Source organism: Myotis yumanensis, unplaced genomic scaffold (assembly GCF_028538775.1).
Source record: "Myotis yumanensis isolate MYYU_CA2020_CCGP unplaced genomic scaffold, mMyoYum1.0.hap1 SCAF_23, whole genome shotgun sequence".
NCBI classification, from domain to species: domain Eukaryota; kingdom Metazoa; phylum Chordata; class Mammalia; order Chiroptera; family Vespertilionidae; genus Myotis; species Myotis yumanensis.
The window spans coordinates 13,754,751-13,869,156 of record NW_027223774.1 but is presented as its reverse complement, the minus strand read 5'-3'; the positions used below and the strand labels follow the sequence as shown (position 1 = coordinate 13,869,156).

The 114,406-nt window shown below is 43.3% G+C and overlaps 4 protein-coding genes and 2 pseudogenes across 12 annotated transcripts; 2 read left to right on the top strand and 4 right to left on the bottom strand.

Moving 5' to 3' along the window:
* Nucleotides 1–31,437: 31,437 nt before the first annotated feature.
* Nucleotides 31,438–69,463, top strand: ZNF235 (zinc finger protein 235). 7 transcript variants are annotated; one of them, XM_070401908.1, is made up of 6 exons: nt 31,438–31,474; nt 33,202–33,264; nt 42,113–42,239; nt 42,919–43,044; nt 45,160–45,257; nt 48,053–49,048. In XM_070401908.1, the coding sequence occupies exons 2-6, from the start codon at nt 33,250–33,252 to the stop codon at nt 48,197–48,199; spliced, it is 513 nt and encodes a 170-aa protein (XP_070258009.1). In that variant the 5' UTR covers nt 31,438–31,474; nt 33,202–33,249; the 3' UTR covers nt 48,200–49,048. The 7 variants fall into 7 exon arrangements, with proteins under 7 accessions (XP_070258009.1, XP_070258011.1, XP_070258013.1 ...); XM_070401910.1 differs by lacking the exons at nt 45,160–45,257; nt 48,053–49,048 and adding an exon at nt 69,421–69,463; XM_070401912.1 differs by lacking the exons at nt 45,160–45,257; nt 48,053–49,048 and adding an exon at nt 58,209–58,508.
* LOC138999709 (large ribosomal subunit protein uL23 pseudogene) lies at nt 57,242–57,773 on the bottom strand (annotated as a pseudogene).
* On the bottom strand, nt 57,652–69,669 carry LOC138999705 (zinc finger protein 233-like). The gene is given in 4 exon segments (XM_070401913.1): nt 57,652–58,683; nt 58,685–60,491; nt 64,276–64,402; nt 69,491–69,669. Coding segments are annotated over 4 exon segments (2,160 nt in total). The 5' UTR covers nt 69,641–69,669; the 3' UTR covers nt 57,652–58,607.
* LOC139000185 (small ribosomal subunit protein eS24-like) lies at nt 65,907–66,310 on the top strand (annotated as a pseudogene).
* A 12,363-nt stretch (nt 69,670–82,032) lies between the features above and the next one.
* On the bottom strand, nt 82,033–88,376 carry LOC138999832 (zinc finger protein 227-like). The gene is made up of 3 exons (XM_070402052.1): nt 88,309–88,376; nt 82,283–83,317; nt 82,033–82,213 (listed from the first exon to the last, which is right to left on the bottom strand). The coding sequence occupies exons 1-3, from the start codon at nt 88,374–88,376 to the stop codon at nt 82,033–82,035; spliced, it is 1,284 nt and encodes a 427-aa protein (XP_070258153.1).
* A 3,654-nt stretch (nt 88,377–92,030) lies between these two features.
* On the bottom strand, nt 92,031–113,537 carry ZNF180 (zinc finger protein 180). Of its 3 annotated transcripts, none has more exons than XM_070401502.1 (5): nt 113,449–113,537; nt 109,026–109,113; nt 101,341–101,415; nt 95,413–95,536; nt 92,031–94,291 (listed from the first exon to the last, which is right to left on the bottom strand). In XM_070401502.1, the coding sequence occupies exons 2-5, from the start codon at nt 109,077–109,079 to the stop codon at nt 92,580–92,582; spliced, it is 1,965 nt and encodes a 654-aa protein (XP_070257603.1). In that variant the 5' UTR covers nt 109,080–109,113; nt 113,449–113,537; the 3' UTR covers nt 92,031–92,579. The 3 variants fall into 3 exon arrangements, with proteins under 3 accessions (XP_070257603.1, XP_070257604.1, XP_070257605.1); XM_070401503.1 differs by having other exon boundaries at nt 95,413–95,494; XM_070401504.1 differs by lacking the exon at nt 113,449–113,537 and adding an exon at nt 105,340–105,457 and having other exon boundaries at nt 101,232–101,415; nt 109,026–109,106.
* Nucleotides 113,538–114,406: the final 869 nt, after the last annotated feature.

The following is a 114,406-nucleotide window of genomic DNA, read 5'->3' as shown; positions in this document are numbered from 1 at the left end:
GCTGAATAATGCGGGAAGGGATGGGGAGTACTTGGCATGAGTGATGACGATAATGTTTAAACATTGAGTGCTAGATGTTATTCTAGGAGTTATATATTTTTATTTATTTTAGAGAGGAAGGGAGAGGGAGAGAGAGAGAGAGAGAGAGACATCAATGATGAGAGAGAATCATTGATCTGCTGCATCCCGCACGCCCCCTCTGGGGATCGAGCCTGCAACCCGGGCATGTGCCCTTGCCCTTGATCAGAATCGAACCCGGGACCCTTCATTCCACCCCTCTATCCACTGAGCCAAACCGGCCAGGGCTATTCTAGGAGTTTTATATGAATTAACATTTCATCCTCACAAGAGTCCAATGGGGGTCGGGGTACTGCTGTTCTTCTGTGAAAGATGAGGAAATGGAGACACTGGAGCACAAGGTGTCTGTCCTAAACCCCCCAGTGAGATGCGGGGCTGGGATTTGAATTGAGGCAGTTTGCATCCTTTGTCTTAGTTCTTAGCGTGTTTAGTATCTGCCTGAGAAGGCATGTGCTGGATTTTTGTAGCGGGCCATGAAAGCTGTGTCCGTGAGCTTTGAGTTTTTGATAAGATTTTTTTGTTATCTGCAATTTAATTGTACTTCATTGGAAATAATATTTATGGTTCACATTCTGATTATAGAAATGATTGCACATTCTAAAGCAGTGGTTCTCAACCTTCCTAATGCCGCGACCCTTTAATACAGTTCCTCATGTTGTGGTGACCCCCAACCATAAAATTATTCTCGTTGCTACTTCATAACTGTAATTTTGCTGCTGTTATGAATCGTCATGTAAATATCTGATATGCTATATGTGTTTTCCGATGGTCACAACCCACAGGTTGAGAATCTAAAGAATTAAGAAAATAGACAAAGTATAAAGAAAAAGATTTAATTATTCAGGACCACAGGATACAGACATAATAGTAATCCTTTAACGTTTTCCTGTTCCATAGATTTATTTTTGGATTTTTACTTAAGTTTTACAAAATACGTATCATAGGTTTTAAGTTCCCTTTAAGTTTTTACTATGGAAATTTATAATCATAGCCAAGTGTAATAATAGAATGATGAACCCCTGTGGGGCCATCACCCAAATTCAACCCTTGTAAATGGACTTATGTCAGACCGAACCTTTTTTTTTTTTTTTAAAAGGAAACAGCACCCAGTTTTTGTCAATCACATTCTTTAAAACTTTTAAAAAATATATTATTAATTTTTTTAGAGAGAAGGGAAGGGAGAGGGATAGAGAGATAGAAACATCGATTGGCTGCCTCCTGCACCCCTCCCCTGGGGCTCAAACCCACAACCTGGGCATGGGCCCTGACCAGGTAACCTCTTGGTTCATGGTTCGCTACTCAGTCACTGAGTCACACCAGCTGGGCAGAACCTTTTTTTTTTTTTAATGTTTTTTTTGTTGTTGTTGATTTCAGAGGAAGAAGGAGAGAGAAACATGGATTCGCTGCCTCCTGCATGCCTCCTACTGGGAATCAAACCCACAACCTGGGCATGGGCCCTGATCTGGAATTGAACTGGCGACCTTCTGATTCATGGGACAATGCTCAATCAACTGAGCTACACCGGCCAGGCCAGAAAGAGCTTTTGCCAAAGCTTTGAGGCTGCATTCTTTTTTTTTCTTGGTGAGTTGTTTTATTTATTTATTTATTTTTTAAAAATATATTTTATTTTTTACAGAGAGGAAGGGAGAGAGATAGAGAGCTAGAAACATCGATGAGAGAGAAACATCGATCAGCTGGATCAGCTGCCTCCTGCACACCTCCTACTGGGGATGTGCCCGCAACCAAGGTACATGCCCTTGACCGGAATCGAACCTGGGACCTTTCAGTCCGCAGGCCGACGCTCTATCCACTGAGCCAAACCGGTTATGGCTTTTTTTTTTTTAAAGTTTTATTTATTTTTTAATTAAATCTTTATTGTTGAAAGTATTACATATGTCCCCTTTTTCCCCCCATTGACCCCTTCTAACTCATCCCCACCCCCTGCTCCACCCTATTGTTTGTGTCCATGGGTTGTATACAAGTTCTTTGGTTGATCTCTTCCCACCCACCCTTCCCTATCTTCCCTCTGAGGTTCAACAGTCTGTTCATGCTTCTATGACTCTGAGTCTGTTTTTGATCATCAGTTTATTTGGTTCATTAGATTCCACATATGAGTGAGATCATGTGATACTTGTCTTTCTCTGACTAGCTTATTTCTCTTAGCATAATACTCTCCAGGTCCCTCCATGCTGTCTCAAAGGATAAGAGATCCTTCTTTTTTACTCCTCCATAGTATTCCATGGTGTAAATGCACCACAGCTTTTTTCCCCACTCATCTACTGATGGGCACTTGAGCTGTTTCCAGATCTTAGCTATTGTAAATTGTGCTGCTATGAACATAGGGGTGCATACATTCCCTCTGATTGGTGCTTCGGGTTTCTTAGGATATATTCCTAGAAGTGGGATCACTGGGTCAAATGGCAGTTCCATATTGAATTTTTTTTTAAAAAAATATATTTTATTGATTTTTTACAGAGAGGAAGGGAGAGGGATAGAGAGTTAGAAACATCGATGAGAGAGAAACATCGATCAGCCGCCTCCTGCACACCTCCCACTGGGGATGTGCCCGCAAACAAGGTACATGCCCTTGACCGGAATCGAACCTGGGACCTTTCAGTCCGCAGGCCGATGCTCTATCCACTGAGCCAAACTGGTTTCGGCGATATTGAATTTTTTGAGGAAACACCATTCTGTTTTCCATAATGGCTGCACCAGTCTGCATTCCCACCAACAGTGCACTAGGGTTCCCTTTTCTCCACAGTTGAGGCTGCATTCTTTCAGTAGAATGTCTTTGAAATTCATCCAAGTTGTATGTATTAGTACTTCATTTATTTTTATTACTGGTTAATATAGTAATTACTAGAGGCCTGGTGCACGAAATTCGTGCACTGAGTGGGGGGGGGGGGGGGAGGGGTCCCTCAGCCCGGCCTGAGCCCTCTCACAGTCCGGGAGCCCTTGGGGGATGTCTGACTGATGGGGAGCGGGCCTAAGCCAGCAGTCAGACATCCTTAGCGCTTCCACGGAGGCTCCCACCACCACCCCTGCACTCGCCAGCTGTGAGCCCAGCTTGTGGCTGAGCGGCGCTCCCCCTGTGGGAGCACAATGACCACCAGGGGCAGCTCCTGTGTTGAGCGTCTCCCCCTGATGGTCAAGTGCACGTCATAGAGACAGGTCGTTCCACCGTTCGGTCGATTTGCATATTAGTCTTTTATTATATAGGATTATTATATCGGATGGACATACAATAGTTTATCATTCACCCATTAAAGACTATTTGCGTTGTATCCACTTTTTGGCAGTTATGAATAGGCTGCTGTAAACATACATGTACAAGATTTTGTGCTTATTTCCCCAAAATACATAATCAGGAATGGGATTGCTGGGTAATATGGAAAGTGTATATTTAACTTTATAAGAACCAGCCAAACCGTGTAATGACTTTTGAGAGTTCCAGTTGCTCCACATCCTTGTCAGCAATTATTGTCTTTTTTAATTTAGACATTCTAATAGGTGTGTATTTGTATTTCATTATAATGTCCATTTCCCTAATGATTAGTGATGTCCATTAGATATATTTTCTCTTCGGTTTTCTTGCCGATATTCCTAGCTGTAAAAACTGTCCCAGTCTCTCGGGTTGTTGTGAGGATTAAATGAGGCAGTTCCTCTAAAGCACAGGATTTGGCGCTTGACTTCTCACCACCTTTCTGCTTCCTCATTTGCCCCAGGTGCCCTCTGACCCGCATTCTGTTGGCTGCTCCGATTAGCTCTTAGTAGCTAGTACAGCTCTGTCATCCTCCAGGGCTAAGCCCAAGCCACATTTTCTCCATTGAGCCCACTCCAGCCTCCTCCCTTATCCAGTCTGGGTTTGAGGGCCCTTCCTTGTTCTCCTAAGGACCCTACTTAAACTCTCCTTTGTCATCTCTCAGTGTATGGGATAATTGCTAATTATCTAATTGTTCTCTCACCCTAGGCTCTGAGCAAATAAAGATCTGGGATTTATAGCCCTTCTAGAAGGTGATCCATAAATGTTGGGTAAGTGAAAGAAAACAACTCTCTCATTGCTAATTATGTGGCCAAGTTAATACTTAGTAATTGTGCACACATTTTGTGGCTTCTATAGCAGGGCCTGTGGGCACGGACTGGGAGGGGGTGGGTACTCTAATAGAGAAACAGAAAACTTCCTACAGTGGGGCTAAAAGGCTCTGTCTTGCCCGGCCAGCGTGGCTCAGTAGTTGAGTGACGACCTACAAACCAGGAGGTCACCGTTCGATTCCCAGTCAGGGCACATGCCCGCGTTGTGGGTTTGATCCCCAATGTGGGGCATGCAGGATTCTCTCTCATCATTGATGTTTCTCTCTCTCCCTCTCCCTTCTCTGAAATCAATAAAAAATAAAAATAATAAAAATAAATAAAAGGCTCTGCCTTATTCGTAGCCCATTTTTTTAGTTCTCTGTTTTTCACAGATGATCTTGTCATTGCCTGGGAACAGTAAATAAGGTAAACAATAGTAAATATCTGTTGAGAACAGTGAATTATTTTGAGGCAGAACCCAAGAAATTTAACTCCTGGTTTCCAAGTCCTTCCATGAGTTGTGCGCTGAGCCAGCACTTTTCAGAGATGAGAAATATAGTAGCATCATGGGCTTTTTAAATCTTTCATGATATCCTTGTGGGAAGAGGGTGTGCTATTTGAGCCTCCTCCCACTTTAGGAAGTATATTCACCCGCCATTAAACCTTTCAAAGGATGGTCTTAGTGTTTAAACATATGTTAGTACTCAGGCCACAAACCAAATTATTAAGTAAGAAGCCGTAATCCCTGCCACCTAGTGTCTTACAAGAACAATTGCAAGGACAGTTTTATGATGTAGAGTAGTATCTGCTTTTCTGCAGCTACAAGATAATAGGAAACGTTGGCATGTTTTCCACTACTCATGCATATATTCCTAACAACAATCATAATGTTGGGGCTACTGTCCTAATGTTGTGGATCACAGACATGAAGCATAGAGAGGTTTATTAATTTAACCATGTACTTAAATATCTATAACAGTGTTAATATATAGTATATGTACAGCCAATATATAGCAATGTCAGATCTTAAAAGGAATTGTTAACAGAGTCCACTTTTTTTGTTGTTGGTAACCCTCACTGGAGGATATTTTTCCCATTAATTTTAGAGAGAGTGAAAGGAAGAGGGCTGGGGAGAGGGGAGAGAGAAACATCCATGTGAGAGAGCCACATCAAGTGGTCGTCTCCTGCACGTGCCCCAACCGGGGTGGGGAACCAGCAACCCAGGTACGTGTCCTTGATCAGAATCGAACCCGAGACCCTTAAGTTCTTGGGCTGACACTCTAACCATTGGGAAATGCTGGCTTAGGGCAATAGAGTCCACTTTTAATTTTTTTATTAATATATTTTTATTGACTTCAGAGAGGGAGAGAAAGAGAGAGAGAGAGAAACATTGACATCAATGATGAGAGAGAATCATTGATTGGCTGCCTCCTGCATGCCCGCCACTGGGGATCAAGCCCACAACCTGGGCATGTGCCCTGACTGGAATAGAATCGTGACTTCCCGGTCTGCAGGTTGACACTTTACCACTGAGCCACACCGGCCAAGCCAGAGTCCACTCTTAACCAGTACATTCCTCCACTTCTCCTTTCCCACATTTCTCAGGATCAGAGAGAATACCTCAGGAGCCACAAGTTGTGTGAGGAGTTCTGGATACGGCGTGGAGGCTGTCTCATGCACTCAGGCATCCTTCCGAATAGCCTAATGGTAGCTGGAATCCAGCACACACTCTGCCTGCTAAGGTGTACGTGGCAGCGTCTGCCTGGGGGGAGAGTTTCCCTGGGAAAAGAAGGAGAAAATGACCAAGTTCCAGGTGAGTGGCATTTTTATTTGTCACTTAACATGTTACTTCATTTCTCAGTATGTGGATACCTTTTTTCTCTTCCTCGACCAGTATAAAGAATGACACTAGACACTTAATACCATTTATAAGGCATGCTTTTTCTTTCATTTGAAATTTTCTTCTTTTAGTTTTTTTTAAATCATTTTATTTCACAAATAATAGCATAAAAGAGGCTAGACATTTTTTTTAAAAAAGAAAAGAAAAACCAACAAGCTATTACCCTGCTTACAAATCATCTTTTTCTCTCCCCGCCCCCCCCCATGGTCATTTTTTATGTGCATTCATAACTGTACTTGAAATAATAGATAGAATTTTGAATTGGTTTTTATTTTCAGTTAAAATTATAGTACGTAGTTTTTGTTATCTAGTATTACTTCAATGAATGTTCTACCCCCGTTCTTTAACTATTTCCCATTCACAAATTTTTAAGTTCTCGAGGATTCTTGCAGTTTTGCACAGCAGTATCAGTTTTCTACATATAATGTTTGCTAAAAAAATAATTCTGAGTTCTGAGAGAATTCTAATGTAATTTGTCCTTAGTTCCAGGGACTTAAAACTAAAAAGCATGTGGGTTTTTTTTTCGTCCCTGAGGTAGTTTGTAAAAAGAATACTTAAAAATGGTTTTGTCTCACAGGATCATACTAAATGAAGCTGAACTCAGAAAAAAATAGTGTTAGATGTTTTCATACAAAAAGAGCTAGCTAGATCCTTTCCGCCCAAGACCTGAGGCTCTATGTGTATGTCTGCTTGCATGCCTTAATGCGTTTCATCATTCATATATTAGTTTATTTCATTTGAGTAATATAGGTACTTAATTTAAAAACTTTAGTCATGCTATAGGATGTAGGTACTTTCCACCTACACTTTACTCACTGCTTTTTTTTTTTTTTAAATATATTTTATTGATTTTTTACAGAGAGGAAGGGAGAGAGATAGAGAGTTAGAAACATCGATGAGAGAGAAACATCGACCAGCTGCCTCCTGCACATCTCCCCACTGGGGATGTGCCCGCAACCCAGGTACATGCCCTTGACCGGAATCGAACCTGGGACCTTTCAGTCCGCAGGCCGACGCTCTATCCACTGATCCAAACCGGTTTCGGCTACCTACACTTTACTCACTGCTTTGCCGGGGACTTAGAATCGTCTGTACTATTATCATGAACATAGAGGTGCATGTATGTTCAGGTCCTCCTCAGGTTCTTACAGAAGACAAGCAATCGGCCCACTCCAAAGCCTTTCTCATCTGGATCAAGAACATCAGACATACTAATTGGTGAAAAGAGAAGCAGAAACTTTTAAAACCATCCACAGTTCTCATTCAGAGACCAAGACCTGAATTTGTGATGTTTGGAGCTCCAGCCAGAAATGCAGAATTGAACAGGTCTCTGTTGAAAAAATTTAACTTTCCTTCCCTGGCCAGGTGGCTCATTTATTTGGAGCGTCATCCTACATACCAAAAGGTTGCGGGTTTGATTCCTGGTCAGGCCACATACCTAGGTTGTGGGTTCAATCCCCTGTCAGGGCACATAGGAAGGCAACCGATTGCTGTTTCTCATATCGATGTTTCTTTCTCCCTGTCTCTCTGTTCCACTCTCCAAAAATCAATAAAAACACCCTTGAGTGAAATTTAAAGAAAACAAATCTTTAACTTTCCCTATAGCAAAAAGTTACAAGACAAATAGCAAAGTAAAATGAAAAATATTTATAGCAAACATGGACAAAAAGGCCTTAATGTCCCCCAAATTAGCATTATTACAAAACAATAACTAGAGATGACCAGCAGATAAATGAAAAGAGAATGATCTTCATTACTAATAAATTTTGTGAAAATGTCATGAAATGACTGCTTTTTACTTCTCAAATTTACTTCTGATATTATCAAAGATTTTTTTTTTAAGTATTTGTGTCCAGTGTTGGCCAGGGTATAGAGGTTTAGGAATTTACACTTTTTTGGAAGAAGAATAAGTTGGAAAAACCTTTTTTTTTTTTTTAAATTGATTTCAGAGAGGAAGGGAGAGGGAGAGAGAGATAGAAACATCAATGATGAGAGAGAATCATCGATCAGCTTCCTCCCGCATGCCCCCCAGTGGGGATCGGCCCACAACCCTGGCATGTGCCCCCAACCGGAATCGAACCCAGGACCCTTCAGGCTGTAGGCCGATGCTCCATCCACTGAGTCAAACCGGCCAGGGCTGGAAAAACCTTTTTGAAGGAAAAACCTGTTGTTAAGATTTTAAAACTTTAAAGATGATTCTTCAAAATTACCAATTTCTACTTTTTGGAATTTATTTTAAGGAGATAACAGATTTCCAGACACTGAGTTTTCTGTGAAACGGGGGTTTTTTTGGCAAATTGTCTATAATAGATAATCTAATACTAAGTAAGCATGCATTATTTGTATATATCAGTATCTTTTCTAGATCATCAAATCCTTGAATGACTATGCAGCCCTGAAATGGGATGACAGATGATGATTAATCACAATAATAGCTAACACTTATTGGGTATTTACTATGTGCCAAGCACTCTTCCTAAGTACTCTGCCTGTAGTCACTCATTTTATTACCACTGCCCTAGGGTATAGGCATGAGAAGCGCATGAGGAACTTGTCTGAGGTCATACAGCCAGCATCACATTCCAGTGTGAACACAGGCAGAGCTGGGCCTGAGCCACACACCATGAACGCTGCACACTCCAGATGGCTATAGAGTTTGGTCTACGTACTTAAACCATCAGGGTGACTGGTGCCCTGTAAGTTAACAAATAAGTGGAGTGTGTGTGTAAAAGGGAAAACAGACGCATCACATCACACAGGGGAGAACTAAATCTTTTCTGGAGCATTATTGATAAAATTTAAAATATCAGCAACTCACTAAACTGATCTCATGACAAACCAATGCTGCAGGACCACAATGTGCTCATTTATAGTTCAAAGGACCGAAACATCTTGTCTTTGTCACACGGGGATTATTAGAACTTTTAGCTGCAATAATGTCACAATTGTTAGGTGACATTATTGATAAAATTTCAAATATTAGCTCATGGCCCTAGCCGGTTTGGCTCAGTGGATAGAGCGTTGGCCTGCAGACTGAAGGGTCCTGGGTTAGATTCCGGTCAAGGGCACGTGCCTCCCAGCCCTGGTTGGGGGCATGGGGGAGGCAACCAGTTGATGTGTCTCTCTCACATCGGTGTTTCTCTGTCTCTCCCTCTCCCTTTCACTCTAAAAATCAATTAGGATTAAAAAAAATAATTAATTAAAATAAATAAATAAAATATTAGCTTGTGATGCAGCAGAGTTCAAGGACTTCCCTCTAGGTGTGCTACCAAAAGGTAGCAATTTTAAGTATTAGGATTTCTTTTCTTGCAGCCCTTTTGATGGATGGAATTAGCCGTGTGGAAGGCAAATAGAAAGCAGTTCCTTAAATGTGACTCAGGTGCCTCAGAAGCCAGAACACTTTCCCATACTTAGACTTTCTCATTGCTGCTCTTCTTCCATAAACATAGTCTGTGTGTGTTTGGGTTGTAGGAGCCGGTGACGTTCAAGGATGTGGCTGTGGTCTTCACGGAGGAGGAGCTGGGGCTGCTGGACCCGTCCCAGAGGAAGCTGTACCGAGACGTGACTCTGGAGAACTTCCGGAACCTGGTCTCAGTGGGTGAGGACAGGTGCCCTCTGTTAAGTCACTGTCAGCCTCTTGAGTGTCTTTATGTGCTCAGCTGTTTAAAGCGCTGGGATTCCCACAGGCATTCTCTGAGCGTGGGCATCTAGGCGTCCTAATAATCCCTGTGTGACCAAGGCAAGATGTGTCTGTCCTTTGAACACATCACAGTGAGCACATTGTGGTCCTGCCCCTTTGGTTTGTCATGAGATCAGCTTAGTGAGTTGCTCCAGCTCCTTTGTTTCTCAGGATGTCAGTAACTGTTTATTAACTGGACTTTTCAGAGGTATTTTGTTTCTCGCTTTAACAGTGTATTTGTAAGTAACTTTAAAGTTACAGAACATTTACAAAAGTAAATGTATGGAACAAGAACACCCACTTAGCTTTTACCCAGATCCCCCTGAAATGACATTTTACACCTTTGCTTTATCATTTATGCTCAGATTCTTTCTCTTTTATAGTTTACTAGAGGCCTGGTGCACGAAATTTGTGCACGGGGGTGGCGGGGGGGGGGGGGGCGGTGTCCCTCAGCCCAACCTGCACCCTCTCCAATCTGGGACCCCTTGAGGGATGTCCGACTGCCCATTTAGGCTCTATCCCGGTGGGCATCCCTCTCACAATCCGGGACTGCTGGCTCCCAACCGCGCGCCTGCCTGCCTGCCTGATCACCCCCTAACCACTCCCCTGCCAGCCTGATTGATGCCTAACTGCTCCCCTGCCAGCCCAATTGCCCCCAACTGTCCTCCCCTGCTGGCCTGGTCACCCCTAACTGCCCTCCCCTGCCAACCATCTTGTGGCGACCATCTTGTATGCTGGAGTGATGGTCAATTTGCATATTACCTCTTTATTATATAGGATGTATATACATGTAAATGTATGTATATTCATAACTTTTTTCTGAACCATTTGTGGGTAACTTACATACTCCATCTCTCTTTATCTCCAAATACTTACGTGTATATGCAGAGTTTGGGAGTCCCCAAGACTACACTCTCTCAGACACCAGTTGCTAGTCAGGGGTCTCCAGGAATACCCCGAGGATTGATAATGAGCTGAAAGCCTCTCAGAACTCACCGAAAGCTGTTATACTCATGGTTACAGTTCATTCCGTGGAAATGAATAGTTAACCAAGGGAGGAGATGCATGGGCAGAGTCCAGGGGTGTCTCCGGCACAGGCTTCCAGTTGTCTTCTCCCAGGGGAGTCGTGGGCAGCACTGACTTCCCAGCAACGTGTTCGCCAGTACACGTGGTGTATTACATCCAGGCCGTGGCGCCCAGAGTTTTCTGGGGGCTTGGTCAGGTAGATGTGGTGGACACCTGTGTGGCTTACCTTAGTTTCCAGCCCCTCTGGAAATCAGGCTGATAGCACGTGGCCCAAACCCCCAACGTAAGTCACATTGTTAGGCTATCTGGTCTGGCCCACGGCCTCTGGGTAAGAAAGACACTCTCACTGAGTAGGACATTCCGAGGCTTCTAGAGCACCTGCCTAGAGCTGAGGGCAAAGACCATACTTCGCTTTGGGCAAGGTTAATTCTTCGCTGAACAGTATATTTTGTAGAAGTAAGAATATTTTCCTACATATCCCCAGTGCAGATATAATACCTTTATCCATCCTATCATTGCTCTAATTTTATGAACAGAGCCTATTCTCATAGCATTCTTTCTCCCTCCGGAGCAAGATCTAGTCTAGGATCTAGTCAAGCTGTCATGTCTCTTTGACCTCCTTTAATTAAGAATTTTTCATAGCATTTCTTTATTTTTTATGGCAGTGACTTTTTTTAAGAATATTGTTATCTGTTCCCCAATTCTGATAGAACTTTCCTCGTCTTTCCTCCTGATGAGATCCAGGTGATCCTTTCTGGCTGCCACTCTGCATTGGGAGCGGTGTGTCCTTTTGAGGCATCACATCTAGAGGCGCACCACCTGTCCCTTGTGGGCGAGTTTAATTTTGATCACCGTCAAGACACTGTCCAATTTCTCCACTGTAAAACTACTGCTGCTTTCCTCTTGCTATCATAGGCAACACTTTTTAAGACCACACTAATATTTAGCATCCGATGATGATCCTTGCCTTATTCAATCTTTACCACAATAGTTACAAAATGATGATGTTCTGACTTAGTACTTCCCTCATATGTAGCAGTCAGCACTTGACGTTCTACAATAAGCAAATTCATTTATTTGTTATTTATGGGGTTTGTGAAATATTTTTTAATATGACTTATAATTTACTGCTATAATTGTTTTGGTGCTAAAATTGTCTCATATCTGGCCAACCTTTTAAGTTGACTCTTGTGCCCTTGTAATAGGCCCCATTTTCTTTTAACACTTCCTTATGTTATGCTCATCTTTTCCTTTGCCCCAGCTCTGGAATCAACCATTTATTTTATTAGAGAACGGTATTTAACCTCAAGGTCTGGATGTTAAGAATTGCCATTGTCATTTTGTTTCTTGGACTCAGGGGATAGAGCCAGGAGGTAGGGATGTGTGTGTGTATGTGCATGCACGTACATGTTCATATACATAACATGCAAACTACATGTGAATATGTACATATGAGTAGATGTTTCGTTTTATTTAAAATAAGAGAGACATTGATTAAAATGTACTTGAAATACCATTTCTGACCCATGAGATTGGCAAAAAATTTAAAACATTTTTGGGGCAAAGTTGTGGGAAATAAAACAACTTTCATACATTGAAAGTAGAAATACAAAATGATACAGACACAAAGGAGGGGAATTTGATAGTTTATAACAAAACTGTGTTAACCTGCCCTGGCCGGTGTTAGTGGTTAGAACCCGTGCTCAGAGAGGTTGCGGGTTCCATTTCCTGTCAAGGGCACGTGCCTGGGTTGCAGGTTCACTCCCCAGCCCAGTGAATGCGGGAGGCAACCAATCGATGTGCCTCTCTCACATCATGTTTCTCTCTTTCTCTCTCTCTTTCTTTATCTCTCTTTCTTTCTCTCTCCCCCTTCCTCCCTCCCTGCCACGCTAAAACAAAATTAATGGAAAAAATATCCTCAGGTATTAACAAAACAAACAAGAAAACAACAAAAAACTATGTATTAACCCTTTACCCTTTTCTAGCAATTGGCCTATGGGGATGACACTAATCAACTGAGCTGAAACTATTCTAGATGTAGTATAGGTGCCAAGGCAATTCAGTGGAGAGGTGCAGTCTTTTCAGCAGGTGGAGCAGAAACCTTGGACGCCTATATGCATCTATTTGCATGTCTTACACCTCACAGAAAAAATTAACCCAAAATAGGTAAGAGATCTAATGTAAATCTAAAAGTATGAAACTTCTAGAAGGAAACAGGAAAAAAATATTCATGACCTTCAAAGCATTCTTAGATGGGACACCAAAAGCATGAATCAGAAAAGAAAATGATAAATTGGACTTCAAAATTTAAAAATTTTTCTCTTCTTGCCTTTTTATAGGGACTCAGCTCTTCAAACCAGACCTTATCTTCCAGCTGGAGAGAGAAGAAAAGCGTTTGATGGTGGAGACAGAAACCCAGAAAGATGGCTGTTCAGGTGAGAACTGTCCAGCAATAACCCAGCAGCCAAAGAGCCCCTCCTCGAACAAGTCAGAGCTTTCAACTCTGAAGGCTTCCCATTGCACACGTGGTAGAATCTAAAGTACTTACCGTGGCTCTTAGGCCTTCAGATTTCTGTGCCCTTGCACCTTCTAGCTTTCCATATCTTCCTACTGTTGTTTGTTTGCTCAGCCATTCTGTTCCAGCTGCACTGTCCCACTGCTGCCCCTCAGACTATCATTCATGCTTCTGCTTCAGGTTCCTTGTCTAGATTTTCTCTCTGCCTTCAGTGAATGAATTGGTTAATAGACACATTGTCTTCACTGTCACCAATTCTCCCTGAGATAGCTAGCTAGTCAGTATAGAATAAATCAGTATTATCAAAGGATACTCCAGAATGTTATTTTGTCATCTGAGGAATGCTTATCCTAATTCTGTTTAGGTGTCCTTGAATATTCATAGATGGGTAGCCATTATTCCTAAAAGATTAAGAATCACTAATCAACTAGAATAAGTATCGAACATGATCAATGCCAACATTATAATTGAGCTTCCCATGCAACAATTTCAAATGAGACAGTTTTGCATTGGCGATAACTTCCTTATTCGTAAGCCCAGCTCTTTACCTTCCCATTCTATCCTGTCTCCCTCTCCCATTCTCTAAGCCCTATGTAGTCTCTGTATTTAACTAAAATTTTGAAGTAGACCTTTCAAGTTTGACATTTATGTGAGCACAAACATACTGATCATGTTTCTCCTACTATGATCTCTTTTTCTGTCCCAAGTTGAGTGTCATGCCCTACAATGAAAAAGAGAAATAGCTGTTTCTCTGCCCCAGCCCCACATAACCTTGTTTTTGTTTTCATAATATTATATATTTTTCCCTGTGGACTGAGTTAAAACTAATTCTAAAATGATAGCTTTGTGGCATAGAGTTGGAGCCATTGTTAATGTGGATAATTTGAAAAATAAAACTCTTGCCGCAGCCGGTTTGGCTCAGCGGATAGTGTGTCGGCCTGCGGACTGAAGGGTCCCAGGTTTTTTTCCGGTCAAGGGCACATGCCTGGGTTGTGGGCTCGATCCCCAGTAGGGGGCGTGCAGGAGTCAGCCAATCAATGATTCTCTCAACATTGGTGTTTCTATCTCTCCTCCCTTTCTCTCTGAAATCAATTAAAAATATATTTTTTAAAATATGAAAAATAGAACTCTTCTTCTCAAGCTCACATGAAACATGGGCCATAAAACATTCCTTAACAAATTTGAAAGAATAAAAATCATAAAAGTCTGCTGTCAGACCACAGTGGAATTAAGTAGATATTAGTAAATTAAGTTACTGGAAAATCCCCAAATACATGGAGATTAAACAACACTTTTCTAAATAACACATGGGTAAAAGAAGAAATCTCGAGAAATTAAAAGATATTTTGGACACAATGAAAATATCTTATCAAAATTTTGTCATGCAGCAAAAGCAGTACTTAGAAGAAAATTGATTCCATGCATTAGAAAAGGAGAAATATTCAAACATCTAAGCATCCACCTTAGGAAACTAGAAAAAGAAGAGCAAATTAAATCCAGAGTAAGCAGGTAAAAAGGATGAGAATTGGGGCAGAAAGCAATGAAATTGAAAATAGGAAATCAATAGAGAAAACCAGTGAAACCAAAAACTGGTTCTTGGAAAAAAGATGCATAAAATTGACCTGCAAATTTAGCCAGGCTAATTGAGAAGAAAGAGGGGACACAAATTACGAATATTAGAAATGAAAGAGGAGACATGACTTTAGAACCCGTGAGCTTTAAAAGGATATTAAAAGAAGACTATGACCCTCACCAGTTAGGCTCAGTGGCTCGAGCATCGGCCTGTGGACTGAAGGGTCCCGGGTTCAATTCCGGTCAAGGGGACGTGCCTTGGTTCCAGGCTTCTTCTCGGCCCAGGCCCTGGTCAGGGTTCGTGCAAGAGGCAACCAATCAATGTGTTTCTCTTACATCGATATTTCTCTCTGTCTTTCCCTCTCTCCCACTCTCTCTAAAAATCAACAGAAAAATATCATTGGGTGAGGATTAAAAAAAAAAGTAGATTTAAAAAAAATAATACTTATGAACAAACTCTCTGGCCACAAATTTAATAACGTAGATGAAGTGGACTAATTTCTTGAAAGACAAATTGCCAAAACTTACACAATAAAAAAGAAACAATATGAATAGGCCTATATCTGTTAAAGAAATTGAGACAATAATTAACCTTCTAAAACAAATTTAGAATTAATTCAGTTGTGAGAAAAAGAAGTAGAAACACATAAAAGGTCCAATAAGGTAAACATATTCTGTTAAAGCAAGGTAAGCCTCAGATGTGGTTAACAGTGCAACCCACACAGCAGCTTACGTATTAGTCTATAATGAAAACATTGTTACTGTATCTTCTGTCGAGAAAATGCCTTAATTTCTCTTACTATTTAAAACTGTTAAAACAGCTATTTTTAACCAGTGTGCCACAAGAATTTTTAAAACAAGCAACACCTGACTATTTAGTCAGGAGCACTGACCTCTTTTTCCTTAAATTGTCAAATAAAAAAATGACAACAGCCAACACAACAATAGCTGTTTGGTGTGAATGATCAAAATTATACCTGTTTTTTTGTCAGATCAGCAAAAAATATATTTTTTGGCATGCTGCAGAATTTTAATATGTTGGGTTTTACTAGGTGTACCAGTTAATAATGCGGATTTTTTTCAATAGATGGAGTTACACATATGTTGATATATATGTGATTTGATATGTATGCTATTTTGTTGTATTGACAGCAAGCTTCAAAACTTCATATGTCCAATTTGCTGAAGGTGTTAACATCATAGATATTTTTACACTTAAAAATGTCGAATTCGTGCCAAAAAAAGAGCATTTGCGGGAAGTTTTAATTCATTACTTTATTTTGAAGAAAAGTGCTGCTGAAAGTTATCGTATACTTCGGGAAGCTTATGGTGAACATGCTCCATCTCAAGATACTTGTGAACGCTGGTTTAAACGGTTTAAAAGTGATGATTTCAATGTGAAAGACAAAGAACGTCCAGGTCAACCAAAAAAGTTTCAAGACCAACAATTACAAGCATTATTGGATGAAGATGCAGGTCAGACTCAAAAACAACTTGCAGAAAGATTAAACGTTGCTCAGCAAACAATTTCCGATCGTTTACAAGCAATGGGAAAGATTTTAAAGGAAGGAAAATGGGTGCCACATCAACTGAACAAAAGACAAATGGAAAACCGAAAAGTCATCAGTAAAATGTTGCTTCAACGGCACGAAAGAAAGTCCTTTTTGCATCGAATTGTGACTGGCGATGAAAAGTGGATTTATTTTGAGAATCCCAAATGCACAAAATCATGGGTTGATCCAGGTCAACCATCAACATCGACTGCAAGGCCAAATCGCTTCGGAAAGAAGACAATGCTCTGCGTTTGGTGGGATCGGGAAGGTGTGGTGTATTATGAGCTTCTAAAACCAGGTGAAACCGTTGATACTGATCGCTATCAACAACAAATAATCAATTTGAACCACGCTTTGATTGTGAAACGACCAGAATGGGCCAGAAGACACGGCAAAGTAATTTTGCTTCATAATGACGCACCATCACACACTTCAAAACCAGTTAAAGACACGTTAAAAGATCTTGCCTGGGAAGTGTTAACCCACCCGCCATATTCACCAGACCTTGCTCCTTCAGATTACCACTTGTTCCGCTCGATGGCACGCCCACTTTCTCAGCAGCACTTCAAAACGTACGAAGAAGTGGAAAATTGGGTCTCTGAATGGTTTGCCTCAAAACAAGAAAAGTTCTATTGGGACGGTATCCACAAATTACCTGAAAGATGGGGGAAATGTGTAGCTAGTGATGGACATTACTTTGAATAGAGCACTTTTGATGTTTCTTTTGAAATTATCATGTTTTCTTTGATTACAAAATCCACATTATTAACCGGTACACCTGGTATGACATCTTCATTATTGAATGAATTAATACAGGACTGGAATGGCTGACTTTCTCAAACTCTAAAGGATTACTAAGAAGATGTAAATTCTTTAAGTGATGTCTTTCAGTGCTTTTTTGCAGTGCATATTTTCTCCATCAAAAAAAGTTGATTTATTTAAAATTAATGTTAAGTATGTGATCTTTTCCATGAGAGGCTGAAACTAAATGAAATTACAGCTTTCCCCTCTATGCCTTTAACATTAAAAATGCTGGTAAAACAACAACAACCCTTAAATCTCTTTTGTATATTTGAGAGATTCTTATGTCATAAATTTTGTACAAATTTCTATTGAAAATTGCAAGAAATTGGGCTTTCAGTAACAAGCTGCTTTCAGGTCCTAAAGCCACCATGTCAGTTCCAAAAGAGACGACACACTAAACTGTATCTTTTGGGATGAGTATTGAATGTTTTTGATGATACCAAAACAAAACTATAAGCATTATGATTAACTAGCTAAAGGCCCAAACTTTTTACATATAAGCTATTTACTTTATCTGGCATGCCTCCTACAGTATGCCTCATTTCACCTTCAGGTGATAAAATATTAATGTAATAACTGAAGATTTACTTTTGAGAAGCCAGAAACCTCACTAAGAATTATTTTAAGGACTGAAATCTTAAAAATGTGCCATAAGTGTTACCCTGGGGTCAATGCAGGGTAGTTTCCAAGTAGAATGTCACACAGTCATCAGTATGACCTTTTCCTTTTCCCTTTTTATTAACTCAAAGATAGGGAGGGGCTACAGGTAAGATTTTGTGTGAGAAAATATATAGCAACATAAAGGTTATTTAAAAAAAAATTTTTTTTTTTTTGAGAGAGAGACTAAAGGAGAGGGAGAGAGAGAGAAAAAAATCAATGATGAGTGAGAATAATTGATTGGCTGTCTCCTGCACGCTCCCTACTGGGAATCTAGCCCAAAAGCTGGACATGTGCCCTGACCAGGAATTGAACCATGACCTCCTAGTTCATGGGTCATGTTCAACCACTGAACCACACTGGCTGGGCTAAAGATTATTTTAAATATATTTTATTGATTTTTTACAGAGAGGAAGGGAGAGGGATAGAGAGTTAGAAACATCGATGAGAGAGAAACATCGACCAGCTGCCTCCTGCACATCTCCTACTGGGGGTGTGCTCGCAACCAACGTACATGCCCTTGACCGCAATCGAACCTGGGACCTTTCAGTCCGCAGGCCGACGCTCTATCCACTGAGCCAAACCGGTTTCGGCTGGGCTAAAGATTATTTTAAAAATGAAAAAGACTTGCCTGGCCAGGTGGCTCAGTTAGTTAGAATGTCATCTGGTACACCAAAAAAGGTTGTGGGTTTGATTCCAAGTCATGGCACATACCTAACATGAAGGTTTGATCCCTGGTCGGGGCAGGTACAGAAGGCAACTGATTGATGTTTCTCACATTAATCTCTCTCTCAAAAATAAAAAATTTATCCTCAAGTGAAGATTTAAAATATCTATAATAATAAAAGCATAATATGCTAATTAGACCAGACAGCTGGACAGCCAAGCCCCTTGCACAAATTTTGTGCATCGGGCCTCTAGTATATATATTTTTTAAAAATTAAAATGATTCAATCCCCAAGGCATTCTTGTGACCTTTGCTGTTCTCATGAGCAGGTGATAGATGCCTCTGTGTAGCCCTACCTCTCATACAGTCTTTTCAGCTTTGCAGCAAAATTGCCATCACTGGTTCTTTTCCCATGAAAAATAACTTACATATACATGCCCTTTTAGTTCTGTGAGTGAGAATGATGCAAACTATGATCTATGCTTATTACAAAACTACTATTCGCTAGGAATGTTTTAGGCCAGTGATGGCGAACCTTTTGAGCTCGGCGTGCCAGCATTTTGAAAAGCCCTAACTTAACTCTGGTGCCATGTCACATATAGAAATTTTTTGATATTTGCAACCATAGTAAAACAAAGACTTATATTTTTGATATTTATTTTATATATTTAAATGCCATGTAACAAAGAAAAATCAACCAAAAAAATGAGTTCGCGTGTCACCTCTGACACTCATGTCATAGGTTCACCATCACTGTTTTAGGCACTAAGGGTGATACGGTGCACAAAACAAAGTGCTTGTTCTTGTGGATAATACATTCCAATGTGGAGAGACACCAGGTACAAATAGATAGGAAACATGATTATGTTTGAAGATAATTTGTTAGCCCCTCACCCCTCAAAAATACTCTTACTGCTTTCTTTTCTGGCTGCTATAGAAAATTAATGTGCTGCCAAGTGTTAGAAGAGTACATATTATTACTTTAACCATGTTGAACCAGGTGTCCTCAGGAAGGCTACTTCTTGCAGGTTATGAACATCTGCTATCTGTTTATAATCTGAGCTTTAATAACTAAGTGACAATCCATTTCCATCCAAACATGCCTGGCTTCAACTCTTCTGGTGACTTAGAGTCCCTAAACATTAAAGTAACTTTACAATAAAATGGTGCAAGCCAACATCAGTGTTCACTGAGTTTTGTTTGTTTGATAACTTGCCTTAAAGGACACCTACAGCTGCCATGAAATTTGGCTCTGCTTACCTCCCTCAGCCTCCATTTTTTCTGATGTCTTTGAAATTTTGTCTCTGTTTCACATTCTGATCTGCACCATGGCCCTTGGTAATTGTGAGATATCCTTTGAAAGGAGTTAAAGCTGATAAAGGCTTACAGTGACTTAGAAGAACTTATTTTTCTCATGATGATAAATACCTTATGAGAGATAGTCCACATGATGCCTCAAACATCGATTAAAGACCTATATTTGCCATCGTCTGCACACAATTTAACAGACAAACTCAAACATTATCATGCCAATGTGCTAGAGATAAAAGAAAAAGTTATTATCAGGACAAAAAGGATTTGTCCACTTGAAAAATATTCTTTCTAATTTGAGACTATCCCCTTCTATTTTTCCCTTGGCATCTCCAGGCAATCCATGATAATGTGTATGGTTTTACTAAACCTTTGAACAGGGCCACCACGTTCAATATCCAGCTGTGTTGCAAAGCCCTGACTTTGAAACATGTATCCCCAATTATATGAATTCTACTTATATTCCTGATGTAGATAAAGAACAGCCATTTTCTAAAAAAAAAAAAAAAATATATATATATATATATATATCCCCTATATAATAAAAGGCTAATATGCAAATAGACCGAATGGCAGAACAACCAAACAACTGGTCGCTATGACGTGTGCTGACTACCAGGGGGTGTGTGTGGAACATGGCAGGCATCGGCTGTGGTGGGATGGTGGAGCAAGTGAGCAGGGGCGCCAGACCAAGGCAGGGCATCGGTCGCTGTCATCGGGGCGAGCCTCTGGTGGTTACTGAAAATTCTTTGCTCTTGCACATTGCGGTCCCGCCCAGTGCTTGCACCTGCTGCCAGCGCCAGCCCTGTTTGCACCTGCTGGTGGCGCCGGAGACGCTGCTTGCACCCACTGCCGGTGCCCGGTGCCAGTCCCAATTGCTCAGCACCATTAGTGGGTGAGAGTGATGGCTGCTGGCCCTGATTGCCCCTGAGGGCTTCTCCACCTCCCCCTGCTCCTGAGGGGCGATTGGGGCAGCAGCTGCCGCTTGCACCTGCTGACGGTGCCGGCCCCACTCGCACCTGATGCTGGCGCCGGCTCAAATTCTGCGCCTTCAGTGGGTGCAAGTGGGCCAGTGCCATCAGCACGTGGGAGCGGCCTTGGTGAGAGTGGGGCTGCCAGCAGATGGGACCGGGGGGCCGTGGCAGGAGGGGTCAGGTGGGGTCGCAGAGGATGGGCTGAGACCCGCCCCTGTGCCAACTGCAGCCTCATGGCCCACAGTTCCTTTCAAGGTGCACGAGTTTGTGCACTGGGACCCTAGGATGTATGTATATGTGTGTGTATGTATTTATATAAACATTTATATATATATAAACATATATATATATGGTTTTATATAATTTTATTGATTTCAGAGAGGAAGGTAGAGGGAAGAGAGATAGAAACATCAATGATGAGAGAAGATCATTGATTGGCTGCCTCCTGCATGCCCCCTACTGGGGATTGAGCCTGAAACCTAGGCATGCACCCTTGACCGGAATCGAACCTAGGACCCTTCAGTCCTCAGGCTGACACTCTACCCTCTGAGCCAAACCAGCTAGGGCAAAAAATATATTTTTATTGATTTAAGAGAAGAACGGGAGGGAGAGAAATAGAAACATTAATGATGAGAGACAAACATTGATCGGCTGCCTCCTGCATGCCCCCTACTGGGGATTGAGCCCACAACTCGGGCATGTGCCCTGACCAGGAATCGAACCATGACCTCCTTGTTCATAGGTCAACGCTCAACCCCTAAGCCCCACCGCCGGGCAGAAGAGCCATTTTCTAAGTATTCTTAGAGGTGGTCACATGAATATTCCTCCAGTTCATTGAAGTTTCATGTTATAACTTAAGTGCAAAATCTTAAAATATGAATAAAGTATTCACTATGTATATGTCTAAGTTCTCTGTATCCTTATAGGAATCAAGAACCAACATAATGTGAAGAGTTTTCAAGAAGTGGGATTAAGCTACCTTTCTCCCAAAGAGCTTTCCTCCGGGCAGACTTGGCAACAGGGTGCAAATGGGTTAACCAGGTGTCAAGATTCCATGAAAAATTTTCAAAGGAATATTTCTAAGTTGCAAAAACAAGGTGATTCCCCCTGCCAGGTTTGGGCAGGAATACCAATGCAGATTTCTGAAGATGGGAACTATATATTGACTCCTGGAGAGGATGGTTCCGATTACATAAAAAATCAAGAATTTCCATATTGGAGAGCCCAGCATTCTCGGAGTAAAATGTGTCTGGCAGAGCCACATAATTATCAGTGTAGATGTCAACAAGTTTCCATGAAAAATAGTATCTGTGAGTGTGATGGCGTCAGTTGGATCTCACATCACAATGACAATCTGAGAGGACACAGAACAGAAAAAACCCACAACTGCCATGACTGTGGAGAAGACATTAGGAAGGTGTCACTGCATAATCAAGATTTAATTCAAACAGGACAAAAGCCCTGCCCCTATAATGATTACAGAAAAGTCATCAGGAATGACTTAAGCTCTGAGGTTCATCAACAGTTTGAAGGGGAACCCCATACATACAGTCCATGTGGAAAGGGCTGTAGTTATAATTCAGTTCTTCATATTCATCAACGTGTTCATAGAAGAGATGATTGTATTTTGGAGACTTCACATCTGCAATCCCATCAGAGAGAACATACAGAAGAGAAGCCGTGTATGTGTGAATATGGTGAGAACTTGAATCGGTGCTCCTCTCTTAACATGGATGGACTTATTCACACAGGAAAGACATCCTATAGTTGTGAGAAAGCCTTCAGTCACAGCTTAGACCTCGGTGGTATTTGTAGGGTTAGCACTGGGCAGGAACCCCATGAATATAAGGAGAATGGGAATGTCCTTAATCATAGTTCTCATCTGCAAGTCCATCAGAAAGTCCACACTGAAGAGAAACTCTGCACAGATGTAGAGTATGAGGAAGATTTCATTTGTAATTCAAATCTTAATATTCAGCATAGAGTTCACATGGAAGAGATTCCTTATAATTCAGAGGAGTGTGCTAATGGCTTCAGTCTGCCCTCACATTTTCAAGACCTTCAGATAGTCCACCCTAGGGAACAACCCTATAAACATTCATGTGGTAACAGCTTCAGCCAAAATTCGTATCTTCAAGGCCATCAGAAAACTCACATTGGAGAGAAACCATATAAGGAGTGCGGAAATGGCTTCAATTGGAGTTTAAAACTTAAAGGTCACCAGAGAGTCCACACTGGAGAGAAGCCATACAAATGCAATGCTTGTGGTAAAGGCTTCAGTCATAGATCAGTTTTTAATGTCCATCAAAGAGTCCACACAGGAGAGAAACCTTATAAATGTGAGGAGTGTGATAAGGGATTCAGTCGCAGTTCATACCTTCAAGCCCATCAGAGAGTCCACACTGGAGAAAAACCATACAAATGTGAAGAGTGTGGGAGGGGCTTCAGTCGCAATTCATACCTCCAAGGCCACCAGAGAGTTCACACTGGTGAAAAACCATATAAGTGTGAGGAGTGTGGGAAGGGCTTCAGTCGGAGTTCACACCTTCAAGGCCATCAGAGAGTCCACACCGGAGAAAAACCCTACAAATGTGAGGAGTGTGGGAAGGGATTCAGTTGGAGCTTTAATCTTCAAATTCATCAGAGGGTTCACACAGGAGAGAAACCCTATAAATGTGGAGAATGTGATAAGCGCTTCAGTAAGGCCTCAACTCTTTTGGCCCATCAGAGAGTTCACACAGGAGAGAAGCCATATCAATGTGATGAGTGTGGTAAGAGCTTCAGTCAGAGATCATACCTTCAAAGCCACCAGAGTGTCCACACTGGAGAGAGACCATACATATGTGAGGTGTGTGGGAAGGGCTTCAGTCAGAGAGCATATCTTCAAGGTCATCAGAGGGTCCACACTAGAGTGAAGCCATATAAATGTGAGATGTGTGGGAAGGGCTTTAGTCAGAGTTCACGCCTTGAAGCACATCGGAGGGTTCACACAGGAGGGAAACCATACAAGTGTGAGGTTTGTACGAAGCGCTTCAGTGAGAGTTCACGTCTTCAAGCACATCAGAGGATCCACATAGGAGGGAGGGCCTATAAATGTGAACAGTGTGGCAAGGGTTTCAGTGGATTCTCAAGTCTTCAAGCCCATCACAGAGTCCACACTGGGGAAAAGCCATATAAATGTGAGGTGTGTGGGAAGGGCTTCAGTCAGAGATCAAATCTTCAGGCTCACCAGAGAGTCCACACAGGAGAGAAACCATACAAATGTGATGCATGTGGTAAGGGTTTTCGTTGGAGCTCAGGTCTCCTAATTCATCAAAGAGTCCACAGTGATACATTTTATAAAAGTGAGCAGTATGTTAAGCATTATCCATCAGATAATCCATACACAAATGAAATCCTATAAAATGGTATTTTGTTTTGTTTTTAAGTCCTCAAATGGAAGCTGAATTTTCCCATTTACTAGAGTTCTTATAGTAGAAAAAGATGATCTTTAATGAAAATGTGATGTTTTAACCCAACCTCACAATATTCACAATAGGAGACCACACGGCAGGTATCTAATGAGAGAGGTTTCATAAGGGATGTATAGCATCAGTCATTGCACATGACTTTAACTAGTTGCACTGGGGCTTAGAAAGTACGGTCAGGAATTTAACAGAAGTACAATGATGAGCATGCCTAAATCCATATCCACTAGAATGTAAGCTTAAGGGGAGGAGCTTCATTCACTGCTAAAACTATATCATTGCCTATTCAATGTAGGAGCTCAGTACTTTTTGCTAAATGACAAAGTGTGTATTGAAATTTTTAATAAGCTCATCCCCCTCCCCCCCAAAAAAAGATATGTATTTGGAAGACTGCAAGTAACCTTAATATAATCAAGTATTTGAAACATGGAACATCAAGTAGTATTTCAATCTGAAATGACACGAATTTGGTTGTAACCCTGTTAGGATTTATTTCGGCCCTATATGCTATCTTAAGTAGGGATGAGCTGAATTTCTTACTATCTGGTCACTTTTATATACTATCAGTTTAAAAATTTTAGTTGTGTGTGTGTGTGTTAGTCAGTGTGTACATATGTGCACTTTAAGTGACAGTGCAAACTGGTAATGTTTCTGGTTAACTTTGCAAAAATGGAACACTGCATTTTACATAATTGAATTTTTACTCCTGCCTGTGTGTTAAGGCAGAATTTTACTGTAATATTTGGAAAGTGTTGGAAATGGTTACTAATGAAAAATACTTTCTTAATAAATGTCAAAATTACAATGCTTGTTTTTAATCTCCATCTTTCCATCAAAGCCTTTTGATGTGACTGGTTTCTGAGTTATAGCCTTTACTCAATTTAACCTCCTTGGGCAGGATCTGAAATGAATTTGGAGACTTTAATTTTGTCAAGTTTTCCATCCCCATACTTCTCCCACTCACACAAAGAAAGGAAAAATATTGAATTTTAGAAATATTTAATCAAACATATTGATTATGAGGATATGATTGCCTTTTACTTGGTGGTCTCTTTCTTTAAGAACAATGTATATTGTTGGTGGTAATGAAAAGTATAAGCTTGTTAGAGAAGAGTTAGTGACACAATATATGTCAAATATGTACTCTGGCCAGGTAGCTCAGTTGGTTAGAGTGTCGTCTCCATAAGCCAAGGTTTGGCCTCAATCCCCTTTCAGGTCAAATACAAGAAGCAGCCAGCTGTCTGGCCAGTGTGGCTCAGTGGGTTCGAGTGTCATCCTTTGTTGGAAGCTACCCATTGTCTTCACTATCAGAGAAGTGTAAACAAGGAGCCTGGAACGCTGGTGAACCTTGAGCTCTGGCAAGGGCCAGAGCTATGCACCAATTGTTTAGTCGAGACAATGGTGGCTCAAGCGATTTCCTGACCAAATAGTCTACTTTTCAGATAGTCTGTCTGTTACCAGAATTGCCTGCCTGCCTAAGGGCTATATGTGTATCCAAAATTGAATAAAAGGTTGGCAAGGCCTGGGCACCAGTGGAAGTCCTTCCCCTTGTGTGGGGCTTCCCACCTGGCCCCCAATATTTACAAATTATTATTTCTTGTCTTGTCTCTGTCATTTGCATGCGGCCCTTCTCCAGATCCTGAACCCTGAACCATGCAGGACGTGGCTCGCACAGTCCTGTGCCCTGTAATGTCCTGTGTTTGATTCCCAGTCAAGGCATGTACCTTGGTTGCAGGTTCAATCCCCAACCCCAGTAGGTTACCTGCAGGAGGCAACCAATTAATGTTTTTCATATCATATTTCTCTCTCTCTCTTCCCCTTTTCCCTCCCCTCACTCCCTCCCACTTTCTTTAAAAATCAATGGGAAAAATCCTTGGGTGAGGATTATTTATTTATTTATTTATTTATTTTTTTAAAGGCCAAGATATTCATTAGTGTCATGGCCTCACTCAAGACATTTAATGATTGGCATCTTTTTTTAAAAAATATATTTTATTGATTTTTTACAGAGAGGAAGGAGAGGGATAGAGAGTTAGAAACATTGATGAGAGAGAAACATCAATCAGCTGCCTCCTGCACACCTCCTACTGGGGATGTGCCTGCAACCAAGGTACATGCCCTTGACCAGAATCGAACCTGGGACCCTTCAGTCTGCAGGCCAATGCTCTGTCCACTGAGCCAAACCAGTTAGGGCTGGGTGAGGATTTTTTAAAAGCAACCAATGAATGCAGAAATAACTGGAACATCAAATCGATATTTCCCTTCCTCTACCTCTAAAATAAATCAAAAAATTAAAAAACATTTTTTAAAATGTCAAATATGCATACCCATCTGTAAATCATAAAGTAATTTATGATAATATAGAAAGGATGTGTACAATGAGGGTAATTTTTTAAAACTAGAAATAAATAGGAGTTTGGATAAGTTTCTCTTTATCTACAATATGTATGTAAGAGACCTAAAATGATAGGAAAGAATCATGCATATTGTTTAGTGAAAATGTGGATCATAATAACCAGTTCATTTAAGTCTGTACACATATATGTTCAAATACATGCTTAATATATAATGTGTGAAAGATTACTCACGATCATGTATACAGTGGTTTTCTCTGGCAAGCAAAATTCATAGAACTGTACACTAAGAAGAGTAAATATTATCATGTAAATTACACTGCAATAAACTGGCTTAAAATTAATGCCTTCACATCATATATAAACTGGAGAGAAAAATTCAATGTGTAAATGAAAATCTTTTCAAATTCAAATTCATTCATGAATTTGTGACTACTTTTTTTGATCCTCACCCAAGGAGTAAGGATATTTTTCCATTGATTTTTTTTAGAGAGAGTGGAAGGGAGCAGGGAGAGAGAGGAGAGAGAAACCTTGATGTTAGGGGGACACGTCGATTGGTTGCCTCCCACACATGCCCAGACTGGGGGTGGGGTTGGAACCTGCAACCCAGGTACCTTCCCTTGACCAGAATCCAACCCCTAACCCTCTGGTGTGCAGGCTGATGCTCTAACCACTGAGCAATGTTGTCCAGGGCCATAATGTGAATACTGTGCCTCATGTTATGTTTGCAAATATTTCTGTATAATATTTTTTAAAACTAGAATTATACTATGCATACTATTTTCTAATTTGGTGTTTTTTAAATTTTTATTTATTTTTAATATATTTTTATTGATTTCAGAGAGGAAGGGAGAGGGAGAGAGAGAGATAGAAACATCAATGATGAGAGAGAATTACTTATCAGCTGCCTCCTTCATGCCCTCCACTGGGGATCAAGCCCGCAACCCAGGCTTGTGCCCTAACCAGGAATTGAACCATGACCTCCTGGTTCATAGGTCGACACTCAACCTGAGCCACACCAGTGGGGCTGCTACATTCTTTTAATGAATGCACAGTATTCTACTGTTTATGTATTAATTTTTACTAAACTTATTTCATATAGATGAATGCTTTTCACTCCCCTAAAATGTCAATGAAAAGTTGAGAACCCCAAAATTTACTCTATTTCAATTCTATCAACTCCTGTAGTAATCAATTGTCATAGCAGACTCACATGAATCACAGTTGTTAGACAACAGTTATTAATGGTTCAAAGTATATAAATAAGCAAAAATCATAGACAGATAATAGCTTTCCTTTTAGGAAGGGTCTCAAAACCACTACAAACATACCTTCCTCACTGTCCCATTTCCTGCACTGGAATGAATTTTTGAGAATAACATATGAACATAAAGTGTGTTACATTTGTCCAAATTAGGCCCAGATGTAACATTTCTCTTTTGAGAGGTGGAAATAAGAAAACACAACTTTATAATTATGCATTGTGAAGCATTTTGGCTTCAGAGTAACAGTGAACATCAACATGTATGTGATGCATGTCAGCTAAGAGGAACTGGTTTGGGAACTCTTAGACTTTATATTTGACTAGAGGCTCAGTGCACGGATTCATGCACCAGTGGCATCCCTTGGCCTGGCCTGCAGGGGATTGGGCCAAAACTGGCTCTCCGACATCCCTCGAGGGGTTCCAGATTGCGAGAGGGCACAGGTCAGGCTAAGGGACCCTATTGGTGCATGATCGGTGCTGGGGAGGGCTCCAGGGCGTGTCCAGCCCATCTCGCCCAGTCCCGATCAGCCAGACCCCAACAGTAAGCTAACCTACCAGTCGGAGCGTCTGCCCCCTGGTGGTCAGTTCATGTCATAGCAACCAGCTGTACGGTTGAACGGTTGGACACTTAGCATATTAGGCTTTTATATATATACTAGAGGTCTGGTGCACAAAATTCGTGCACGGGGGGGGGGGTTCCATCAGCCCCTTCTGCACCCTCTCCAAGCTGGGACCCCTTGGGGGATGTCCGACTGCCGGCAGTCTGACATCCCTCTCACAATCCAGGACCACTGGCTCCTAACTGCTCACCTGCCTGCCTGATCACCCCTAACCACTCTACCTGCCTGCCTGCCTGATTGCCCCTAACCACCTCTGCCTGCCTGCCTGGTCGCCCCTAACTGCCTCTGCTTGCCGCAATGGTCGCCCCTAACTGCCTCTGCCTGCTGGCCTGGTCGCCCCTAACCACCTCTGCCTGCTGGCCTGGTCGCCCCTAACCACCTCTGCCTCAGCCCCTGCCACCGTGGCTTTGTCCGGAAGGATGTTTAGTCTAATTAGCATATTACCCTTTTATTAGTATAGATAGATTAGTCCTTCACATAAAAATAAAGAGACTGCATGACCACTTTATTTCTCTAGCAAACCACATTTCATATGTATACTCGTGTTTATTTGCAATAGGTAATTTGAACAGACTAGTGATACCACAAGAATTCATACTAACAGGACTCAATTATTCAAAACAACGAAGAGCCACCCGGAAGCAGTGCCATGCAGCGCCCTCTGGAAATCGGTCTGTCTCTCTTTGGGTTTCTGTCTGAATTAGTGCTTCCCATGATCTCAAATCACTGCTTGTTGCCTTTAACTTGGCTTAGAAATAGGTCACTTGGCACTTTCTCTTATCTCCTCCCAGTTCAAAATGCTTGCACCTGTAATAGCGTTTTCCGAGATTTGCAGTTGGACTCAACTCATTCAAACCTCAGCGCAATCTTCTTTTGTAGTTTTAGCCTTTTTGTGGAAAATTGGCTTAGTGTGCCCACTATAGCTAGTCTGAGGGGAAATGTTTTTACTTCTTTTAAAAATATATTTAGCAAAGTATTTGGGGCTGGAAAGATATGTTGGGTTTGTTTTAAAATTGTATTTTACGTAAAAAATAAAGTGATAGATTAATGGTAAAAACCATGTTAACTTGAATTTGGGATAGGAGTATATTGGGTCCATTTTACTATTCTCCTACTTTTATCTATTTTTGAACTTTTATAATAAAAAGCTACAAAATATATTTTCTTCCTAGGAGAAAAATCATGGCTTCCTGGTTTCACTTGGCCTATTTAACCACAAGATACTTTATTTAATAGACTAGAGGCCCGGTGCATGAAATTTGTGCACAGGTAGGGTCCCTAGGCCTAGCCAGCGATTAGGGCTGATCAGGGCCTTCTGGCTGCCAGCCAGGGCCTCCCTTCCCTGGCTGCTGGCTGGGGCCTTCCTTCATTCCGTGCCGCCCCCTGGTGGTCAGCACATGTCATAGTGAGAGATAGAACTCCCGGTCTCCTGGTCGAACTCCCATTGGGACACTTTGCATATTAGCTTTTTATATATAGATTAGAGCAGCCGTGGGCAAACTACGGCCTGTTTGAAATGAATAAAACTAAAAAAAAAAAAAGACCGTACCCTTTTATGTAATGATGTTTACTTTGAATTTATATTAGTTCACACAATAACTCCATCCATGCTTTTGTTCCGGCCCTCCGGTCCAGTTTAAGAACCCATTGTGACCCTCGAGTCAAAAAGTTTGCCCACCCCTGGACTAGAGGAACTCATGCACTGGAGGAGGGGTCCCTCAGCCTCACCTGCCCCCTCTCACAGTCTGGGAGCCCTCAGGGGTGGGAGGCAACCCGGCGATCAGGGGAAGGCGACGCCCCCATCACACCTCTGCTGCTGCCACTGCCGGCAGCGCAAGCCTTGGCTGGACCTGGTTACCTGAGCCTCGGGCGGCCCTGGGCGGCTGGGGGCCTGAGGGGACTGGGGGACTCTGGAGGCAGGCACGCGGAGCAGCTGGGCCTGCCTATGGGCAGGCCTGGACTTGCTGCATGCCTGCCACCCTGGCAGGGCTGAGGGGACTGGACGCCACCATCTTGTGGCTATGGGCACCGCCATCCTTGAGGGCATGGCATTCAATTAACATATTCCCTCCTTATTGGCTGTGGGTGCCTCCATCTTTAAGGACGTGGCAGAAAATTAGCATATTCCTTCCTTATTGGCTGTGGGCACCGCCATCATTGCAGCCTGCTGCTCAGTCTGATAGTTTCGGTTGCAATGGTCGCTTAGGCTTTTATATATATATAGAAGATATCAGAAATATGTAATGAAATGTCTGAAGATGAACCCAAATTAGAAAACAATTCAGGATACTACATATGCACACATCACAATATTTTCTTAAATTACCTGCAGTGGAGCTGCCTTTGTTTGCCATAACAGCTAATATTTTTTTTAAAGTTCAAGATTTTTCTCTATTACAGCCTAATCAATGTTTGTATTGCCATTTTGTAAATTCTTAGAATATTTGAATGAAGAATTTCATTCAGCAAAACATGCCAAGAAATCTTAGGTGCCTTTGGATTAGAGGAGGTAAAGGAATTAAACACTATTCTACACTCCCCCTCCTCCCCTCCACACCTGGCTTGCACAGTTTGGACACTGAAGATTGAGACTTCCTACATACTTAGCTACCCTCCCACACAGTTGTCATTACCATGTCTTCCCTTTTTTCTTTTAAGTGGCCGCATTTTTTAAAACCCGCAATTATTTTCTCATAAGTTTTAAGAAATGAATAAAGCAAAAAGGAATCTGACAGTTACGCTCCAGATAGGTGATTCGATCGGAATCCTCTCTAGTCAAAACAAGCCAACAGGTGGGAAGAGCGGCCCTGCGAGCTGCATTCTGGGAAACGTAGTACCGGAGTGCGTGAAAACTAGGCGCTTCCTCTTGGGGATTCTGGGAAATGTAGTCCAGGAACTGTGAGTCGACCGAGGCACTTCCGCTCTCGGAAGGCGAGGTTGGGGCAGAGGTTCTCGCAGTTAGGTGAGTTAACTCCGCGTCCTGGCGCTCTTTCCGAACCTTCTTTGCCTTGGCGCGGGGCGAGCAGTGACTGGGTCTTCCCTCCTGAGTAAGGGGAGCCTCGGCTGGCCGAGGGCGGACGTGGAGGCGGCGGCGGCGAGCATCCGCTCAGCTGCTCTCTCTGCTCCCCCAGGTCCTCCCTGGAGGACCCGACAGCCAGCTCTGCCTCCTGCTCTCGGTAAAATATTGGGCGAGTTCCTTGATCTCTCCTTGCCTCAGTTTCCTCACGGCAAAAAAAAAAGGGTTACTTCTTCCCAATGGTGTTTTTATGAGAATTAAATGAGGTTGTATATAAGGACCTTAAAAATAGTGCCCCGTGCATAGTAAAATGTTGGCTGCTAACCATAAATTCTGTTGTAAGCCTCAGAAAGGCGCCCTGTTGTTCGGAAGCTTCTGTGAGCCCGGGATGGGGTCGGAGCTCACTGATGATGCCTGGATGTGGGCTGTTGTTTCTGCACCTGGACCCTCTCTAGCCTCTGGGCTTCCGCCGACCCTGGAGCAAGTCCTCCGTGGAAACAGCCGTGCAATTGGAGAGAAAAATAGTATTAACAGCCTGTATCTGAATTGTACGGAAACAGCCGTGACCTCAGCTTTGCAGCGTGCCTCACTACACGTGTGGTGGGGCCTCAATCAGTGTGCAGTGTTGTGTAATAAGCCCGTGTTGTTGATTTAAATGCAACAGGATTTATCAGGCTGAGGTTTTTATTAGCCATTATTGACCTTCTTGCCTATGGGAGAAGAAACTTTGTCTAGACCAGTGGTTCTCAACCTTCCTAATGCCGCGACCCTTTAATACGGTTCCTCATGTTGTGGTGGCCCCCAATTTCATTGTTACAAATTGAACATAATTAAAGCACAGTGATTAATCACAAAAAACAATATGTAATTATATATGTGTTTTCCGATGGTCTTAGGCGACCCCTGTGACAGGGTCACAGGTTGAGAACCGCTGGTCTGGACTCTTCCAGCTTCTTAACATTTGCAAGTAATTATACGCGTTAGGAGAAGAAAATCCGTGGCACTTTAACTGTCATTACTAACAAGGAGTTATCTCTGAGACAACCAGTCAGAATTAGATTTTTCCGAGGGTAATGATAACTCATGGGGCAGAACAATCATCTCTGAATTCTGGGTTTCTTAAAAGAATGATTTTTTTAGAAAGTCACTTTGTGTCTTTTTTTTTTTAAATCACATTCTAGAGAGTTTTTTGAATCCTAAACGCCTGCTTGTCTTTAGCTGCAAGAAACAGGGAATACTGGCGTTATTATCCCCACTTATAGGTGACTGGAACGAGGCGCAGAGAGACAAATGACTTGCTCAAGATTTGCACTGCTATTGAGTAGAAAGTAATACATAGACATGTCAGAATTTGAACCCAGGCATTTTGGCCCCATTAAGTTATACTGCCTGCCTGCCTGCCTGCCTGCCTTTCATTTCCTCCAATACCCAGGTTCAGGAATACTCTGGAAGCGTCAAGACGCACTTGGGGTAGGACTGTTTTAAGTAATGTTGATGAACAGTGGCAGCTGGCTGGGGTCCAGGGGAAGCTGGAGTCCAGCCCCTTTTCTCACTTAGCTTCGTGGTCACTGCCTCTGCCTAGAGAAGGGGGCACCACTTTGTGCTCCTATGAAGGGCCCTGTGGACTGGCAGCATCCGTAGCCTCTCTCTCACGATGTCTTTCTCTTCCCCAGTGTTGCCTTCCCAGAACTCTGCCTTTCCTCACAAGGAAGAGGAGAAAAATGATCAAGTTCCAGGTGAGTTGGGTCTGCCTTTCTGTTTCTTAAAATGACATCTCATTTCACAAAGGTCAGACACACATGTCTTCCTGGGAAGGGTAAGAGGGGACCAAAGGCACTTGACAAATTGCTGTATGGCAGGCTCTTACTATTTGCTTATTTCCAAATAATAGTGTGAATAGGTATTTTTTTTACATTTTTAAAATTAAATCTCTATTGTTGAAAGTATTACCTATGTCCCCTTTTTCCCCCATTGATCCCTTATAGCCTGCCCCAACCCCCGCCCCAGGCCTCCACCACTCTACTGTCTATGTTCATGGGTTATGCATGTATGCAGATGAGTTCTTTGGTTGGTCTCTTCCCCCTCACCCACCACCTTTCCTTCCTTCTGCGATTCAACAGTCTGTTCCAGGCTTCTATGTCTCTGAATCTATTTTGCTCAACAGTTTATTTTGTTCGTTAGATCCAGAAGTTTTTTTATATATTTAGGTGCTCCTTGATTGGGTGCATATAGTATGTTTACCAGGGTTATAGCCTCTTGTTGGATAGATCCCTTTTAGTACTATGTAGTGACCTTTATTGTCTCTTGTGATGGCCTTCATTTTGAAGTCTGTTTTGTCAGATATGAGTATTACTACCCCAGCTTTTTTTTCATTTCTATTTGCATGGAAACATTTTTTTCCATCCCTTCATTCTCATCCTGTTTGTCTTTTGTTCTGAGGTGGGTCTCTTGTAGACAGCCTATATTTGGGTAAGGTTTTCGTATCCTTTTAGCTACCCTGTGTCTTTTGATTAGAGCATTTAATCCATTTACATTTAAGGTTATTATTGATAGGTAATTATTTATTGCCATTTTATTTATTTATTTTTAAATATGTTTTTATTGATTTCAGAGAGGAAGGGAGAGATAGAAACATCAGTGATGAGAGAGCATCATTTATTGGCTGCCTTCTGCACGCCCCCCTACTGGGGATCGAGCCCACAACCCCAGAATGTGCCCTTGACTAGAATCGAACCTGTGACCCTTCAGTCTACAGGCTGACGCTCTAACCACTGAGAAAAACTGGCTAGGGCTATTGTCATTTTAATTCTCTATGCCAATGATTCTCTTTCTGTTCTTCTCATTACAGCAGTCCCTTTAGCATTTCTTGCAGTGCTGGTTTGGTAATGACAATCTCCTTTAGCCTTTTTTGTCTGGAAAGCTTCTTATTTCACCATCTATTTTGAATGATAGCCTTGCTGGATATAATAATCTTGGTTTCAGATCTTTGCTTTTCATTACCTTGAATACTTCATGCCATTCCCTTCTGGCCTGTAGAGTTTCTGATGAGAAATCATCTGACAGCCTATGGGAGCTCCTTTATAGATAACAAATTGCTTTTCTCTTGCTGCATTTAAGATTCTCTCTTTGTCTTTAAATTTTGGCATTTTAATTCTGATTGACTTGGGATGGGCCTGTTTGGGTTCTTCTTGCTTGGGACTCTCTGTGCCTCCTGAACTTGTGTGACTTTTTCCTTCACCAGGTGAGGAAAGTTTTCTGCTGTTATTTCTTCAAACTCATTCTCTATCCCTTGCTCACTTCCTTCTCCTTCTGGCACTCCTATTATGTGAATATTGTTATGTTTCATGATGTTCCACAGCTCCCTTGAGCTGTCCTGTTTTTTAATTGTTTTTTCTGGTTCTCTGATTGAGTGATTTTTTTTTTTTCTATCCTGTCTTCTAATTCACTGATCCGATCCTCGGCTTCCCTAATCTGCTGTGTTTTCCTTCCACTGTGTTCCTGTTAGTGCTATGACATTCTTCATAGTTACTATCTTTTCTCATGCTGTTGAGCATCTTTGCAATCATTATTCTGAATTCTGTGATAAATTTTTTTTTGATGTTGAAAGTATTAGACATGCCCCCCTGTGTCCCCCATTGACCCCTTCTAGCCCACACCTTCCCCCTGCCCCAGGCTTTCACCAACCTATTGTCTGTGTCCATGGGTTATGCATATATGCGTACAAGTTCTTTAGTTGATCACTTCCCACCCTCCCCTGCCTTCCCTCTGAGATTCCACAGTCTGTTCTATGCTTCTATGTCTCTGGAACTATTTTGCTCATCAGTTTATTCTATTCATTAGGTTCCACATATAAGTGAGATCATGTGATATTTCTCTTTCTCTGACTGGCTTATTTCACTTAGCATAACACTCTCCAGGCCCCTCCCTGCTGTCTCAAAAGGTAAGAGAGCCTTCTTTTTTACTGCTGCATAGTATTCCATGGTATAATTGTATCACAGCCTTTTTACCCAATCATCTACTGATGGGCACTTGGGCTGTTTCCAGATCTTAGCTATTGTAAGTTGTCTTGCTATGAACATAGGGTTGCATACATTCTTTCTGATTAGTGTTTTGGGTTTCTTATAAGTGGAATCACTGGGTCAAATGGCAGTTCCATATTGAATTTTTTGAGGAAACTCTATACTGTTTTCCATAATGGCTGCACCAGTCTGCATTCCCACCAGCAGTGTACTAGGGTTCCCTTTTCTCCACATCCTCACCAACATTTGTCATTTGTTGATTTGTTTTAGGAAGTCAGTCTGATAGGTGTGAAGTGATACCTCATTGTCATTTAAATTTGCATCTCTTTGACAATCAGTGACTTTGAGCTTTTTTTTTTATATGTCTCTTGGTCATCTGTATGTCCGCTTTGGAGAAGTGTCTGTTTAGGTCCTTTGTCCATTTTGGTAAATTTCTTATCTCCATTTCATTTAGCTCTTCTACTGGAGAATTCTCTTGTTATTTGAGGCTTGTTTTCTTGTTTCCCCATTTTGACGGCCTGTTTGGGTTTGTGACTCTATTAGATAGATCTGCTGTGTCTCCCAATCTCTAGTATAGGACAGTGTCAGATGCTGTTTCTGATTGGCCCAGCAAACCCTGTTTGGAGCATTCAGCAATCCACAGCTTGTGGCTCCCTCTATTGGGGCTGGGTGCCTTTGGAAAGGACCAAGTTCTGCTTTTTCTAGCCCCAGGCCCTGAATTAGACCAGGCAAAGACTCAACGTCTCTAGAAACCTGCCTCTGCCTGCAGTCTGATTGTATTTGGTCTTGATTAGCCTCAGGCTGTCAAACACCGTGTGGGGCAAGAAGTTTTCCAACATGGTGGGGCAATTGCTTCTGCCTGCAGCCTTGTTGTTATTCTCAGTCTCTCTCTTTTTTTAAAAAAATATATTTTATTGATTTTTTACAGAGAGGAAGGGAGAGGGATAGAGAGTTAGAAACATCGATGAGAGAGAAACATCGATGAGAGAAACATCGAACAGCTGCCTCCTGCACACTCCCCACTGGGGATGTGCCTGCAACCAAGATACATGCCCTTGACTGGAATCGAACCTGGGACCCTTCAGTCCGCAGGCCGACGCTCTATCCACTGAGCCCAACCGGTTAGGGCTATTCTCAGTCTCTTAATGGGCCTCAGAAACTCCCCAGGGTGGGGCAAGGGGTTTTCCAATAGGGTGGGGCAACTGCCTTTCGCGCGCTTGCACGCGCCCTCCCCACCTCCCCCCCCCCCCAGGCAAAAACTGCCTGGATAGCAAAGGTCCCTCAGAGAAAGATGTCTTTTGCAGTGTGAGGAAATGACTCAGAATAGGAACCTGGGGTGTCTGCTTTCCAAGGTCTAACCCCAGAACTCCCAACCCTGGCTTTTGCTCATACAGCTCCAGTCCACTCTGCCCTCCTTCTGCTGGAGCCCAAGGTGAGTGTCTGTACACAAAATTTTGTGCATTGGTCCTTTAAGAGGTGCCTGCATTTCCAGCCATCTCTCCTTGCCAGACATCATCCCTAAAGCTTTTCACAGCCAGATGTTCTGTGAGCACCTTTCTCGGTTCTGGTCCTCTGGACTGGGGAGCCCAGCTTGGGGTTTAGACTCCAGAATTCTCAATGGGAACCTCCAGAGCCGAGATATCTTGCCAGAACTTCAGCTGCTGTCTGTGGGAGCCCGGCCAGCCTTTCGCTCCTCTGCACTTCCTACCAGTCTCCATGTGGTCTCCACTTTCTGTCCATGGTTATAGGGATCTCTCCAGCTAATCTTCAGTTGATTATTCAGGATGGTTTTTCTGTGTTTTAGTTGTAATTCCAGTTTCTTCCTGGGAGTGTGTCAGTGTAGCATCCACTTACTCCGCCGGCATTTTGGAATCTCCCAATAGGTAAAAAAAAAAAAAAAAAAAAAACTCCCACTCTATAAACATGTTTACTAATTTGTTGTTTATTTTTCCACATATCTTTTTCATTTGTATTTACACGTATATATTTGTAATCTCAGCTTACCATTTTGGATTTTTTTAAAGTTTAATTTTATATCACCTGTGACTTAAATGGCCACATCATTTCCCACAGCATACCTAAGTCAATGTAAGAAACATTCAAGCCTGTGAAGAATTTTTGTGTTTGAGCCAAACCTGTCGACAATTGCTGGGAAGTAAAATCTCAACAGATTGAGAAAATGCTCTAGAGTAGTGGTTCTCAACCTTCTGGCCCTTTAAATACAGTTCCTCATGTTGTGACCCAACCATAAAATTATTTTCGTTGTTACTTCATAACTGTAATGTTGCTACTGTTAATGAATCGTAACGTAAATATCTGATATGCAGGATGGTCTTAGACGACCCCTGTGAAAGGGTCGTTTGACTGCCAAAGGGGTCGCGACCCACAGGTTGAGAACCGCTGCTCTAGAGAATGGCAGTTTTGCACCTTATTTTTTTTTTTTTTATATATATATTTTATTGATTTTTTACAGAGAGGAAGGGAGAGGGGTAGAGAGTTAGAAACAGCAATGAGAGAGACACATGGATCAGCTGCCTCCTGCACACTCCACACTGGGGATGTGCCCGCGACCAAAGTACATGCCCTTGACCGGAATCGAACCTGGGACCCTTGAGTCCGCAGGCCGACGCTCTATCCACTGAGACAAAGAGGCTAGGGCTGCACCTTATTTTATACATTATAAGAAAAAGAGAAGCCGAAACTGGTTTGGCTCAGTGGATAGAGCTTCGGCCTGCGGACTGAAAGGTCCCAGGTTCGATTCTGGTCAAGGGCATGTACCTGGGTTGCGGGCACATCCCCAGTGGGAGATGTGCAGGAGGCAGCTGGTCGATGTTTCTCTCTCATCGATGTTTCTAACTCTCTATCTCTCTCCCTTCCTCTCCGTAAAAAAATCAATAAAATATATTAAAAAAAAGATATCGCTATACTTTATTAAAAAAAAAAAGAAAAAGAGAAGACATCAGTGGGTTACATGAAAGCCACTGGTGACAGTTTAGGGAGGTGGGAGAAAGTAAAGTGGGGGGCCGTCGGGGGAACCTCTGGGATTGGATAAGAAGTAAAATGATAGACACACACTTCTTTTACGTAGGTGGGTGCAGCATAGTTAACGGTCAGCGGTTAATAGCAATGAGGGGATTTGTGGTGTCCGATCTGGTGCAGTGCCTGTGCTTTGACATTGCAAAGGTGTGTTACTGCAGATGCAAAAAGACAGTAGACAGGCTCAATTAAGGTAAAGATTGACTTTTGTCAGGGAAGATTCTAGCCTAGGACATGACTACCTGCCACAAACTGCTTTTAGTTAAAAAGTTTTAATTTTAGGGAGACCATCCTTTGTGGTTACTGTCGGTCTCTGAGTTTTTAAGGCTGCCATGCAGGCCTCCCCTGAGCTTGTCAGGTTTAGCATGTGGCCTCTTTTTGTCTGCACCTAATATTTTCCTTTATTTTTGTGTTTTATGACTTTTACCATTTTAAAGTTGTTTGCAATGATAGTTTTCCAACATAAAACCTTTTTTCCCCAAACAGAAATTCTGAGAATTCAATTTTTTTTTCTCTCCTTAAAGTTGTAGGGACTGTTTTCTGATACATGGTGCCTCACATTTTGTGGGGAAAAATATCTAAAGTGTATTTTGGTGCAACCAAGTCCAGGTGATACTGAACTCAGAGAAAAGAATTTTAGTTGTTTTCAAACAAGAAGAGCTACATTCTTTCTTTAATTCTAAGTTAAACCATGCATGCATTATAGTTAAGTTTCTGGGTTTTTTTATTGACATGTTAATATATATATATATATATATATATATATATATATATATTTTATATATATTTTATTGATTTTTAACAGAGAGGAAGGGAGAGGGATAGAGAGTTAGAAACATCGATGAGAGAGAAACATCTATCAGCTACCTCCTGCACACCTCCTACTGGGGATGTGCCCGCAACCAAGGTATATGCCCTTGACCAGAATCGAACCTGGGACCTTTCAGTCCGCAGGCTGACGCTCTATCCACTGAGCCAAACCGGTTAGTGCTGTTAGTATATTTTAAAGAAGTACATCCTTGGTCTAGCACCACCATGGACTTGCCAGGCCTTTATTCTGTGGAATAGCAGTGTGAGGATATAGATGGTCTTGTTTGCATTTTATTTTTATTGATTGATTTTAGAGAGAGAAAACATTGATTTGTTGTTCCACTTACTTATGCATTCATTGCTTGATTCTTGTATCTGCCCTGATTGGGGATTGAACCTGCAACCTTAGTGTATTGGGGCGGGGGGGGACGGACACTCTAACCAACTGAGCTACCTGGCCAGGGTTTATTCGTATTTTAACATAAACAGATTTGTGAACATTCACATACCTACTGAAGTCCACTCAGACCCCGGCTGACACCTGTTAACCTAAAAATAAAAGGCCAAAGTGAGAGGCAGCAAACTTTCATTTGAGATCCAAAAGAAATAGGTATTGGGGAAGCAGAGATTCAGGCAGAATCCCAAATATTGTTCCCATTAGGAGACCAAGGGAAGGGATATTTATGAGAAAGGAAGGGGAATAATTACGCGAATAGAAGGAGGGAGTTCCTATGGGTGTTAATAAGCTAAGGATAGATGTCTGCAGGTGCAGATAGGATAACGCAGTGATGCTAATTGTAAAGAATGTCTGGGCTGGCCAGTTAGTTCAGGCGGTTAGCGTGTAGTCCCGATTCGCCGAGGTTTCCAGTTCAATCCCCAGTCAGGGCACATAGAAGAAGCAACTAATGAATGTATAAATAAGTGGAACAAATCGACGCTTCTCTCTCTCAAATCAATAAAAAATAAAAAAGAATGTCTGCTTTCCTGCTAGCTTTGCAAACAGATGTTGAGATGCAGTGCTGCGTCTGGCCCAGCGCAACGGTTATGTTGCCTCCTGTAACATCCCAAAGGCTAGAGAAGCAAAACTTACAAAGCAGTTCCTCTGATGGCTGCTCGGATTCCATTCTGAAGTGGATCTGTTTAAGTTATTTTTACACACTAAAAGTTCAGTTACCTGAGCCAGGAGTTTCAGGAATCCAACTAAGGTAAATGGAGAGACACAGACGAAACGAGACTACTATATCGAGGGCCCGAGGCCACGCTGCGTGTATACCTGGTATGCCTGGTGGATGAAGGGCTCCACAAATAACATTGCCCCTCCCTTGGGGCAGCTTTCTTAGCACCTGTCTCTTCCCCACATGTGTCAACGGGTTGTTCAGTACACAGATGCTCAGAACTCCAGTCAAATGAAATACAGAGATGAGCAAAGTCTTTAGATACATAATTTTAATTTCCATAAAGAAAAATGCCATAGGCCGGCTGGAGTATCTCAGTTGGTTGAGCATCGTCCTGTGCACCGGTTTGATTCCAGGTCAGGGCACTTACCCAGTTTACAGGTTCGAGCCCTGGTTGGGGCATGTATGGAAGGCAACCAGTAGATGTTTCTCACATTGATGCTTCTCTCTCTCTCTCTCTCCATCCCCACTCCTCTTCTCCCTCCCTCCCTCTCTCTCCATTCCTTCTGTAAGCATGTTCTCGGGTGAGGATTAAAAAAAAAAAAAAAAGCCCGGCCAGTGTGGCTCAGTGATTGAGCATTGACCCATGAATGAGGAGGTCACCCCATGACTCAGGAGGTCACAGTTTAATTCCCTGTCAGGGCACATGCCTGGGTTGTGGGATCCATTCCCAATAGGGGCCGTGCAGGAGGCAGCCCATCGATTTTCTCTCTCATCAGTGTTTCTATCTTTCTCTCTGAAATCAATTTCTGAAAATATGAAGAAAAAGTAAAATGACATACACAAAGTTATGAGACAAATAGGAAATAGTGGTGGGGGGTGAAGCTGAGGATTTTGAATGCAAGAAAAAGGCTTAATGTTCGCAATAGGAATCTTCCTGATGCATGAGGATGTGAGCAAATGAAGTGAACAGGCAATATGTAAAAAAATATCCAAAGATGATTTTTAAAAAAAATTGATTTCAAGAACCGGTTTGGCTCAGTGGATAGAGCATCGGCCTGCGGACTCAAGGGTCCCGGGTTCGATTCCGGTCAAGGGCATGTACCTTGGTTGTGAGCACATCCCCAGTGGGGGGCGTGCAGGAGGCAGCTGATGGATGTTTCTCTCTCATCGATGTTTCTGGCTCTCTATCCCTCTCCCTTCCTCGCTGTAAAAAATCAATAAAATATCTTAAAAAAAAAAAAAGAAACATCAACTTGTTCCACTTATTTATGTACTCACTGGTTGATTCTTGTATGTGCCTTGACCAAGGATTGAACCTGCAACCTTGGCTTTTTGGGGTGATGCTCTAACCAACTGAGCTACCCGGCCTGGGCTTAAAGGGCACCGTGTTAAATGTGCACAAGATTTTTTTATGTTTCTCTTAGTCTCTTCCTCTCCCTCCCTTTATGGTGTGATTGTGGAAGGGGAGGAGGAGAAACTCTACTAAAATGAGTTCTGGGTCCCGTAGAGTCTGGAACAACGTCCTACATATCTCCTCCACCTTCTCAGTGCTGCCCTCCTCCCAGATGTGAAACAGAGGTTACATGTGTTCGGTGTTGTAGGAGCCGGTGACGTTCAAGGACGTAGCTGTGGTCTTCAGCCAGGAGGAGCTGGGGCTGCTGGACTCTGTCCAGAGGAAGCTGTACCGAGATGTGACCCTCGAGAACTTCCGGAACCTGGTCTCAGTGGGTGAGGACAGGTGCCCTCTGTAACATGGCTTCGTCCATTGAGCAGGGTTTCTCAGTTGACACTTTTGACACTGTGGGCCAGGTAATTGTTGTGAGGACTGTCTGTGCATTGTAGGATGTTTGCTAGCATCCCTGGCCTCTGCCCACTACTTCACGGCTTCAGGACCCCGTAGAGACCAGTTCTCCAGTCTATTAGGAACGTAGAGACAAGAGGTTTCTAGTCTTTGTTCCAAGGCAAACACTTGTCTTTTGTAATTAATTATAAATGAACAGTTGAGCTTGTCTGTACCTGGCTCCTTATTTCACATATCTTTTTTTAATCCTTACCAGAGGACATGTTTTTGTTGATTTTAGGGAGAGAAGAAGCGAGAGGGGGAGAGAGGAGAGAAACATCGGTTGCACCCTCCCCACCCCCGTATGCACAGTCTTGGTAATGCCCTGACCAAGAATCGAACCCGTACAGGACAACACTCCACCGGCCAGGCCTCATATATCTTTTATTAAACCTGTGAGTCATGACCCACTGCTGAGTCATGAAATTAATTTAGTAAGTTGCATCAAAATGTTTGATAAACACTCTGTTGGAGGAGGGGTAGAGCCTTCCATCATAGGATTGGAACCCCAATTTGTTTTAGTACTTTTTACCTTTAATGTCCCACTTAAATCTTGTCTTTTCACAGGGCATCTCTTCTCTAAACCAGATGTGATATCCCAGTTGGAGAGAGAGGAGCAGCTTTGGATGACGGAGATACAAACTCAAAGAGGTGGGCATTCAGCGGAGAATTGTGCAGCCAGAGTCCTTGAAGGTAAGAGCCCATTATTGTGTCTCTCTTCTGGGTGATCCGTTCTCCACAAGGCGACCTGAGAGGCCCTTTGAAAACACCAGTCACAGACCCTGGCCAGGTAGCTCAGTTGGTTAGAGTATCGTCCGGAAACACCAAGGCTGTGGGTTCAATCCCAGGTCAGAGCATATGTAAGAATCAACCCATGAATGTCAACATGAGTGGAATAACAAATTGATGTCCCTCTCTCTCTCTCTGTCTCTAAAATCAATAAATAAAAAACAAACAAACATCAGTTACATTCTGTCTCTCCTCTGCTTCACAGCCTCCACTGGCTTCCATTTCCCTCCAAACAGCACCCAGCGTATTGAAGGGGCCAGGAAGGCCCTGTCGTGTCGGCCCACTCACCTGGCTGTACCACTGTACATTTTTCTCCTTTCATTTCCCTCCCTTTGATGCTGCCAACTTGACTTGTTCCTGACATTTGGCGATTATGCTTCTGCATCAGGGTCTTTTACTTCCTTTTCTCTGGCTGGAATGCTGCTTTCCCATAAACCCCCAACCACTCTCTTACTCACTCACGTCTCTGCTCAGAAGTCATTTCATCCACGTCCTTCTGTGACCACTCACTTCCCGTGTCCCACCCTGGCCGGTGTGACTCAGCTGGTTGAATGTCGTCCTCCCAGTTCGATTCCCAGTCAGGGCACATACCCCAGTTGTTGGTTCGATCCCCAGACTGGGAAGCAACCTATTGATGTCTCTCACACCGATGTTTCTCTCTCTCCCTCTCCCTTCCTCTCAAATCAATAAAAATATATTTTAAAAATAAAATAAAATACTGTCTTCTCTTTACTCTCCACATCCTTAACTCACCTAAGCCATTAGTTGGACATCCCCCGAAGGCTCCCGGACTGCCAGAGGGATGTGTGACTGCCAGTTTAGGCCCCTGGGGGAGCGGGCCTAACCCGTCAGTCGGACGTCCCCCAGGGGGTCCTGGACTGCAAGAGTGTGCAGGCCAAGCTGAGGGACCCCCTGAGTGCATGAATTTTCATGCACTGGGCCTCTAGTTGTATTATAATTACCTACACTATTCATTACAAGAACATGCTGTGCAGGTTAGTGGCATAGGAGCAATAGGCTATACCATACAGCCTAGCTAGATTTCTGTAAGTGCACTCTGTGATGTTTATATAATGACATACCCATATCTCAAAATATATCCCTTTAAGTGATGCCTGACTCTGGGTGTGGGTGTGTGTGTGTGTTTTCCATTTACTTTGGTTTAATGTGCTCTTGTTTTCCTAGTTTCTTGGAGACCCGTGTTGTGTATAAATGTCCCTTTAAGTACTCTTTTAGTAGCAAGTCACAAATTCATTATCATTTAGTTCAAAATGCCCTTTATAATGTCTCTTTGTTTTGTGATGCAGTTTATTTAGTAGTGTCTTAATTCTGATTTAATTCAGTTGTGGTTAGAGCATAATTTGTATGACTTGAGTCCTTTTGCGATTGTTACAACTCGTTTCATGACCCAGAGTATGGTATCTTTTGGAATAGGTTCCATGTGCACCTGAAGAGTGTAATCTGATGTTGGTTGATAGTATTGTTCAAGTTTTCTATATCTTCACTCAGCTTCTACTTATTTTGCTATTTATTGAGAAAGTGAATTTGAACACCAATTCCAGGTGTGCAAGTTGTACAGTGAAGGACTGTAGTTGAGGCATATATTTAGCTGATTTGTGTAGATACTACTCTGAATCAGTAGCTATAGCTGAAGAGGAGACTTTTAATTTACCATTTTTATAGGCAAGAAAATCAGTTTCTCCTTTTCTGAAAACTTCCAGGGATGTTTTTATGTTGCTCTGCAGCTGGCTGATATCGACCTCCTACCCTATTAGACCTGTGGTTCTAAATGAATCTCATCAGTGCTCCGCCTGAGGTGGTACCAAATTTAATGCCATTTTAAGTGTGGCTTTTTCTCAGTTGGATGCTCTCTTGTTTGCTCTGAGCGTTTTTCAGGAATCTCACAGTTGTTTTTGCTGGTCTCGAGTGGTGTTTTTATATTTCAGTGGGGGAATGAGGACTGGAAGCTTCCCCGCCCGCTTTCTTGCTGATGTCACTATCTGTCCCTGATTTTTTCAGGAGGCAGGAATGAAAATGAGATGGAGACTCTTGGTGAAGCGGGAGGAAGGTGCCTTTCTTTGGGCGAGCTCTCATGCTGGCAGATCAGGAGACATGTTGTGAGTAAATTAACGAAAAGTCAAGTCTCCATGCTACATGTTCAAGAAAAGAGTTCTCAGTTCCCCAAACAACTTAATTCCCCCGGTGAGGTGGGGGCAGGAATCTCCATTCAGGAAGACAGCTGTGTAATGAGTCTTACGGAGAATCATTCCAGTATTAACGAAAGTCAAGCGTTTACAACAGGAAGAGCTCAGAATTATCGGAGTAACATATACCTGAACGAGACACAGAATTATCAGAGAAGTTGTAAGCAGATGCCAATGAAAAACAAGTTATGTATATTTGCTCCATGTGCTAACATCTGCAGTTGTAATTCACAGCACCATGATGATGATATAGTACACAAAAGAGAGAAAGCTCACAGCAACAAAGATTGTGGTGAAGACATCTCAAATGTATCATCTCTTGCCCAGCTCAGTATAATCCACACGGGACAGAAAACCTACCAGTGTCGTGAATGTGGAAAAGTATTCAGTGATAGCTCCAGACTTGAAGTTCATCAGCAGTCACACTTGGCAAAGAAGTCCCTTAACTGTGGTACCCGTGAGGATACCAGCGATAGCTCAGCCGTTCCCCTTCAACAGTATGTTCACGCAAGAAAAAAACGCTATTGGTGTCATGAGTGTGGAAAGTGTTTTAGTCAGAGCTCAAATCTGCAAACTCATCAGAGAGTCCACACAGGGGAGAAACCCTATTCGTGCGTTGAGTGTGGGAAGAGCTTTAACCAGACCTCACACCTGTACGCTCACTTGCCTATTCACACCGGAGAGAAGCCCTATCGATGCCAAAGCTGTGGGAAGGGCTTCAGTCGTAGCACAGATCTTAATATCCACTGCAGAGTCCACACTGGAGAGAAACCTTACAAATGCGAGGTATGCGGAAAGGGCTTTACGCAGAGGTCACATCTTCAGGCCCACGAGAGAATCCACACGGGAGAGAAACCGTATACATGTGCGGATTGCGGTAAACGCTTCAGTTGTAGCTCAAACCTTCACACCCATCAGAGAGTCCACACTGAGGAGAAACCGTACCGGTGCGATGAGTGTGGGAAGTGCTTCAGTTTGAGCTTCAATCTTCACAGTCACCAGCGAGTCCACACGGGAGAGAAACCATATAAATGTGCAGAGTGCGGGAAAGGTTTTAGCTCAGCCTCAAGTTTCCAGAGCCACCAGAGGGTTCACACGGGGGAGAAACCGTTTCGCTGCAATGTGTGTGGCAAAGGCTTCAGCCAGAGTTCCTATTTTCAAGCCCATCAGAGAGTCCACACTGGAGAGAAACCCTACAAATGTGAGGTGTGTGGGAAGCGCTTCAACTGGAGCTTGAATCTTCACAATCATCAGAGAGTCCACACGGGAGAGAAGCCCTATAAATGTGAAGAGTGTGGTAAGGGCTTCAGTCAGGCCTCAAACCTCCAAGCTCATCAGAGTGTCCACACGGGGGAAAAGCCATTCAAATGTGAAGCGTGTCAGAAGCGGTTCAGTCAGTCTTCACATCTTCAGGCCCACCAGAGAGTGCACACTGGAGAGAAACCATATAAATGCGACACCTGTGGGAAGGCCTTCAGCCAGAGGTCAAACCTCCAAGTCCATCAGATCATTCACACCGGGGAGAAGCCGTTTAAATGTGAGCAGTGCGGGAAGGAATTCAGTTGGAGTGCTGGGCTCAGTGCCCACCAGCGGGTCCACACAGGAGAGAAGCCCTACACGTGTCAGCAGTGCGGGAAGGGCTTCAGTCAGGCCTCACATTTCCACACCCATCAGAGGGTCCACACTGGAGAGAGACCTTACATATGTGACGTATGTTGTAAGGGCTTCAGCCAGAGATCACATCTTGTGTATCATCAGAGAATCCACACTGGAGGGGGTCTGTAGGCATGCGAGGCGCGACATGGCCTTTAGTTGAGTTCACAGCTTGGTCCCCATGAGAGAGTCTGTGCTGGTGAACGTGGAAAGCTCCTTCAGAACTCGGGAGCCTCGGGGAATGGCCGCGGGGAAGCAGCTCTACAAGACGTGAGTCAACAACGCAGTTGGGGGGATGAATTCTTTGTAAACATCAGATTTCACATGAGAGAAACTGGTTTCATAAAATGGTGAATGGTGACACCAGAGTTTTCAATGTCCCGGTTCCGAAGAACACAACAGAAGGATCTTACATTTCACTGGAGTCACCCAGAAGAGAGGGCGTATGAATGGAGATTATGTGCAGCACTCGAACAAAAGTATATGTGGCAGATTTGACGGACAAATAAAATTTAAGCCAACTACAATGTAACCTCCATGTAATAGAGGTGTTTTTCACCACTACCAGTATGTCTACCTTGGAGAACTGCTTGGCTTGTATGAGGAGCCCATCAATTACTGAACAAAGTAGAGAAAACCGCTGTAATGACAAGTATTTGAAAATTCTAGTCAGTTCCCTACCTTAAATTCATAACAGCATATGCAAAAAGAATCCTGTAATGCTGCCATCCACAATAATACAAATTAATTTCAACAAGACTTCTGAATGGCTCCTATCCCCCATTCAGCCTGTTTTTTTGTACAGTGTATTATCTGTGTGTACAGTATAATACTTAATCATTGGTTTGTATTTTATAGACTGAAAAGTACTGGTTTTTATTAATCTACTAACATGATCCTGAATTTATACAATTATAAATTTTGTTCCTTAATTCATTAGGGTACAGTTTTACTGTAACTCTTTGAAAACGTTAGAAGTAGTTACTAATGACAGAAAGTTTTAGTGAACTTGAACTGTGAGTAATCGGTTTCTTCTCATTTTCATGCAAACTTAGGTCAAAGTGCCTACGCGTAGCTCTTCATCCATCGCGACTTGTAAGGCAGGGGCCTTGGCAGATTTCATGGACGTCACTTTGTCACATTCCACCCTCATTCTTCCTGCTAAAATGGGGAGGGGGAAGCAGGATAAGAAGTTTTTTTAAATTTTTACTGAAATTTCCCTAACTGTAACAGTTTAGGTAAATTGTCACTTTCACAGCATTCCGTGTTCAACACTTTCTCTTGGTCGAAGTGGACAACATTAGCTGGTCAGTACGTATCAAAATACCCTGTGACCCAGCAACCCTACCACTGGAGGTTTTGCTTAGGAAACTATAGAAAAAGTTAGATCGTACACAACAGTGTTTATACTGAATTCAATAAAAGGAAGTAAGTATCTGTAAAATATTTAAATTTTGTTTGAATATTATACAGCCACGAGAAATGTGGTGTGATGGTGGTGTCCTCTTGAAGTTACAACGTGCTGGACCCCTATAATTCACGAAGGATTTCCTGCTCAACATACTCACGTCTGAGAGCTGCACACTGAAATGAGGGGACACACCTGAGTGAACCGTGGAGATGGGGCGGTGAAGGCCAGGGACAGAAGCTGTGTCCAGTCTAGTGCTTGCTGAAGCCCCCAGCAGATACAATGGCGTTCAAGGACGAGGGTCAACTCCCACTGGGCAAACCAGAGGGGCAGGGACAACGATGGGGCCTGGGGGGCTGGCACACACTGAGACTGGGCACAGGGTCAAGATCAGAGAAGCAGTGCAGAGGGTGTAGCGTCCCACAGCCTGCTAGCACCACCAGACAGAGGACTTCAGACATGAAAACCCACCCACCCCACCCCCGTGGCCTGCCGGGTAGACAAAGTGCTGAAAACTTTCCATCCAAGGGGTCTGTCCTCACTGTGGCTAAACCCCTAGGAAGGACAGAGCTGCGGATGTGTGATCCTTCTTCCCCTGCCAACCCCTCCCCTACCCGTCAAGGTGCAGACTGGGCGGGGGCGGGGGGGGCGGGGGGGGCACGGGCAGCCTGGTCCAGCCAGTGTGGCTCTGCCAGTGGCTCCAGCCTAACAGGAAGGCAGTGCTGGGAATACACAGGAGACCAAAGTCCAACACTTCAATCCACAGGAGTGGTGGGTTGTCACCTTAGACTGAGGTGACTCCATTGTGAAAAGGACACCCCCCTCAGGGAGGATGGGGCTTGTTCCATGGCAGAGCCAACACTGCCCACAGGGATCCCAGAAGCCCCAGCAGAGCAAGTAAGAGAAAGAAAAAGCTGTGCTTCAGCACCACCTCCTGGAATAGGAACTTCTTCCTATCAACCTATACACTGAAGTGTAAAATCCTTAAATTTTCATTCCCACAAATGTCCAGGCAGAGAAATAATTCAGCACAATGAGTACATAGTACCTCTGCCCTGGCCGGCTACCTCAGTTGGTTAGAGCATTGTCTCAATACACCAAGCAGCAGGTGGGATTCCCAGTCAGGATACGTATGAGAACCAACCAATGAATGCAAAAATAAGGGGGACAACAAAGTATTTCTCTCCCCTCCCTATCACATCAATAAACATCCTCAAGTGGTGTTTACAAATAATAAAAAAATACGGAGATTTCCACAATACGTATATAATACGTTAATCCTCACCAGAGTATACGTTTATTGGTTTTAGAGAGAGCGAACGATTGAGAGAAAAACATTGATATGAGAGAAACGGATTGCTTGTCTCCTTTATGTGCCCCAAGCGGGGATCGAACCTGCAACCTTTTGTTGTACGGGACAGCACTCCAACTAACGGAGCCGCCCGGCCAGGGCTAGAATCCATATGTTTTAAGTGAAACAATTGTATGTGGTTTACAGGGGAAGCTTTAATTATGATACAGGTAGGCAAGGCCACAGACCCTCCCCTCTCCCGTTACACTCACAGCCCACACAGCCAACAGCCCACACTCACAGCCCACACTTACAGCCCATAGCCCACACTCACAGCCAACAGCCCACACAGCCCACACTCACAGCCCCTTTTCCCTCAGCCAGTTGACAAGGGCGGATCAGAACAGAATTTCCAGGATGACCTGCTGCTCTCCCCACACTGGTGGCATTATTGGAACAAATGCTCAGATATGATTCAGCCCTGTCTGTGCTTCATTTCACTCAAGTAGTGACAGGCAGCCTCGGCGCCATTTAGTGTCTAGTATCAAAACTGGTGAAAGTATTGATTATAAACCATCATCTATCACAAGACTACCAAGTCTCCTTGTCTCTTTGTCAATCATTAGTATGATTGTCTCTGTCAATCCTTAGTACCTGAGTTACAGTATAAAAAAAGCACTGTAACAGGTCTGTTAGCAGAGATGAATCTGTGCAAAATTGCTGGGTCTTCTGTTCCCCTCCAACCCAGTCTTCCTGTAAGTAAATTACCTTATAATAAACTGTCATATTCTGTGGAGATGCCGCTTCGTTTGTCATTCCGGAGGCACTCACTCATTACAGTGGCCATAACACCTGTGCCCACTATCAGACACCATGCGAACATTAATCAAAGGAAAGCTGAGGCTGTTAGAAAAATGCAAATTAAAGCTATAAGATAGCACTACCCAACCAGCAGAATAGATAAAATTTAAAAATACAATATGGCCCTGGCCTGGCGGCTCAGTTGGGTGGGGCGCCATCCCATACACTGGAACGTGGCGGGCATGTGCCTAGGTGGCGGTTTCGATCCCTGGTCAGGGCATGTACGGGAGGATTGATGTTTCTCTCACATCGATGTTTCTCTTCTTTCCCCCGTCCTCTAAAAATCAATAGAAGCATATCTTTGGGTGAGGATTAAGAAATAAAAATGCTGCCCTGACCGGTATGGCCCAGTGGATAGAGCGTCGGCCTGCGGACTGAAAAGTCCCAGGTTCGATTCCGGTCAAGGGCATGTACCTTAGTTGCAGGCACATCCCCAGTGGGGAGTGTGCAGGAGGCAGCTGATCGATGTTTCTAACTCTCTATCCCTCTCCCTTCCTCTCTGTAAAAAATCAATAAAATATATTTGAAAAAAAAAGAAATAAAAATGCTGACAATATTAAGTGCTAGTGAGAATGGGGAGCAACTGCATCTCTTACAAGTTACTGGTAGGAGTGAAAACGGTACAGTCACTCTAGAAAAGAGTTGGGGAGTCTTTTTAAAAACTAGACATACAACTACCATATGACCTGGACATTGTGCTCCCGGGAATTCATCCTGTAGAAATGAAAATGTATCCACACAAAAGCCTATAGACAGATGTTCACAGCAGCTCTATTTATAACAGGCAAAATTCTAGGAAGAGAGAACATATTCAGTGGTTAGGGTTGGAGGAAGGATCTGACTAGTACAAAGGAGGGACACAGGTGGGCCAGTTCTGCATTCTGACTACAGCCACAGTTACCAAAATCTATACAAATCTATACAAAGGATACAATTTCATAGTCACACACACACACACACACACACACACACACACACACAGTGCATGCAAACACTGATGAAAATATGCAACTACCATCTGACCTTCTGACTCAGCATTTGCACTTCTGGGCATGCATCCCAGGGAAAAGGAAACCTATGTCCACACAAAAACCTACACACACATGCGCACAGCAGCTTTATCTGCAGTAGCCAAAAATATAATCACACGAATGTCCTTCAACAGGTAAGTGACTAATCAAATCATGACACATACATACCATAAAATACTACTCAGTAATAAAATGGGCAAACTAAACACAATTTGGATGAATAGCCAGGGAATTTTGAGGCGGGAAGGTGGGGGGGGCGGGGGGGTTGGGGAGCCAATTCCAAAAGGTTTAATGTGGTAAGATTCTATTATGTAACATTCCAGAAATGACAAAATCATAGAAATGGACAACAGATCAACGGTCATAACAGGTTAGGGTTGGGGTGAGGGAGCGGCAGGAAGGTAAGTGTGGTTACAAATGGGCAAGAATTGTCAGTATCTGTTCATTGACTGTTGTAGTGGGTAAATGAATCTACGCAGGTGATAAAATTGTATAGCACTTAATTCACAACTGAGCACCAGTAAAGCTAAAGAAATGTGATAAGGTCAGTGGATTGTATAAATGTTAATGCCTTGCTTGTAATATACCATCACTTTGCAAAGTGTTACCATTTGGAGAAAGCGGACAAAGTATACAAGATGTATGTCTTTATTACGTCTTACAACTGCATGTCAACCTAAATTCTCTCAATAGAAATTTCAATAGAAAAATGGGTAAAAGCAAAAAAAGATTTGTAGTTTAGTTGATAATATTGTGTCAATGCCAATTTCCTGGTTTTAAAACCAGAAATGTACAATGGTGTGAAGGGTACTTGTGAGCACATTGTTTTTTGCAATGCCTTGTGTCTTAAAGTACTAAGAAAAGTCAAAATGGCTATATTAATATAAGACATAGTAAACCTCAGAGTAAAGAAAATTACCAATGATAAAAGGGTACATTATATAATGATACAGGATCAATTCATTAAGTGAGCATAATTCTAAATGAATAAACACCTAACAATAGAATTTTAAAATAGTTAAAAGAAAAAGCTGGTGAATCTGAAAGGAGAAATAGACAAATCCACAATTACATATAGAGACCTCAGTATTCTTCTTTCAGTAATATACAGAATTGTTAGGCAGAATATCAGCAAAGATACAGAAGAACCGAACTATGCCATCAACCAATTGGATATAATTGACATTTATGAAGAATATTCTACCTGGCGACAGTGAAAATGACAACAAAACATTCTTTTGAAGGACACATGTAACAGTCACTAAGATAGATCATGCTCCTGGGTCATAAACCTCAATACATTTAAAGTAATTAAAATCATATAACATTTTCAGAGCACAAAAGAATTAAACTAGAAACCAATAATGGAAAGGAAACAGAAACATCTCTAAACATTGGAAATTAAACAAAATACTTGTAAATAACCCATGGATCAAAGAAGATGATTCAAGGGAAATTAGAAAAATATTTTAAAGAAATTAACCCTGCTGGATAGCTCAATTGCTTTGAGTGTTGTCCCCATACTCCAAGGTTGTGTGTCTAGTACATGGTTGAGGCATATTCAGGAGTCAACCAGTGAGTGCAAGGATAGGTGGAACAACAAATTGAAATCTCTCACTCTCAATAAATAAAAAAATTTTAAAAAAATATAATAAAATTTGTGCAGTGCAGCTAAGCAGTGGCTTATAGCATTAGATGCTTATATTAGAACTGAAGATAGGACTCAAATCAATAATCTACATTTGCATTTTAGGAAAGTAAAAGAATATCAATGAGAAAAATCATACTGAAAACTATGGTTTTTTTTTTCAAAAAGATCAATGAACTTGATAAACCTCTACCACGAATGGCAAAGAAAAATAAAAATCAGGAACGAAAGAGAGGCTATCACAACAGACACTACAGACATTAAGAGGATATTAAGGTTGCCGAAGCCGGTTTGGCTCAGTGGATAGAGCGTCGGCCTGCGGACTGAAAGGTCCCAGGTTCGATTCCGGTCAAGGGCATGTACCTGGGTTGCGGGCACATCCCCGGTAGGAGATGTGCAGGAGGCAGCTGATCGATGTCTCTCTCATCGATGTTTCTAACTCTCTATCTCTCTCTCTTCCTCTCTGTAAAAAATCAATAAAATATATTTAAAAAAAAAAAAAAGAGGATATTAAGGTAATAATATGAACAATGCTGTACATATAAATCAACAACTTAGATGAAAGGGATCAATTACTCCAAAACCAAACACCAATCTCTACCTAAAATAAAATAATCTAAATAGTCCTTAAGTATTAAATACATTGAAACCATAGTTTAAAAAAACAATTCAAAACAATATGCACAGATGGTTGTATTAGTAAATTCTACAAATATTTAAATAAGAAATAACACCAGTTATCTACATCTCTCTCCTTGAAAACAGGAGACACTTCCCAACTCATTATATGAAGCTAGCATTACCCTGGTACCAAAATCCAAGAGTGTAAAATACAAAACATCACAGATCAATATCCCTCACGAACAAAATTAGTAAGAGGAATCCAGCAATTTGTAAAAATAATAATATACCATAACCACGTACGGTTTATCTCATGAATGAAAAGCTGGCTTAATATTTGGAAATGAATCAGTTTAGTAATCCACTACGTCAGCGATTTTCAACCGGTGTGCCACAGAACTTTTTTTTTAAAAATATATTTTTATTGATTTCAGAGAGGAAGAGAGAGGATGAGAGAGACAGAGACATCAATGATGAGAGAGAATCATTGATTGGCTGCCTCCTGCAGGCCCCACACTGGGGATCGAGCCCACAACCCGGGCATGTGCCCTTGACACAACCTGGGACCTTTCAGTCTGCAGGCTGATGCTCTATCCACTAAGCCAAACCTGCTAGGGCATCCACAGAACTTTTAAATCATGCAATACCTGACTAGTCAGGGACACTGACCTCTTTTCCCTCAGATTGTCAAATTAAAAAAAAAAAAAATGACAACAGCCGCTCAGTGTGAAGGAATCAAAATTATACTTTTTTTTTGTCAGATTGGCAAAAAAAAAAAGTTACATTTTTGGTGTACTGAAGAATTTTAGTAATTAGCTTTTGTGTGCCATGAAATGAAGAAGGTTGAAAACTGCTCTATTATTAACTGTCTAAAACAAGGGATGGCAAACTATAGCCAGTGGACCAAATTTAGCCAACTGTTTTTTAAGGCCTGCAGGCACAATCACTCTGAGCCATGGAGACCAAGCCAGGGTATCTTTTTACCCTCGTTGCCCTCCCGACTCCCAGAGCCCGCCTCCCTGGCTGGCAGTTGTGTCTCAGTGTGAGAAATGCTCACCTGTCCAAATGAAAACAATGGACTCGGAGACAGAAGCATGGCGAAAACGAGACCTTTAATATGTTCTCGAGAGCGGGTGTCTGTGGGCAGGAGGCACACAGGGAGTAGTGATCACAAGCTATTTATCCCTTAGGTGCAAGTCCCTCCTCCAGTTCCTCATTGGCTGAGTACTATGGGGTCACTAGTTCCCTGATACATTGCCTAGGTCTTACTGTCTCCTATGGGTTATTTTTGAAAAATGGCCTGAGGCCTTTTCTAGTTGTCTCCACCTCCCGTCCAGTTGAGGTGTGCACCGCGGGGTTTCCACCACCATGCCGGCTCCTGTACACATCCAACTGTGAAAAGGAAAAGTTGTAGGGCTACTGGCGGCCTTGGCGTCTGGACCCAAGACCACAGCCTCGAAAGGCTGCGCCGTGAGGAAAAAGCAGCGTGGTGCGGGGGGGAGAGAAAGCAGCGGTTTCATTGTTGTTTTTGTTTTGTATTTGATTTTATTCTCTAAACCCAGAACACGGGGCTTTTCCGTTGCAATCACTTCAGTGCAGGGAGGGAGGCGGGGACTTGAGGTGCCTGAGGAGAGGCAGGGAAGGGAAGCAGGGCAGGGAGACGTGGCCAGGGGTCATCAACAAATCAAACAAGGACAAGTGCTGGTGAGGTTGTGGAGAAAAGGGAACCCTAGTACACGGCTGGTGGGAATGCAGGCTGGTGCAGCCACTGTGGAAAACAGTATGGAGTTTCCTCAAAAAAGTAAAACCAGAACTCCCATTTGACCTAGTCACCCCACTTCTAGGAATATATCCTAAGAAACTTGGAATGCTCACCAGAAAGAATAGATGCACCCCTATGTCCATAGCTAAGACTTGGAAACAGCCTAAGTGCCCATCAACTGATGAGTGGATTAAAAAATTATGGTATATTTACACAATGGAATATTAAGTGGCAATAAAAAAGAACTCTTACCATTTGCAACAGTGTGGGTGGACCAGGAAAATATTATGCTTAGTGAAATAAGCCAGTCAGAGAAAGATTAAGGATCACATGATTGCACTCATATGTGGAATCTAATGAACCAAATAAACTAATGATCAAAAATAGACCTGAAGTCATAGAAGCATGAACAGACTATTGAACCTCAGAGGGAAGGCAGGGGAGGGTGGGTGGGAAGAGAACAACCAATGAACTTGTATGCATATATGCATAAGCCGTGGACACAGACAATGGTGTGGTAAGGGCCTTGGGAGGGGGGAGAGGATGGGAGCGGGCTGGAGTATGTAAATGGGGAGAAAAGGAGGATCTATGTAATACTTTCAACAATAAAGATTTTATGTAAAAAAACACCTTAAAAATAAAATATTGTTTATGTCTATCAGTGGTATTGTTTGTATGAGTGCTTTAAATTATTTTGCTTGTTTAAAACTCTCAGAAAAATTTTAAGTCAAGTTTACTCTGAAAATTTTTTAAGAACCTTCAAAAATGCTGATACATTAAAATGGCAAATCACAACTCACAGTAACGCTATAAATACTTGTGTTTGCATATGATATAATTAGGAAAAAATGCCAAGTATGTACGTGTCTGAAAGGGACAATGGAGGTTCAGAAACAACTGCTTTTGAAGTATTTGGAAAAGGGGATGTTCTAAGGTTAACAGTACATTGGTTCTTTAAATAAATTTCCTATTAGTGGGTTGGAATGAGAAAATGTGGAAATCAACTCAACCGGAAGGGAAGAGGGGAGAGAATCACAGAAGAATTGATCCAGATTCATTTTCAGCCAGGCCTCCATCCTCACCCACCTGTCCTGTTTTAAATCAGGCACACCAATAAATCCTCTTTTTGTTTCTGCTTGTTTGACTTGGCTTTCTATTTCTTACAATTGAAACTATCCTGGTATAAACAACCCTGGGCTCTAGCAGGCCACCCTATTGTCTCCTAATGACAAAGCTGAGCATCATTGGCCCTGGGTTTCTGATGGTGACATAAAACTTGACTTATGGCGAAAATCGAGTTAGGTCGCACCGTAGGAACGGATCTCTGATGTAACCTGAGGACCTACTGTAGTTATTCTATTTGTAATAGGTATTCTTCTCCATCAAGTTAGACATTTCCAGGCACCTTCTACTTGTTAGGCAGTGGTTTGAGGTCATGGTCATTTAGCAGGAAATAAACTTCCTGACCCCATAGAGCAGTGGTTCTCAACCTTCCTAATGCCGCGACCCTTTAATACAGTTCCTCATGTTGTGGTGACGCCCAATTTCATTGTTACAAATTGAACATAATGAAAGCATAGTGATTTTTTTTTTTTTTTTTTTTTTTTTTTTACAGTGTAAAATTTTTATATTTAGAATTAGGCAGCTGGACTCAGTTTAGATGATTCCAATTTTGTTGGCAACATCCAAAGCATCATAGTCAGGAGCCAGTCGAACATATGCCTTCTTCTCGCCATCAGGCCTGATCAGGGTGTTGACCTTGGCCACATCAATGTCATAGAGCTTTTTCACAGCCTGTTTGATCTGGTGCTTGTTGGCCTTGACATCCACAATGAACACTAGTGTATTATTGTCTTCTATCTTCTTCATGGCTGACTCGGTAGTTAGGGGGAATTTGATGATGGCATAGTGGTCAAGCTTGTTTCTCCTGGGTGCGCTCTTCCGAGGGTATTTAGGCTGCCTCCGGAGCCTTAGTGTCTTTGGCCGTCGGAAAGTGGGTGACGTGCGGATCTTCTTTTTTTTGTGGCTGTGGACGCCTTTCAACACTGCTTTCTTTGCCTTCAAAGCCTTTGCTTTGGCTTCGGCTTTGGGAGGGGCAGGGGCTTCCTTCTTAGCTTTCGGCGCCATCTTCGTAAAAAGCGAAAGCATAGTGATTAATCACAAAAACAATATGTGATTATATATGTGTTTTCCGATGGTCTTAGGCGACCCCTGTGAAAGGGTCGTTTGACCCCCAAAGGGGTCGCGACCCACAGGTTGAGAACCGCTGCCATAGAGCTTACGCTGTCATGGACATGGATTTCCATCATTTTACCTTTGCTAAGGTCCTGCTCTTTATTTTTAAGGCCTCGATCCCATGTAGATTTTAGTGAAAGTGGAGGTTCTGACAAACAAACAGTATCACTCTTACAGGGTTTCTCTGGGGTGCATTCTCTTAAGAACTGACATTTTAAGCTCTGCTAGAATACTGACCACATTCATGTAACCAAGAGGTTTCTTCCAATGGGATGCAGATGACTGTAAAAAAAAAACAAAACCCAACTCATGCCTGAATTCTTAAACAAAACTTTCTATATCTAATCTCTGCAGTGTAGGTTATCTGATGGAAGTCCGAAGTCTAAGTTCTGAAGGACACTGTTATCACACTCATCAATTGTAGTGGACATATCTCCATTATATATACTCTGATGAACCTGAAGAATTGAGGTCTGACTGGAGCCTGACTCACACACAGCACATTTGCAGGATTTTTCTCCATTGTGCACTTGTTGATGTTCTTGAAGACGTGAACTGTGACTAAAGCCTGTCCCACATGTCTCACATTTCCATGGCTTCTTCCCACTGTGAACTTGCTGATGAACTTGAAGACTTGAGTTCTGACTGAAGATCTTCCACACATAGCACATTTGTAGGTTTTGCTCCTGTGTGGATCCTCTGATGAACATGAAGACACAAACTCTTCATAAAGCCTTTCTCACACTCTTCACATTAGTAGGACTTCTTGGCAGTGTGGACTTGCTCATGGTCTTGAAGATGTAACCTCCAACTGAAGCTCTTTCCACACAGCACACTTGTAGGATTTGTCTCCTCTATGGACTCGCTGATGGGCTTGAAGATGTGAACTCCGCCTGAAGCTCTTCCCACACACAGAACATTTATAGGGTTTCTCGCCTGTGTGGACTCGCTCATGGTCTTGAAGATGTGAACTCCAACTGAAGCTCTTCCCACACACAGCACATTTGTAGGGTTTCTCCCTAGTGTGGACGCGCTGATGAGCTTGGAGACTTGAGATTCGACCGAAGCTCTTCCCACACACAGCACAATTGAAGGGTTTCTCTCCTGTGTGGATCCTCTGGTGAACATGAAGACATGAGCTCCACATGAAGCCTTTCCCACATTCATCACATTTGTAGGTTTTCTCACCAGTGTGCACACGCTGATGGTACTGAAGCTGTGAGTTCCAACTGAAGCTATCCCCACACATACCACATTGGTAGGGCTTCTCTCCAGTGTGGACTCGCTGATGAACTTGAAGGTTTGAACCCCGACTGAAGCTCTTACCACACACAGAACATTTGTAGGGTTTCTCTCCAGTGTGAACTCGCTGATGGGCTTGAAGATGTGCACTCCGACTGAAGCTCTTACCACACACAGCACATTTGTACAGTGCGTCTCCTGTGTGCACTCGCTGATGATCTTGAAGAAGTGAACTCTGACTGAAGCCCTTCCCACATGCAGCACATTTGTAGGGTTTTTCTCCTGTGTGGATTCGTTGGTGAGATTGCAGAGTTGAGGTATGACTGAAGCTCTTACCACACACAGCACAATTGTAGGGTTTCTCTCCAGTGTGTACTCGCTGATGGACTTGAAGTTGTGAACTCCGACTGAAGCACTTACCACACACAGCACATTTGTAGGGTGTGTCTCCTGTGTGGACTCGCTCATGGGCTTGAAGATATGAACTCCGACTTAAGCCCTTCCCACAAACACCACATTTGTAGGGTTTCTCTCCTGTGTGGATTCTCCGATGAACATGAAGACATGAGCTCCACATGAAGCCTTTCCCACACTCTTCACATTTGTAGGGTTTCTCTCCCATGTTGACTCTCTGATAGATTTGCAAATGTGAGTTTTGACTAAAGTCCTCACCACACTCATCATTCCTATTGCATGTCTCTTCTGTGGAAATACTTTGATGAGTGCAAAGCATTGAACTACAACTGACACCCTCTCCGCACTCACTACAAATATGGGGTTTTGCTCCTAGGTGCAACTGCTGATGAACTTCAAGACTGGACCCAAGGCCTTTTCTATTCTCATCAGAGGTTTGCTTTCCTGAGTTGATTACACTATGGTGGAATGATTTCCTCATGAAGTCTTTCCCACAATTCTTGTGGCTACAGGACTTCACGCCTTTCTGTACTTCCTGGTCATCACCGTGGTCATGAGAGGTCCTTCTCATAACACAACGATCACACTTGTACAGTTTACATCTTCCATCAGTCTGCTGACACCTGCTCTGATAATTCTGTGACTCTCTGAGATACATTTTCTTCCAGAAATTCCTGTTGGTCTTAATTGGAAACTCTTGAGTTTTTATACCATTAGAACTTTTAACTTTCCCTGGAAACTTAATTGTACAGTTCTCATCTTCAGAAACTTGAGTAGTTTCTCCAGCCCACAACCGAAAGGAGGAATCACCTTGTTTGGGCAAATCAGACGTCTTGCCTTGAAGATTTTTTATCAAGTCTTGATTTCTGGTTAACTTGCTTATAAGTTGTTCCCATATTTGCCAGCACACAAGGTCTTCATGGAAAAGATACCTTAATCCAACTTCTTGAAGAGTTTCTATCTCATTTTGATTCCAGTGTCCTGGAAGGATAAAGAGAATTCAGAAATGAAAATGAAGACAAATGAACGTCTGTTCTGAGATTAAAAATATTTCTCAGGTTAACGACTTTGGGAGACCATATTCAATCAGCTGGACTTTGTCATTGGCTTTTTCATGCCTATGAAAACAACGAAATGTTGAACAGGCACCTAACTGCTAAGTGTTAAGGAGAATCATTTGGAACTATACCAAGACTTACATATGAGGTCAAAATGAGAAGTACATGGCTATAGACCAGGGATTTTCTCAGCAAAAGGGAAAATATATAATATTCAACTGGGGAACATTATAACTGGAAAAAGCTAGAAAATTCATTCCCATTACTGACACATCTTATGGGAATAAAAATCCTATGATAATTGTTGCCACTTAATCTGGCTGAATTTTATGATAAATGTAAATGGCTACCATTATCTTCTAAGTTTTGTATATACGAGAAAGTGCTGTGATAGCCAGCACAAAGGACGGTTCCCAATGATCCTGCCTCCTGACGTCCATATCCTATCAAATCCTTTCCCACATATATCAGGATTGGTCTGTGAAGGCAATAGAATATGGCAGAAGTGAAAGTACATCACTTCCAAGGTTAGGTCATAGAAGACTTTGTGGTTTCTGCTTTCCACTCTCTTAGGTGTAAGTAGTTGGGGAAAACCAGCTGCCATGTTTGAGGAGACTCAGGAACTCAAGGGAGAGGCCCACTGGCAAGGAACTGAGACCTTCTGTCAACAACCATGTAAATGAGTCTATCCGGGAACTCAATACTTCATTAAGCCTTCAAAGGCCTGAAGCTCTGCTGGACTCCTTGACAGCAACTTTATGAGATCCAGACCCTTATCATCCAACTATGCTGCCACCAGATTCCTGACTCACAGAAGTATAAATAAATGCTTGTTGTTGTAAGCTGCTAAGTTTAAGAATAGTTTGTGATACAGGTATAAGTAGCTAATACAAGTACCATAAAAATTATAATTAGGTTAGAAATTCATCAGAAGAGTAGTAATGTTCTGAGATAATCATTTTGCCACACTGTTTTTTCCTCCACTTGTGAGCTGTCTCCAGGAGGAGTGAAAACAATGAGATCCACCTAGCAACATTCTCAGTGAGCTTTTGTTTATAAGAATCCTTAAGGGAGAAGAAACCCTTTAGTTTGTGTACCTGTGGAGTGAAAATAGACCTCTGTTAGGACATTCTTCATGAATGGAGCAGGGTAATTAGATGGACAATACGTAAAATCTTGGGATATTTTGAAATTGCCAAAAAGAACTTTTTAAAAAATACATTTTTATTGATTTTAGAGAGGTAGGGAGAGGGCGAGAGAGAAGAAACATCAATGATGAGAGAGAACCACGATCAGTTGACTCCTGCATGCTCCCTACTAGGGATCGAGCCTGGAACCTGGGTATGTGCCCCTGACTGAAATCGAACCTGGGATCCATCAGTCCACAGGCCAACACTCTATTCACTGAGCCAAACCGGCCAGGGCCAAAAAGAACTTTTAATAAGGGAGATGGAGTTGAATATGCTGTAAGTTTTGCTCAGCTTCCTGAGAGGTGTGTCAATTTGTCAAAATTCATCAAATTGAGTGCTTAGGTGTGCATATGGAAATGTTACTTCAATAAAAAAAGTTAAACAAATAAGAAGTCATTTCAGTCCCTGAAAATTCATGGAGGTATAAGTTTATAATCTATGCAGTTTTCTGTTTATCTACACTAATAAAAGAGAAACATGCAAATTAGTGTCACTCTGCTACGCCCACCAGCCAATCAGAGCGACTATGCAAATTAACCCAACAAAAATGGCAGTTAATTTGCATACGCAGGTGTGGAGTGAAGACTGAAGGCTCTAGCCTGAGTGAAGACTGAAGACTGAAGAGGCTTGGCTTCTCTGCTGTGGCCAGACCAAAGGCCTGGGTCCCGGGTACCGGAGGAAAACCAGTGCCAGCAGCCAGGAGAAGGAAGGCCTATTGCGCGAATCTTCGTGCAACTGGCTTCTAGTGTTTCAATAAGATGTTAGCCCCAAATTTAAAAATAGTAGTAAAGATTTGTTCAAGAAGGCAAAGCAGCCCTGCTTGGGTAGCTCAGTTGATGGGTTTGAATCCTGGTGAGGACACATACAAGAATCAACCACTGAATGCCTAAACAAGGGGAACAGAAAATTGATGGTTTTCTCTCTTTCCTACTCTCTCTCTCTCTCTCCTTCTTCTCTTTCTAAAATCAATCCTATATAATAAAAGCCTAATATGCTAAGTGTCTGGTCACCTGTTCAACCAGTCAAAGCGTAATTTGCTAATGATATGCTAAGGCCACTCAACCACTTGCTATGATGTGCACTGACCACCAGGGGGTAGACAGTTAACTGGTTGACCAGTCACTATGACATGCACTGACCACCAGGGGCAGATGCTCTGACTGGTAAGTTAGCTTGTTGCTGGGGTCTGGCCAATCGGGACTGAGTGAGATGGGCTGGACACGCCCTGGGGCCCTCCTGTGATCCCTCTCCTGCTGGCCAACCTCCCACGTCCCTCCCTGGCCCTGATCATGCACTGGTGGGGTCCCTTGGCCTGGCCTGCACCCTCTCGCAATCTGGGGCCCCTCGGGGGATGTCAGAGAGCTGGTTTTGGCCCAATCCCGCAGGCCAGGCAAGGGACCCCACTGATGCACAAATTTGTACACTGGGCCTCTAGTCAATCAATACATTAGAAAAGAATTTCCTTCCTTAAAAAAAAAATTTAAAGGCAAAGCAGCTGGGAAGTTACCTGGTAAGAAATAAACAGACAGCAGTCGTAACTGGGATGGTAATTCCAAGGCGGGTATGTACAGAAAAATAAGAGAGCGAGTCAAATGGAGACTGCATCACACTTCCTCACTGTGAGACCGTCACCCAGCACGAAGACACAAGAACAGAAAAGATAAAAGGACTGAGCAGACACTTCCCCACTACTCACCGCAGGCAGGGCCTTGTCTACAAGAAAAGCAGCTAGAATTTCCAGGTGTTTTTTTGTTTGTTGTCTGATTTACTTTTTGATTTTTGGTGCTTACATCCAATAGGGATGACTGTGATTGTTGTATTTTAGGCAGGGTTTACCTGAGGGATATGCAAAGTAAAGATAAATGAAGGACGCCTGGCCAGTGTGGCTCAGTGGTTGAGTGTCAACCCGTGAACCAGAAGGTCATGGTTCGATTCCTGGTCAGGCACATGCCCGGGTTGTGGGCTTCATCCCCAGCAGGGGGTGTGCAGGTGGCAGCTGATCAATGTTTTCCTCTCATCATTGATGTTTCTATCTCTCTCTCCCTCTTCCTTCCTCTATGAAAAATATATGTGAAAAAAAAAAAGATGAATGAAGGAAGAAAGAAGTGAAGAAATGAAGGGGAGGGAAGGAGAAGAGAGGAGGTAGGCAGAGAGGATGTCACTGGGCAAATGGATGGGCCACTGCTCACAATGATCAGCCTTTCCTGATTTACTCACAATTTTGGTTACACTCTCTGAGGTTCCGACAAGGAGCTATGCTGACTCTATTCTATTTTGTTCAATACAATAAAGATGTAACTAAACAACTGATTTTAAACCCCACCAAGATGTCCCTACTGCAATCTGCAAAAAAAAAAAAAAAAAAAAAAGGAAAGGTACAAACAGGATATCTCACAGGACTTAGGAAACTGAGATCCCAGGTTTGGGACACATTATAAGAGTCCCAAAGTCTTAAACATTTGAAATCAAAATACTCCTGGGAGCTGACATTCAGTGACAAAGGGCGCCTGTCCTCACCCACTGAGACCAGGTTCCGGAAGTTCTCCAGCATCACGTCTCGGTACAGCTTCCTCTGGGACGGGTCCAGCAGCCCCAGCTCCTCCTCCGTGAAGACCACAGCCACGTCCTGGAACGTCACCGCCTCCTACAACACCACACACAGGAAACCTCAACTTTATGACCAACGGGCAGGGGGAGAGGGCAGCTCTGAGGGGCAGAGGGGATGGGGGGGAAGTTGTCCTGGATTCTGCCGGCCCCGAGTCTAGTTTAAGGACCTTCCCCCTCTTCTCAACCCAGCACGTCAATTTCACACACTAATTTTCCACAGTCCCGTCCAAAGTGTGTGCAATTAACAAACAGTCCCTGTTCATTTCACTTGGTGTCATCTGTGAGTATTTCTACAGGAAGCCCCCTGAACTGTAAGTCTTGACTCATGAAATAGTACATTTCATACAGTGATTAATACTACTCAATTGTTCCGAAATGTTAGGTCAATTTACTCCCAACCGGGTCTGACAGCCTTTCTCTCTCCTTTCTCACTCACACGTCCACTAAGCCTGGGTTGTGTCACTTGGTTACAACCTGACCAACCAACAGGACACCCTTTCTGAGGAGCAATGAAATTGGCCCTCCGGCCCTAACCGGTTTGGCTCAGTAGATAGAGGGTTGGCCTGCAGACTCAAGGGTCCCAGGTTCGATTCTGGTCAAGGGCATGTACCTTGCTTGAGGGCACATCTCCAGTAGGGAGTGTGCAAGAGGCAGCTGATCAATGTTTCTCTCTCATTGATGTTTCTAACTCTCTATCCCTCTCCCTTCCTCTCTGTAAAAATCAATAACATATATTTTTTAAAAAATTGGTCCTCCGTACTCTGAAGGCACATGCCACCTACCTGCGACTCTATTGATGGCAGCATTCAAAGTGACCGTGCTCATGCCAGAACACCCAGTTTAAATCCCAACGCGTGCCCCTCCCAGGCTGCATGACTTCAGACGGACAAATGCCTGAATCTATTTCCTCATCTGTACGATGGTGCTCATACCAGAGGTACAGGGTGGCCCATAAGTCACGTTACTGTTTAAAAAGGCCATAACTTTGGGGCAGCAATTTAAAAAAATGTTTCAAATTTTAAAAAATGTGTTTTGTGGAAATCTATTATGGAAAAATTCACGATGGAACAACGCGTAAAAATCATTGAATTTTATTTTGGAAATCAGCGCTCCATTGTTCTAACACAGAGAGCAAGCACGCACTATTTCCATGTCAGGAGTCCACCCACAGCGTCAGCCATACAGCACTTTGCTCAACGTTTGCAGCAGCAGGTTCTGTTAGTGATCTCCGCAAGCCAGCAGGTCATGCTTGGTACCTAACACAACAGGATTTCGTGCGGCAGTGCCTTCAGGAAGAACCAAGAACGTCCACTCGAAGACGTTCTGGCGAACTTGGAGTCTCACAGACTTCATTGCAGCGCATGCAAACAAATCTACACATGGCCCGCCCTGCCGGTGTGGCCCCGTGGTTGAGCACAGACCTATGAACCAACAGGTCACTGGTTCGATTCCCGGTCGGTGCTCTTTGAAACGACTTTTTAAAAACCTTAAATCAGTTTTTTGTTTTTCCCTCCCTGGCTGCTTGAAGATTAACTTTCATCATGAATGACACAGTAACTATCTGGACCAGGAAGTTCATGACCAACAGACTACTTCGGCGGAAGCAAATGGTCATTGCAGTCCTTCACCCAGGGAAGGCAACAGTACCCAGGACAGAAATTCGGGAAAAACTAGCCAAAATGTGTAAGGCCACACCTGATGCCATCTTTGTGTTTGGATTCAAAATCCACTTTGGTGGGGACAAGACCACTGGCTTTGGCATGATTTTTGACTCCTTGGATTACGCAGAGAAAAACGAACCCAAACATAGACTTGCAAGACACGGCCTATATGAGAAGAAGACCTCAAGAAAACAGAGACAGGAACGCAAGAACAGAACGAAGAAAGTCAGGGGGACTGCAAGGCCAATGCTGGTGCTGGCAGAAAGGAGTCAAGATTCCTGTGACTTTATCTGTGGTGATTGTGCAGGTTTTTCATGAGAGGATTAATAAACTAAACTTTTAGGTTAAAAAAAAAACCCACAAAAACCTTAAACCACATAAATACATAGAAATAGGAAACTTTTAAAGAAACATTAATTTATTGAAATAAGATGTAGTCATTAAAGATGCAGGGGAGAGAGACTTCTGATTGTGGCTAGAACAGGGGAACTGGTACTGAACATTCCCTCTCATCCCAAGTAATTGCTGCTAGTATTAGTGGAGAGAAATGGTGCGCCTGCGCATAAGGTTCGTAAGGGAAATGAATGCAACACGATTATAGTAATTAGTCATTAACACACGTTGTAGTTCGTTATTAATAATTATGTGCAACAGGATATTGTAAAAATTAAGTTACGAAAATTTTATTAAAACGTTTCTTAAATACTGTTATATTGGCTGGGCCGCAAAAATACTCGTTGTGGGCTGCGAGTCTGACATGCTTACTGTACACGTTAGTACTTCTATCCTAAACTGTTCTAGCAGTCCTAGCCCTGCAAAAAGAGAAGAAAAAGAAGTCAAGCCGAAACCGGTTTGGCTCAGTGGATAGAGCGTCAGCCTGCGGACTCAAGGGTCCCAGGTTCGATTCCGGTCAAGGGCATGTACCTGGGTTGCGGGCACATCCCCAGTAGGAGATGTGCAGGAGGCAGCTGATTGATGTTTCTCTCTCATCGATGTTTCTAACTCTCTATCTCTCTCCCTTCCTCTCTGTAAAAAATCAATAAAATATATTAAAAAAAAAAAAAAGAAAAAGAAGTCAACACAATGGGAATGGGGATGGGGATGGGAATGGAAGGACAAATCTTTACTTACCATCAATGCAGAAAAATCTGTGACATACAAAATGTTACTAGAACATGCAAGTTTAGTAAAGTCAAGATACAAATATCAATTAAATAGAAACTGAATTTCAAAAACAATATCATTTAGAATAGCCCATCCAAAACATCACTTAGGGATGAATATAACAAAATATGTATAAGAAATCTATACATTCTAAACCATAAAACATGGCAGAGAAAGGAAATAAGACTCAAATAAATGAAAAAAGTGGTAAATGAAAGATCTAAATATTCATGGGTCAGAGGGACTTGTATCCAAAATCTAAAAAGAACGAGTAAGAACACAACTTAATTTAAAAATTGAACAGGAGAGCTGAACAAACAATTCCAAAAGAGGGTATGCAAATGGTCAAAAAGAAAACGAGATATTCAAAATCCTCAGGCATCAGGGAAATGCAAATGAAAATCGCACTGATGAAAAAAAGGAAGAAAATACCACTATACGTCTGCCATTACACCAGCTAAATTAAAAGGTGGCAAATATCTAACACTGGACATGATGTGGAGGCAACTAGAACCCTCGCATGTTGCTGGTGAGAACGTGACATATACAACCACAGTGGAGACTGATTTGGCAGTTTCTCAAAAAGCTAAGCATATGACCCAGAGATTCGCCTGCTAATTATTTATCAAAGAAAGAAAGAAAACCCGTGTTCATCCAAAAGTCTAGTACACAAGTCCTCATAGAATTTGATTAACAACTAGGAGCCCAGCATGCGAAATCACTCGGCCCACCCACCCGCCCGCTGCCCTGCCTTGACACCTAAACCTCTCCACGCAGAGCTCCAGCGCACCTGACCCAGCACACCTGCCCCGCCAACCCCTCTGGCCTTCTCTGGCCCCTTCAAGCCCCACCCTCAGTCCCTTGAGTTGCCTCGGGCTGGTCCCGCCTTCTCCAGGCGCCTCCCCGCTTCCAGAGCAAGGCAGCGGCTCTGCCCTGTCATGGCGCCGGAGGAGAGCGTGGAAACCTCCCGCCTGCTGCGCTGTGCTCCTTCCCCAGGCAGGTGAGCAGCGGGGCGCTCTGAGTGCGAGCGGTGGGTGGTGAAGGTCTGGTGAGGGGGGCGCTACAGGCTCTCATCCCCGAGTCCTGGGCACGGGCCTCCTCCGGGCACCTTCCCGCTTCCACCCCCGTCTCCGGGGGCAACGTCCACCCACACGCGCAGGCAGCCTCCTCCTTAGTGGTCATGACTGTGACACCGTTAGGACCAATTAGCATATTACCTCTTCAGATAGATAGATAGATAGATAGATAGCCAAAAACTAAGAACAGGTGATTGGATAACCAAATTGTGGTATATACCCATACAATGTAATACTATGCAGCAATAAAAACTATTGATATGTGTTCAAAACCATAATGATGAACAAATGAAGCAAGACATGCTGTATAATTCCATTTATATGAACTTTAGGAAAGATTAATCTGTTGTGACATAAAGTTAATCAGTGTTGTCTACAGCCAGGGGTGTGGCAAGGGGCACGAGGGAACCTTTCGTGGTGATGCAATATGTAAAGAGCTCCTTCATTTAACAATAAAAATTAGAAGCCCATTTTTAAATTATATTTCGTTTTTTAAAAGCCGATGCAAAAGTATTATAAATAAAAATAAATTTTTTTCAGAGGCACAGTGGAGTGTATGGCATGCTTGTTTGTAGCTTCTGAAGTTCACACACAAAAAATAGAAACCTTCTGAACGAGTATATAAAAGAATGCCGAATCACAAAAAACTCAAGTGATAACATTAAGTGAAAACATAAAATTGAAAATTGTTCATATGCTCTGGCTGTAATTATATAAAATACAGCCTAGGGGAAAACAGCTGGCATAGCAGTGTAGTAATGTGGCTTTTAATTTTTTATATTTTATATTTTATTGATATTTTTACAGAGAGGAAGGGAGAGGGATAGAGAGTTAGAAACATTGATGGGAGAGACTCATCAATCAGCTGCCTCCTGCACACCTCCTACTAGGGATGTGCCCACAACCAAGGTACATGCCCTTGACCAGAATCGAACCTGGGACCTTTCAGCCGCAGGCCGACACTCTATCCACTGAGCCAAACCGGTTAGGGCAAGTAATGTGGCTTTTAAAACGTTTTTTTATATCTATGAATCTCTGCATCAGTATTTGTGAAATGAAGACGGTAAAATAAAACCAAAACAAAAACAGAACCAATATAAAAGGCCAGCTAGTCACTGGCACATAACAAACACCTGTCTTTTATCCTTCCCAAGGAAGAGAAAGATGCTGTGTCTAACCTTTGAGAAGAGATCTTTAAGAGATGAAAATCAAAACTCAACTCACCTGGGACTTGGCCATTTTCTCCTGCTCCTGGAGAAGCACAGGACCCTGGAAGGCAGAAGTGGCAAAGGAGAAAGAAGCCATGAGACACAGGCCCCGGCACATACGGCTGCTCTGTGTGAGTTTTAAAAAGTGACCCCTCCTTCGGCCCATAGCAGTAGCCTCTCAGCCAGGGGCCCTAGTGCAGGAACTACCTGCCCGGCTCCAAGCAGTAAGGCTAATAGCACAGAGTGAAGGGTCATTGCTCTCATCCTGGGTCCCGTGGGAAATGAAAGGCCCTGGAATGCACTGGCCATGACCACAGAGTAAAACTCTGAGGCCAACAGGTCTGGGTGGGGCATATCGCCAGGACCCCACTACTGATCCTTCTGACCCACTGGCCCTCTGTGCCTATTCCACATCCATCAAGTGGGGATCGTACCATTGTCTAGCTCACAGCTTTTCAATACACTCAAATACGCATGCAGTGCCTGAGAGCTACTCATGGTCATGGGCCTTCCTACTTCCGGCAGAAGGACTGTGGCGGGAATGAGAGCAACACATCCGCTTCTCAAAGCCTGGAAGCAGTTCCCTTTATAACGTCCAATTCTCTTGCTCTGCCTCTTCAATTTGCTGCACTCTCCTGCTCGGCTCAGTAAAGGAGCTTTGCAAGGAGACCTGACATTTCACAGTATTTAGTGAGAAAAAGCAAGTGGGGTCTGGGGCGCCTGGCTAGCTGGCCGCCTGCCAATCACCTGCCTGCCACCTGCCTACTGTCTGCCAGCCACTCTGAGAAGCCCTCCATCACCTGGGCACGTTGGGGGCTAATTAGAGGGTAAACAACCATTTTGCCTATGACAGTGGTTCTCAACCTTGGCTGCACATTAGAATCACCTGGGAATCTTTTTAAATCCTGATTTCTGGGCCTCATCCTCCGGAAATTCTGTTTCTTTGTTATGGGGTGAGGCCACAACATTAGTAACAAAGAAACAGAATTTCCGGAGGATGAGGCCCAGAAATCAGGATTTTAAAAAGATTCCCAGGTGATTCTAATGTGCCGCCAAGGTTGAGAACCACTGGCCTATGAGATCATTACCACATCTTTTTATCCTTAGAATCTAGAGTACTCAAAACCCATGGAATCCAAGACTGACTGAAGCACACTCCACTGGGTAGCTGGTGAAGGGCTGGACTAGTCAGTGTCTGAGTTTGCTTGGAGTTGGGTGATTCTAAACCTGTAGTTCCCCAATGGGAGGAGGAGAGGATGAACTGCGTTTCCAATTTCGTTTCTGGGTTTCTTATTTTACTTGCTTTGCTGAAACATCAAGGTCATCCGTAAAAGTGACATATTCACTTGTGGGATCATGGATAATGTTTGGCTTCCTTCAGCTATTTCTTAGGTTTTCTACGATGAGCACAAATTAACTCAATAACCAGAATATGCCTATAATATATATATATATATATATATATATATATATATATATATATATATCTCCAGGGTCTGTAACATCCACAATGACCAAGGCTCAACCTAACACCGGAAGTCAGTGCTGGGTTGCCCAATAGAAAAAAATTTTCTAATGAGTGAAAGAAGTCTGCTTCCCTAGTGAGAACAGAAATGACGCACAGCTTGTTAAATTTTCCCACGATGGGACAATGTTACCAGGAGCCAGGGGGTCACTCCCTCCTCTCTGCACCCTCTTTGAGAAGTCACAGCTGAAAGAGGAAAAGAGGTTGGAAGATGGCACAACCGAACCTCTGGTCCAGGATGAATCACAGTGGGCATCCTCCAGGCACCAGCTGGGGAGGAGACCCACTTCTTCCTTTTGAAAAGGGTGGGGAGTCATTAGCAATCCAGGAGGAGCTGCACTCTCCTGGGGGGCAGAGAAGGGCCACTGGGCTGCAGCGGGAACTCAGGTTCATCACAGAAGCTTTCAGGGACGGAGTGCTTCTCCAACAGAAATAATAGATGGATAACGTCTAACATTGTTACACCTTTTTACTTCACCTGAATCTCACAACACCCCTCCTAGGGAGGTACTACTGAGGCAGGAGAGCAGTGGGAGGGTAGGAAAACTCCTCAGCAAGTAGAATGGGGATACAGACAGATAACTCAACAAACTGTGGGCCAAAAGGGGCCACACGCTAACCCGACAAGCTCAGGGGAGGCCTACATGGCAGCCTTGCAAACTCAGAGACCTAAAGTAACCACAAAGGATGGTCTGAAATGAAAACTTTAAAAAAAAAATGTTTTTATTAATTTCAGAGAGGAAGGGAGGAGAGAGAGAGAAACATTAATGATGACAGAGAATCATTGATCAGCTGCCTCCTGCACACCCCCTACTGGGGACTGAGCCAGAAACCCGGGCATGTGCCCCGGAATCAAACCCAGACCCTTCAGTTCGCAGGCTGATGCTCTATCCACAGAGCCAAACCCGCTAGGGCTGAAATGAAAACTTTTTAACTAAAAGCAGTTTATGGCTTGTCCTGGGCTAGAATCGTTCCTGACAAAAGTCTATCTTTACCTCAGCAGAGTCTAAGATAACATACCTTTGAAATGCCAGGGTCACTTGCCTTTTTCCAGACCCTGCAGGGTTCAGCCAGCGCACCAGAGCAGAGACTGCAAATCCTCATTGTTATCTTTATCCTGTTAATTGCTGACTGGGAGGTATCCTGCACCCACCTATGAAAAGATGTGTCTATCCTTTTACTTTTCATCCAGTCCCAGAGGTTTCCCGCCTTGCTTTCTCTCACCTCCGTAATCCCTCACCAATGCATTTCATGTAACCCACTTGCACCTTCTCTTGATTGTAATGTAATAATTAAGGTGCAAAACCAATTGTCAATAATTTGGCTCAGATAAACGTATATTCTCTGTAAGTTTGAGTGTTTCTTCTGTTGATAAAACTGATACCGCAATTTACACCCAGATCTAGGTCACCCAGGAGGAAAGCAGGGTCATGGCTTTAGACCTCCCCCCTGACCTTCCCTCTCTAGAGAGAACATATAGGATTCAGTTGTACTTCAGCTCCAGGTACAGAAAAGCTGCAAAACCAGGGCAGGGAGGCCAGGGCCAGCTGCAATGACTAATGACCCCTGCCCTGGCGCTGACCAAGCAGTGCAGTGGTTCTCAACCTTCCTGATGCCGTGACCCTTTAATACAGCTCCTCATGTTGTGGTGATCCCCAACCATAAAATTATTTTCGTTGCTACTTCCTAACTGTAATGTTGCTACTGTTATGAATCGTCATGTAAATATCTGATATGCAGGATGTATTTTCATTGTTACAAATTGAACATAATTAAAGCATAGTGATTCATCACAAAAACAATATGTAATTATATATGTGTTTTTCCGATGGTCTTAGGCGACCCCTGTGAAAGGGTCGTTCGACCCCCAAAGGGGTCGCGACCCACAGGTTGAGAACCGCCGAAGCAGTGGAGACCTCACCCTGAAAGTGCACACCGGGAAAGCTGATGAATCTTCTATTGAGAACCTCAGCGAGCCACCTCCCCCCAATCCCCCCTAAAAATCCCGCCTCCGGAAAGCAGCTAAAACCCCCCAACAGAAAGGAAGCCAGCCCCAGGCTCTCTGTGGAGGTGGGCACGCCTCCAAAGGTGGACTTTGTATTTTCTTTCTCCTGAACTCTTAACGGTCCCCAGCATTAGTCAATAGACTCTTAAGCTAACCCCCACTCCTGCTGTGAAATCTCCCGCAGGAAGTCACGAACCCACACACTATGGGCTGGGGGTGGCTGGGCCGGTCCGCCTCCAGCGCCACTACTACTGACTGCACTCCAGGTGGGAGAAATGGAGCAATTAAACAACTCTTCAAAGACATCATCAGGAGGCGGCAGAGCGCGCAGGAGGAAGGGAGGCGAGGGAACCAGGCCCCCACCCCGAGACCCTCAAACCTGGAATCGGGACCCCGGCCCGCCGCCAACTCCATCCGAGGAGCAGGCACAGACCTGCCAACGCGGCTTCTGTTCCTCCGAGCAAGAGGCACCCGCGGGCGCCAGGCCCAGGCGAGCCGGGAGGGGACGGAGGGGCCGCACTCCCTCCCCCGAGAAGGCACAGCGAGCGACCCCGCTCCGCACAGTCCCGCGGCGAAACCCGGGCTGCTGCTCCCTCTTCCTAGAGCGGAAGTGGCTTTGCCTGCCTGACGCTCCTGGACTACAATTCCCAGAATCCTCCACACGGCAGCACTTTCCTTAGGTCGCCACTTAAAAACAACTACAAACAACTGTGGCACTAGCCGGTTGCTCAGTGGATTGAGCGTGGGCCTGCGAACTGAAGGGTCCCAGGTTTGAATCTGGTCAAGAGCACATTCCAGGGTTTTGGGATTGATCACCAGTGGGGGGCATGCAGGAGGCAGGTGATCCATGATTCTCATCAAGGATGTTTCTTTTTTTTTTTTTTTTTTAATATATTTTATTGATTTTTTACAGAGAGGAAGGGAGAGGGATAGAGAGTTAGAAATATCAATGAGAGAGAAACATCAATCAGCTGCCTCCTGCACACCCCCCACTGGGGATGTGCCTGCAACCAAGGTACATGCCCTTGACTGGAATCGAACCCGGGAACCTTCAGTCCGCAGGCCGACGCTCTATCCACTGAGCCAAACCAGTCAGGCAAGGATGTTTCTATCTCTCTCCCTCTTCCTTCCTTTCTGAAATCAATAAAAATATATTTTAAAAAAAGTTGTGGTGTGGGTTGTTCTTTTCCTTAATCCTCACCTGAGGATTTTTTTCCCATTGCTTTTCAGAAAGAGTGAAAGGGAGAGAGAAACCTTCACTGGTTGCCTTTCCCCAGCGCCCTGAGGGTGGGGAGCGAACCCACAACCTAGGTACATGCCCTTGACCTAGAATGGAACCCGCCACCCTTAGGTGCCTGGGCCAACGACCTAACCACTGAGCGACCGGCCAGGGCTAGGTTGCCACTTTATTTTATTTTATTTTATTTTATTTTATTTTTTAATTAAATCTTTATTGTTCAGATTATTACATTTGTTCCTCTTTTCCCCCCCATAACTCCCCTCCTTCCAGCTCCCACCCCACCCTCCGCCCTCACTCCCCACCCACTATGTTCATCCATAGGTGCACGATTTTTGTCCAGTCTCTTCCCACATCTCCCACACCCCTTTTCCCCCCAAGAATAGTCAGTCCATTCCCTTTCTATGTCCCTGATTCTATTATAATCACCAGTTCATTCTGTACATCAGGTTATTTATTCACTTGATTCTTAGATTCACTTGTTGATAGATGCATATTTGTTGTTCATAGTTTGTATCTTTACCTTTTTCTTCTTCTTCCTCTTCTTAAAGGATACCTTTCAGCATTTCATATAATACTGGTTTGGTGGTGATGAACTCCTTTAGCTTTTCCTTATCTGTGAAGCTCTTTATCTGACCTTCAATTCTGAATGATAGCTTTGCTGGATAAAGTAATCTTGGTTGTAGGTTCTTGGCATTCATCACTTTGAATATTTCTTGCCACTCCCTTCTGGCCTGCAAAGTTTCTGTTGAGAAATCAGCTGACAGTCGTATGGGTATTCCCTTGTGGGTAATTGAGTCTCTTTTCTTTGCTGCTTTTAAGATTCTCTCTTTGTCTTTTGCTCTTGGCATTTTAATTATGATGTGCCTTGGTGTGGTACTCTTTGGATTCCTTTTGTTTGGAGTTCTCTGCGCTTCCTGGACTTGGAAGTCCATTTCTTTCATCAGGCGGGGGAAGTTTTCTGTCATTATTTCTTCAAATAGGTTTTCAATATCTTGCTCTCTCTCATCTTCTGGTACCCCTATAATTCTGATGTTGGTACGTTTGAAGCTGTCCCAGAGGCTCCTTACACTATCTTCGTATTTTTGGGTTCTTTTTTCATTTTGCTTTTCCGGTTGGGTGTTTCTCGCTTCTTCGCATTTCAAATCTTTGACTTGATTCTTGCGCTCCTCTGGTCTGCTGTTGGGAGTCTGTATAATATTCTTTATTTCAGTCAGTGTATGCTTACTTTCTAGATGGTCCTTTATCACACCATCGAGGGTCTCATTAGATTTCCTGTACATCTCATCAAGTTTATCGACAGACTCTAGAAGCCTCTTGAGAGACCTCAAAAGTGTGGTTCTGAACTCAATATCCTCCCTTGATAGTTTTGTCCTGTTTCTTTGTCTCCGCATTTTTTACGCTTTCTTGGTACACCCCCTAATGGTCTTTGTGCGCAGTCTTGTTGTAGTTAAGCCTTGATTGTTATAGTTAATACTAGAGGAATTTGACCTCCAGGCCGACTGGCTGTGATAATCAGCTGTGTTTGCAGTGGAAGAACTTGTGTCCTCTAGGGAGGTGCTAATCTAGCCTTTGCCTGAGGCTATCCGGCAAATGCCTCTGTGAAGGGCTTGGGCGGGGCAGGTCCCACGGGATCAACAGGGCGGAGGAGGGAGCAGTTATGGCTGCTCTCAGTCCGTCCCCAGGGGCTCTGCCTCTCTGTCCCAGCAACCGCTGCAAACCTCGGAGGGACCGTAGCCAGACAGTCCTGCTTCTCCCGTTTGAGTCTGGGTCCCTAGAGACTCGCCCAGATCTGGAGCTCTGAGTCTGAGGCTCCCTCCGGACAACTGTGCCCTCAGCCACCAGCCCACACTGCGTGCACTCCGCACCTTAGTATTTTACTTCAGCACTGCGCCTCCTCTGATTCTAGGTTCCTCCTAGTTGTAGAACTTCCATTCAGCCAGCCTTCCTGTGGTTCTGGATGATGTCCGTTCCGTCTTTTAGTTGTATTTTTGAAGTGGTTGTTCGAGGCAGCAAACTCCGGCGTTAACCTATGCCGCCATCTTGGTTTCTCCCTAGTATGGATTTTCTGCCACTTTTTTTTTTAAAAAAAATGCATGAGATGGTTCACTTCAGTCAGTTCTCAGGCACTATTAGCACCTGACCTCTTTTTTTTTTCTTTATCTTTTCCTTCTTTCCTTTTCCCTGATTTTTAAAAATCATAGCACAAATAAGTGTGACTGAAAAGTAACTGTGGCTGTGCCCTGGCTGGTGTCCTCAGTAGTTAGAGCAGCAGCCCTTGAAGGAAGGGTCATGGGTTCCATTCCCAGTCAAGGGCTCTCCCTGGATGATAAATTGGATCCCCAGTGTGGGAGGCAGCCAATCCTCAATCTCTCTCTCCCCCCCTTCCTCTCTCCATCGCTTCCACTCTCTCTCTCTCTTTTTAATTTTTTTAAATTGATTTCAGAGAGGAAGGGAGGGAGAGAGAGAGAGAGATAAAGAGAGAGAGAGAGAGAGAGAGAGAGAGAGACATCGATGATGAAAAAGAATCATGGATCAGCTGCCTCCTGCCCGCCCCACACTGGGGATCAAGCCCATAACCCAGGCATGTGCCCTGACCGGGAATCGAACCGTGACCTCCTGGTTCCTAGGTTGACGCTCAACCACTGAGCCACGCTGGCTGGGCCTTCCACTCTCTCTTAAGAGTCAATGGAGCCCGGCCAATGTGACAGTGGTTGAGCATCGACCTAGGAACCAAGAGGTCAGCTCTCTGATTCCTGGTCAGGGCACATGCCCTGGTTGCTGGCTCCATCCCCAGTAGGGGGTGTGCAGGAGGAAGCTGATGGATGATGTTTCTCTCTCATCCATGTTTCTATCTCTCTCTATCCCTCTCCCTTGCTCTCTAAAAAATCAATAAAAGTTTGATGTTGTTGCTTTCTTTAGTCTACTTGTGCCTGGATGCATCCCGACCTCTGACAGTTTGTCTTCTGGGGAGCTATTCATTCCGAAATGCTGAGACACACAAATAGGAAAAGTAACCTCTCACCAACCCACAAAACAAATACCTAAAGTTTCTCATTTTTCTTCATTTTATTATTTTTAAAAAAAATTTTTTTATTAAATCTTTATTGTTCAGATTACATTTGTTCCTCTTTCTCCCCCCCCCCCCCTCATTTTTCTTCATTTTAAATGCTGGTTTTGAAATTCATTTTCTGGCAAACGAAAGAACATACACTGTCAAGAAACTGAAGGAAATACTACACTGTATTTGAAAAAGAAAAGCCGACAATAAACATTGAAAATGTTTCTTTCTTTAGCTCACACTTCACATGTCTCATCATTTACATCCACTCTGCTCTTGACATCATAAATATGATGGGATGTTTCATTTTCATACAAGGTGGTTGAAATGAGCCATGATTATTCAAAAAGTAGGTGTGGGAGTCTGGGATCCTGCTCAGATAACTGTAACAAATTCATTTCTTTCTTTTTTTGCACATTTATTGAAGTATAATTGACAAATAAAATTGTAATATATATTTAGGCCCAGGCCAGGAGTCTCATTGTTGAGAGCATTGCCCCAATACACCAGGGTTTCGGGTTCGATCTCCTGTCAGGGAGCATACAAGAAGCAGCCAATAAGTGCATTATGGATGGAGGAACAAGTCAATTTCTCTCTCTTTCTCTCCCTCTCTCCCCCTTTACCCCTTCTTTCTAATATTGATAAATGAAAAAAATTAAAAATGATAATATACTTTAAGTGTATGTGACGAATTTATATGTGTAAGTACATTGAGAAAGAATTCCACAATCTAATTCATCCATCACCTGTTTTTTATGGTGAGAATCTTTAAGATCTACTCTGTCAACAAATTTCAACTGTAGTCAACATAGGTTTACACCCTTTCACCAATCTCTCCCCATTTCCCCCACCCCACCTGCATCCCTCAGGCAACTACCACCATTCTACTCTGTTTCTGGGAGGTTGGCTTTTATTATTTTCCCCGAGATTTCACATATACTTCTACCATGCAGTATTGGCTTTTCTCTGTCCGGCTTATTTCACTTAACATAACACCCTGCATTTTCATTCATGTTGTCGCAGATATTTCTCCATATTTTTTGAAACCAATGGTTGGGATTAGAGGCTCAATTTGATTCTTTTTAAAAATATATATTTTATTGATTTTTTACGGAGAGGAAGGGAGAGAGATAGAGAGTCAGAAACATCAATGAGAGAGAAACATCCATCAGCTGCCTCCTGCACACCCCCTGCTGGGGATGTGTCCGCAACCAAGGTACATGCCCTTGACCGGAATTGAACCTGGGACCCTCCAGTCCGCAGGCCGACGCTCTATCCACTGAGCCAAACCAGCTTGGGCTCAATTTGATTCATTTTTAAGAAAGAATACTTTATGGGTGTTTCTTAAGCTGCCAAGAAACCTTACGAGAGAGCAAGATGCGAAGACCTCCTCTACCAAATACCAAGACTCCTTGCAAAGCTATGATAATTAATGCACTATGGTATTGTTAAGAGTATTGAAAAATAGAGCAATCAAAGAAAATTGAGGCCAAGACAGACCTGTAATTATGTATAGACTAGAGGCCCAGTGCACAAAATTTGTGCACGGGTAGGGTCCCTAGGCCTGGCCATCGATCAGGGCCGATCAGGGCCTTCTGGCTGCTAGCCGGGACCTGCCTTCCCCAGCTGCCGGCCAGGGCCTTCCTTTGTTCCACGCTGCTCCCTGGTGGTCAGCGCACATCATAGTGAGCGATCGAACTCCCTGTCACCCGGTGGAACTCCCGACGTGACACTTTGCATATTAGCCTTTTATATATATAGATTATTGATTTTCCTTAAAGGTGGTACTGCAAAGTAGTGGGGAATGGGGAAAAACTTTGGTAACTGGCATAGGAACAACTAGATATTCATATGGAGAATAATTAAATTCTTCCAGAGGCAATATACACCTTGAAGATTGCATAACTTGATTTTAATTCTGTCACCTACCAAAAAATAAATTTCAAAAAAAAAGGAAGGGGAAGGAAAGGGAAGAGGATGGGAAGAGATTAACCAGGCTTTGAACTGGCAAACTTTTGGTGCAAAGGACAATGCCCAACCATCTGAGCCACTCTGGCCAGGGCAAATGTTCTTTTATATCTATATATATCTGCAGCAGACAAAAATTTACTTCTGAAGAGCAAAGATTCACCTCTGGGGATATATTCCTTAATTTTAATCCAATATACTGTATGATATAAAGGAATCATATTATGAGTTCTTGGCCACAGGAAATTTTTAGTCAGTTACTTTATTCATTTCATTTTTCAAAGCTTTTAAGCTGTAATAAAAATAAAGGTCACTGTAAATACATAAAAAAATGGAAGTTAATGGGGAAATAATCCAAAACCTTCCTTGAGCCCCTCAAAACTAGCTAATATATGGCAAATATCCTTTTCACACATTCTCTTTTGGCGTGTACTCACTTTGAAAGATCATTATATCAGCCCAGCTGGTGTGGCTCAATGGTTGAGCATCGACCTATGAACCAGGAGGTCACGGTTTGATTCCTGGTCAGTGTCCATAACAAACTTTCATTGGAACACAAAAAATGCAAGATACCACTATTTAGAGATTACTAGAATATACAGATATTCTAGTAATATATAATATTGCCAATAAAAATATATATTATTAAAAATATATATTTTATTATATTATTAAAAATATATTTAATATATATATTTAATATATATAAAATATATTTTATGGTTTCAGAGAGGAAGGGAGAGGGAGAGACCAAGAGAAAAACATCGATGATGAGAATCATTGATCCGCTGCCTCCTGCACACCCCCTACTGGGAATGGAGCCCACAACCTGGGCATGTGCCCTTGACTGGAATAGAACCTGAGACCCTTCAGTCTGCAGACCGATGCTCTATCCATTAAGCCAAACCAGCTAGGGCAGGGGTGGGCAACCCTTTTGTGAGTGCGTGCCAAAACCAGCAAAATCTCTGACTCAAAATTCTTCTGCGTGCCAACCCTAATTTTTTGAGAACATGTTACACCGACTTGATATCTCTTAAGGTGTACATATGTGAAGAACCTTGAAGAAATAATAAAATTCATTCGAGCGACAAAAATACAGTATATGATGATGAAAAATACATTTATTTTTATTATTATTTTTTTAAATATATATTTTATTGATTTTTTACAGAGAGGAAGGGAGAGAGATAGAGAGTTAGAAACATCGATCAGCTGCCTCCTGCACATCTCCCACTGGGGATGTGCCCGCAACCCAGGTATATGCCCTTGACCGGAATCGAGCCCGGGACCTTTCAGTCCGCAGGCCGACGCTCTATCCACTGAGCCAAACCGGTTTTGGCAATACATTTATTTTTTATATATACATGTACACTGATAGTCCAACAGAAAACTTTATGACTCCATTTGATATTATCAGTGGGACTTTTGCTGCTGCATCACTGATGACAGAGATTTTACATCAGGTTTATATTTCGTGACCTTCAGAGATATGCACGACTACTACTTTCATCCGTCAGGCTACTCCTATTATGAGACTTAACAAAATTCATCACTGAGAACAAAGATTTACAATCGTGTGTGGATGAAAACATGGAGAGTAATGCTGTTGCAAAGTTTTTTAAACAGAAAAAATTTTCTGGAATGGCATTCCAAGTGCTCAATAGTTCGTTTTCGACACTTCTCTCTGGTACTCCTGTCTCTAATTGCTTTTTTTCAGTGTTTTCCAAGTCAACTCTAAGGTCAATAAATTTCTGCTTCCAAATTGAGCTACTCTGAAATTCAATCAACTGCATTTCAAAGTCAGCCATGTCTATCCACGAAAACATTTGTAAGTTTAGTTCCTCCAGTTTCATGCTGTCTGGAAACCTCATGAATTTGCTGTCTTTTCCAGTTCTCCGAATTTTGCAAATCTTGAGAAGAACTGCTCAATAGTTGACTCAATGATGTTTAAAAAGAGCTTTTGAAGGCTTTGACAGTCTGTTCTGTCATCTTTTGGGAGGTCTTTGATGTGCCTCTTGAGGTTTGGGAAATATCTAAATCTCTCACCACCCACATCCCTCTTAAAGAAGTCCAGTTTCTTTTCAAAAGCCTTTACGTAACCAAACATAACATCAAGTGTCTTGCCAGTTCCTTGTAATTTAACATTTAAGCCATTCAAATGTTCACAAAAATTGTAAATGGAAGTTTATAAGAGAGGGTTTCATGTGCCAGCAAAAGTTACTGGTGTGCCATGTTTGGCACACGTGCCAGGGGTTGCCCACCCCTGAGCTAGAGCAATAAAAATATTTTTTAAAATATATTTTATTGATTTTTTACAGAGAGGTAGAGAGAGGGATAGAGAGTTAGAAACATCGATGAGAGAGAAACATCGATTAGCTGCCTCCTACACATCCCCTACTGGGGATATGCCCACAACCAAGGTACATGCCCTTGACTGGAATCGCACCTGGGACCCTTCAGTCCACAGGCTGATGCTCTATCCACTGAGCCAAACCAGTTAGGGCTAAAAATATTTTTTTAAAAGAAAGATAATTTCTATCAATTGGACTTTACCAGGAGGGTTACAACATATTTCTCCCCTGAGTATCAGTCCTATTCCTGTTACTATGGTTTTATATAATCATTTTTATGGATTTGTTAGATTCCAAGTGATGAAGAAACCCCTTTCCACTCTCAAAACATTATAGTGTTTTATCCCCAGCATGGACTCTCCAAAAGCTAGATGTACAACCTGACTGGAAGCATGAACACATTTCTCATTCTTAACGATTCTTGCCAGAGTGGACTTTCTGATGGTGCGTGAGACGTGAGCGGTGACTGAAGTCCTTCCCGCATACGTCACACGTGTACGGTTTCTCTCCAGTGTGGACTCTCAGATGGGCCTGAAGACGTGAACTCTGACTGAAGCCCTTCCCACACTCCTCACATGTAAATAGTTTCTCTCTAAGGTGAACACTCAGATGGACTCTAAGATTTGAGGGGAGACTAAAGGACTTACCACACTCCTCACACTTATGGGGCTTCTCTCCCGTGTGCACCCTCTGATGATGGCGAAGATTCAAGCTCCTGCCAAAGCCTTTCCCACACTCCTCACATGTGTAAGGTTTCTCCCCAGTGTGGCCTCTCTGATGGTACAGAAACTGTGAGCTGTACCTAAAGCCCTTGCCACAGACATCACATGTGTATGGCTTCTCCCCAGTGTGGCCTCTCTGATGGGACTGAAGGCCAGAGGATTGACTGAAGCCCTTCCCACACACACCACACGTGTACGGTTTCTCTCCAGTGTGGCCTCTCTGATGGATCCGAAAATCGATGGACTGACTGAAGCTCTTATCACACTTGTCACATTTATAAGGCTTCTCTCCTGAGTGGACTCGCTGATGAGCGTGAAGATTTGATCTCCAACTAAAGCCCCTCCCACACTCCTCACACTTGTATGGCTTCTCTCCCGTGTGAATTACTTGGTGCAGTTTAAGGTTGGAACTATAACTGAAGCCCTTCCCACACACCTCACATTTGTAGGGCTTCTCCCCAGTGTGGACTCTCTGATGGGTTTGCAGCTTTGAAGCCTGACTGAAGCCCTTCCCACAAGTTTCACATTTGAATCGTTTCTCCCCAGTGTGGACGTTCTGATGGACTTGAAGATTGGAAGCCTGACTGGAGCCCTTCCCACACTCCTTACATCTGTAGGGTTTCTCTCCTGTGTGAACCCGAAAATGGATGTGAAGACCTGTATTGCGAGTAAAGCCTTTCCCGCACACCTCACATCTGTACGGCTTTTCTCCAGTGTGGAGTCTCCGGTGGCATATTAATGGTGAATTGTGACTGAAGCCCTTACCACAGACATCACACTTATAAGGTTTCTCCCCAGTGTGGACCCTCTGATGGATGTGATAGTGGGCGGCCTGAGTGAAGCCCTTCCCGCACTCCTCACAGGTATAGGGTTTCTCACCCCTGTGGACCCTCTGATGAACACGAAGATTAACACTCCAACCAAAGCCCTTGCCGCACTCTTCACATTTATAGGGTTTCTCTCCAGTGTGAGTTCTGCAGTGAATGTGAGACCTGTGCTGCTACGGAATCCCTTGCCACAGCTGTCACGTCCACAGGACTGTATGGTCTTTATGGCGGCGTTGCTGCATGGGCATCAGCCATTGGTGACTGAACCCCCCAGCCCCCTCTCCCTCTTCAGAGTTCCGGGGTTTGCGACTGAAAGTTCCAACTCTCCAAACACAGTTGGTTCGTCTGACAACCAGCCCCGAACTTTCTGACAACGGTGCTTTCCAAAAGTAACCTCATTAACAAAAGCTCGGGTGTGGTTGAAAGGAGCTTATTGTGACTAACATGACGCCCATTTCCCCTCTATGTCTCTGAAGCCATTTCAGGATTTGAGGATAACAGACCAAATATTGTAACAAATGATGTTCCTGTTGCTCTTCTCACTTAGGATTTGGGAAGCTATGAACCAAGAACCATGGACAGAGGCCGAAATGTACATTTATTATAAATCTCAATTTCACATTTTATAGGAATTACATATTTTAATTTTTAGAAGTGTTTTAAATTTTTGATGCTACATAAATGGAATTATTTTTTAATTTCATTTTTCAATTATTAGCTTCTACCATCTAGAAACACAATTGATTTTTGAACATCAACCTGCAGCCTGTTCCCTTCCTATAGTCATCTACTCTAAAAGCATGTCTTCACATTCCTAAAGATTCTATGTATAAAATCATAACCTCTGCAAATACATACTTTTACTTCGTTCCACTAATTAACCCGGTTATTAATTCACTGGAAAGGAGCAAAGGAAAGACCAAATAGTATGGGTGTACCATTTGTGCAGCTTTGCCAGGAAGCTGCAATTTATTTATTAAAATATATTTGTATTGCCCTAACTGGTTTGGCTCAGTGGATAGAGTGTCGGCCTGCAGACTGAAAGGTCCCAGATTCGATTCCAGTCAAGGGCATGTACCTTGGTTGCGGGCACATCCCCAGTAGGAAGTGTGCAGGAGGCAGCTGATTGATGTTTCTAACTCTCTATCCCTCTCCCTTCCTCTCTGTAAGAAATCAATACAAATATATATATATATATATATATATATATATATATATATATATATATATATATATATATATATTTATATGATTTCAGAGAGGGAGAGAGAGATAGAAACATCAATGATGAGAGAGAATCACTGCATGCCCCTACTGGGGATCAAGCCTGCAAGCTGGGTATATGCCCCTGACCGAGATTGAACCTGGGACCTTTCAGTCTGTAGGCCAACGCTCTATCCACTGAGCCAAACCAGCTAGGGCAAGAGGCTGCAATTTAGATGTATACCCATTAAGTCTCAGCGAAATAGGGAAGGTACTTGCTTGTCAGTCACACCTGGGAACAGGTCATTGGCCAGAGTAGGCATGGCCACTGTAATCACAGGAAGATTTAAGATACTTAAGCTCCTAAACAAAGGATATTAAATTCTAACCATTCAAATTAACAGGGAATACTCGTCCTTTTTTTTTCTTCTTTTTTTAAGGGAAACTGTCTCATGTTACCAAGCCTCTTACAGGACCAAGGGTGTTAAAAATATATATATATGAGAGAGCGGCAGGTGACTAGCCCAGTTATTAGAAGCCAGAAAAAAAAGAAATAACGTCTTTCTATCTCAGGCCATGGAGACCATAGACGTCATGTGTCCAGACAAACAGGATGAAGGGCTCCAGCACGATCAGAGGCCACCAGAATCACCGTGTGGATGGAGTTAACTGAACCCAACTGAATAGGACCTGATCAACACCGACGCTGGTAACCTCCGCACCAGGGCACAACTGTATTGCCATTTCCGGAAGGTCTCTGCCCCCGTACAGGAGGCGCAAGAGTGGCCGCGGGAGTCGTGTGCAGATCCTAGGACCTGGTGACACGACAGGAAGCTGGGAAAAATTGGGGAGGCTCATACTTTCCCAGCTATCCAACCTCTTTCCCCAAGGAGGCGATTTTTCTCTCCCCAAATCAACAGTAATACAATTTCCATTCCTCGAAAGTGCCTACTTTGGCATAAAATTTTATTCACACCATGAATTTGAGAACCTATGCTTCATTGAATACAACTATCTTGGAGCCCTAGCTGGTTTGGTTCAGTGGATAGAGGCCTGCAGATTGAAGGGTCCTGGGTTCAATTCCAGTCAAGGGCACATGCTGGGGTTGCAGGCTCGATCCCCAGTAGGAAGTGTGCAGGAGGCAACTGATCAATGATTCTCTCTCATCATTGATATTTCTATCTCTCCCTCTCCCTTCCTCTCTGAAATCTCTCTCTCTCTCTCTCTCTCTCTCTCTCTCTATATATATATATATATATATATACACACACACACGTATAAAGAAAACAATTATCTTGGAAATTTTATTAGAATCCCACTGTATTTATGGATTAATGTTGGGAAAACCAGCTGCTGTATAAAACTGAGAGTTATTATATAAGAACAGTTGATATTGTCAAGTCTTCTTTATGCCTCTCAATTGTTCCAAGTTTTATTCACATAAATCAAATTTATTCCTAGGTATTTTACCTTTTGTTGCTATTATAAATTTGGTCTTTACTATCATTCTATTTTCTAACTGCTTGGTTTTTGTGTCAGAGCAAAAGTTTATTTTTGTTATAAAAAACTCTTTAAGTTTACTATAATTAAGAATATCTACTAGTTTTTTTAATACTTGACATGCGATATTATATTATAGGTGTACAACATAGTGATTAGACATTTATATACCTTATTAAGTGATCACAATGAGCCTAGTACCCATCTGACACCATACATAATTATTAGCATATTGTTGACTATATTCCCTATGCTATACTTTACATTCCCATAACTATTTTGTAACAACCAATTTGTACTTTTTTCCTTTTTTAAAAAGATATGTTTTTATTGATTTCAGAGAGGAAGGAAGAGAAATATCGATGAGAGAGAATCTTTGATTGGCTACCGCCTGCACGCCCCCTACTGGGGATTGAGCCCGCAACCAGGGCATGCACCTGGACTGGAAATCAAACCATGACCTCCTGGTTCATAGGTCAATGCTCAACCACTGAGCCACGCTGGCCGGGCCCAATTTGTACTTCTTAATCCATTTACCTTTTTCACCCATTCCCTAACCCCCCTCCCATCTGGCAACAGTCAAAATGATCTCTGTTATGTATTTCTTCTTCAGGGAACTTTTGGTAGTTTGTATCTTTCAAGGAATTTGTTGATCACACCCAAATTGTTAAACTTATTGGCATAAAGTTGTTCATAATACAGTATTCTTTTATTAGTCTTTTAATGTATGTGGAACCTGTTATGCTGTCTCCTCTTTCATTTCTAAAATTGTTAATTTGTATTTTCTGTCTTTTAATTCTGGTTAGAGGTTTATCCACTTTATTGTGTAGCTTTTGGTTTCATTAATTTTCTCAATCACTTTTCCATTTCTTATTATTTCATTGATTTCTGCTCATTTCCTTCTTTGAGCATAATTTGTTTTAGTTTCTTTTTTTTTTTCTTCTTTTTTTTGTTTTAGTTTCTTTTTTAAAAAGTACATTTTTATTGATTTCAGAGAGGAAGGGAGAGAGGAAGATAGAAACATCAATGATAAGAGAGAACCATCAATTGGCTGCTTCACTAGGGATTGAGCCTGCAACCAAAGCATGTGCCCTGACCAGTAACCAGTCACCTCCTGGTTCATAGGTCAACACTCAACCACTGAGCAACGTCAGGCAGGCTGTTTTAGTTTCTGGAAGTGAAAGATTTGAGACCTTTCCTCTTTTTTAAAGCCAGAATTCAATGCTATAAAATTTTCCTTAGTTATTGACTGCATCCCACAAATACTGGTATGTTGTATTTTCAGTTTAAAATATTTTCTAATTTGTCTTGTAATTTCTTCTTTGACCCATGGATTATTACCAAGTGTGTTGCTGAATTCCCAAATATTTGAATTCATTATGAGAGACTCGAGAGGACTCATCTGCATACCTCTGAAGTCACAAATTCTAGCCTCCTTGGTCTCTCTGCACTGTAATATCTGTCTCCTCAACTGAGTGAAGACTGCTGTCTGCTCTGTGGTCTGAGAACTGCCTCTTGAATCTTAAAAAATTTTATTGATTTTAGAGAGCGTGAGGAAGGGAGAGAGAGAGAGAGAAACATGTTTGTTGTTCCACTTACTTACGCATTCACTGATTGATGCCTGCATGTGCCCTGACCAGGGATCAAAACTCAAACCTTGGCATAGCCATACAATGCTCCAAGCAACCGACCTACCCAGCCAGGGCTGCCTCTAGACTTCCAGCTGGTAAATCACAGGACTTGTTTCATTCATTTCCTTTCTCTTAAGGGTCAGAAAGAAGCCTGTTCTGCCTATTGTCTAAGGTCTGAAAACTATTATTCCATCTATTTGGTTTAGGTTTAGAATTGTTTGAGATAAAAGGGTACATCCAGCCTCTGTTACTCCATTGGGGGCGAAGAATAAAAATTATTCACTGTTTACCATCCCAACGGAACCTGTCCTAGAATTTGCTAAAATTACATTGCTGCCCTCCAGACAGGACTACCCTTCCTTTTGGTTGCAATGGACTGGAAAAGTTTGGACTCTAAGGCAGAGCTCTGTCAAGCACAAGTCCAATATGTGAATATAACCTGCCCTGATGGCTCCAGCTCTCATTTAAGGTAATGGAACCAGCAACATTTTAGTGCTTAGGACAATGCCCAACCAACTGAGCCACACTGGCCAGGGAATCCCCTCCAACCCCCCACTTAAAAAAAACTTTCTGAGAGCAAAGATCTAGAACTCATGGTGAGAGCTAATGAGATTTTTCTCAAAAGATCTTCTCCCATGTCAAATTCCATCTCGCTTTCTTTTATTTGGGAAACATTTCTTCATAAACATCTTAAGAAGAAAGATACATAACAAGAAGCAAAGGGATTTTCTCAAACAGAAGAGACACGGAGGGGAGGCCACAGGGCCACGTTCTGGTGCCTTTGGTTAAGGACAATGGCTGTACCTCTCCGTGGCTTCTGATGCTTTGAGAAGTAAATTGGTGGCAGAAGCCATTTTCCCATCTGGAGTCATCCGAACTGTCTACCTTCCATAATCAGCGCTGAAATGTCAGATGTTCACTTCCCCAACCCCACCTACTTAGGTCAAGTCTTCTGAGGGATTGTGGGGGAAGAGCTTTCTCCAAGATGAAAAATAAAAGCTCCTCCCTTCCTTCCCGTTTAGGATGTTCACTATATGAAGAAATGCTAGTGGAGGTGTGGCAGCAACCATGAGGAACAGGCAAGAAGAGAAGAAAAGTAAACCCAAAAGTGAGTCCCTTTACCCTACCAGTGGTCGGCAAACTCATTAGTCAACAGAGCCAAATATCAACAGTACAACAACTGAAATTTCTTTCGAGAGCCAAATTTTTTAAACTTAAACTATATAGGTAGGTACATTGTTATTAACTTAATTAGGGTACTTCTGAGGCTTAGGAAGAGCCACACTCAAGGGGCCAAAGAGCCCCATGTGGCTCACGAACCGCAGTTTGCCGACCACGGCCCTAGCCGGTTTGGCTCAGTGGATAGAGTGTCGGCCTGCGAACTGGGAGGTCCTGGGTTCAATTCCGGCCAAGGGCACATGCCCAGGTTGCAGGCTCAATCCCCACTAGGGGGCGTGCAGGTGGCAGCCAATCAATGATTCTCTCTCATCATTGATGTTTCTATCTCTCCCTCTCCCTTCTTCTCTGAAATCAATAAAGAAATATATTTCTTTTAAAAAAGTGAGTCCCTTTGCTCACTGCCATCCTGAGAAAATCGTGGAAACACCGACCTTTAGAGTTCTTGTAAGCAAACCCCTACAGTAGCTGGGAACTCTGTCTGTTGTAGCTGGTGATGTCCCACTCGATGAACAAGAATCAGGTGAGACTTTCCCATTGAACCCTCCATAGCGCCCACTCTTTGCATCTTCCTATAAAAAATAAAAATAGAAAGCATACTTCTTCAGGCAGAGCATACGGAGTTGGCCTTTCCTTAAGCCAAAGTTAATGGAGACCCGTTGTCAGACTCTCTGACAACCTTGTAAGAATAAATTGGTGACATCCGGCACAATGATTACAAAAAATAATAATTTTATTACATTGGTGTGGAGGCTCCCTCTCATAAGTAATACTGTTACTGACTTGGGAATCTATTTGCCTTGTTCTTGATTTCCAATCCTCGTGTGTCTCACCATGTGTCTGGGCTTGATTTAGCTCAGAATAATACTTTTCAACCAGTTGGATACAGGTTAATAAGTAAACTGATGAGTATCTCAGGTTACCCCAGCCCAATGGGCCTAAAAGTATTTCTAGCTTGTAGGTGTTCCAATCCTATTGTAATATACTTCTCAAATACATCCCGATCCCTTCATTATCGAGTTACTTTCATTAATAAGAGCTTCAGCATCATGACTGCAGTGGCCCTTAGAGGAACTGAGAAATAGCATTATTGATTTATATAGATTAACACATACAATTCTTTATAAAAACATTTTCTCTCCCCAGTAACAATATTCAGGACCTTTTAGGGTAAAGTCAGATGTCTTTCTGAATGCTATGATAACATAGATTCATAAAGTTCAAATCTAACCAGTAAAATTACACCCACCGAGTGCCAGCTGCACGGGAAAGAGCTACTAACAAATTCATGGTCACATGGTGATGCTCCACCAAGGGGTGGTGGCAGGAAACCAATGATAGTCTAATTTATTGGACATGCGTGGTAGATGGAGTACTCTTTTCCACAGGAGAAAGTGAGCCCATATTTTCAATCAGTTTCCAGCACATCTGCTGAAAAATCCTGAGTGGTGTGCAGTTCTCCAACCTTGAACAATGGGAGCAACTGTTAGAAGCAGGAGGATTAAGGAAACCAAACTGGAAAAAGCAATACCAACTAAACTCCTACTTAGACATTTGGTTCCTAAACCTTGCTTGAGAGTTGCTCCTTGCCTTTCTCCCCTTTATAGTCTGTATCCTGCATAATTTACACTTTGCCTGCCCCACCCCCATCCCCACGTGATGAGGTGGGCCATATTCATTTAAAATGTTGTTTCCTTCCTAAGCTTTAATAGAGAAAATGAGGTCTCACTTAAGGTGGAAGGTCAATAATCCCACTTTAAAAATTGGCTCCCGCCCTGACCAGTTTGGCTCAGTGGATAGAGCACCGGCCTGCGGACTGATTCCAGTCAAGGGCATGTACCTTGGTTGCAGGCACATCCCCAGTAGGGGGTGTGCAGGAGACAGCTGATCAATGTTTCTCTCTCATCAATGTTTCTGGCTTTCTATCTCTCTCCCTTCCTCTCTGTAAAAAATCAATACAATGTATTAAAAAAAATAAAAAATCGGCTCGCTTTAATGATAAACGTGACCAAATATGTCTGAGGATGGGCACATTTATTAATGGCATCTTTATGTGTCATTTCCTAGCTCATGGCCTACCCACCAGAGAGGCAGCTAATGAAGAGGCCACGTTCTGAGTGCCAGTGAGGGGCCTGAGCTAGAATTTAGATGCCCCTTTTCAGTCAGTGTGGGATGAAACCTGTAGTTTCCAGATCATCATTCCAGTAAAGGTTTTATTTCCTGTATGAACCTACATATGAGCCTATTTTATCATTTGTCATAAACTCAGATGCTGAACAACACTGGCCTGAAGGACAATTTGGACTGATCAATGAGCATTTTCTGTGAAGAACGTTAGAAGCTGAGTTTGGGCCTATTAGGGACTGCATGTTTGTGTGCTCCCAAATTCATATGTTGAAATCCTAACTCCCCATGTGATTGTTAGGAGGTGAGGGTCTTTGTGAGGTAACTGGGTCATGAGGGTAGAGTCCTCGTAAGTAGGATTCATAGCCTTACAAAAGAAGCCCCAGTGACCTCTCTCCACTATTTTCCCAAGTGAGGACACAGCCAGATGGCCACCTGATAACCAGGAAGTGGGTCCTTGGCGCCGAGTCTGCTGATGCCTTGACCTTGTTTGCTGGGGTATAGGGGGTAGGAGGTAGGAGGAGAAGGAATGAGGGTGAAGGGAAGGGGAGGGGGTTAGGGGAGGGGGAGGGGGGAGGGGACGGGAGGAGGGAGGAAAGGGAGGGGAGGGGGGAAGCCCACCTATCCTTACACTGCCTATGCATCTCAGTCCCGATATATAAAATTCTTTCTGGCCTAAACTTCCAGTAACACATTCCCATGAAAATATTTTATTTTCAATGAGGAATATTCCTGAGAACTCTAAGTTGTACCCAAGTGTCCTAATCATACTAATCCAAATGGAAACTTCAGAACCCTGAGGAATCTCTGTTATCTGGCTGTCTGGCCTCTCCTAAATGGTCAAAGGAAATGAAAATCTTTCTTGCTTGCTTTTGACTAATTTTTACTCATCATATCACTTATTATGTCAAAATAGTATATATTCAAAAAGACCAGGCATAAACCTAAAAGTCAAATAAACACACCCCAAATCCCTTTTAATTCTGATCCACACATAAATATCTTATCACAATGGTTCTAGAAATAAATGCTCCAAACTCTTGTTCTGCATTTTTCACTTTGCATCATAGCCATTTTCCTAATTTTTACAAAATCCTCTATATAAGAGAAAGTGCTGCATGAAAGAGAATATAAAGTAGTTAGTGAAAAAATCATGTTGTAAGATGATACACTAATTTCTAATAACCACAGCAATTTTTCAACCTTCTCAACACCACCACCAGTGATAGCATTCTCATTTACTCTTTATTGGAAAAGAGGTCAATATCATTGGCAATCACTCCACAGCATATTGTCCATTTAATGGCAATTCTCTCTAAGTGCTTTCTGCAAGGAAAAGTGCCAAAATGTATTACTTTTGCTCAGAAAGTTTCATAAAGACTGTTTGATTTTGTATGCAGAATTATGAAATAAAACGTGAGGTCCTGACTGATCAGAGTTGGTCAGTTGGTTTGAGTACTGTCCCATGAATCAAAAGGTCACCTCTTCAATTCTAGGCAGGGTGCATGCCTGGGTTGTGGGCTCAATCTCCAGTAGGGGGTGTGCAGAAGGCAGCCAACCGATACTTTTCTAAAATCAGTAAAAACATAATGGGGAAAAAAGTGTGATCCATAGTCCTTCCTTTTGTCTCCAGAACAAATTTCCAGATACACAATAATAGGGCTAATGGAAAGTTTTCTGCATACATTAATCTTATCCATGTTTTTCTAACACATATGCTTCCTTGGAAGGGAGGCAGGGATGAAGGAATATACTCTGGCTAAAAAATTTCCAAACTAGTTACATTCATAGGATTTCTCTTCAGTATGAGTTGCCTGATGCCTAATAAGTTTAGAGCTGTTAATGAAAGCTTTCCCACATTGATTACATGTAAAGGGTTTCTCTCCAGTATGTGTTCTTTGATGTACAATAAGTCGAGCACTCAAGCTGAACGTTTTCCCACATTGATTACATTCGTAGGGCTTCTCCCCAGTATGAGTTCTCTGATGTTGAGTAAGGCATGAACTCTGCCTAAAGGATTTCCCACACTGACTACATTCATAGGGCTTTTCCCCAGTATGAGTTCTCTGATGTACAACAAGAACATAACTCTGGCTGAACGACTTCCCACACTGATTACATTCATAGGGTTTTTCTCCTGTATGAGTTCTTTGATGCATAACAAGGTGTGAACTGCGGTTGAAAGATTTCCCACACTCATTACATTCATAGGGTTTCTCTCCAGTATGAGTCCTTTGATGTGCCACAAGTTGAGAACTCCAGCTGAAGGATTTCCCACACTGATTACATTCAAAGGGTTTTTCTCCTGTGTGAGTTCTCTGATGGGCAACAAGTTTATAACTCTGACTAAAGGACTTTCCACATTGGTTGCATTCATAGGGTTTTTCTCCAGTGTGAATTCTTTGATGTGCAATAAGTTTATAGCTCTGGATAAATGATTTCCCACATTGATTACATTCATAGGGCTTCTCTCCCGTATGAGTTCTTTGATGTGCAATAAGCTTGTAGCTCTGCCTGAATGACTTTCCACACTGACTGCATTCATAAGGCTTTTCTCCAGTATGAGTTCTCTGATGCACAACAAGAACATAGCTCTGGCTAAAGGATTTCCCACACTGATTACATCTATAAGGTTTCTCTCCAGTATGAGTCCTCTGATGGGAAACAAGGTGAGAGCTCCGGCTGAAGGATTTCCCACATTCATTACATTCATAAGGTTTCTCCCCTGTATGAGTTCTCTGATGTGCAACAAGATGAGAGCTCCAGCTGAAGGATTTCCTGCATTGGTTACATTCAAAGGGTTTCTCTTCAGAATTTTTCATGTTTGGAGCAAGAAATGAATTCTCAGAGATTTTACTACAATTATAGTCAGCAGGAATGTTCTGTTGTTCATTATGGGATATGCTATGGTTTAAAACTTGCCCACATTCCTTAACATCAAAGGGTTTTTCTCTTGCATGTATTTTCTCATGTATATTTATGGGTGTACCATGGCTAAAAGATTGAATATTGTTGCTAAACCCATCGGATTTATCTTCTGTTTGAGTTCTTGTAAATTGAATAAGGTGAATGCTCTGGGATTTTTTTCCATATTCATTATTTTCACATAGTTTCTCATTGTCATTAATCATCTGATGACTGTCCACAACAGAATGATGTAATTTTTTAACATGAGAGACATGTTTATGGAAATGGTTTCTTATGGGTATTATCTGGGGTGAAAGAAAACTGGAATTCAGACCACTCTTTTCCTCAAGTTCATCACTTTTGCAGACTCTTTCATGAATGAATGCCACTTTCTTAAAAAGTCTTTCTTGCTTTTCCTGTTGCTTCTCCAACTGATCCTTACAAATCCAAACTTCTTCACATGAAGATAACCAAGGATCATCTCTTGTCAACCTTTCTAATTTCACTCCATGGGATGGTTCATCATCAATAATTCTCTGCTTTGATGTTGATTCTCTTCTTCCAAGTGCAGTTGCCAAGTCTGGAAGAAAGAAAAATAAAATATTCTAGCCAAAAAAATGTTGGAATAGTGAAATAAAGCTGACAAGAAAGGATGCAAAATACATGTAGATTTGTTTTCAGCTATTATAATCTGGATTGAGAATCAAGAGGATGGGATGAAGCAATAAGCAGAAAACTACCACAGCCCAATAGTATAACACTGCATTAAAATGGAATAATTTAATCATAATTTTACTGAATACGTAAGACTTTAGACACCAAATCAAAATCTCTATGTTCCAAAATAAGATCACTTATATAGACGAAAAGAATCATAAAACAATTTTGCAATTCTTAGCAAAGTAATAAAGGGTCCTTTCTACCCTCTTTAGTGCTAAACACATGTTCAATGAAATAGAAATTAGTGTCTACATTCCTAGGAATTTCTGAAAGCATGAAACTTGTTAGCATAGCCTATGTCAGTAAGACACGAGCAAACTACAACTGTGAACCAGGAAAAAGAATTGGGACACTGTTTTCCCAGCATTCCCTAGATGCCTTAAGGTTAATATGGCCCCATGGATTCCTGTGATTATGAGAGAGAATGGAGGTTAGCTCATAAGCATAAGCCTCGCTGACTAAGCCAAGCATTAGAGTATCTGGAAAAGTGGTGATGTATATAATCCACTAGGAAATGGGAAATGAAGAAAAATGTGGCATGCCCTATGGGGATTTTTCAATCTAACCTTCTATACCTATGATGACTCCTTTGTGTCTGTTTCTCACCAGGATATGTGTGTGGGAAATTCTTTTTATGCTCATCCCATTGCTCCAACTGAGAAATTGTGTCTGGTTTGAAAAGCTGGTAGGGAAAGATATAGGACTTTGGGTGCCTGGGCTGGAGACCAGGAAAGTTACTGCAGAATTTGGTCCTAGTTTTTGGCCTTTGGGAATCATGAAGATTAAACAAGCTCAAACCAAAGAAACTGTACCTTTTCTACCTTACAAATTTAAATTAAATTAAATTTTCACTAGGGAATAAAAAGCACAAACAAAATCTATGCGTGGCCAAAGCCATTTTTACCTCTGAACTGCAAAATTCTCAATCAATAAGAAATAATTTCAACATACAGACTTCATTAAAGGGGACCATATTCTTACCCCAAGAGACCAAGTCCCTGTGGTTCTCAAGGATCGCATCTCTGTCCAGGGTCCTCTGAGCAGGGTTCAAAATGCCCTCTTCCTGAGAGAAGTCCACAGTCACAATTTTGAAGTTTACGCCTTCCTACAACAGGACACACATTCCTGCTCAGCTGGGCATCATTTCCCGTTCATAGAGGAAGAAAAGTTTGACAGATGGAAGAAAGGAAACTTGATGTCCCGGAAGTTGTACTGAGATAGTCAGCATTCAAAGAATTCTAGTCAAGGAGTACATGTGTCTCCTAGGTGAGCCTTTTTGGGTTTTGGATGCTGGATCTGTTTTGCAACCCCAAAGAGAAACACCAGATAAGAACTAATATACAATTTCTCTCTTGATCACCTTGAAGAAAATGCTTCCTTCTATTTTTTCACTGGTATATAGAATTCCCACATAGGAATTCCCTCCAAATTACCAAGAAACTAACAGAACAAGGATCAGTAATCTTTTTCTATCAAAGGCCAAAGAGTAAACATTTTAGGTTTTTCAAACTATACAGTCTGTCACAACCACTCAGCTGTAGCAAGATAGCAGCCATAGAAAATAAAGAAATGGGTGTAGCTGTATTACAATAAACTGTTATTTACACAAACAGGTAGTAGGCTGCATTTGGCTCCAGGCTCTACTTTGCTGGTGCCTAAAGTAGAAGACGAAATGTGGACCTTAATGAAGTAGAGGTTAAAAGCACTGGATTTGGACAAAGAAGAGACTTGGGTTTTCTCACCTGTAAACAGTATATGTCTGAATTTAAAAAAAAAAATCTAATGTGACAATCTCTGTATTAATGGTGAGTTTATTCTATTTATTAGGCTTAATCATACCCAACTCATTGGGTTGTTAAGTTAATTGTGATGATGAATATAATCACATTAACAATTATTATTATCTGAAAACTCTGAGAAATTAAATGACAGCCAATGTGACCTTTATTCTTCAGATGACAGTTCTATTTGTCTACACTGACCTGCACTGTAGAGCCTTTAGATGTTCAGGCATTACTGCCATATAAAAAGCACTGTCTCCTCTGAGCAGGAAAGGACCTATTTCCAAAACTACCAGGCAGAAATTTTGATCCAAAAAAGAAGTGCTGAGGGTGACCTGTCTTTACCTAAAAGCAGCAAAAGTCAGGGAAGTTGAATGCCACTGGCCACTGAAGGTTTTTAAAATAGACCAGATTTTATTAAGCTGTAATTCATGAATAGGAAGCAGGGTCTGTGAATCCCAAGAAACTCCAAGCGAAATGCTGCTGTACTGCATTTTTCTATGTTGGAGCCATAAATTTCACCAAAATCTCAAGGTTTTCATGATTATTCCAAACTGGGATTGAGAAATGTCATTTGCAAACTGTAACCTCTGTTGAATATGGATCTATTCTATAGTCCTGTTTTCCAACCTCTAATCCATGCTTCCTTTGAATAAATATGTACTCCTTTTTGCTATTTAATGTAGATACCTACATTAAGCTTGTTCAAATATCAAATAAATAATACTAGACTAGCACCTCCCACTCCATCCCAGCTACATGTTCTCAAAGTTCCACACTTTATCATCTGCATAATGGTCATTTTTTGTCACTAGGCTACAGTCCATGAAGGAAAGTAGAAGGTATTTAGAGTCTGCAACTGTTACTCCAGTGCTTAGCATAGTGTTGGTGTACAGTAAATACTAAATATATATTTAGTAAATTATGTCAATACATCAATCAATAGAATTAGTAGACTTTATAATATATCCGAATAATCCTGGTCCAAAGTCTATTTTTTAAAATCTTTATTGTTGAAAATATTACATATGTCCCCCCCTTTCCCCCCATTAACCCTTTCTAGCCTGCCCCAGGTCTTTACCACTCTATTGTCTGTGTCCACGGTTTATGCATATATGCATACAAGTTCATTGGTTGATTTCTTCCCACCTACCCACCCTCCCCTATCTTCCCTCTGAAGTTCAACAGTCTGTTCATGCTTCTATGACTCAGTCTTTTTATTCATATATATTGTGACATATTTATGCATCAGTTCTCTATTATATGTTTTGAAACTTTATTTGCTATATTTTTATATCACTTCATATTATTATTATCATTATTATTTTTAATATAGTTTATTGATTTTTCACAGAGAGGAAGGGAGAGGGATAGAGAGTTGGAAACATCGATGAGAGAGAAACATCGATCAGCTGCCTCCTGCACACCCCCTACTGGGGATGTGCCCACAACCAAGGTACATGCCCTTAGCCGGAATCAAACCTGGGACCTTTCAGTCCGCAGGCCGACGCGCCATCCACTGAGCCAAACTGGTTAGGGCGACTCAGTCTATTTTTGATCATCAGTTTATTTGGTTCATTAGATTCCATATATGAGTGAGATCATGTGATACTTGTCTTTTTCTGACTGGCTTATTTCTCTTAGCATAATACTCTCTAGGTCCCTCCATGCTATCTCAAAGGATAAGAGATCCTTCTTTTTTTTAACTGCTGCATAGTATTCCATAGTATAAATGCACCACAACTTTTTTATCCACTTATCTGATGGGCACTTGGGCTATTTCCAGATCTTAGCTATTGTAAATTGTGCTGCTATGAACACTGAGGTGTATACATTCTTTCTGATGGGTGTTTTGGGTCTGGTCCAAATTCTGATTTAGGTCTTCTCCTCTCACCTGAAACTCAAAGGGCCTATCACATACCCATTTGAAAAAAAAGTCCTTCAACATGTAGATACTGGCTTTTCTGAACTTCTATCCCCACTTACTCTATTCTGCTTCACCTGCCCCAAATCCCCACTCCTCCCAGTCCTTCTCAAACCCGTCAACTGTGTCCTTGGGAACTCATCTGCTATAATAATGAAATCCTACAGCTTCAACATCTTCACCTAATATTCCCTCTACATCCCTGTGTTAAAGGAAACATACCTTCCACCCTGTGGACTCCTTCCGCCACAGACATCCCAGGCTTAGGGTGGTCATGCTCTCCCATCCAAGGGGGAGGGTGTGAGTCCTCCCAGTTACATTGAAACCCTTATCACTTACCATACTTCTTAGTTTTGTCCTACCAACCTCTGGAACCACCACGCCCATCCCCTGAAGACTTATAATACCCATGATTCATTTCCCATTTCAAGAACTTGAATTGTTTCACCTTCCATTGTCTATTGCAGCAATTTTCAATATTTTTCATCTCATGGCACATACAAACTAATTACTAAAATTCTGAGGAACACCAAAAAAATATATTACATTTTTGCCAATCTGACAAAAAAAGGTATAATTTTATTAACTTACAAAAAATAATAGTAATTACCTACCCTTTTTGCTCCAACGTGACTTTTTAAAAAAAAAACCAGGTATATATATGGATTTCTGGTACCAAGAATTAACCATCGCAACCTTACTATGCGACGTGACCAATAAGGTATAACTCTATTATATGACCTATATATTTATGGTTCAAGATAGGGCATTCACACTGGATGGCTATTGTATTGGCTGTTGTCAGTTTTTAATTTGACAATCTAAGAGAAAAGAAGTCAGTGCCCCTGACTAAATAGTCAGATATTGTATGTTTTAAAAATTCTTAGGGCACACCCATGAGCCTGCAGCAGCACCCTGGTTGAAAATGCCTGGTCTACTAGTTTAGCATCCACTTGCAGAGTTCTCTGATAATACTATAAAAGTAACTGACTTTAAGGAAGCACTTGCTGTGCAGTGCCAGGCAGTGCGTTTATCCGTGACACAAATTACCATTCAATTCTCACAAGGTCCCTGTGAGAAAATTCTATTAGTAGCACCATTTTTCAGATGACGAACTAGAGAAATTAACATATGCCTAAAGTTGGTAGCTGGTCTACAACTTCACAGTTGCTTGACATCAGAGGCTGTGTTCTCAGTCATCAATTCACATGGCTAGCCAAACTCCCAGACCCTAAAATTGCTCTTCAGCGCCCCACTCTTAGGGTGACACCCCAGACTTAACATAAAGTACTCTACCTCTCAAATCACACACATAGAACTGCCTACTCTTTGATTACATCACATTATTTTTTATTACAACATCAGATTTAAAAATTTTTTTCAATTACAGTTTATATTCAATGTTGTTTTGTATTAGTTTCAGGTGTACAGCATAGTTGTTAGACAATCATATACTTTTCGCAAAGTAGTCCCCACAGTATTTCCAGTACACACCTACCTGGCACTGGAAATACATAGTTGTTACAATATTACTGACTATATTCCCTATGCTGTACTTTACATCCCCGTGACTTTTTTGTAACTACCAATCTGTTCTTCTTCTTTTTTTTTTTTTTTAAATATATTTTATTGATTTTTTACAGAGAGGAAGGGAGAGAGATAGATAGTTAGAAACATCAATGGGAGAGAAACATCGACCAGCTGCCTCCTGCACACCTCCTACTGGGGATGTGCCCGCAACCCAGGTACATGCCCTTGACCGGAATCGAACCCGGGACCTTTCAGTCCACAGGCCGACGCTCTATCCACTGAGCCAAACCGGTTTTGGCCCAATCTGTTCTTCTTAACCTCTTTGCCTTTTTCACCCAGTCCCCCAACCACATCCTCTCTGGCAACTTCTCCACTTTACTTGTTCAATTACTCCCTTTACCTTTCTCGTCCTTGGATAGTTTGGGGCCATTATTCTATTGAAATGTCTACTATTACTATCTATCAGTTTGTATTCTTTTCCTTTCTAGTTAGAGTCCTCTTTATCTTTTCTGTCTTAATTATTCAGTTTAGAGTCGGGGGATCATTCACTTTAATCCCATTTAATATATTAAAAAATTCTCTTTTAAATATTACCTTGACCTATAGGGCTTACACTGAATGCTTGTGGCTACAAAAACTAAACCAATCTGAATGTCAATGTACCGCCTATGGAAAGTAGGTTACAGAATGCTCCCCTTTGGGAGGGGGGAAATCCGCAGAAGCAGCTGGATAGAGTGTTAACAATTAATGGTTACTACCTTGGATAATCCCGTCAGATCCTCCAGCAGCCCTGCTATGCCTCCTGGAGCAGCTTGTTCTCCCATAATCCAAAATTACTACTCTAAGACTTCTCTACACATGTCAAATCTCTCTCCATTCCAATCCCCACCCTTATAGCCAACAGTTAACTCCGTCTGCTTGTTCAGAGGCAAATCTAAGCTTTCACGTAACTTCCTCAATCTCATTCGTCCTTTATGCGTCCTTCTTCCTCTGTAGAGCCATTTATTCACATAGTAGTGGCCCTGTGCACGAATCTGTGCGCGAGTAGCTCACTGCCGCTTGCCTCAGCTGGCCGCCCTACCCACCGCTGCTCGTAGCTCTCCACCACACGTAGCTCACTGCCCTGCCCTCCTTCTGCTCTCCTCCGCTCGTAGCTTGCTGCCATGCCCTCCTGTAGCTCGCTGCCCGCCCTCCTGCTGATCGGTTGTTACATTATGTGCCGGCGTCCTGACCAATTTGCATATTACCCTATTATAAGTATAGATACTCTATAGTCCTCCGCTCTACCAGCTGAGCTATCGAAGGGAGCATAAGCATAGATACTCTGAATTAATTCCCCTGGAACTAATCAAGGACTCTGCTTTATAGTTTTATCTTCTCTCTCTCCTGACTATTAACTTCTTTTTCCCCACTAACTCCTTCCTGCAACCACTTGTGAGTCATATCTTTTGAATCCTTTAAGGAAATTTTTAAAAAGCCCTTCAACTTCAAATGTCCTGACAGCTATCACTCTCTTCAATCTTTCACATGATCACCCAATTTCTGTAAAAGTTGCCCCCTCTTACCTCCATTCCCATCACTTTCCACTCACTTCCCAGTTCAGTTCAATCTGGCTTCCGCCACCAACCAGCCACACACATTTCTCAATGTAAAGAGGCCATGTGTCCAACCCACCTGGGATGGGACGGCCACTGGCCCCGAATCTTCTCTCTCGACCTTGATGATAATCTCTTGAGGAAGGAGAGAGTCCTGAGAAAGCAAAATAGACGAGAGAAAGGAAATTAAAGGGAGCTCCGTCACAGCTCAAAACCCTCACTGTGCGTAGGCTAGGATCTGACGTTCCACCTGTTTTAAGGCATCCCACCAACCAGACTCCTGCTCCCTCCTTTGTAAGCTCAAGGGAGCCATGTGGGGGGGCGGGGAGGGGGCATCTGGATGGTCACTGAAACATCAGACATGTGTCTTTGTGGACCTTCCAGGCCAGCCCAGCTGCCAGAACAGTGAGTGACCACAGGCACTATGTAGAACAGGGGTCCTCAAACTACGACCCGCAGGCCACGTGCAAATACAAATATTGTATTTGTTCCTGTTTTGTTTTTTTACTTCAAAATAAGATATGTGCAGTGTGCATAGGAATTTGTTCATAGTTTTTTTTAAAACTATAGTCCGACCCTCCAACGGTTTGAGGTACAGTGAACTGGCCCCCTGTTTAAAAAGTTTGAGGACCCCTGATGTAGAAGAAAAGAAATGTACAGCTGAATCCCTGCCTGAGTCCCTGGACCTCAGAATTGTAAGCAGATAAGACAGAATACAGCATGACCAAAGAATGATCAAGGAGGGGGAAATCAGTAAGTTAACTTCATGAAACATCTGGCATAAAACACCACCAATAAAGGCACCGGCAATAGAAAATCTACTGTTAAGACTTCCTCCGAATCAGTAAGAAAAGGGTAGCTCCCACAGAAAAATGGACAAAGGAAAATACAATGCAACTCAACTATGAAGCAATAAAACGGCCAGTGAATATACAAAGAGATGCTCACCTCTTTAAAACAGATAACACTGAACCTCTATTTCTATAATTATCTCTCTATATGTTAGAGACCATCGCTTCACACTGGTACCTCCAATTATAATTCAACACACTTTATTCTAGCTTTCCTGTTTTCCATATTTGCACCTTCCTTCTCCTGCATCCAGTATTCACTTAAATTTACTGATTTGCTCAAAGCCCCTGTATGTAACCAACCATGTGGAGTGTTTCTTTTGCCTGTTGCTTATAACTCCTCCTGTGGTGGCCCACTGGTCAAGAGCTTCTTATACTCTTAGTGGAAGTTTAACTTGACCCAACCTTTCTGTACTGGCTACATATATATATATATTAAATCCTCACTTGAGGATGTGTTTTTACAGATTAGAGAGATAGGGGAAGGGAGAGAGAAAGAGAAACATTGACGTAAGAGAGAAACATCAGTTGCCTCCTGTTCACACCCTGACCACAAATCAAACCCATAACCTCGGTATGTGCCTTGACTGGGAATCAAACCCGAAACCATTTTGGTGCACGAGGCAACGCTCCAATCAACTGAGCCACCTGGCCAGGGTTGGACTGGCAATATATATATTTTTATTTTCTTAATGTTTTTATTGACTTTAGAGAGAGAGAGAGAGAGAGAGAAAAGGAGAGGGAGAGAGAGAAACATCAGTTGCCTCCTATATGCACCCTGACTGGGGATCAAACCTGCAACCTGAGTATGTGCCCTGACTGGGAATTGAACCTTCCACCTTTCAGTACGATGCTCAACCAACTGAGCCACACCAGCCAGGGTAGCAATATATATATATTTTTTAATTTATTTATTTATTTTTTTTTTTTTTACTGTGTTTTTGTCACTCGAATGAATTTTATTTTATTTTATTTTTTTTTCAATATATTTTTTAAATAACATTTTATTCGGAAATAGTTTAAGACTTGTAAGAGGTTGCAAAAATAGAACAGAGAATTCCTATGTACCCTTAGCCCAGCTTCCCCTGATGCTAGTATTAACAAAACCACAGTACACTGTCAAAATTAGGAAACTGATACTGGTACAGTATTTTTAATTCAGGCACAAACTTTTTTCAGATTTTGTCAGTTTTTGTAGATAGATACTCCTTGATTTTTGTCTTTTTAATGGAAATATTTTTAACATGATATACTATTCAATAAACCTACTTGTATTTCATTGGCAAATAATAGAAACTACACTTAGATGTATATATGTACAAGAAAACTCATTAAAGGGTTACATTATCCTAGCTAAATGGGAGGATGCTGCCGGGGTTCTTGTTCCAGCATCAAGAAGGGTTCAGCAATCTGGAGAAGGGCTGTGTGTAACTTAATCAAGAGTCCAGAGACGAAACATAATTTTGAAAGGCATTATAGCAGTGGTTCTCAACCTTCTGGCCCTTTAAATACAGTTCCTCATGTTGTGACCCAACCATAAAATTATTTTCGTTGCTACTTCATCACTGTAATGTTGCTACTGTTATAAATCGTAATGTAAATATCTGATATGTAGGGTGGTCTTAGGCGACCCCTGTGAAAGGGTCGTTCGACCGCCAAAGGGGTCACAACCCACAGGTTGAGAACCGCTGCATTATAGGGAGTCAGAGGATCCTAGCTAAAGAAACTAAGATCTCCTCTTCTCAGGACCCCTTGCTTTTTATTAACACAATTTGTCCTAAGGTGAGGCGGAGATATACACTTCAAAGGGTCATGTTTCGTATAGAGTCCATTGTCAGATTATCAGGTTTTGGAGAAACTGCCTATGGCTGTTCAGGTGTTTGGCCAGTAGGAGGCAATAACATGTAGATTAAGATGCCCTGAGCAGTCTGGCAGCAAACAATCATCCCTTTTCAAGTTTGGGGAAATGCCTTTGCTACTCCAGATGATTCAGCCCTGCTGAACATGCTGGAATTGGCTTCAGGTAGGATGCATTAAATAATGTCCATCACTAAGTGCCTGGTTAAATAAATGATGCTTCATCCAGATAAATGAATACTATGTAGCAGTCGAGAGAAGAGGCAGATTTGCCTAAACTGATGTGTGTAAATGACAGAGAGATGTTTATAATACATTGTTGAATGAAAAAACTAAGAACAATCTATAAAATATGAACAGATTTTTATAGAATATAAACATACACAGAAAAGTCAGGACAGTCTCCAAAGCATTAAAAGCAGTTATTTTGGGGAGGGAGAGAATTGAGGAGCAGGTTCACAGTCTGTTTTAATACTGTATCTATTTTTTAATAACACCTATTTCCCTTAATCAGAAGCCAGCAAAAATATTTTTCTTTTGAAAAATCACTTTGAAACCAGATAATTCCTAAAAGTGTTGTATGTGTGTGTATTTCTTATACATATATGCAGGGGTGGGCAAAAGTAGGTTTATAGTTATAATATCTATATATATAAAAGCCTAAGCAACTGATCAGTAGCTATAATGTGCACTGACCACCAGGGGGCAGATGCTCAACACAGGAGCTGAGGAGGGACAGCAACTTTGCAGAATGCCCCCTTGCACTCTGGGACACCTTGGGGGATGTTGGACTGCCGGTTTCGGTCCGATCCCTGCAGGCCAGGCTGAGGGACCCCACCCTGCTGGAGGGACTCAGCTCACTCCACAGACGCCCTTTGAGCCCCAGTGCTGCCCCAGGTGCGGCTGGCTGGGGAGGGACCATGGGAGGTTGGCTTCCGGGCGTGTCCAGCCCGTCTCACCCAGTACCGCCCCGCGGGCCATCTTCTAATTAATTTACTTTAAATGTGCACAAATCCATGCACTAGGCCTCTAGTATACATATATTTGGTCACCCAGGTGACCAAAATGTATGTCTCAGATATAGCTGGTCTTCACCCACCGTTCCCAATTCACGGCTCCTTAGGATTTTCTCTCTTGCTCTGTTAATGAAATGAGTTTTGAATCCCACCCAAGGGTGGGGGCTGGTTGCCAGTAGGAGCCAACAATGTCATTAGAGAACTAGAACTTTCAGTCCCACCATGATTTCCGGGGAGAGGAGAGGGGCTTGGGGTTGGATCGATCATGACTATGTAATGAAGCCTCCATAAAGCCCCCAAGAACAGGTCCCCAGCCCCTGTTTTGGACAGCTTCCACACTGGGAACTAGAGCACCTCCGTGAGTCACCGTTTCAGGCCCAGGGGCCACGAGGACAGCAGCTCCTTCCCTCAGGACCTGGCCCTACGTACGCGTCTCTTCATCTGGGTGCTGACTCAAATCCTTTAGCATCCTCTGCAATAGATCGGTAATCTAGTAAGTCAATGGGTTTCCCGATTTCCGTGAGCTGTTCTAGCAAAGTAACTGAACTCAGAGAGGGGTCATGGGAACCTGTGGTTTATAGTCAGTCGGTAGAAAAGCACAGATAACGCGGCTTGCAGCTGGCATCTGAAGCAGAGGGTGGTGTTGTGGGACCGAGCTCCTTACCTGTGGAATCTGATTCTATCTCTGGGTAGATGGTGTCAGAATTGAGTTGAATGATACCTTGCTGGAGTTAGAGAATTGCTTGTTGGTGTGAGGAAGCCTACACACACACACACACACACACACACACACACACACACACACACACATTGGTATTGGGTCCGGGAACCCCTTTCAACCTCAAGCTGCCAATGGACTCAACCATATCGTGGAAACTCACTGCAAAGAGAAATCACATTCATAACATGTGACCATGCAGACACGGCTCTTCTTGCCACAAAAGTGCTTTTCTGACCGACCGACTATAAATCACAGTGGGTCTGTGTGACCAATAGATTGCAGAGGAAGGGATGGAGGGCCGCTTCCGAGATCAGAGGACAAGACACTGTGGGTTCCATCTTGGGTGTGTGTGCATTTAAACTTCTCTCTCTCTCTCTCTCTCTCTCTCTCTCTCTCTCTCTCTCTCTCTCTTCCAGATCATGTGCACTGGGAGAAACCAGCTGCTGTGTTAACAGCCCTGGGGAGATGTCAACCTGGTGAGGAACTGGGGCTTTTCGCCAACAGCCACGTGAGCGACCTTGCAAGTGGGTCCTCCTACACAGCAAACCTCCTGGAGGCAGTGGCCCAGCCCAGGCCAGACAACGCTCTCGCCAGACACCCAGCGTCTGAAACACACAGACAAGCTGCTCCCAGGGGCCTGGCCCTCAGAATACGTGTGAGATGATAAATGCTGGCTGTTTTCAGCTGCTAAGTCCTGGGGTGTGCAACCATAGGAAGCGAATACAAGGGAAAAAAGATGTTTCTGCTTTTCCTATGTAACCTTGGGCTCTAGAAGAAGCACAGGTCGCTCTATGAGAATGAAATCCTCTTTCTCCCCAGAGCCTCACCCAGGGCTTTACACGGGCTAGGCAATAAAAAACATGCGATGAAAGTACAAATTATAATGAACAGATTGCTAATTCAGTTGTATGACAAAGAAGAAGGACCGTTAAGATTCCCAGGGCCCTGGCCGATGTGGCTCAGCTGGCTGGAGTGGCGTCCTTGCACCGAAAGGCTGTTCCCGGTCAGGGTACATACCTAGGTTGCGGGTACGATCCCCAGTTGGGACACGTGCGGGAGGCGATCCATCCATGTTTTCCTCAATCTCTCTCTCCCTCTCTCTCTCTCACTCCCTCCCCCTCTCTCTAAAATCAGTAAGTATATCCTCAGGTGAAGATTAAAAAAAAAAAAAAAAAGAAAGATTCCCAGAAAACACATGAAGTCACTAGCTTATAGTGGAATGCCAATGGTCACATCAAAATGCCTTGTACCTGTAATTTTGATAAAAAATGTGAATGTAAATTTATGTTTGTTTGACTCTTTTCAAAAAATCTTGTGCATGTGTACAAGGAAGCATATGCAAAAACATTTACAGCCGTGCGATTTGTAATAGCAAAAAATCGAACACCAAATAGCCATTAACAGTGTGTCCATAAAACCCACAGCATTCATGTCGAAGTCGAAATCTGGGCACCAGGTGTGCACCATGGTATCAAAATGTCACTGCTCCCAGGTCCTCAGAATGGCCAGGGTTAGGGAATATAGGAGTATGTGTTTGTACACACACACACACACATTTCTATGTATTTCCAGGCTCTCAGAGTGGCCAGAGTTAGGGAATATAGAAGTATGTGTCTGTACACACACACAAAATGTGACACACACATGGCACACACCACACACACATTTCTCTGTATTTCTACATCGACAGACGTGAAGCCATGAGCCACATCAATACCTCTAATACCACAGTTCATGCCAGTGTTTTCTCTTCTGTATCTGACGGAGAGACTCTGCTGGATGCTCCTCAGCCCACTGGGCTCTGCAGCTCCATAGGAAGCCACCCTGTGCCGGGGGGCCCTCCCCACCCTGCTTGGGCTCTGACTCTGCAGGCCAGGTGGCCCCTTCTCATGGACCCACTCTCATGCCCCCAGACTTGGCTCCGTGAGGAAGCCCTCGCCATCCTGCTTGGGCTCTGATACTCCATGCCAGGCTACCCTCATGCATGGATGACCTCAACCTGCTCAGGCTGTGACACGCCATACGAGATGTGCCCCCCCTCCCCAGGCCCAACATGGTGCACATGTCACCCTGCTCTGGCTCTGGTACCCACGCTGGGCACCCTCACTGCACTTGGCCTCCTCTCTCTGGATGCCCTTCTCACTTGCTCTGGCCCCATCACCCCAAACGAGATCCCCTCTTCCACATGGACTTACCTCGCCTACTTGGGCTCTGACTCCTAACACCCCTTCCTTGCCCCGCTTGATGCCTCCACACAGAGATGCCCTCCTCACCCCCATCCGGCCGTGACACCCTCCGCTGGGAGCCCGCCCGCCCTGCCCAGCTCTGCCCCACCTAATGGCTTCGGGGCTGCATTGTTCAGGAATGCGAAAGCGAAATCCTAATTTAACATTTTAAAGAAATTAAATGTTTTCAAAGAATATTTGCTGTAGGAAAATGATTTAAATTAGTAATATCTTAACCTTAAAATGCGCTGTACAAAAGTACAAGTGGATAAAATAAATGAAAACACAAAGTCCCCTGGAAAGTAATGTAACAGTACAGCTAATCTTTGTTAACTGGTGTATTTACTGTTTTCTAATGTATTTTTTTCCTCTTTTCAAATCCTCGCCCAAGGATATGTTTTTATTGATTTTTTTAGAGAGAGAGGAAGGAAGAAGGACAGAAAGAGAGAGAAACGTAGATGTGAGAGAGCAACAACAATCAGCTGCCTCCCGTACACGCCCTGCAGCCTTTCGGAGCACAGGATGATGCTCCAGCTAACGGAGCCTCACCGGCCAGGGCCTAACAAATCTTCTATACACACACACACTACACCCCTTTTCAAAAAGACGGTCATTTCTAAATGCTAGTGACTTAACACAGATCATAAATAAACATCCCTTTACGTTGGTAAATACGCATTATCACATCAATGCCTACAGTGTATTTCATGTCATGGTCTTACCATAACGCATCGAACTCTCCTCTTGCGTTGCATATGCTCAAACATTCTTTCAAGCGCTCATTCTCAGGCAGAGCCAAGAGTTGCTGGTCAAAGGGCATTCCGTATTCTAAGGGCTTTTGATACAGGGGGCCAAATTCCTCCCAGAAAGAGTTAGCATCTGGGTTAGAAGGGTGAAGGAATGTAGGGAGCCTCATTAAATGCATCATGTGTAAGTGTTAGGAGCCTGCAAGTCAGGAGGCGCCAAAAGTCCCCCCAAATACTGCAGAGAGCAGGACAGCTCCCAAGTCCAGAGGGTTGGGCTGTGGGGCCTGGGTGGGCTCCAGCTCTGCATCTCTGGGGGAAGGGAAGGGAAGGGAAGGGAAGCTCACTCACCTGTACACAGGCCTCTGTCAGGGTTCCCGGGGGCTTCTCCTCCTGCTCTTCCATGCTCTCCTTCCCGCACGGGCAGGGGCCTGAGGTCCTGAGTTGCAAGGGGAGAAACCCTGAGTACAACCCCCTCCTGTAGGTCCACCTTGGCACCCCGTCCCTGGTTAGTCTCTGCTCCCGGGATGCAAGTCCCATGAGAAGTGTGCTTCTAGGGCAGCGGTTCTCAACCTGTGGGTCGCAACCCCTTTGGGGGTCAAACGACCCTTTCACAGGGGTCACCTAAGACCATCAGAAAACACATATATAATTACATATTGTTTTTGTGATGAATCACTATGCTTTAATTATGTTCAATTTGTAACAATGAAAGTGGGGGTCACCACAACATGAGGAACTGTATTAAAGGGCCGGGGCATTAGGAAGGTTGAGAACCACTGCTCTAGAGGGTCCTGCCCAGATTCCAGCCTGGAAAGCTGTGCGTGAACCTGGAGATCATTGGTCCCTCTCCCAGGCCAAGACTCTGCAGCTCCAAACTGGGTCCTCCACTATCAGAGGCCTCTGGATCCCACACCAGTGAGCCCATGTCATGCACAATGCAGCCTTCACCACCACCACCATTTGCAGCACAAATCAGTCCCTCCCTTCCCCCCTGGGTCCTGAAATTCCTGCAAACACCTAACCCATCGAGGACCCCTTCCTCCCCAACCTGAAATCTGTACCCCAAACCAGCATCTCTTCCTCGGGCAAGCAGCAAGGCTCTGGGATTCATGGCCCCAGATCACACTCCCTGACTACATGCAGGAAGCCAGCAACCTGTCACGATTGCTTCTAACTTCCTGCTCAAATAGCCAAGCACATGCACAGAGCTCAGCTGCATCTGGTCCTCCCACTCTTCTGGGGCTGACCAGCTTCTACCAGCGCTAGCCCAGGTTCCCATCCCCAAACCCTCCTGGGTCCTGAATTTGTAGCTCTGACCTGACCCCTCCACCAACCTGGATGTCCTCAGGCCTGAACTGGCAACCAAGACGGCATGGTGGCCTCCTGACAGACCCCAGCATGCCCAGCCCCTCCCAGGCCCAGCATGTGTGCCTCAGTTGTCTTTGTACCAACTAGATGTTTCTGGGCTGGAGAACAGAACAGCCCCTGGCAAATCCCACCCTATGCACCCCACTCCCACCCTTTCTCTCCCTCTCACTCACCCTCTCACCCCTACTGGGTTCTCATTCAAACACCTCAGTATGGGTCACAGTGCACCTGCACCCCAAACCTGCACCCAAACCATTTCCTCCACCCACCTCCACAGGCCCCTCCTTGAGCTGCACCTGCCTAGATTCCTGCCCAAACACCTCCGTGGGCACCTGCAGCTCAGAAAGATCCCGTCTTTTTACCGACCTGGGCATCATCAGGCTGTAATTGGGGTGCCATCTGCACAAAGACCCCAGCACCCTTCATCTAATACCCACCTCCTGCCTCTTGTTTCCCACCCACACACCTGTGTGTGTGCTGAGACTGTACAGCCTACCCCTGTGCAGCCCAGAACCTGCAGCCGCTCCCTCTACCCACCTGGGCATCCCCAGGCAGTATCTGGGCCCTACGGCTGCCCATGCCTCCCCACTGTGCCCCCGGGCCAGCGCACGTGCAGAATGCAGCTGGAGCAGCCCCAAACCACAACTCCAGCTCCAAAACGGGACACCCAGGCCTCTGCTCCCAGGGCCCCGCCCAGGTTCCCTCCTCCTGCTGGCATACACAGAGCAGGCTCACACCCCGAGCCTGCATCCAGGACCTGGGCCCTCTGCCAGCCTGCAGGTCCTGTGCCGTCCCTGCTCTTCAGATGAGAATCTGTGTCCTCCATTCTGTGCTTCAACCTACCTGAGACCTGCGAGTCTCTGTGCGAGTTCTGGGGTCACCCGCGTCCACTGCCTGCTTGCCACCAAACATCAGAACACACCCACAGTAGCTCAGCACAGAGCCCCGAAGCAGCCCAGGACTTGAGCACTGGCCTGGGGTGGTCAAGCCCATGAGAGACCAGCTCCCATGGGAACTGGGACCTCCTACTTCCCTCCACCCAAACATGAGCACCTAAGTCTGCAGCACACGCCTCGTCCCTCTACCAACCTGGGCCTGCTCGTGCCTGCAAGCAGAGTAGCCCCTGAGCAAAGGCCCCAGGAACACCTACTTCATAGTCATGCAGGCAGCATCCTGCTTCCCCCCCAAGCAGCTGCCCATCTGACGGCAGCTGCTGCAGCTCTGTCCTTCTGGGCTCCGATTCTGTACCTCCAACCCAGCGTCTCCACCAAACCTGAGTGTCCTAGGGCTCTGCACCATCCTACAAGGGCCCCAGGATGACCAGTCCAAAGTCCTGCCTCCCACTCAGAAACCGCCCCCAAGCCCAAACCCAGCACGTGCAGGGAGCTCTCTGCCTAGATACTGCCTCTAGGCTAGTGGTTCCCAACGTGGGGCACAACCCCCATACGGGGGCAATTTGATTTTTAAGGGGGGCAATTGGAGAATGAGTTATTCACAGTGAATGTTTTGCATTTCTTATGGTTCTAGGAGCCTCCTATACAGTATATGAACATATATTGTGACATATTTATGCATTTCAGTTCTCTATTATCTGTTTTGAAACTTTTTTCATATCACTTCATATTATTATTGTTTTTAAACAATTTCTTAGTGATTTCTTCCTTAGGCCTTCAACTGTCTTTTTGTTCCTTTATTTTTCTCTTTGTTAGATGCCATGTTCTTTTGGAAGCTTGTTTACACTACGGTGTCGGGTGAATTTCCCGCCAAAATATAAGATGGCGCGGGCAATTATTTAGGTTTCCCGCGCAAAATCAGAGTTAGTTTAAAATGCCTATATCTTTTGAAGTATGGGTTCGATTGAAATGAAATTTTCGGTTTCTTGTGTAAAAAATGAAAATTTATTCAATCACAGACATTTTTTTATCTATTCAGTACATAAATAATTCGATATATATAAACTAAATACGAAAAACCCAAAAAATACTTATTACCTAAAAATATACACATATTTTTAAAGTTTAAAATAAAATTTTCATAATAAATCAAAACAAATAGAAATTAATAGTTTTTTAGCATATGATATTTTTCAAAACACGCCCCTTTATGTAGAGGTATATTGCAAAATTTGCACATGTAGCGTGTCTCACTGCGCAATTTATGAACGGAACATACGCGACACCTTCTCAAAATGTTTTTCTTTTTCCCACTTCCGACAATTGCCTGTAACGTATGCTTTCTCATGTCCATCGATAGCCTGCATGGTGTTCTCTACTTACAAGGGATTTTTATGATACCTATTACCCCAATGGGTATGAAACGGTTCGCATACGCAGGAAGGTATCTTTGTGAATGGCAAACAAACAAATATTTGGTAATACGCAGTTACAATCGGCCCGAGTTTACACGTTTCCCGCACTCCACCGCAAATCTATATGAACCGAGTTAAGACGGCTCCCGCGGAGTACGCGCAATTCACGCGAGCCGACTTAACTCGTTTCCCGCAATCCAAGTGTTTAGAACAAGTTAATGGCCTTTTAGGCTTCCTCACATGAATAGGAGCTCACTTTTTGAATAATAAGAATTATATGTCATGGGTGGGGGGGGGGGCAATCAGGATTTTAGAGATGCTCAGGTGGGGCATGGCCCAAAACAATTGGGAAGCACTGCCCTAGGCCCTCCTCCCTCCTGAGAGTCTGCAGTCCATCAGCCATTCCCACTGAAGGTTGGCTGAAGCGACAGTGTCTCTCCATGGGCAAGAATCTGCAACTCACACCCAGGCTCTCCACTACCCAGGGCACCCCCAGGCCTGGGAGGAGGGCGGTGTCTGCTCCAGGGTCCCAGCGCCAACGGCCCAGAATCTCACTTCCCACTTCGTGCTTCCTACTCAAACACCTGCTCAAGGGTACGGGGGCCATGACCCAGCCCCTCTCCTCCAGGAACCAGAATCTGCCAGTGAGCCCCTGATCCACCCAGTGGTCCTCAGGCCCCCCACTACACAGGCCCAGCCTCGCAGGAGGGGGAGGAGGGGCTCTCCTGAGGCCCGCTCCGCAGCACCCGAGCTCAGGGCTGGTCTTCCATCCACCTGAGCATCCTCAGACCCTAGACAAGAGCACCGCCTGCCACAGCGCACGCGCACGCGCGCAGAGCTCTGTCCGGAACCGGCGGCGCCACCACCAGTACCTCCAACTTTGGTGACCTGAGGCTGAAGGGCCGCCCGCGCAGGCCCCAGATCGCCCACCCACACCCCCTATTCCAGCTGCCCGCAGGGACAATGCCGCGCGCGCACGGGACGCCCAGCGCTGCCCCGGCTGGCACCAACCTCGGCGTCTCTGGGCTCGCCGCCCAGGACAGGCCTGTCCCAGCCTCAGGTGTCCGGGACGAGCTCGGAAAAGCGAACACGTACCCCGATTCTGCACACAGCGAACTCCGGTGACGCTAGTTCTGTCCCCGCCCCATCTCGGTATTCGCAAGGCCGCTCGGGGAGACCCTCGGAAGGGCCGAGGTGCGCTGCAACTGCGAGCGTCCGAGCCTGAGCAGGGGGGCGTGGGGGGGAGACAATGGCTGCGCTCCTGGCCGAACCCGGAAGTGCATGTGGCCTGGGGAGGGGGGGTCCGAACTACAATTCCCAGAAGCCTCGGCGGCGCGAGCCGCGCTGCGGACTCCAGCGCCTGCGGGCTCCAGCGCCTGCGGGCTCCAGCGCCTGCGGGCAGGTGGACTGGAAGGGGGCTTGGGGCTTAGATCCTGGCTTGGGGCTGCAGCTGTGCGTGTCCGAGTTTGTGTGTGGCGCCGAGAGAAGCGGACCCGAGGCCGAGGTCGAGGCAGCCATGCGTGGGGAGTGGCTGACATGGGAAAGGCTGGCCCTGGGCCTGGCTTAACGCCCAGGAGTCGCGGAAAATCCTCGATCCCTTGGAAACCACCCGCACCCCTCCCCAGCGCCTGCTAGTCCGCAGCTTGGCGCGCGCCGCCTCCTTTGGTCCTGAGGCCGAAGATAGTTGCTACAAATCCATTATATAGTCGGGAGAACGCATATCAAGCCCTTCAAAGAATTTGATACGTTTTGTACCTTCCCCTCCCCTTTTCCCTTTGCCTGCATACGAAACCCTGACCCTTTGACCCTTTGAAGTGTATATCTCAGGAACCCATGCTTTTTATTAACACAAATTGTCCTGAGGAGAGGCAGAGATATACACTTCAAAGGGTAAGGGTTTGTATACAGAGTCCGTTGTCAGATTGGGGAGAATTAGCCTACAGCTGTTGAGGTGTTTGGCCAGTAGGAGGCAATAACATGTAGATTAAGATGCCCTGAGCTGTCTGGCAGCAAACAATTTAATGTATCCTATTCAGGTTTGGGGAAATGCCAT

What these genes read in the sequence shown, in the direction of transcription:
- ZNF235 (XM_070401906.1), top strand. An exon ending in CCGGAACCTGGTCTCAGTGG is followed by an intron (nt 42,240 to 42,918) that starts GTGAGGACAGGT and finishes GTCTTTTCACAG; the next exon opens with GGCATCTCTTCTCTAAACCA. An exon ending in TGCAGCCAGAGTCCTTGAAG is followed by an intron (nt 43,045 to 45,159) that starts GTAAGAGCCCAT and finishes TGATTTTTTCAG; the next exon opens with GAGGCAGGAATGAAAATGAG.
- LOC138999832 (XM_070402052.1), bottom strand. Translation starts at nt 88,376, where the DNA reads ATGACTCCAGATGGGAAAATGGCTTCTGCCACCAATTTACTTCTCAAA. An exon ending in GCATCAGAAGCCACGGAGAG is followed by an intron (nt 83,318 to 88,308) that starts GTACAGCCATTG and finishes CATTCACTGCAG; the next exon opens with AACTCACACTGGAGAGAAAC. An exon ending in ACGGGAGAGAAGCCCCATAA is followed by an intron (nt 82,214 to 82,282) that starts GTGTGAGGAGTG and finishes TGTTCACCTTAG; the next exon opens with AGAGAAACTATTTACATGTG.
- ZNF180 (XM_070401502.1), bottom strand. Translation starts at nt 109,079, where the DNA reads ATGGAAGAGCAGGAGGAGAAGCCCCCGGGAACCCTGACAGAGGCCTGT. An exon ending in TGACAGAGGCCTGTGTACAG is followed by an intron (nt 101,416 to 109,025) that starts GTGAGTGAGCTT and finishes TTGCTTTCTCAG; the next exon opens with GACTCTCTCCTTCCTCAAGA. An exon ending in CAGTGGCCGTCCCATCCCAG is followed by an intron (nt 95,537 to 101,340) that starts GTGGGTTGGACA and finishes GTCCTGTTGTAG; the next exon opens with GAAGGCGTAAACTTCAAAAT.